At 45.3% G+C, this 122,004-nt stretch overlaps 4 protein-coding genes and 2 long non-coding RNA genes across 22 annotated transcripts; 2 read left to right on the top strand and 4 right to left on the bottom strand.

Annotated features, from left to right (window-relative positions):
* Nucleotides 1–16,558: 16,558 nt before the first annotated feature.
* EBNA1BP2 (EBNA1 binding protein 2) lies at nt 16,559–25,636 on the bottom strand. Its single transcript, XM_079117639.1, has 9 exons — nt 25,416–25,636; nt 25,248–25,331; nt 24,882–25,051; nt 24,233–24,356; nt 23,373–23,462; nt 21,724–21,799; nt 21,385–21,478; nt 19,474–19,636; nt 16,559–19,333 (listed from the first exon to the last, which is right to left on the bottom strand). The coding sequence occupies exons 1-9, from the start codon at nt 25,479–25,481 to the stop codon at nt 19,283–19,285; spliced, it is 918 nt and encodes a 305-aa protein (XP_078973765.1). The 5' UTR covers nt 25,482–25,636; the 3' UTR covers nt 16,559–19,282.
* An 81-nt stretch (nt 25,637–25,717) lies between these two features.
* CFAP57 (cilia and flagella associated protein 57) lies at nt 25,718–93,714 on the top strand. 5 transcript variants are annotated; one of them, XM_079117581.1, is made up of 23 exons: nt 25,718–25,818; nt 26,056–26,229; nt 31,357–31,673; nt 33,389–33,675; nt 35,858–36,065; nt 38,814–38,966; nt 40,232–40,371; nt 41,139–41,304; nt 41,877–41,990; nt 47,143–47,355; nt 49,037–49,210; nt 59,023–59,184; nt 62,969–63,124; nt 64,318–64,411; nt 64,994–65,184; nt 65,691–65,864; nt 66,851–67,009; nt 69,172–69,315; nt 74,328–74,444; nt 75,774–75,908; nt 75,991–76,134; nt 83,500–83,632; nt 92,948–93,714. In XM_079117581.1, exons 2-23 carry the CDS (start codon nt 26,073–26,075, stop codon nt 93,154–93,156), a joined length of 3,747 nt encoding a protein of 1,248 aa, XP_078973707.1. In that variant the 5' UTR covers nt 25,718–25,818; nt 26,056–26,072; the 3' UTR covers nt 93,157–93,714. The 5 variants fall into 5 exon arrangements, with proteins under 5 accessions (XP_078973707.1, XP_078973709.1, XP_078973708.1 ...); XM_079117582.1 differs by having other exon boundaries at nt 25,719–25,818; nt 26,053–26,229; XM_079117583.1 differs by lacking the exon at nt 83,500–83,632 and having other exon boundaries at nt 92,948–93,121.
* LOC306648005 lies at nt 31,498–45,183 on the bottom strand. The gene is made up of 3 exons (XR_013760243.1): nt 44,252–45,183; nt 41,842–41,969; nt 31,498–31,607 (listed from the first exon to the last, which is right to left on the bottom strand). It is a non-coding gene; the product is annotated as an uncharacterized lncRNA (long non-coding RNA).
* Nucleotides 49,021–97,144, bottom strand: LOC306647996. The gene is made up of 4 exons (XR_013760232.1): nt 96,687–97,144; nt 62,929–63,007; nt 59,034–59,161; nt 49,021–49,159 (listed from the first exon to the last, which is right to left on the bottom strand). It is a non-coding gene; the product is annotated as an uncharacterized lncRNA (long non-coding RNA).
* Nucleotides 97,145–99,423: 2,279 nt separating this feature from the next.
* TMEM125 (transmembrane protein 125) lies at nt 99,424–103,243 on the top strand. Of its 5 annotated transcripts, none has more exons than XM_079106675.1 (4): nt 99,424–99,566; nt 99,877–100,084; nt 101,448–101,593; nt 101,829–103,243. In XM_079106675.1, exon 4 carries the CDS (start codon nt 101,973–101,975, stop codon nt 102,627–102,629), a length of 657 nt encoding a protein of 218 aa, XP_078962801.1. In that variant the 5' UTR covers nt 99,424–99,566; nt 99,877–100,084; nt 101,448–101,593; nt 101,829–101,972; the 3' UTR covers nt 102,630–103,243. The 5 variants fall into 5 exon arrangements, with proteins under 5 accessions (XP_078962801.1, XP_078962805.1, XP_078962803.1 ...); XM_079106679.1 differs by having other exon boundaries at nt 101,540–101,593; XM_079106677.1 differs by having other exon boundaries at nt 99,523–99,537.
* Nucleotides 103,244–112,200: 8,957 nt separating this feature from the next.
* On the bottom strand, nt 112,201–117,114 carry LOC306648338 (type III endosome membrane protein TEMP). Of its 9 annotated transcripts, XM_079118389.1 has the most exons (6): nt 116,446–116,579; nt 115,752–115,828; nt 115,513–115,629; nt 115,225–115,278; nt 113,304–113,385; nt 112,201–113,187 (listed from the first exon to the last, which is right to left on the bottom strand). In XM_079118389.1, the coding sequence occupies exons 5-6, from the start codon at nt 113,320–113,322 to the stop codon at nt 112,865–112,867; spliced, it is 342 nt and encodes a 113-aa protein (XP_078974515.1). In that variant the 5' UTR covers nt 113,323–113,385; nt 115,225–115,278; nt 115,513–115,629; nt 115,752–115,828; nt 116,446–116,579; the 3' UTR covers nt 112,201–112,864. The 9 variants fall into 9 exon arrangements, with proteins under 9 accessions (XP_078974515.1, XP_078974516.1, XP_078974521.1 ...); XM_079118390.1 differs by lacking the exons at nt 115,225–115,278; nt 115,513–115,629 and adding an exon at nt 116,795–116,948 and having other exon boundaries at nt 116,446–116,541; XM_079118395.1 differs by lacking the exons at nt 115,225–115,278; nt 115,513–115,629 and adding an exon at nt 113,488–113,552 and having other exon boundaries at nt 113,304–113,378.
* Nucleotides 117,115–122,004: the final 4,890 nt, after the last annotated feature.

The raw sequence follows: 122,004 nt of genomic DNA on the forward strand, positions 1-122,004 counted from the left end.
GAAGCAGATTCAGCCCAGCAAGACTCTGCTGCCCCAGTGGAAATTACTACTTGACTAGTGAGATTTCTACAGATCTGACCTGTCCTCTACTTTGAGGATAGAAACTGGGCTCTTCTTCCCCAGGCTCAGAGACTGAGCTCGACCAAATGCCATTGTCTTAATTGTCAAGTCAACAAAATGTCCCCAGTGGCCCTGGCGTGGCATTCGTTCATTCCTCGGACATTCAGATAGTGCAAGCAGAGTGTCTGGAGTCTACTGAGTGCACAGCTTGGTTCTGCACTCATCCATTGCATGGCTCTGCTCAGGGACCTCACCCTCTCTGGGCCTGCAGCCGAGGGTTGCTATGAGGATTAAGTAAAATAATGCAGGTGCTCAGGACAGGATCTGGTACACGGGCTCATGAAACGCTGGTTGTCACTATTGTTGGCATTATTGCCATGCGGTTGTCACCATGATGGGGATGGTATGGGGACCTCCCAGCATAATGAGAGACCAACAAGTAGACCTGTGAGGACACTGGCATGGGGACAGGGAATGGGCTTGCTGTGGAGCAGCAGGAAACAGGTGCTTCAAGCACAGGCACCAGGGCTGCTCCCGACGTGACTCCTGCCTGACTCAGGCTGAGTCTCCCTGCCAGGTCTCTCAATCTCATTCTTCATGCTGCTCCAGGACAAAGGGACAAACACCCAGGAGACAGGGTGAAAGTCAAGAAGTGGGCGGGATGCAGAGGTCTTGATGAGCGTGGCTGCTGCACTTGATAAACACCAGGAAGCACCGTGGCAACAGAGGTGGTGCCTAAGAGGGCAGAGTGGGGAGCCAGGCTGCCTGGGCTCTGCTTAACAGGTGTGTGAGCTTGAGTATGTTACCAAGTCACTCTTAAACTCAGTTCTCCCGTCAAGAAATGGAAACATTACAGCACCTCTCTTATGGGGTTTTATAAGTAGTAAGGGAGGTGGTGGTTGTTTTGACCCAGAACCACGCCTGGTCCATCCGTGCCCAATACACATGGGCAGGCTACTGTGATGCAGATCAGGAAGAACAGAAAGGAGAATAAGAGGCCAACCTCAGAACAATTGGATGCTGTTCCTGGCTCCTTGGCTTCATCCCAGGCACCTCTATCCACTGAGAGATTCCAGGTGTGCTCCCTTCCCAAGAGCTCTCTGCACCCTGCAGGAAAAGCCACAGATGATGAGCACCTCTTAATTTTGTGTCTCCTGGGAATATTAGCTGAAATCGTGTCCATTAAGTTAATGGCACATGTGGCTTCTGTAAGATTTGTGTGTCAGAGGGCTCACTTTTACTCAGTTCTTTGTGTGACTCCTTCTACAAACTCATTCTTTCCTTCAGCAGATGTGTATGCATACCCAGCCTGTGCTGGATGCAGACTTAGGAGGTGGGCTACCCTAAGACAGATATGCACGCTCCATCACTGGGTGGCTTTCTAGTGGGAGGGGGCACAGATGAGTCTCCGGTAGGCCTAAGCTTTGCATAGATTGTTCTCAGCATCATGAATGGATATTAGTGTTGGTTTCTCCATTCCACAAGCAGGTTGAGCAAGGAAAAGCACCTGCAGCCACACAGGAGGAGAGAAGGGCCTGATTTCAGCCCAGGTGCACCTGCCTCAATCCCAGGACCTCTTGCATCCCCACAGGGGTCTTTCAGATCCAGCAGCCTCCCCTCTAGGTCCACCCAGAATGCCATGACCACAGGCTGAACCACTTCAGGATCTACAGTGACCTCACACTCTCCAAGGCTACGATGTGGAGCCAGGGAGATGATCACAGCAGGATTCCAGGGGTGAAGCCAGGTGCTGTATTGATTACCCAAATGTATACTGTCCAGAAAATAAATATTGCTTTTGTTAAAGAGCAAAATTTCAGCAAAATTTATTTCATAAGTCATAGTTACTGTGTTGACACTTCTAGAATAGGGCACCTATTCAGACTAAAACCAGTTCAGAATGCTCTACTCCATCACCTGGTTGTATTTATAGCTAGGGAAGAGGAAGTAAGATAGAAAATGGAACTGAAGGACAGAAAGTTCAATTTCTTAGCACTCAGTTGGATGTGGTTTGAACAGTTGGTCTCTTCTGATTGGCTGAGTCTCAGCTACTTTCTACAAACAAGGTAACAGCGCTCGCACATCAGGCTAAGTCCATCTCCCTGCGTGTGGAGAAAGCTTTACACCAAACGTAAAATCATAGAGTTAACTTTAGACCAAACTTAACACTTTTAATCCCAAGTCTGGTTTTTCCATCCTGAATCACACTTTTCTCATTTCTGCCCAAGTCCACTGGTTCAAACCTTCATCATATATGCCAGTGTGTGAATTTCAGGTACGGGCTGCAGACTGAGTGCAGGTAATGAGCTCCTCTGCCTTCCCAGACACCAACAAAGAATGATACCTGGATCCCACGCTGAGGCTGAAGCCCCACCACAGAGAATGGGGGAACATTAGCAGTCAAGAAAACCAAAGACCTATTAGGAGGCTGGAAAGTGGTGGAGGAGGAGGCAACCACACATGCAGCCTGCGTGGGAGCCCAAGGACAGCCAGGCCTCAAGATCAGGAGAGAGGCTCAGGCTCAGCAGGGCGTGGGCAGAGAGCTGCAGGTGGGCACTGACACAGGGTCTGCGATCATCAGCTCCACACACTAGTGCAGCCAGGTTTATAACGTCTCTCCCTCACTGGAGGGGTGTTCTTGGGAAAATGGGAGAATCACAGAACTCGGACACAAAAAGAGAGGTTAGCAGTCAGGTGTGGGCTGAAAGTGATCCATGAAAATCTGCAAAGTGAAGTGTGAGCCTCTCAGCCATGTGCCACACACACACTGCCTTTTTACCCAGCGTTTGAAGCTGGAGGGTCCTTGCAAAAATAAATTAAAAAAAATAAATAAAAAATAAATAAAAAGACTCCCACATAGGACATCTGAAGTCCTCTAAGGGAAGAGTGGATAAGTCATTTCCCCATCACACCACCAAGCATTGCTCCTGAACCTGGTCCTGCTGAGCCGCCCCTGGCTGAGGCTGCTGCCAGCTAGTGTCTGAGCAGCCTTTGAAGCCAGCACCACCCCTGCACTGCCACCATGCCACAGACCTCTGCAGCGTGAGCAGAGGCCGGGCTGTGTGAGCCAGAGTCTGGCCACCTGCACCCCAAGGTGCTACATGTCCCTGACGAGAGGCTGGGAGGCATAAGGAATGCCATCCCACCTGCCCCTCGAGCACTCAGATGGAATGCCAGTGGTGGGGTGGGGGAAGCCAACTAGGGGAGGTCCCGGGGTCCTTACAGACACAGGAGCCAGTAGTCTGGGAATGAATCATGAAGACGTCACGAGCCAGGCATCTGGGCTCAGAGGAGAAAGGGAACTGCAAAGGTAGCTGAAGAGAACAAAATAGGCAAATGAAGTAAGCTTGGTGCCACTGAAGCACCACATGATGGGCATGAGATCCAGGAAGCTAATGACTTGTTCTCAGCTACTCCCAGCCTGACTTAGTTGGTCACTGTGTGCGCCAAGACTGTTGTCTTTGTACATCTGCAGCAGCCCATGCTGCCATCCAAGGGTGCACTAGAGCCCACGGTCCAGCTCAGCCTTACACAGCAGACACCGTGCAGCAAGTCGGCAACTGAAGCCCAAGGAGGATACCAGTGAGATGAAGAGACAAGCTCAGCCACAGGCTGAGAGGACAGCACATCGCTGCAGGAGGAGGAGCACAAAGGGAGGAAGGGCAGGTTAAGGAAAGGCCAGAGTGACAAGACCCTGGGAGTCACCAGAGAGGGCCCCAGGGACGGGGGAGGCAGCTGGGAGATGGGGAGCAGCAGCTCAGTTTGGTGATGCCCTGGCTGGTCTTCCTGGAGGACTGCAGGAAACAGGAGTGGGTTGGAATGGCCGGATTAGCAGAAATGCCTCAGCTCAGTGAAATTCTAAAGAGCCACGTTCCTACAGCAGTGCAGGACCTAGAAGTCATGGTGAACTTTCAGGATGTGCTCAGACTCCAGTGAGCATGAAAAATTCTCAGATGTACCCAAAGGCTATTAATCTCACCAACAAATCATGGGCTAAATATGGAAGTCAAGCATAACACCATTTTGAAAACCAGTTTCCTTCCCCAAGGAAAAGTAGATGTCCCCTTCAACTATTATATATCACAATAGTTAAAACAAAGTAACTGTCCTCATTGGAAAAAATAATGTAGGAAACTTTGATGATTATTTCTACTCCTCTGTCTTCATGCATTAGAAATATTTTAGAATGATATACTATTAGAATTTCCAGATGTTTTCCTACTTAGTGGGTATGGTACATTTAAACTAGAAAATGAGCACTTTAGCCTCTTTTTAAACCAGAAAGTATGGAATGTTAATTTCTAGATTTTGAAACATACTCATCTATGTGATTTTTCCTTTGACATGGTGGGATAAAGACAGGCTGTTGAGTGCAGATTGCTCTTTGTCAGGCGCCTGTCATCCACCATTTGCCTGCCTCTTGCCTGTCCATCGCCTGCCTTTCACCTACCCATCACCCACCACCCGAGGTTCACCTCCCGATCATCCGACAGCTGCCAGCAGACTGACCGCACACCGCAAGTGGAGCATCAGCTTCCTGCTGTTGCCTGGAAGTTCACTGTCACAGTACCTACAGGTTTGGTTACACGTGGCTGCCGCCATTTTGAGACAACCGCCAGGCCCTGTAGGACCCCTGGCCGGACTGACTGAGCCCCGTCTTCAGGATCCCTCAGTCCAACAGATCACTCCCTGCCTCTGGGGCCCTCACATCAACTGACTGCTCCCTGCAGCCAGGACCCCAAGACCAACTAACTGTGTCCTATCACCAGGACCCCAGACCAACTGATTGCACCCGGCCTCCAGGATCCCACAACCACACCGAACACACTGGACCTCCAGGACCCCTGCCTGACCAACTGCACCCCGCCTCCAGGACCTCCAGCCGACCACGTCCACACCCCAAACTGCAGCTCCCCATTTGCCAACACATTTGGAAGCCAGAGTGGCCATCTTGGATAATCCTGAAAGCCATAGCTCTGATTTTTAGGTGGGGCAAATTCCATCCTGAGACACCTGCTGGAGACTTGAAGCTCATTGTCAGGTACCTCTCATGCATCAGGCTACTGAACACTGGGAGGTTTGAATACTATATGACTGTTGTAGTGTAGATTTTCTTTCTTCTCCTTATTGAACAATTTTAAGTGTTTATTTCTTTACTTTTTTTGGCTCTCTTTTCCTTTTGTTTACCTGTTCCCTCAGAGTCTCTTTCTCCATTTTTGCATGCTAACATCCAATTTCTTTTGATTACACTCTCACACTTTCTATAATCTAGAACTTCTGTATATTCTTTTCTTATTCCATTAACAGCTACATCCTACATCCCTCTGCTTCCTCTTTGTCCTCCATTAGAAACTGCAGACCTTATTGCAAATCTGTTTGTTATACTAAAGATGATAGTTGAACTCATTCTGTTTATTATGACAATTTTGTTATTGTCCTCATAGGGGCTATTTGGTCTAGGATTGCATAGTGTCTGAATTGGGCACTGCTAATATTGATCTCCCCTTAAAGAAAAGGTTTTCGAAACCTATAGGACCACTATAAGCCTATAGGGGGAAATCTGCAATATTCCAGATCTGCACTGCTAGAGGGGAAGATATATGAACAACGTGAAAAAATAAGGGAAGAAAATTATCCAAACAAATTTAGATTCTATATTAATAGAATCCAATGACAGTATGTTAGAAGAAATTTCAGAAAAGGACTTCAGATTCTACATGATTAAAATGATTGACGAAGCAAAGGATGAGACAAGAGAGCAAATGCAGGCAATGAATGATCATACCAATAAGCAGTTGAAAGAGCAACTGCAGGAAGAAAAAAATCATTTCAACAAAGAGATAAGAGATTAAAAAAAAAAAAAAACAGAAATCCTTGAAATGAAGGAAACAATAAACCAAATAAAAAGCTCAATGGAAAGCATCACCAAAAGACTAGACTACTTGGAAGACAGAACCCCAGAAACGAAGACAAAATATTTAATCTTTTCCCCCCCTGCGGTACAGGGGATCGAACTCAGCACCGTGTGCTTGCAAGGCAAGCACTCTACCAGTTGAGATATCTCCCCAGCCTAAAATATTTAATCTTGAAAATAAAGTTGCCCAATCACAGAACATGGTAAAAAATCATGAACAGAATCTCCAAGAACTATGGGACATCATGAAAAGACCAAATTTAAGAATTATCGGGATTGAGGAAGGCACAGAGATACAAACCAAAGGAATGAACAACCTATTCAATGAAATAATATCAGAAAATTTCCTAAGCCTGAAGAATGAAATGGAAAATCAAATATAAGAGGCTTACAGAACACCAAATGCACAAAATCAAAACAGATCCACACCAAGGCACATTATAATAAAAATGCCTAACATTCAAAATAAAGGTAGGATTTTGAAGGTCGTGAGAGAAAAGCATCAGATTACATACAGGGGGAGACCAATACGGATAGCAGCCGACTTCTCAACCCAGACTCTAAAAGCTTAAGGGCCTGGAACAACATATTTCAAGCTCTGAAAGAACATGGTTGCCAACCAAGAATCCTATACCCAGCAAAACTAATCTTCAGATTTGAAGATGAAATAAAATTCTTCCATGATAAACAAAAGTTAAAAGAATTTACAAATACAAAGCCTGCACTACAGAATGTTCTCAACAAGTTATTCCATGAGGAGGAAATGAAAAACAACAATGGAGGTCAGCAAAGGGAGGAACTACCTTAGAGGAAAACCACTTAGAGAAACCAAGCCAAGTTAAAAACCAAAAATAAGCCCAAATGACTGGGAATACGAATCATATCTCAATAATAACCCTGAACATTAACGGCCTAAACTCATCAATCAAAAGACACAGACTGCCAGAATGGATTAAAAAGAAAGACCCAACAATTTGCTGCCTGCAAGAGACTCATCTCATAGATAAGGACATCCACAGACTAAAGGTGAAAGGATGGGAAAAAACCTACCATGCACATGAACTCAGTAAAAAAGTGGGAGTTTCTATCCTTATATTAGATAAAGTGGACTTCAAGCCAAAGTTAGTCAGAAGGGATAAAGAAGGACATTTCATACTGCTTAAGGGAACCATAAATCAGGAAGACATAACGATAGTAAATATTTATGCCCCAAACAATGGTGCATCCCTGTACATCAAACAAATCCTTCTCAATTTCAGGATTCAAATAGACCACAACACAATAATTCTGGGTGACTTTAACGCACTGCTGTCACCACTAGATAGATCTTCCAATCAAAAATCAACCAAAGAAATCATAGAACTCAATAACACAATCAATAACCTAGACTTAATAGACATATTTAGAATATTCCATCCATCAACGAGCGGATTCACTTTCTTCTCAGCAGCACATGGAACCTTCTCAAAAATAGACCATATGTTATGCCACAAAGCAGCCCTTAGGAAATGCAAAAAAATAGAGATACTGCCTTGTATTCTATCAGATCATAATGGACTGAGAGTAGAAATCAATGACAAAGTAAAAAAAGGAAATTACTCCAACACTTGGAGACTAAATAATATGCTATTGAATGAAACATGGATAACAAAAAACATCAGGGAGGAGATTAAAAAATTCTTAGAGGTCAATGAAAATGATGATACAACATATCAAAATCTCTGGGACACTATGAAAGAGGTACTAAGAGGAAAATTCATTGCATGGAGCGCATTCCAGAAAAGAATGAAAAGTCAGCAATTAAATGACCTAACATTACAGCTCAAAGCCCTAGAAAAAGAAGAACAGAATAACAGCAAAAGTAGTAGAAGACAGGAAATAATTAAAATCAGAGCTGAAATCAATGAAATTGAAACAAAAGAAACTATTCAAAAAATTGACATAACAAAAAGTTGGTTCTTTGAAAAACTAAACAAAATAGACAAACCCTTAGCCACTAACAAATAGGAGAAAACTCAAATTACTAAAATTCATGATGAAAAAGGAAATATCACGAAAGACACCACTGAGATACATAACATAATTAGAAGCTACTTTGAAAATCTGTATTCCAACAAAATAGAATCTACTGAAGACATTGATAAATTTCTAGAGACATATGCTCCTCCCAATCTGAACCAGGAGGACATACACAATTTAAACAGATCAATATCAAGCAATGAAATAGAAGAAGCCATTAAAAACCTACCATCCAAGAAAAGCCCAGGACCAGATGGATTCTCAGCCGTGTTCTACAAGACCTTCAAAGAAGAACTCATTCCAATACTTCTCAAAGTATTCCAGGAAATAGAAAAGGAGGGAGGGTACCCTACCAAACTCATTCTATGAAGCTAATATCACCCTCATACCCAAACCAGGAAAAGACATATCAAGGAAAGACAATTTTAGACCAATATCCTTGATGAATATAGATGCAAAGATCCTTAACAAAATATTGGCAAACCGTATCCAAAAACATATTAAGAAAATCGTGCACCACGATCAAGTGGGGTTCATCCCTGCAATGCAAGGATGGTTTAACATCCGTAAATCAATAAATGTAATCCATCTTGTCAATAGACTTAAGGATAAGAATCATAAGGTTATTTCAATTGATGCAGAAAAGGCATTCGACAAAATACAACACCCCTTTATGCTCAAAACACTAGAAAAAATAGGGATAGTAGGAACATACCTGAACATTGTAAAGGCTATTTATGCTAAGCCCATGGCCAACATCATTCTTAATGGAGAAAAACTGAAACCATTCCCTTTAAAAACGGGAACAAGACAGGGATGTCCTCTTTCACCACTTCTATTCAACATTGTCCTCCAAACTCTAGCTAGAGCAATTAGGCAGACTAAAGAAATTAAAGGGATATGAATAGGAAAAGAAGAACTTAAGCTGTCACTATTTGCTGATGACATGATTCTATATTTAGAGGATCCAAAAAACTCCTCCAGAAAACTTCTAGACCTCATCAATGAATTCAGCAAAATAACAAGCTATAAAATCAACACGCATAAATCTAAAGCATTTTTATACACAAGCAATAAAACATCTGAAAGGGAAATGAGGAAAACAACTCCATTTGCAATAGCCTCAAAAAAAAAAAAAATAAAATAAAATACTTGGGAATCAATCTAACCAAAGAGGTAAAAGATCTCTACAATGAAAACTAAAAAATGTTGAAGGAAGAAATTGAGGAAGACCTTAGAAGATAGAAAGATCTCCCATGTTCTTGGATAGGCAGAATTAATATTGTCAAAATGGCCATACTACTAAAAGTGCTATACAGATTCAATACAATTTCCATTAAAATCCCAATGATGTATCATACAGAAATAGAGCAAGCAATCATGAAATTCATCTGGAAGAATAAAACACCCAAAATAGCTAAAACAATCCTTAGCAGGAAGAATGAAACAGGGGGTATCGCAATACCAGAACTTCAACTATACTACAAAGCAATAGTAACAAAAACGGCATGGTATTGGCACCAAAATAGACAGGAAGATCAATGGTACAGAATAGAGGACACGGACACAAACCCAAATAAATACAATTTTCTCATACTAGACAAAGGTGCCAAAAATATGCAATGGAGAAAAGATAGCTTCTTCAACAAATGGTGCTGGGAAAACTGGAAATCCATATGCAACAGAATGAAACTAAACCCCTATCTCTCACCCTGCACAAAAATCAACTCACAATGGATCAAGGACCTTGAAATCATACCAGAGACCTTGCATCTTATAGAAGAAAACGTAGGTCCAAATCTTCAACTTGTTGTCTTAGGATCAGACTTCCTTATCAGGACTCCCATAGCACAAGAAATAAAAGCAAGAATCAATAACTGGGATAGATTCAAACTAAATAGCTTTCTCTCAGCAAAGGAAACTATCAGCAATGTGAAGAGAGAGCCTACAGAGTGGGAGAATATCTTTGCCACTCGTACTTTAGTGAGATCAGTAATTTCCAGAATCTATAAAGAACTCAAAAAACTCCACACCAAGAATACAAATAACCCAATCAACAAATGGACTAAGGATATGAACAGACGCTTCAAAGAAGAAGATCTACAAGCAATCAACAAACATATGAAAAAAATGTTCACCATCTTTAGTAATAAGAGAAATGCAAATCAAAACTACACTAAGATTCCATCTCACCCCAATTAGAATGGTGATTATCAAGAATACAAGCAACAATAGGTGTTGGAGAGGATGTGGGGAAAAGGTACACTCATACATTGCTGGTGGGGATGCAAACTAGTGCAGCCACTCTGGAAAGCAGTGTGGAGATTCCTTAGAAAACTTGGAAAGGACCCACCATTTGACCCAGCTATCCCACTCCTTGGCCTATACCCAAAGGATTTAAAATCAGCATACTACAGAGATTCAGCCACATCAATGTTCATAGCTGCTCAATTCTCAATAGCCAGATTGTGGAACCAACCTAGGTGTCCTTCAGTTGATAAATGGATAAAGAAACTTTGGTGTGTATATATATATATATATATATATATACAATGGAATATTACTCAGCTATAAAGAATAATAAAATTATGGCATTTGCAGGCAAATAGATGAAATTGGAGAATATCATGCTAAGTGAGATAGGCCAATCTCAAAAAACCAAGGGACGGATGATCTCGCTGATAAGTGGATGATGACAAATAATGGGGGATAGGAGGGGGGCAAGAATGGAGGAAGGAGGGACTGTATAGAGGGAACTGAGGGGTGGGAGGGGTGGGGGGAAGGAAAAAAATAACAGAATGAATCAAACATCATTACCCTATGTAAATGTGTGATTACGCAAATGGTATGCTGTTACTCCATGTACAAGCAGAAACATGTATCCCATTTGTTTACAATAAAAATAAACTTAAAAAAAAGCAACTCTTTTGGAATTAATATTATTAGTGAAATAATAAAATAATACAAGCCAGAAAATAAAGAGTCCAAGAGAGAAGAGGGACCAAGAGGGCTTAGGATTTCCATGATGATCAAAGAAATCAGGAAGGTGAAGATGAGAAAGTTCTTCAGACATAAAGAAAAAAGAGGGGGAGCATAATAGGCTTGTTAAACATCCATACGAAATTAGGCATCTTTGGGAATGAGAGATTTCAAACCTAATCATTGGGAAATCACAAATCAGGAGTGGACAGTCATCTCACCAGAAATAGCCCTGTATCCCACAATCACGCATAAACCTAGGAACAGGGACCACGGCCTCTGGTGAGACCGCTTACTGGACACAGGGCGTGGTGGGCAGCATCACAATTGGCATGCAGTCCTGGGTGATGCGGGCCCTCCTGTGTGACATAACTGCTGGGAGGCTCTGCACAAGCTCAGTTGCTCACCTGGACTGACTGGGGCAAGCTGAGGAACTAGGAGAGTCTGAGGAGATGACAAGGAAGCTATCGCACATTTCCCTGTCTGGACCCCAGCCTCCTGGTCCTTCACCCTCTCATCCTCCAGCCCGTCTTCCTCCCCTGTCCACTCCATCTTCTGGCCCTAAGTCCACTCTCCAGTGCAACGCTCCCCTCTCTGTCTTCTGCCCTACCTGGTTCCCTCCTCTCACTAGCAGTGCCCGGTCCTACTTCCCCACCTTAAAGCTCTCCATGCCCAGCTCCTCCTCTGTTCCGTCTGGACCCACCCCTCGCCGCCCTGCTCGTCTGCCTCCCCTTTCCTACTACTCCTCCATCCTGGCCCCCACTCCTCCTCCCAGCCCTGCCTTTTAGTTCCCTGTTCTCTAGTCCCTGCTGACAGTCCAGTCATCCAGAACTGGACTGAGCCATTGATTACTCTCGTTCTGGGAATGGTGTCCCCACTCCCCGTGCAATTCAGAGTGGCCAGGATCTGGATTTCCAGCAGCCTGACCCGGCGAACGCAAGGGATGCAGGGCGAGGGCAAGCCAAGCTCCACCCTGGAGCATTTCTGGTGAGTTACAAGATGCTTTCCTGTATCCAGACCTGGTTATCTTACTGCTGTCCCTGTCTTCCTTTCATGTTACCATGGTGACCCTCTTTGAATAGCAGAGAGACCTTTAACAATTCCTTTACCCAGAGAGTCAGTTCCTCTCCTCCCCTGTCTGTTCAGCCCCCTGCAGGAGGCTCTGCATTTGTGCCTGGCTTCTCTGTGGGACTATAACCACAGAGCAAACTGCAGGACCAGTGACGGAGAACAGAAGGAGGATCTAGAAGCCTCAATGTGTCCTTTTGTAAGCGGAGGGTAAGAAAGACATGCTGAGGGCTCTCAGGCAGGGCACGCACCCCTGCACAGGTACTCAGGGACTCAAGGCTTGTTCTGTTGTGTTTGTTTTTTTCTAAAGATTATACATTCATGGATAATTCTGTAGTTGTTTAATATGGCTCCTCTTGAGACTCCATTTTTCCTCTCCTAGGAATTTACATCAGGCACTTTCTACCCATGAAAAATGGGCAAGAAGGTGGAAGATCCCTTTTTTTCTCATCAGCCCTGCAGGAAGCAGAGTTACATTCTAATGAGAACTGTGATGCTGTTTGTCTCTGGTTCCCACAGGCAACACAAAGTCCATGTCTTGGCACTATATAACATGGAGGAATCCATAGATGGTAAGTCCTAGGGCTTGAGAATATCATGACATAGAGCACACAGAGGATATGGCTAGAGAGACCTCTCAGGGTACTGTCAACTTGGGCCAAGCCTCCCACTCCTCTACTTTGAGGATGGAAACTCATACTAACCAAGACAACAAGACACACTTTCAACCATAATGCCATTTTCTTAACTGTCCAGCAACAAAAATGTCCCTTTTGACCTTAACATTGCATTCCTTCATTCATCAGACATTTAGATGGTACAAGCCAAGAATCTGGAGTCATACTGAGTGCACATCCTGGTTCTGCCACTCATTAACTGTGAGTTTGGACAGGGTTTTTAACCCTCTCTGAACCTTTCTTAGGGTGGCTATGAGGATTAAACAAAATAATGCAAGAGCTTAAGGCAGTATCTGGTACCTGGTGCTCATTAAATGGTAGTTGTTGTTGTTATTACTATCATTATTACTACCACATGGTATTCACCATGATGGGCCTGGTATGGGGACCTCCCAGCATAATGAGAGACCAACAAGTAGACCTGTGAGGACACTGGCATGGGGACAGGGAATGGGCTTGCTGTGGAGCAGCAGGAAACAGGTGCTTCAAGCACAGGCACCAGGGCTGCTCCCGACGTGACTCCTGCCTGACTCAGGCTGAGTCTCCCTGCCAGGTGTCTCAATCTCATTCTTCATGCTGCTCCAGGACAAAGGGACAAACACCCAGGAGACGGGGTGAAAGTCAAGAAGTGGGTGGGATACAGAGGTCTTGATGAGCGTGGCTCCTGCACTTGATAAACACCAGGAAGCACCGTGGCAACAGAGGTGGTGCCTAAGAGGGCAGAGTGGGGAGCCAGGCTGCCTGGGCTCTGCTTAACAGGTGTGTGAGCTTGAGTATGTTACTAAGTCACTCTTAAACTCAGTTCTCCCGTCAAGAAATGGAAACATTACAGCACCTCTCTTATGGGTTTTTGTTTTTGTTTTTGTTTTTTTTTGGGGGGGGGGGGTGCTGGGGATCGAACCCAGGGCCTTGTGCTTACAAGGCAAGCACTCTACCGACTGAGCTATCTCCCCAGCCCCTCTTACGGGGTTTTATAAGTAGTAAGGGAGGTGGTGGTTTTGTTGGGCCCAGAACTATGCCTGGTCCATCCATGCCCAATACACACAGGGTCAGTCTACTATGATGCAGATCAGGAAGAACAGGAGAATAAGAGGCCAACCTCAGAACAATAGGATGCTGCTCCTGGCTCCTTGGCTTCATCCCAGGTATCTTTATCCACAGTGATTTTGGGTGTGCTCCTTCCCAAGAGTTCTTTGCACCCTGCAGTTCTCCTGCTCCTACTCCAGGGTGTGGCCTTGTCTTCCCTTACACACCTCTAGCCTCGGGCATGTGACCCTGCAACAGGCTGCTTCATGGAGATTTGAATAAAAGGCTCATTGAGTCCAGGTTTTACCAATGAGTAGGGGAGCTGCTCATTTGCATCAGTTCCTCTTCAGATATGGGCATCACCTTGGAGACAGGAAACAGCAAGATTCAGGCTGAGTAGAAGGGAAACACATAGCTAGAGAGCTGGAGAAATGAGGACTCATCAAAGGGAGAAAAAAGGGTAGAAGGTCTTTTACTAAGAGACCCAGGTAAAGAAGAAATAATTCAATGACATTTCTTGAACACGCATAATGAATCAATTGTTCAGTGACTGTTAAAGACCACAAGAAAGACTTTCTTCAAGGGAGGGTACTACTGCCATAGGAATAAGCACCAGAATGGGATTTTGCTATGAGGGAGATTGGGTTCAACTCTGAATACAGGATAGATAACTGGGTATTTGAAGCCAAAAATCAAGACATGGGTGTCAATAGACTGAAAATTACTAGGAGGATCTATCAGGGGTACAGGGGGAATATGGCTAAACTAACCTAACAGGATTCTTGTTGAAGGCAGCCAGGGAGATCAGACATCATCTGTGCGATGGTGGAGAACAAGAACTAAATGCCAAGGGTGATCAGATATCCCAAGGGTGGGGAGTTCTAGCTAAAATGACTTAGCAGGATTTTTGCTAAAATTGGATGATGCAGAGATGAACACAGAAGACCAACAGTCAGGCCTGGTTGAAAGGAGCTCAGACATGCCAATTAGAGGTTGGTAAACTACAGAATCTTTGTCAAGGAAGGCATGTGAAAAAGAAAGGTTGTGGGAACAGAGGAAATGCCACGTTAAACAGGGCAACTTGAAAATAAATTAGAGAGCACATGTTACTTAATGGAACATTCTCCCTTTCTTTAAAGAGTAGAGGCCTGGATCCTGTGGGTGCAAAGTGCACATGGAAATATTGCTTCAGAACCTCCAAGGATACCGCCTAGCAATTCAGTATGCTTCAAAAGGACAAGTGAGGCTGGCCCAGCCAGGTCAGCCCTGCTCAGCCTCTTCTGGGCCTTACAGATTAGATTGATTTTGTCCTTCTTGTGAGGGGCCTGAACACCTTGTCATCACTGTGAACTGAAGGATAAGGCCATCACATGGGGCTAGTGGCATAGTGAGAATATGCCCCCCAAATCCAATTGGATCCAGATGTTGTGGAACTGTAAGAGGTTACTAAGCTGGAATTTCAGAGTGATGTGTTTGAGGTTCAAAAAGGCTTGATTAATCCCCAAAATGGGGCTCTCTGCACTAGTGAGAAATTAAATTGTTCTGTGGCCTTTAAAAGATTTCTTGAAATTTAAACACTCTTACTATTAAATGCATAAGAAAAAATAGCAAAAGTAATCACTTATCTAATAAGCTGTAATTAAAAACAGAAACATTGTAAATTAAAGACAGGGCTTGTCTTTATTTCTTGCTAGTTAATTTAGATACAGAGCCAGCATCTTTTTGCTTTCTGAAACTGCTAGGGATTGAACCCAGAGCTTGACACATACTAAGCTTGAACTCTAGTTCTGAACTATACCCCCAGCCAAGCGTCTTTTCTATGCCTTGGCAAATCATCTTAGTCCTAAATTCTAACATTTTATCTTTTGTTCTTTCAATGTCATAAAATGTCTCTAAGAGTTACTTTTGCCAGTGTCACCCCCTGGGGAACATCTCCCTTTTCATCTTTCCTCATTTATATCAATAGATTGCTTTCTCTAAGTTTCCCAGGCTACATAGCTAGTCTCCAGAACAGCAACAGTAACGTTGTATCAGCTACTGCTTCTGTAACTCCAGTTGTATTCTTTTCAAATTTCACTTGAAGCCTGATCATTTTTCTTGACTGCACATTCATCTTTGCTAATCAATTCTTTCCATCATCAGCTTCTTTAAAATGTTTGCGGGTTCATTGCTGAGACAAGAAAACACGATTATACACATTGTTCTCCATGTGTCTGTGAAATGAATAACAGATGCACAGTGACCGATCACAGATGGACTTTGAAAGAAATGATGACTCATCACTGATCATTGTGCATCTGTTATTTATGCAGTGATTTGTAGACTGAAGAGTCAGCAGAGATTGTCTCTACCTTAGGCCAACTATTCAATTAATACACTTTGGTAACTGAAAAGTGGTCTTATGGAGAAACTGCTGTTGTCAAACTGCACATTGATAATTGAAATTCATGCATTTTGAATCATGCAAAAAACTGCCTGTACTCTGTATGAGGGACTGCTATCTTTCAATGCATGGGACTGTATTTTAAAGCAAGAAATACAAAGGGATAATATTGCCTGCATCCTGACCATGCTTTATTCTGAGGGCAGGCATGATAAGGAAGTGATGCATATGAGTTCTAGAGGGCAGCTCTGAGACTAATGCAAGGGATTCCATTTGTAAACCAAAAACCTAAGATAAAAATGGTAAGAAGGAAAAAAGGAAGGGCTAAAGCCAGGGAAATAGTTTTCAAGTTCTTTAAAAGTACTAAGCATTAGTAACTTTGTCTACCAGTGCAAACTGTGTCCTTTTTTTTTTTTTTAATTGTAAACAAATGGGATACATGTTGTTTCTCTGTACATGGAGTAAAGGCATACCATTTGTGTAATCATAAATTTACATAGGGTAATGTTGTTTGATTCATTCTGTTATTTTTTACCTTCCCTGAGACTTCTTATTTGAAATACTACACATCATCCCTTTTGTCTTCTGAAAACATTGTCTGCATGATCAGAATTTTGTTAGCTGAAATTAACTTACAAAATATAAATTCATTTTGTTCCAGAAACTCGGTATTGTATGAAATCAGAACTATTCTTTATACCAGTAATGGTATTACAAAATATGAAAAACAAAATTCTCTCAAGAATATACTTCTCAGATATTTCTAGTTTCCTTAAAGTATGGCTCCTGAACAGGTATGGAGAGAGGGAAGACAGGAAAAGGGGTTCACTACCCAGAGTAAGGCCAGCACCTAAATGGGCCTACCCACCTACATACAGTCTCTTCATAGCTTTCAGTCAGCATTGGACCACCTCCCAAATATGGACAACCAAGGCTCACCAGACAGTAAGTAAAGCCACCTGCTCTGATTTGGATGTGGTCTGACCCCCAAGTGTTTATGTGCTAAAGGGTTGGTCCCATTGTGGTGGTATAAAAAGGTGGTGGTCCCTTTGAGGTGGGACCCAGTGCAACGTGATTTGTTCAGAGTATTCCCCTCAGATGGGATTTATGCTGGTCTTAAGGAGTTCTCAGAACTAAGTTGTTATAAAAGAGCAAGCCTGGTCCCTGAATCTCTGGGGCTTTGTGTCATGCTATGTGACCTCTTCCATATGTTCTTACCATCATGATTCTACCAGCTGGGGCCCTTTACACAGGCTGTACAGATGAGGCCATCAACCAATCTTGGACTTTCAGCCTCAGTTATTTTGCTATAGTAACAAAAATGAACTAATAAACCACCCTAAGAAAATAATCCTAAACAAGGAAAATGACAGAATTATTGGATATGGAATGACTGGATTCTCAAGATTATTATTTAATTATGTGGCATTTTACACACATTAACACTGACAGAAACCTAAAAAGGTAGCTACTATATTGTCTACATTTTCTCAGATAACAAAACAGAAAATATGACAACAGTCAAATAGCAAGTGAGCAACAAAGCCCCAGGAGTCCAAGTTTTTAATTTCTACAATACACTGCTGCTCAACATGCAAAAGAGAGAGGACAGATATGGCATGTTCTCTCCTATGTAGATAACTAAAAAAAAGTTTTAAATCAAAATAAACATAGAATAGTGATTACTAGATGCTGCAAAGGGTAGAGGGAAATTAGAAAATGGTACCAAACACAGCAGATAGAAACAGTAAGTTCTAGTGTTCTATAGCACCATGCAGTGACTGTAGTTCACAATAACATATTACCTATCTTATGAATAACTAGGAGGGGATTTGAAGGCTCCAACACAATGTAATAATGAAGTAAAACATGGATTACTCTGATTTTATCAGTACAAAATGTATGCATGTACTGAAATACCACTGCAGTCATAAACATGCACAATTTAATCTTTTAAAAAAGAAAAAGAGCAAAATGTACAAGTGGGGGCTCAGGAAACAGAATAAAGGGAACAAGAGAAAACTCTCATAAAAAACTTGAACTATAATTCATGACCCAGTAAGATACTCCAACCATAGAACTGTAAAATGATATGAAAAAGATCAACTGGAGAATAACTATTGGGGGATAAAATGAAAGCTAAAATAAACATTCAATAAAATGATTAGATAAAAAGAAATGTTTCCTTCAAATTAGACCCAAAATGCAAGCCCACAAGTGATCAGTAGAAGAGGTTCAACATTTGACTAACAAATTCCAAAGTTCAGAACACAGAAAAATGGCCATCTACTTGATAAGAGAAGTTATCTAGTAGGATTTCGCAGAATGGAAAAACTTGAATCTTTCCAAGAACAAAAATATACCCACACCAAGACGTTATCATGAAGTTTCAGATCTTCAGGAAGAAAACCTTCCAGAGAGAAGATTGAGAACAAGAGACACCCGAGTCCTCAGCAGCAACGCAGGAGGAGTATTCAGCATTTTAAGGGAAAAGTCTTACCAGCCAAATGAGAAGCAATTCAGAAATGTGGGAAGGGGAAGATAAAAAGTTCACCTGTCACATTCCTTTTCTTAGGACGATACTAGAAAATGATACACAATGAAAAGAGGAGTAAGCTAAGAAACTCTGGGATCTGGGAAGTAATGGAGTCAACTTAGGTCTAGAAGACACAGGTGACAGTTCAATGACAGAACTGCAGGAAGATTAGAGGGTGGATAAAACAGCAAAGGATCTGGACAAAACTAAGGACACAGAAGGAAAATTAGGAAAGAGAAAAATGTATAGGTGATGATTAAGCCAAGGAACAACCAACAGAGGAAATCTGATCACAATGCTTCTCCCTTTACAACCAGTGATTATGATATTATTATTTGGAAGGACTGGAAAGAGGAAGTAAGGGAGGCAGAGATTAACTCTTCACCTATCAAAATAAAAAGGTAATCTGGACTCAAAGTCTAAATTATTATTAATAAATAGGAATATTATTTAATAACAAAGTCACTTCCAAATCTTTCACTGAGTTTTTAACCAAGAGTATACATTTAATGATAATTTTTCTTTTCCTTTTTTTTTTTTTTTTTTAACAAAAAGAAACCAATGTACTTTGAAATTCCAAGGCTTCATCCCTTTTTCTTCTTTGTATAAAAAGATGCTGCTCAGCGGGTCCTGCTCTTCATCTTCTCTCTTGTTCGTTTTCCAGGTCTCTTCTACACACACAAAAAAAAAAATCACATCAGGTCACACAGCACTTGATCTTCTGCCCCAGAGTAAGAAGGCAGATGAAGAAAGTGGGTTTGGGGTGAGAGGAAGTGGCGCCTAACCCAGTTTGTGCAACCCCACCACTTACATTTGATCCTTTCTTTCCAGGCCTCTTGGGACCCTTGCCATGAGCTGTCTTGGCCCGGAAACTGGACACATCGTCATGGCTCTCACGAGTGTTCCACTTGGAGCCTTTCTTCTTTCCACCAAAACCAAACTTCTGGTTTTTGTATCGTCGTTTAGCACTGGGCCTGAGAAAAGAAGCCCTACAAGTCACTGCAGCACTGTAACTCCTGAGGAACCTTACGGAATCTCTGGTTCCTTTCTGTACAGCTCTGCAGGCACTACTGTCACCGGAATTCCATCCTTGGCCCGGCGTTTTTTTTTTTATAAATTACCTCATCTATTTATGGTCTTAACCCCCACAGCAGGAAGACCAAAAAAAAAAAAAAAAAATAAGATAAAACTGCATGTCGTGTGTCTTTGGAAAACATTTGAATTTTAAGTCAGTCTTGCTAAACCCCCCTCAGTAGTTGTTACTCCTCTCAAGGATGTAACATGCAGTCAGCATTCAAATGTAATAAATTTTAAACTCATCAGATTCAGCCTAACTAAGATTACATGGCATCTCCCTTCCTACACTGGTTCCCTTTCTGTATAAATGCTCCACCTTGGGGTCAGTGTTCCTACCATCTGCCCAGGCACCCAGGTGGCCTAAACCCACTTTTTTTTTTTTTTTTTTTTTGGGGGGGGGGGGCGGGCAGTGGGGAAGGGCAATATCAGGGATTGAACTCAGGGGCACCCAACCACAGAGCCACATCCCCATCCCTCCTTAGAGACAAGGTCTCACTGAGTTGCTTAGCACCTCGCTTTTGCTGAGGCTGGCTTTGAACACATGACGCTCCTGCCTCAGCCTCCTGAGCTACTGAGATTACAGATGTGCACCACGAAATCTGGCTCTACACTCATTCTTAACACCTATGTCAATTACTGAGTCCTGCTAAGTTGACTTCTCAAGTACCTCTTCACTGTGTTTTCTCTTCACTACCCCTCTGCATTTGTAGAGCATTATTAACTGCACTTTTGGACTTTTGAAACAGTCACCTAATCAAGTCTCCCCTTCCCTCAAGTCTATCACTGACCCAAGTGCCACTGTAATCTTTTCAAACATGAGTATGACCTGCTCATCATTCTCAGTAAAGCCTGTGAGTGTCTCCCTACTGCCTCCTGGATGAAGCTCAAGCTCCTCCACAGTGAGCAACAGCCCAACCCATCCCAGTCCGCCTCACCACTCCTCACCTCCCACTGCATTCCCACTGGGGCCAGATGCTGGCTGTTCCTCATTCACAACCTGCTGTTTCACGACTCTATGTCTCTGCTCGCTCAGGTTCTTCCTCCTTCCTCCACTCTTTCCCACACTGATGGTCAATTCTTACCCATCATACCAGGCTCAGATGGGACCCTCTTCCAGGCAGCCATGACCAGGCTATGTAAGGGACTTCTAAAATGTGCTCCCAAACTATTCCCTAAATGTCTTTATCCAAGTTTTTGCTGTATAATATGGAAATTATCAGTCCCCCTAGGCCTGGTGTGCAGGTATGCAGAAAGCTGGACTAAAGAAAGTAATGGCAGACATTCTCCCTTTTAATATTTATAGTACTATGAGGCTCAAACCATTTCCTTATTACAGCAAATGGGGCAAATAAGTGATTTGCTCAAAGCTACCCTCCTACTGGGCAGCAGAATCCAGACCTGAACCTTAGGAATGTGCTTTTAACTAACAAACTGAGTGATGGGGAATCACACAGTGCTTTAGCAATCACTTAAAATGGGTCAAGAACCTTACTTTCATCTTCAAAAGCTGATGTAGCTAAAAAGTCCCATCACATGGTGCTGTAATTCTTGGTCTAGTCTGCAGCTGCACTATCAATTCAGAGGCCACTCCTGTGAAGGTCCCCCAGTCCATTATACATCACAGAACCAAACCAAAACCTCTTACCCTTTCTTCATCTGCTGGCTTTTAGCTCCTGCCTTTGTGCCCTGTGGGACGGATTTCTGATCCCCCTCAAGGAAATCCAGTTTATCAGAGAAGCCTGTGAGTAAAGAAGCACTTTGATCAGTACCATTATATTTTAAGAAAGGTTTGAAACCCAAAATAAGGATCCTATTTACCAAACTGATTTTAAGAAGATCTTGCTCTCCATCCCAGTCACAGAACTTAGGTCCAAATGTTACCCATCAATCAAGAAGATTTCAAAGCACTATGTGTTCAAATTACTTCTAAGGTATGCTCTATCCCTATTCTCCTGCATCCTTAGCAGAGAGATATTCAACTAACCTTTCTGATATTTCTTAATGGCATTCATCATATGCGTTTTCTCTCGCTGTCTCTTCTGAAGAACTTCTGTTTGCACCTGTGAACAGACAGAAGGACAGAAGGACAGTTACACCCATTCCAAATCATTACTTCAAGTGTCCACATTCTCTCAATAATGTTGTGATTAAAAAACAAACCACATGCTGTGATTAACATCACTATCATTTAACATTTACATGTATGTGCTAGGGGCTCAAAATATATTCTCAGTTCACCTTCATAATAAGAAGGTGAAGTTCAAATTCTTATCTATTAAACCAAAACACAGAAAGGTATGCTTGTTCAAGTTACATAGCAAGAATGTGCAGAGCAGAGATGCACACCCAGCAGCCTGACTCCACTGTCTGTTTTCTTACCCCATCACACAATCCTATAAATCAAGTTTAGATCTACATTCAATTTTCCTCATTGGTTATACTTGGCAAGATTAAACATCCAATCCCCTGTTACTAGGCATGAAAGTACCAAAAGAAGGGGGGGGAGGGGAGGACTCTCCAGAAAATACACAAAAAAGCTTTAAAGACAAAAGGAGACAATATACTTTAGGCAGCGTTTCTATATCTCAACACTACTGACATTCTAGACAGGGTGATTCTTTGTTGAGGCACAAGGCCTGTCCTGTGAATTTTAGGGTGTTTAACAACATCCCTGCCCTCTACCCACTGGATGCCAGCAGTACCCTCCACTCTAAGATATGACAACCAAAAGATGTCTTTACACAGTGACAAAGTTCCCTGGAGGCAAAATCACCACACACTGGGAACCACTGCTTACTAGTATCCTCAAATTAGAAATAATGAGCTGAGCTGAGCTTTGCTTTGAATAAAGCAATTGCCAGTATGTTTGAGACGATGTTAACCATCCACCTCCAGATCAAAGAAACACTAAATCCACAGTTGACCTTTAGCAGAGGACAGGATACTAGCCTCCTCTTCCTCTGCTAAGAATTTATCAGAAAATTACCCCAACTGTGGACACCAGTTCCATGCCCCAGATCACAAGGGTTATGTCCAAAACACTGTGACAAAGCCTTAAGCCCAGCGTGGATCCTCCTCACACCCATTCCTTCCCACAACCCTAACTATAATACCTGTTATCTTTCTTAGGTGACTATACACCAAAAAGGAAGTCAAAAATAGTTTCACAGAAAGCCTAATCTGGTTTACATTAGAAATCAGATAATCATAGTGTGATAAATCAATAGAATAATTCCTTTGGTGACCTGAAAAATCAAGGTCAGGGAGTTCTATCTAGGATGCATATCAGAAGTACCTGAGAAGCTTTTCGGGCAAGGGGAAAAGCATGCAGATTCTCAGAAATTCTGAAGCCTGGAAATGTTTCAAAAAATTTCCCCCGGTGATTCTGCTGAGAGATCAGGTATGGAAACCACTGATCTGGACTCAACTCTTTATTGTACAGATGTGAAAACTAAAGCCCAGAGAGGTTATCAGCTCGCCTGCCCTTACCACCCTAGCCCTGGCACTGCGCACAATCCACTGTGAAATAACAAACACATGATCAAACACCCTCAGAGCCTGGAACCAAATCAGACCATGGTGATCTGATTTAACAGATATACAGTCCTATTCCTTGCACATTTTCTTTCTCACCTTCTTTCCATACTTCCTAAGTGCTCGCAGTTGTTTAGCTTTTTCAGACTTCTCCATCGCAGCCTGTTTGGTCTGCAGCTTCTGTCGAATCTAAAATGCAAAAATTTGTCAGATCTACTTAGGGTGCATTAGAACAGAGAACAGTACACACCAGGGAACCTATGAATCATCTATTCTGAACCCCTGTGTTTCACACGCAAAGACAATGAGGCCCAAAGGCTGAGCACTTTACCCAAGATCATAAAAGTGTCAGTGGTGGAGCCAGAGCTTAAAAGTGACCTTCCCACTCCCAGGGTGCTGGTCACTCCATTACACAAAATTGTAGTGGATGAAAGAACAATTTAAATATAACCTGGTTTCGGTGTTGGCAATTCTCTCCCCTTCAAAGTTAAATGAGGACCAAGTGCCACCTAACTCTAAATTATACTACATCGGAGCTGTATATTAATCCCTCATTTTATAGAAAAGTGAGAAGCTAAGAAGAAAATGTGTCTACAAGTGATAGCATTGCCTTCTGGCAATGGCAGCACCAGAACAACTGTGCTACCTGCTCTAGACACCATGCCATGGCCATGGCAGCTAGGAAACACAAAAGCTACCTGTACTTTAGGGAACATTTTTACACTACTTCCTCTCTGCTTAGTTATTTAAATTAGGAAAATGCCATTCTTATATTTATCTAATGGGAGGTGATGACCATAACACTACAGTAGGGAATCTCTGAAAGAGATAATAAATGACTCTGACAACCAGCTCCCCATTATTGGGTTTATAGCTCTTTCTAAAACCCTATAGGAGATAGGCCAGCTGAACATACTTCAGTACAAAGCCTTGGCTTTCCAGAGAAAAACTTTTCTTACCTTTTGCATCTGTTGATCGGACTTAGCCATTTCGGCAAAATAATCGGTTGGTCGCTTGGTCGGGACATTGAGCTGATGGAGGCGGGGTAACACTGCAAGCACAGCAGCCTGGGCCTGGCGGTAGCTAAGATTGTAGGAAAAAATGTGAAATGAGGTAAGGGAGAAAGGCTTTCATTCCTTCTTACTACCTCTCACGAGTTGTCCAAGCTGACAAGAACCATCAACATCTGACCTTCCCTAACAGATGAATCAACAGACAAAAGTTGTAATAAAACTTGTTAATTTGGTATCTAAAAAAAATTTCACTGTACACCATTATTTTAAAGGAGAGAAATTTTGCTAAAAGTAAGTTAGTAGTTTAAAGCAACAACCACTCTAAAGATGGCAATTAACACAAAAATTAGTGCCAAGTGTTAATTCTAATAACTGACTGCATGCATACACACACAAACTTTACAAGTGAATACTTCAAAATAGTTCATAAACTGGACTTTAAATCAAGACTAGTAAACCAGGGAGTTTTTTTCTCAACTAGGGAGAATCTCAGCTCTTCTCTGGTGCTCCAGAGGGTACAGTCTCATTACTTCCCTCTCTCCCAGTTCCTAGCACAAGGACCCCCAACTTCTCCCACATTGGAAAATAAACATACAAACTCATTTCCCGCTGGAAATCGTCTTCTGGATTAACAGCTTTCTGCTCTTTGTTCTGAGGTGTAGGCTGAGGGTCACTGATTTCTGGCACCGGACCCAGGGTCACATCGAGCCTTTCAACCCATTCCAGGTCCCGCTTGAATTCAGCCAAACACTGTTTCAAGCCATTCTAGGAAATTCAGACACTGAGCTCATAAAAAAAGAATCAGTTTATCGCTCTCAAACACCGGCACAAACCTAATAAGAATCGACCATCGTGGCAAGCACAGGTTGAGTCTTTCCTGAGACAAGAATCAGTCTCCAAGCACATCACTGCTTTGTGCGCATCCATTTCCCAGTACCCACTGCCCGGCGCCCCCGCTTACCACGTCATTCACAGTCTTCTTTGGCCCCTCTAGCACGACATTGAGGCCTGGCTTCAGGAGTCCGCGGGAAAATGCATCCTGCAACTGCAAGACACTGTGGCGTTCAGTACCAGAAGAGTAAGAGCCCCTCTTCCCGGGCCCAGCCGGGCCAGCTGTGCTGACACCTACCTCTCTGTCCGTGACAAGAGAATCATCAGAATCCGAGTCTGAGCCTGAGAGCGGAGGAGTGTCCATCCCGCAGCACGCCCGACCAGGACCTAACCGGAAGCGCAAGACAGCCCGAGGCCTGCGGGACTGGCAGAGGGGAACCTCGCCGCGGATGATGCGCTCAGCACCCACTCACACTCCGCAGCTCCACGTGCGCCCGAGCCACACCAACACCAACAACTCACCTACCCGGCTCAGCACTGCTAGCGGGACTTCCGCTTCCGGCTGCAGAGCCGCACTTCCGGTTTGTGGTTGCCATAGGAACCCCTGCGACGTTTGAAGCTGCCGGGGTTGCTTGGAATCCCTAGGGGTAGCATCTCTGGATACGTGCGTGGTCTGCGGAGCCACAGTGAAGTAGCGGAAGGCGGGAGGGGTCCCTGGAATCGTCGGGAGGGCTGGAAACGCGTGGGAGAAAAGGAAAGGGGAGAAGGAGCCCCCAGGGGACTGGGCAGACAGGGGGCGAGGGGTGGGGGGGCGGCGGGGTGAGGAGGCGGGGCGGGGGCGGGGCCGGGGCGGGGAGGGGAGGGGCGGGGCGGGGCGGGGCGGGGCGGGGCGGGGCGATGCACTTCTCCGCTCTGACCAGCTGCTCGGTCTTCAGCAGAACTCTGGCAAGGGACCATGTCGGCCGTCGTAGCTCAGTCGCTGCATGTTTTCGGCCTTCGAGCCCATGTGGCCAACAATATCTTTTTCTTCGATGAACAGATTATTATATATCCTTCAGGAAACCATTGTGTGAAGTACAATGTGGATCAGAAATGGCAAAAATTCATTCCAGGTAAAATCCTTTACGTCCTGACGCATACTATAAGGGCGCGTGCCAAGTAGAACCGCATAATCTCCACACCACCTTGGGAAAGACGATTTTTTGACAACCGGAGTATACAGTTTTATGAAGTTAGAAGAAATAAATGTCAACTTGCGTTACTTACTACAGAGTAGTCAAAGACAGTTAAAATCACATAAAATTAATATTAATTTTAAAATACATTTACACTGTAATTTCAGGGAAAAAATATTTTTTAGAATTTCTTTTCATGCAACTTCAGTGTCGTTGGCTTTGTCCTCACCAGAACCCCTTTTGGAGTTGTATACACAGTTTTCCAAAACACACTACCTTCAGTTCCCTTTTGAATGGTATGATGAAGACACTGGAAATTTTACCCTTAGTCACACACACACACAAATATTTGCATGACATTACATTGGGTTTTTTTTGTTCTCATTTGTCCTGTCAGTGATGTTCATGACAATTCAATCTATTCACTTTTTCCCCCTCTTTATTGTGTTGAACACTTTATTGTGACATATCCGTATAAAATTGTATACTCCATATGTGTAACAGTTAAATTATTACTGTAAAATGAAATCTATGAACCCAACCATCCAAGATAGGAATTAAAACATTGCCAGTTCCTGTGCTTCTCAAACCCCAATCCCCACACACCCCATCTTGAATTCTGTGGTTATTTTTCATATAACTTTATCACATATGTGTGACTTTATGCAAAATATACTTTTATTTTTGCTATTTTCCAATTTTATTTAAATGGAATCATAGTGTATGTATCCTGTGATTTGCTTTTTTTGTTCAACATTATGCTTTTGAGATTTCATGCATCTTGATACATATAACTGAGTTCAATTTACTGTAGCATAATATTACAATCTTTGAATATACTGTCTCAAATATATGTTTATATACCCACCCTAGGCTTGAGGGGCATTCGGGAAATAACAGCTATTTGCTTTGAGAAACATTAGCACTATAAATATTCTTGCATTCATACATGTTCCTTCAGTCTTGCAAAGATTCTTCAAGGTTCACATCCAGAACTAAAGTTAGTGAAGACCCCTATGCATTGCTGGTGCGGAAGGGTCCTCATTCCTCCACAACTTTACCAACCCTTTGTCTTGTTCAATTTCTCAATTTTTGCTAGTCTAATGCTTGAGAAGAGGTATCTTACTGTGATTTTAGTTTGCATTTCTCTATTACTAATGCAAATGAGTATTTTTTCATATATTTACAGGCTATTCCTACTTAGTCTTGACTTACATGCCTCATTCAAGCTTTTTAATCCATTTTTCTATTGTTCTTCATGGAACTTGGGGGTTTTATGGTCACTTCCTTATTGACTTAAAGTCACACTTTGTGTCTTGTCTGTGTACTAATCATTCCAGTCTATGGGTTGAATATTCTCCCTCGTGTTATCTTTTGATGGACAGAAATTCTTAGTTTCAATGAAATCAGATTTACCAAACATCAGGTAATATTGTTAGAATAAACTATACTAAATACAGTTGTCTATTGTTATGTCTAGCATATTTGCTAAACTTGTTAATTCTAATAACTAATCTGTAGATTCTTTGGGGTTTTCTAATAGACTATCATATTACAAAGAATGATGGTTTTATTTCTTTTTCTTGTGTTACTATATGGCAAGCTCCTCCACACATAGTTGAATAGGGACAACAAAAGAGGACATCCTTGTCATGCTTCTGCTCTTAAAAGAAATTATTTCAACATTTCTTACAATGAAGGATGTTTACTGTAGGCAATTGTCAATGTCCTTTATCAGGTTGAGAAAAATCCTTTATTTTTCTAGATTGCTGTGCATTTCCCCCAAATGAACAATTACTGAATTTTATTGCATGCACTTTCTTTATTTCCATAAGATTATATGGATTTCTAATATTAAATCAGCCATTGTTTTATATAGAGAACATTTGTTTATATTTGCTCTCATGTTTACTAAACTCTGCCCACCATGACTCTTTAGGAATCAGATATTCCAGTTTCAATCATTTTCCTTCTGCAGTTAGTGATGATGTGTTAGTGGTAGATGCTCCCAGTTTTTGTCTGTCTAAAACTACCTTTATTTCTTCGTCATTTTAAAAGAGAGTTTAACCAGGTATAGAATTTTTGTCAGCACATTGCAGTTCTTAACTCCATTGTTTTTTACTTCTATTTTCTTGTTGTGGTTAAGCAATGAGCCATTGGGTCTTCTTTCTGTAGATGATAATCTGTTCTTCTGGGTGCGTTTAAGGACTTTTCAGTCTCTGTTTTCATTAAATGTATAGGTTTTATTTTCCCTTTCTAATCTTCCTAGGAATTCTTGAATCTAAGAATAGGCATCTCCCAGTGATTCTAGAGTTTTTAACAATTGTCACTTTGGGATATAGTATCCTTTTCATTCTGTTATCTCCAAGAACTTCAGACCATCTCAACTCCACCCTCCATGTTTTTAAACTCTTATTTCTTTATATTTATCTTTTGGCTTCATTGAATATCTTTTCAGCTAAATCTAACCTACTGTTCAGTATATCCATTGAGATTATAATTTGAGTTGCTATGCTCATATTCTCACACTTCCTACCTGTACCACTTCTCTTCTGCTCTGAATTCCATTTTATATTCAGCAGGACCTCATATACACGTGTGTGAGTCCTCTCAGCCATACATTTAAGTGCTGTCCATGTATCCTGTAAGCAGTCACCCTTTGAAAGACTTCAGGCCTACACTAGTGGTAGGGACTGATGTGGGGAAGAGCCAATGCTAGTCTTGTCAGCTGACTCAGGGCCACTTAGGCAGGGAATGCCAGAGTGCTGGGTACCTGGAATGGGATATAGAAGATGCAATGTAAATGCCAGCTAGTCCCTGGATTCCATCCCCTGGGAAGGGCTACAGCCAGAAGAGGACCTTCTAAAACAGGGAACCCAAGAGGAGTGAGTTTTCCTTCATCTTCTCCAGGTGATCTTACGTTCCCAGCTTTAGCTTCTCACCAGGACTTTTACCTCAAATCTGAGTTTTTATTCCCACCCTCTGCCCTGAGCTTTAGACTCATATCTAACTGCTAGGCTTCTTTACCCAAATGCCCCACAATATACTTCACACACCATATCCAAAATTCAATTCTCATTTCTTTTTTTCTCCTGCTCTTTCCTTAAGATCCTACCTGCCAGATATTAAAACTCATGATAAAGATATGACTACAAAAATTATGTTGTCCTAGCATTAATATTCCAAATACCCAATGCTATCTGTATAAATATATAATTTCAATATATTAGTTAATAATTAGTGCTGGCACAACTGGTTAGGTATTTGAGAAATGGGAACCAATTTATATCCTCATTTCATATTTTTTATCATCATGGGCCCAAGATGAATTAAAGGTTTAAACTTTAAAAAAACTAGGAGCAAATACACCTAAATAAATATCAAGTATTTGAATGGGCTGTGTAAGCAAGTCAATGGACATAATCTGCACTGTCACCCCTAACTTCCTCAGCCTACATTCTATCCCGGATCCCACTCCTCCCTGTCACCTAAATTCACTCTCATTTCTCTCCCTCAGGCAATCACTTAAGTCCTACTGGTCCTACCTCTTAGCTTCCAGAGACTCTTCCTGTACACACATAAGACACACATCTAACCTTTCCTGAAAATTCTCGGTGTGGCTTCCATTATTTCCCAAGTGAAATTCAAAATCTTCTGCAAGGTTCTCAATTACTCCAAACCTACTTCTTCCCTGAGCTCAGCTTATTGTCTACAGCTCTTCCAGATCAGTTCCATGTACTGGGTAACCTGCCATGTCCCTCCCTGCTTGTTGTGAATCAGCACTATGGAGTCCATCAGAGGGGGACCTAGCACATCACTTCCTTCCCCTGCCTCATACATCATTCCTGCTCAGAGCCCCACCCACAGTAAACTTTTCCACTATGCACAGTGCCTAGGACTCACAATACTTTTAGGGGCCCATGAAAATTTTTTAATTTTTTTTTGTACTAAGGATTGAAACACCAGGGGTACTTAACCACTGAGCCACATCCCCATTCCTTTTTTGTATTTTACTTAGAGACAGGGTCTCACTGAATTACTGAGGCTAGCTTTGGACTCACGATACTCCTGCCTCCGCCTCCCAAGCCACTGGGATTATAGGTGTACAGTACTGCACCCAGCTTAAATTTGTTTTAAAATCAGAAAAAGTGAATATAACTATAATGACTATATAAGAGTGAATGCAACCTGAATCATATTCCACTTTATATTAATGTACTCATCAAATATATGATTGCATATAATTTTAAAATAGTGTAGAAAAATAAACATATTTATACCATTTTTTTGGAGAAAGAGACTCATGTAAGCAAACTCATCTATGGCCCATGAAAATTACAATGTGACTCTCATTGAATTTCCTGAAAAAAGTATTTACATTTTAATCTTTGCCTCGGGCTCTGCTTTCTAGAGGACCACAGCTTTCATTTTCATGCTCATTTCCTGATGAATGCAGATAACTGCTATATTTTGAGATATCACCTCTGTATTCCAGGAAAAGGGGGATAGAATGCATCTATCCTTGATCTTCAAGAAATCGCAAAGCTTTATCATAAAACCACTCCAGCAGACTTCTGCATCCATCTCATGGCCAGAATGTTGCACAGGATCACCTAAGTATAGGAGAGGCTGAGTTAACATCCTAGCCTCTAAAAGTGTTGAGTGCTGGCCACTTAGGGCGCCAAAGCTCCTAGATCCATCTTCGGTCACCCCAACTCACATACAATGCTCCAGCAGTCCCACTGCTAGTGACTCTCCCACAGCACTCTACCCTTGATCACCTCCACACCTTTGCTCAAACTTTTGCCACAACGTGTCCATCCCCCATCCCGCCTCCTCCTCCTGCACGTGGGTTCCTTGACTTCTCCCACCTCAACCTCAGTGAGGGTCCTAGCCTAGTCATTTTCATAACACCCAGATGTAGTTGTATGGAGGGACATCCAGGGACTGATAGCTACGTGTTTGTGCACCTCTCTCTTCTGTCAGCAGGGTCACTTTCTATGCCTGCTTGAATCTATGAAAGCACAGTCCACCCTCACTGTCCCCTTTTCCCTCTGTTTTCAGGCTCAGACAAGAGTCAGGGCATGTTGGCCTTGTCCATCAGTCCCAATCGGCGGTACCTCGCTATCTCGGAGACTGTGCAGGAGAAACCTGTCATCACCATTTATGAGCTGTCGTCCATCCCGTGCCGGAAGCGCAAAGTCCTTAATACTTTTGACTTTGCAGTTCAGAAATTTATCAGCATGGCCTTTTCTCCAGACTCCAAATATCTGTTGACTCAGACATCACCTCCAGAATCAAATCTTGTCTATTGGCTGTGGGAAAAGCAGAAAGTAATGGCCATTATTAGAGCCGACACTCAGAACAACCCTATCTACCAGGTACCTTCTAGTGTGACAGGTATTGTGCAGCTTGTAGAATAATGAGGGCAGTCTTTTTTTTTTTTTTTTTTTTTTTTTTTTTTTTGTGTGTGTGTGTGTGTGGTGCTGGGGATCGAACCCAGGGGTGAGGGCAGTCTTCTATTGAATGCTGTCTTGTACATTTCTTATGTGCATTTTAAATTTTTGGTCTCACAAGGAAGATATATATAATTCCATATAAGAAATGCAAGATTATTATTCCCATTTTGCTGATAAGGGTGCTGAGGCTGCAAGAGGTTAAATAATGCATCCAAAATCACACAGGTGGTGAGTGGCAGAGCCAGGAGTTTCCTGACTCCAACTCCTACCTTCTTTCCTCTACCTAGAACTGCTTTCTGGTTACAGATTAAACCCAGAGATGGATTTGTAAACAAGCTGGTGCTCTATCTCTCTGTCTCTCTCTCCCTCCCCCATCCTCTCCCCCCTCCCCCTCTCTCTTCTCTCCCTCTCCTTGGTCATGGCCTCTTTCCAGCAGTATTTCTGAGCAGTAGGAAGATTTCAAGAATGTAATATAAAGTGGTACATCTTTAGGAAGCTGTCAGTGAAATTGTAGTTATATGGGTAACAGAATTTTTTATTGTGCTTTGAGAGCAAAATAAAGAAGACTGATTAGGAAGCTCTTTGCCTGCTTAGGCAGGGAGTGCAAAGGTTTTATCTTGGTTCAGTCTAGGATCTTTTTTTTTCGTAGTTGAGATGAATAGCATGCCTTTATTTTATCCATTTATTTTTGTATGTGGTTCTAAGGATCGAACCCAGTGCCTCACACATGCTAGACAAGCTCTCTGTCACTGAGCTACAGCCCCAGTCTTTAGTCTAGGATCTTATACTCAGTTTTACTAATTCAAGATCTCAGTTCTGTTCAAGTTGAGAGATACTAGCTAATCAATTAGCATCTCAAACACAGACTCAATTATTCATTTTACAGGAGATTGACATCACAACCAGAACCCTCACATCATTTTTCCAGTGTATTCCATTCCTAATACAGAAAAGGTTAGAAGTGAAATTAGTGATCAGAAGTTTGCTTGGTGGTCTTAAAATCAAACCAAAGGCAGGTGGAACCAGAAGGTGATTTCTTCCAGGCCATAGTGAGGCCTGAGGAGCTTCCCTGATCAGTGCAAAGAGCACCCTCTCTAAGTAGATCCACTGAACATTTATTGGATGCCCACTGTGAACCCAGCACTTGGATTACAGAGATGAAGAAGCCACAGCCCTGCAAGTTGCCCCATACCTAGTGAGGATAGCAGGTTGCCCACCCATTAGAGTGTGTTGGAACAAGGCTCCAGTGAAGGAAACTTAGCTGATGAGAGACCATGCAAATTCTCTGGTAGGTGGTTTCTTTCCTCCATGGGCAGGGCTGCATGCACCTGACCAGCCCTCATTTCTCTGTTTCTAGCTGGGCTTCATTCCATTTTGCTGGCACAGAGTTTGGTTATTGTCAAAACCTGCTCATTCTGCTCTTCACCTTTGTAGATTTCCTTTGTAGAACTCATGGGCCCTACGTGTACAATGGATATAGACGTGCGCCTTCATCAAATATGGTATAAAGTTCCTCAATTTAGTGATGTGTAAGGGAGTTCCTGAACTACCTGAAATGGGTATGAATTTGGAAAGTGGGAAATAATTCCATCGAAGTTTTTATAAATCTTTTGCTTTTATCCTCTCACTTTTTGCAGGTGAGCATCAATCCCCAGGACAACACTCAGGTTTGTGTCACTGGAAATGGGATGTTTAAGCTACTGCGTTTTGCTGAGGGAACCCTAAAGCAAACCAATTTTCAGAGAGGAGAAACCCAAAACTATCTAGCCCATGCCTGGGTGGCTGATGACAGGATTATCGTTGGCACTGATACAGGCAGGCTTTTTCTCTTCGAATCTGGAGACCAACGCTGGGAAACTAACATAATGGTCAAGGAGCCCACCGATAACTCACGGAGCCTGGAGGTTATCCAGGAGTCAGAGAGGTAACGGTGCCCCTGGGCTCACACCCACGTACTCAGTGTACTGAGGACAGTAATCAAAGAGAGCGTTCTTCAAGATCCACTTATAACCCTTCTACCTTAAAAACTATGTTCATTTTTCCTTCTTCCTATATTCAAGCACACTTATAACCATTCCTAGTTATAATTTTTTTATCTTGATACCTAAATTCATTTTATACACACTTTGAGGTGGGTGCAATGGCACAAGCGTGTAAGTGACTTAGGAGGCTGAAACAGAAGGATCCCGAGTTTGAGGCCAACCTCAGCAACTTAGCAAGACCCTGTCTCAAAAGAAAAAAATTTTTAAAGGGCTGGGGGTGTGGCTCAGTGGTAGAGAGCCTCTGGGTTCAACCCCTAATACCACCAAAATAAAGGGGGGAAAAAGAAAGCACTCTATAATTCTATACACATTTTAGCATGACTAATCTTCAAAATTATAGTTTTTTTAAAAATATTCTAGTGACTGGCTGCCTGGCCACATGCCCACCTGGACTTTGCAGTGTGCAAGGCATCTTGCTGGTACTGGGGACACAGGTCCTCTAGGAGGTGAGAGATAACAGGTGCCAGAAAATGTTGTCACTAAATCTGATAGAGGCATGTGGGCAAAGAGGGACTTGGGAAGGAGCAACTCTCTTATAACGAGGAATAATCATATCTCACACATGCTAGGAAGTATCCCTGAATGTGTCAAACACTGCTTTAAGCATTTTCTCTATATTCCCATTTGAGTCCTACCTGGGTATTATTATTACCTACTTGTCTATTATTATTACCTATATTATTATCATGCGCATTTTATAGACTGGAAAGCAGGCTTAAAGTTGTTAAATGACTCACCCAAGATCACCACACTGTAAGTGGCAGGATCAGGATTTAGACTGAGATCTGTCTAACCCCAAAGCCCAAGCCCTCAACCACAGGGCATCCTGGGGATTCTTCTTCCTCAGTGACTTTCAGTCCACCCATTTTCACCATCCTCCCACGACAGTGATGCCTCAGTTTTTTTTATGATTATGTAGAAGTCTCCTAATAAGTTCCTGTGCTCTCTCCAGTGTGCTATGTGCACAGTCCTTTAAGTGGGTCCAGGACTCCCAGCACAAAGCCCTGACTACATAGCTCGACCCACAAGTTCCTGCTATTCTTACCCTTTCTTTTTTGGGGGGGGGAGGGAGGAATGGGTACTAGGGCTTGAACTCAGGGGCACTTGACCACTGAGCCACATCCCCAGCCCTATTTGTATTTTATTTAGAGACAGGGTCTCACTGAGTTGATTAGCACCTCAGTTTTGCTGAGGCTGGCTTTGAACTTGCAATTCTCCTGCAATTCCCGCTCCTGAGCCACCAGGATTACAGGCCTGTGACACCACACCTGGCCCATTCTTACCTTTCTGACATGGAGCATCAGTTCTTGCGTGGATCTGCTTCACATGCCCCTTGCACACCCTTGCTTGTGGACTGGGCCATATGCAATTCCCTCCATATCCACAACTCCATCCCATGCCCCCAGACACACCTGACATGCTCCTGTTTGTGCCGCAGGTCTCAGCTGGGAGCTGTCCACCTCCACTCCCCTCAGATAGGTGCATCTCCTGGCACCTGTCCTCAGAAAGCCCTTGTTACCTGGTGACCAGCTTCTCTATCATCATACTCATGTGCTACCAACAGTTCTTGGTATACATGCCCCTAGACTGTAAGCTTCTGAGGGCAAGGACTGTGTCAATCTTTTTTGCCATCATTTCATAAAGCTGTTAACATAACTTCAGATAAATATTTATAAGCACATATAAATATATATTATACAAATGGATTAATAAGTGAATAAAAATGGAAACCTGGATCCAGTCTCAGCTCCTCCACTTACCAGTTGTGTGACCTTAGAAAACTCAACCCCTCTAAGCCACTTTTATCCAAACAACAAGGGAAACATCATCATCGTTATCATGACCATGCAGGGTTGTGAAACTACCAAATAAATGAGTAGCTTTCCTGTCTTCTGTCTTCGGAGTATGGGTGGCTTCCTAGGCCAAGGACAGCAGTTTGGCAATAGGAAAGGAGATCAGTGGGTGGCTTCTCCCACATTCAAGGACAGCCCTCTTTCTTCTCCTGAGCAGAATTCATCTCCATGGGATTGTCTGAAACCTTTGTGTGCTGTTTTCCTTTTCCAGCCTGATTGAATTTCCACCTGCCAGTTCCCCAGTCCCTTCCTATGAACAGATCGTGACGGCCAGTAACCAAAACGAACTGGTCATGCCCCGGGTGTTCGCCATTGCTGCCTATTCAAAGGGGTTTGCCTGCTCTGCTGGACCTGGAAGAGTTCTGCTATTTGAAAAGATAGAAGAGAGGGACTCTTACCGAGAGAGCAGGGAAATACGGGTAAGGAAGGGAGGAAGGAAGAAGCAAAACCAGGGTCCTGTTGGCATTTGTTGTCCAACAGCAGAGCTCTGCCAGGGCGCTTGATGAGAGGGATGGGATTAGAGTGCTGAACAGAAATGGTGACTTGAGATGTTATCTGTCCTGGGGGAGGTTTTAGGAAGAAGCAGAAAAAATTGGGGTTTAAGAGTAGGAAAGTCAGGTTTTGAATCATGGGAAAGAATTGTATAGTAAATTATGTTTCCTCTTGGAAACTTAATGTTCCCATAGTAATTAACTATTAGATCAATTTTAATGTTTAACACCAAGCATATTACTTGCACACAGTAAGCAGCCAGCAGTGTTTGTGGAGTAAATGATACAAGGTGTTGTAAAGAGCAATGTTATATATTGAGTTGGGGGAGAATCTAGAAGGCTTCTTGGTGCCTAATGGTAATCTTTAAGGAAGGGTCTTAGAAGATGGATAGCATTTGACAGGAAGAAGCAAACTAGGTACTCCAGATGGAAAGAATGGCTTCAGCAGAGGCATCCTGGGACCAGCAGAGGTGTTGGGGGGGAGACCCTGTTCCCCAGCCAAGAGGGATTGAAGGCACTGGAAAGGGTAGGAGAGGAGCTGAGGCTGGTGAAGATCTCAAAGGCCAGCCTGGGGCGGGGTAGATTGCCTAACTCATTGGGCTCCCTCTAAGGCTTTCTAGTGGAAAAGGTTATGCTTATTAAAAAGACAGTCTGCCTGTGATACATAGTGGGGGTGATCCTAGAGGCATTGGATTTAAAGCTACTAAAAATACACAGAATGAATTCAGACTTAGATCTGCCACTTATTGACTGAGTGACTCAAGATGAGTTGCTAGATCTACCAAAATCCATATTTCATATTGAGAGAAATAACATACTAACTACCAGGAGGGTAGTTGTCAAAAGGATGAAATGACAGTCTCCGAAAATCAGTGCGTGCAGTGCTTGGTGCTCAGTGCTCCAAGAATGGTAGTATTCAGCTGTGATTAGAAATCACTTAAGAGGTATTTGCTACTGACAGCCAAAAGGTAGTGAGTGAGGTCTAAGAAGATGGTAGTGGGCTCCAGGGAAGGGGAAAGGGAGCATCTTTGTGAAGGTTAAGTCCAAATGGAGGTAGGAGGTCAGAGGCAAGGAGCCCTCAGAGGTGATACCAGGCTTTGAAGCTGGATGCCTGGGGAAAGGTGCCAGAGAGGAAAATCGGGGGTCAGAGTGAGGAGGGTGTGAACTGACGGGGAGAAGACAGGAGCAGTCTGGGTTTACTTTGCCCATAAAGCAATCCGCTCTTGTTTCTTGTTTCTTGGTTTATTGAGTGAATACTTACTATTTACCATGTGCCAGGCTCTTTGGCAGGGGCTGGGAAACCAGTGGGGAAGCCAACACGAGGAGCATGCTGCTTAGAACTCAGTGGACACATGCAAACAGTGTCAGATGGGATCAACTCAGAGAAGAAAATAAGCCAGGAAGAGGACAGGAAGCCAGAGGGACAGAACTTGCTATCTCTGGAGAACAACAAAGCTGCTGCCATTCGCTTGTTGAACTCCTACTCACGCCAGGCATTGCCATGAGCCCTGGGATGCAGCAGTGGGACAAGGTCCCCCGTATGAGGGCACCCATTGTTCTTTTCGCAGTGTAATAAATGTGACAAGAGGAAACTCCCAGGGACTGTGGGTGCCTTAGGGAATATCAATGCCCACCCAGCCCAAGCAGACCGGGGAAGGTTTCCTAGAGCCAGCTCTATCCTGGCACAGCAAGGGTATTAGCTGCATGAAGAGGGGTTGACTATACAGGAAGATAGCACTCCCAGCACAGGGGCCCAAGCATGAGAGCCCAGTGTCCTGCCCCCTAGGGAGGTGGGTGCTGCCCTCAGCTCCACAGGTCTGGAAAAGCCAAGGTTATGAGGACAGAGCAGGGCGTCTGACTTTGGTGATAAGGAGATCTCTGATCTTGCTGAGAATAGAATGGTGCAGTGGAAACCAAATGGTAAGGAATTAGGAACTGAGTGTGTGGTAAGGAAGCAGAAATAGGTGTGGGAAGCTTTTTCATTTGCTACCATCCCATTTATTGATTTTTTTTTATTCTTGTGTTTTAGGAGTGTTATTAAGGAAGTTGGTTTCTAAGCCAACATGTTTGTCATACGTAATGAAAAAGAATAAATCAAAATAAAAAATAGGTGTGCAAGCCAGCCTTTCAATAAGTTCGAGTGTCAATAGAAGAAGATAAACAGCCAGGAAAAGAAAATTTAATTTTATTGACTACTTGAGAACTGTAAACCCTTCAGAGACTATTGGCAGAAACTGTGTGGCCCTTCTCTTTTCTCTGCCCTGTCACCACCCCCACGTGGTGGAAGGGCTGCCACAGCCCCCTGCTGCCCTCAAGTGCACACTGGTGTGCCTGCTGCCAAGTAGCACATGCCATGAGCTTCCAAAAGGGGGGCAGGAATGGGGTTTAAATAAATGTGTGTTGTAAGGGGAATCTCAAGTTAAGATGCATGGATTGACAATTTCCATGACGCTTTTTATTATTCAGCCACTTATCACTTAAAGGTGAATGGATGGCAGGGTTGAAACCCCACAGAAGCAGAAGTGCTCAGGCCCCACCTTCTCCACACCTGCGGAGAAAACTGGGAAGCATGCTGCTCTGGGGGTCTGTAAGCTAAACGGATCTGAGAACTCTCCAGACCTGAAGCCATGCTGACATGTGGGGCCATTTCTAACAGCCATTTTGTGTCTTGGGCAGATTCCTGTGGACCCACAGAGCAATGACCCAAGTCAGTCTGACAAACAGGACATTCTGTGTATGTGCTTCAGCCCCTCAGAGGAAACCCTTGTTGCCAGCACCAGTAAGAACCAAATCTACAGCATCACCATGTCCCTGACTGAGATCAGCAAAGTGAGTCTTCCCAGCAATGCCTCCTTCCAGATGGTCCTGCAGGCTTGGTGGAGGGACTGGCCACAGTGTGGGCAAATTCTTAATAAGTTGAGTCTGGGTCATTCACCCCACCCCTTCTTCACATCTGAGTAAAAGAAACTATAATCTTAAAATGTCAGCAGAGACGCATCTGATACACTGAGGGGATTGTGATTGTTCCTATAGCCTCTTCAGAGGACACATTGGCATTGTCACATGTAAGTCCTACCTGGAAATAGTTGCTTTTATTTTTAAGGCAAGAAAAATTTGAGTACATTTAAAAGCTAATGGGAATGTGCTGATGGAGACAGGGCTCTTGAAGATATTGGGGAGAAAAGGGGCCAACAGATGGAGATGATTAGAAGTACTCAAGGCCACCCCCACAACCCAGCATAGCACCTGTTTCCCTGAGATAGTAGAGAAGGAAGGAGTGAATGCATATAAGGAGGGCCAAAATTTGAGGGAATTTCCTTTTCAGCCTTTGTCTTGACTTGTGGACAGATTTAAAATGTGTGCACCTCATTAACTTTCCCAACCTTTACTCCTCATTCATATGTCCCTGGAATAATGCCTCTGATGACAGACATGGAAACACCTACATGACCAATGCAACAGGATGCATTTCAATTTGAAATCACTCACTCATTTACTCTCATTTGCTGCTGGTAGTAGAGTAGTTAGTACCATTTCTTTGGAGAGAAACTTGATGTTACTTATTAAGATACTTAAAGTCAATCATACCGCACTTCTATAAAGGTATCCTAAGGAAACAAGCAGAGAGGTAGTCAAGACTTCCAAGTAAGGATATATATTTTTAAAATATTTTAAGTGTAGCAAATACAATATCTTTATTTTGTTATGTGGTACTGAGAATCAAACCCAGTGCCTCACACATGCTAGGCAAGCACTCTACCACTGAGCTACAACCCCAGCCCCCAAGTAAGGATACTGAGTCTAGCATTTTTCCTAATTAACAAACATTGGAAACCATTAAATGTTCCCACAATAAAAGAATGGTTAAATTAAATTCTGGGGTACTCATAGACTAAAATGTTTATTTCCATTTAAAAATACTATTTTAAAATAATAGCAGCATAGGAAAATATGCATAACATTAAAATAATTTGCCTTGGCCTGATTTCTTTGCATACAGGCTAATTAATGTTCCTCTGTACTAATTAGAGCTGAACTACATAACCAATTTTTTTGCTCACCCAGCTGGATCTTATTCTGTGTGGTTTCTCCAGGGGGAGCCGGCTCACTTTGAGTACCTGATGTACCCATTACACTCAGCATCCATCACTGGTCTATCTACCTGCATCCGTAAACCCCTCATTGCTACCTGTTCACTGGATCGATCTGTTCGCATCTGGAATTATGAATCAAAGTAAGGAATGAAAGGTTTTGCTGCTGTAGTTTGCAGATTTTCTATTATTCAAATTGCATATGTGAAATTTTTAATTATAGAGTCTTACAATTTAATTACTTAGAAGCTTTCAGTTGGAAAAGTCTTTTTAAAAAATCAAGTCAGTCAACCTACCTGTTTTGCACTCTTGGATGGTCTAGAAAATTACTTGTGGTTTATTAAATGCTTATCATGCTAGACACAGTGCTGTACACTGGGACATAAAGGTAACATGCCAGTGTCTCACCTTCTAACATAAACTCCACTGTCCCTCCAGTTCTCCCTGGATCTGCTGTTCTCTTTACCTAGCTCTCCACACCCTTTACTCCTCTCTCCTCATCACTGCCCCAGCCACCCCCAACTCCCTAGCAATTGTTTCTGATGCAACTTCCCTGAGAACCTCCAACCCTAGACTAGACATATAGTGTTTTCTTTGCTCTGGTATACAGCTGCTGGACTGCTGGAAACAAACAAAGAAAAAATAGTTGCACAGTAATCATGGGCTCTTAGAATCTCAACAGAGGTGTGTTTTTGATATCACTGAGCAACACCTTGACCAGTTCCCCCAATGGCCATACTCACTTCTGGGTATTCTCTGTAAGTAACCAAAGTCTAGAAAACAGAGGAACCAATAATTGCAAACAATAAAATATCTTAAATACTGTGAGAACAGTATATGCCATATGCAATGGAGGACTTGAGGGACTTAGGAATTTGGCTTATAATTCAATAATGGATGTTTTTCACAGCACTCTGGAACTATTTAAGGAATACCAAGAAGAGGCATATACAGTCAGCCTTCACCCATCTGGACACTACATTGTAGTGGGGTTTGCTGACAAACTGCGCCTTATGAATCTACTCATTGATGATATACGTTCTTTCAAAGAGTATTCCGTCAGAGGATGCAGAGAGGTAAAAACTGCTAGAGATAAAGGTCCAGTTTCTTGGAAATCCAGGGTTGAGATAACAAGAACTAACAGCCTGGGGAGGTGGGACCAAAGCCTGTCTGCAGAACTTTAGTGGCTTAAAAAAATCCAATACTTCTCCCACCAAACTCATAAAAGTGAGCATATGGGTCTATCCTGTTTTCTTACACCCACCAAAAAAATCTCATTGAACCTAAAACATTGTGAGATCTCGCCTGTGATAAGTCTGCTTTGTGATCATGGAACCTTAACCAATATTGAGAAAGAAAAGTAATCTCAGAATGAGAGTCGGCATCAACAGTGAGAAGCAGTACACAGCCCATCAGCATCCCCCAGGATGACTTGAAACAAGACAGTGGTGAATCTGGGCTGGTACCAGCTACGGAACAGTGACAGCATCTGAAGATATCAGCCAAATCTTAGGCCTACTGCACCTTACCCATCACCACCCACACACATAGTTCCCACCTGAACTCTTCCAGGAAAGCAGCTCTTGACTGCAGCGTCCGGTTCAACTGCTCACTTCTTGCTTGCTTCTCTTTTGCTGTTTCCCTGCAGTGTTCCTTCAGCAACGGAGGCCACCTGTTTGCTGCAGTCAATGGAAATGTGATTCACATTTTTACCACCACGAGCCTAGAGAACATCACAAACCTGAAAGGACACACCGGGAAGGTAAGTGAGTACACGGCGTCTGGGGGGACAAGGGGCACAGAGCCAGCAGTGCGCTAGTCAGTGGGAAACAGGTGAACAAAGGAGGAGCAATTCCTTTCCTTGTGGTGTTCACTGTCTACTTGAGGAAAGACATGATAAAACAAATACAAAGACAAATTGCAATTAATTCAATGAAAGTAAAACATGGGGTTGTTATGAGAGGAATAATGAAGGGGTGGGTATAATGTAGGTTGAGGGGCTTGCAAAGGCTCAGTCATGGAGGAATAAGTAGGAATTAATCAAACAGAACTGATGGGAATCATCACTTTAGTTAAGGATCCAAAGACCCAGAGACAGGAGATTACAGGGGGTGCCAGAGGAACTGGAGTCTATGGGGACGGAATGTTAAGTATCATGGGGTAAGCTGAGACTAGAGAGGTTTACAGGAGCCCAGATACGTGAAATCGTGTAGTTCTTATAAGGATTTTGTTATTTAACCTCTTTGTTCCTTAAAATCATTGAAGACTTTTAAGACAGGGAATGACAGGGCCAAATTTGCATTTTAAAAGTTTACCTGGGCTATAGAATGAACAATACATCCAAGGAGATAAAGATGGAAACAATGAGGAGGCTGTTCTAGATGATTCCATGATGTGTCTTGGACCATGGTGGTGATAGCTATGTTAGGAAGAAATGGGTAGATTCAAAAGCTATTTAGAAAATAAAATCAATAGGTCCTTGAGGAGATTAAATGTGAGACCCAAAGAGGAAGAGGCCAAAGATCAAGAGGGTAAGAAAATGAATTTGGAAAACCAAGTGGGGTTTATCCTAGGAATGCAAGTCCAGTATATGAAAATCAGTCAATGTAATCCACCATATTAACAGGCTAAAGATGAGAAACCAGCATCAGAAAATACTTCAAACATTATCTGACTTATTTCCAGTAAAAATGGAAGCTTCACTGACAAAGGTTCATTCAGTACTGCCCTCATTGTTCTATCATTGTTATACACATTCATCTCTGTTACAAATTCAACAGTACAGTGTTTAATTATTGCTTTATATTACCTGATTTTGTCTTTTAAAGAAGCTGAGAGAAAAATGAGAGCAAGTATAAATTTGTAAATGTTTTCATGAACCTTCTCATTGCAGTTGCTCTTTCAGTGAGCTTAGAGAATAAAGAAAATATAACATATAATTACACAGTGTCTTGATTACTTTTGAAATTGCCTGTTTTGTTTTGTTTGGTGTATTTAGATTGCTATGTTAGATTGCCTGCTTTCAGTCTAAAGAACTTACTTTAGTATGTCTTGAAAGATCTATGAGCAATTAATTTTATCAGTTTATTTAATCTGGGGATATCTTTATTTACCCTTCATGTTTAAAATATAGAAATATATTTTTGGTAGATGTAAGGAGGTTTTGTTTGTTTTTTTGTTTGTTTGTTTTTCACTTTCGGTACTTTGAAAATGTCTCCCACTGCCTTCTGGCCTCCTTTGTTTTAGATGAGAAGTCAGATGTTAATCTTATTGGGGTTCACTTGTTTGTGATGAATTTTTTTTCTCTTCTATCTTCTATCTTTGGCTTTTGGTAGTTTAACTATCTATATGTGTCTGAATGTAGATTTCTTTGCATTTATTTTACCTGGAGTTATGCACTTCTTGGATGTGTAGGTTAATGTTTTTCAACACATGTGGGATATTGTCACATATGAATATTTATTCATATGTCTTTTCTGCCTCTTTTTCTCTCTCTTCCTGGTACTCCTGTTTTACATGTTAGTGCATTTAATTGGCATCCACATTTCCCTGAGGCTCTTTTAGTTTTTTTTTTTTTTTTTCATCTGTTCTTCAGATTATGTAATCTCTATTGATCTATCTTCACGTTTACCAGTCAGATCTACTTTTTTTTTTTCTCCTGGTGCTGGGGATTGAACCCAGGACTGTGTGCTTACAAGGCAAGCACTCTACCAACTGAGCTATATCCCCAGCCCATCAGATCTACTTTTGAAGCCAGGCATGGTGGTGCACACCTATGATCTCAGCTATTTGGGAGGCTGAGGCAGGAGAATGGAGAGTTCAAGGCCAGCTTGGGCAACTTAGTGAGAACCTTGAAACCAAAACAAAAATCAATTTATTCTCGAGTCCCTTGGATGAATTTTTCTTTTCATTATTATACTTTTGAACTCCAGAATTTATTTAATTTTTAAAATAATTTCTGGCTTTTTATTAATATTCCCTAATGGATGAGGCTTGTCATCATACCTTCCTTTAATTACTTACGCATGGTTTCCTTCAGTTCGCTGAATATATTTGTATTAGCTGCTTTGAAGTCTTTGTCTGCTAGGTCTGTGACTAGCTAGTTGGGGTCTTGTGCTGTCCATCAGAAAGATCAGATAAAGAACTTAACAGGGACAGGACTCTTTATTGGGACTTCTTGCTCAAGCAGAAGGGAGACACAGCACTGACCAAGAAAGTGACCAGCTAGCTCCCAGGACAGAGGGAGAGAGAGAGCTAGTTCATTCATGCAAAGGGTAGTGAGGATGGGCTAGAGTTTAGGAATATTAATTGGCTTCAGGTACATATGTAAAGGTGTTTTTCTTTTCCTGGAAAAGCACTTAACCTTGAGGGAGGGGTCCTTAGCCCATCATCCTGGCACCAGATATCACATCTTGCAAACCCATGTGGCATCCCGTATGAACCTCGCTGTGTATAACGAGGATGAGCTCCTGTGACTGTTAGGAGAACACATGGGTGGGAGTGGAGAGGACACAAATCATGGCAGGTAACAAGTTAAGGGCCCTGGGGATATGCTATTTCAGAGACTCCTCAACAGTTGTATCCTGTATGGTGTTTGTGCTCATAGAGTCATAGCAAGGTTATCCTGGCTTTAATGATATACCTGGTCTTTAGGGGTTGATAAGACTCAGGGTTAGTGAGGGGGTGGGAAAGTACAGATCATGGTCTTAGCAGCTAACAAGCCATGAGTGAAGGTGGGAGAACAGGAAGCACACAGCATGCTTTCAACAGCTAGCAAGCTATGAGTTAAGACCCAGGAGTGCATTTGTCCTTTGTGCCTACGGTGGTCCCTGACTTCTTAAGTCCACCCTCTGGGCCCCCTTCAAAGGCAGTTTCTTTTGCCTAAGTGATTTTTCTTTTGTTTTTCTTTTTGGTCAGACTATCTGTTGGGGATTTTTGTTTATATGTTTCATAGTTTTTATTGACTTTAGTTTAGATAATATGGTATCTAAATTATTAGATATTATATATATATATTATATATCTAATAATTAGATATAGATTCTTATTCCTCATAGGAAGTTGTTGGTGGCAGTTGGTTATTTTTTTAGTGACTTGGCTAAACCAATTCTGTGACGTCTTTCTCCCCTGCAGTGTAAAACCTTTGATATACCTGCTTAGATTTTTTTTCTTTTTATGGTTTTTAACCTGACTGCCTAGGGTTTGCCTCCAGGTGGCATAAGCTGCTTGTAAGTCACGGATTGTGTATAAACCTCCTTAACCGGTCAGATTTTTACCTTTTACTATTGGATTTGTGTGAGGCTTGGAAGCTACTGTCAGAGTTTCAGGGAATTAATGGGTTTTGCTCCATGTTCAGCAGAGATTGGTGGTGTGATGTGTCCACTCTGTCCCTGAAAAGGTGTGGCATGGTCAGGTATGCATTCTTCCAGGCTACCAGGGATGCATGTGAGTTTATTTTTAAGCCTTGCTTCCTAGGAGATGCCCCACAGTCAGAGCTTATTGTCCATTGCTTGGTGGGGCTCCTCCAGGGGCTGGGGGGTCTTCCAGAGCACAAGAGCATGCTCATGTTTTCCTATCTCTGCTCCAGTGGCTGCCAAGGGTGTGCAGGCTAGCACACACACAGAGCCTTCCAGCCTGCAGAGCTGTCTGTGATCCCAGAAGGGCTTTTCTCTACTCTTTCCCTCATTCTATCGAAACTCAGTTGCTGCTGCTTTTCTTATATCATGATTACTAGCTCCTCTTAATCACTCTCCACCAAGGTCTCCATTGTTTTAGACATGCCCATAGACACAGTCTTCACTGCAGTCTGTCCCAAAGTCAGTCTCCTTAAACACTGTAGAGCTCTTTGAACACAGGACTTTTCCCTAGCAAAATCCTTATTCTGCCACACCACAGCTGGGTCAGTGACCTGCTTTTCCAGGAGTGACACCCCCACTCTATGAGTAGAACTTGTGGAGTGGGAGTGGGGTGAATGGAAGCCCCTGATCTTTTCAGCTTGCCTCTCTTAGTGAAGAGCCTACACCATGAGAAAACAGGCATGAGCAGTCAGACACCGGTATTCTTGCTTTGCTGCACTTGGAGTAGAACTTCTGCCAAGGAGTAGGGACTGGCAGGTGTCAGGAAAACCAGGTCTTCTTGGCCATGCCTGCCTGAGACAGAGCTTTTGTTATCATGGGGCTAGGGTGGGGATAAGAAGTGCCAGCAGTCTGCCCTTCCCAGGATGAAACTGTAGCCCAAGATCAGGAGGTGGAAGGGAAGGGAGTCCTGGCTTCTGCCCAGAGTGCACAACAGTGGCATCTCTGAAACTGAGGCTGTGAATAGAGCCAGTTGTGACTCAAATGCCACACACTGTTCTTACCAAGATTGGGTAGATTTTCTTGAATGAGTGTTCCTCCATTGCCACCTACTCTCAGGAGCATTTCCAGAGACTTTAAAAGATTATTTCGTTGTTTCAATCATTTTTACCAGTTAACTCATTTCACTGGGGAGATCAACTCAGATCCTCACTCTGCCATTCTGGAAGTCCACTCTCACTGTGCTATTTTTGGAACTTCTTGTGAAAATACACACACACACACACACACACACACACACACACACACACACATAATTATTTCAAAATTTACAAGTTTTTAAAACATACCAATAATTAATTGGTCATAGCATTAAGAAACCACGATGAGTCATTCTTTGCATTCATAAAGTATAAAAGAAATGTGTTTCATCTTCAGTATTTTGTAAGCATCATAGAAAACGGACTGTTAACATTTCCAGGAAGCTAAGCTTTGTGATTTCCTCTACCAGGAAGAGCCGTCCTGCCTCAGTCTAGTGGAGCACCTGAGGACTTCATCACTTGGCCATGTTGTGGTGTGTGTACAAACACTCTTACCTGGGTGTGTCTTCGTCACCTGCAGATTCGCTCAATTGTCTGGAACCCAGACGACAGCAAACTGATTTCTGGTGGCACAGACGGTGCTGTATATGAATGGAATCTGTCTTCAGGAAAGAGAGAGACAGAGTGTGTGCTCAAGTCCTGCAGCTACAACTGTGTTACTATCTCCCCTGATTCCAGAATTATTTTTGCTGTGGGATCAGACCAGACCCTCAAGGAGATTGCAGATTCTTCAGTGAGTCTGCCCCTGCCCCACCTCTGGGCTGTTGCACTGATTTGCAAAAGACAACAGCCCATGTTTACAACAGAAAGTGTGCTGAGAAAGAGGGCCGCTTCTTCGTGGGATCGGTCAGCGCAGTTACTGTCACTTCCTGAATTTCTTGCCCACTGCCTTTCCTGACTGGGTTAAACTGTAGGGCCCCTTTCCGTTTCCATTTTGCTTGCTGTCTGTGACATCTCTTCTGCCCTCCAGACATGGAGGTTAGCAGGGTCTCTAAACCGCACTCTGGCTCTTGGTTGGCAGTTAGCTGGGGTAAAAACACAACTATAGTTAGCTGCTGTCACCTGGACTTGCCTCTGTCTTTGAAAGCCCCAGTTTCTTAGATGTTAGAATTACCACATTTGGCTTCAAACAACTAAGGGCAGAGAAGGGCTCCAGAAGGAGACTTCACACAAGTGTGACTGTGTCCTCCTCCAGGAGCCCAGAAACAGTTGATCATCACTGGCTTCTCTGGCTTTTCCTCAGCTCTTCTCAGGGCTGGTGCTGGGGGGTCGGGGACACATAGCTACTGCAGCAACAAACCAACCTAAGGCAGGTTCTCCATGGTTAGAACGTAGCTCAGTGCATGGTGACTCCTTTGTACACCTAATAACACAGTCCCAGTTCTGTGGCAGCTTCTATAGCACTGCACTAAAACAAAGCTCCTTCAGAGTAGGAATTTCACTCCCCTTGATATCCCTACTAGCTGGTGCACTGCCTGGCCTGCAACAGACATTCAGTAAATGGGTGGGGGAATGAGTGCTTTAATGAGTGAGGAAATGAATGAGCTCCCTACAGATGGAGTTGTGTTCATATAATAGGAATTAATAAATATTTTCTGAATAAATTTATGATCAATCTCCTGTTCTCACTCTGAGGTGCATGACAGCATAGCCATCAAGAGCAGGGACTGCATAGTGCATACACCTGTAATCCCAGCAACTCAGGAGGCTGAGGCAAGAAGATAGCAAGTTTGAAACTGGACTCTGCAACCTAGCTAGGACCTAAACAACTTAGCAAGACCCCATCTCAAAATAAAAAAAAAATTAAAAGGGCTGGGGGTCTAGCTCCTTAGGTTCCATCCTAGTACCAAAAAAGAAGAAGAAAGAGGAGGAAAAAGAGGAGGGGAAGGGGGAGGAAGAGGAGGAGGAAGAAAGAGGAGGAGAAAAAAGGAGGAGGAGGAGGAGAAGAGAAAGAAAGAAAGAAGGATGGAAGGAAGGAAGGAGAACAGTTAGACTGTACTTACTAGGTTTATGAGTTGAGGCAAGTTGTTTTTCACCTCTTGACTCATCTGTTTCATCATCTTTAAAATAGGACTAATGGTGGCTCCCCCAGGGTTCTGGTGAAGGCTGAACGAGTCACAACATGGAAAGGGTGCAGAATTGTGCTTGGCACACAGGAAGTGCTATGCAAAGATTTACAGTCATTGGCATTTTTTCCTAACTCCTCCAACCTGTTATCCATCAGTCAAGCAACTGGGAAATACTTAGTTTGTGCCTTTTATGTGCTCGGCACCATGCAAGATGTGATAAGGAATAGGAAAAAAAATTATTTTAATACAGACCCCAAGGGTGCTATTAGAGGGAAGGAAGAGAGTGATATCAGGACACAGGAGACACAGCTCAACCTCAGTTGAACAGAGCCGTCTGTGTTCCAGGTCCTGCGAGAGATGTCAGCATTTGATGTCATCTACACGGCAATTGTCATCTCACATTCCGGGCGCATGATGTTTGTGGGCACCTCAGTGGGAACCATCCGTGCCATGAAGTACCCTCTGCCTCTGCAGAAAGAATTCAATGAGTATCAGGCTCATGCTGGTCCTATCACCAAGGTGAGAGGGACCCTCCTCAGGGCTTCAGCCCCAGATCTTACCTGATGTACCTTCTTCCTCCCTGCAACTTCCCATTGTTTTTCTCTCTCCTTATTCCTTCTTTCTCCTTGTTTATTCATCCATCAACTATTCAGTAAGCATCTATTGACTACTTGTTTAAACTACTTCTAGGAATTTATCCTAAGAAATAATCTGAGCTACACCTGAAGATTTTTGTACAAGATTGTTCACCATGATCTTATGCATAATCATGGTCATTTGATGGCCGCTGTAGGTGTTCCACCAGTCACATCACATCTCCCAGGTGCTGTGAGCATTGACTGCTGAGGATACTCAGCTACTCCCTTTCCAGAGATTGCCCTGGACTAAAAGGAGTCATAGACCAAGAGACTAGTTAATGCCACTCTGAAGAATGCAAAAGACCAAGGGCTGGGGTTGTGGCTCAGTGGTAAAGTGCTTTTAGCACACGTGAGGCCCTGGGTTCAATCCTCAGCAACACATAAAAATAAATAAACAATATAAAGGTATTATAAAAAAAGAATGTAAAAGGCCACTGCAGGGGACAACAATATGAGCACACATTTGTAAAGTGTCCTTCCATTCCTTCTCATAAAGTAGTGTCTATGTTCAGTAGCTAAAATGTGAAAACAACCCAGTGTCCATCAGCCAATGAGTGGATAAACCAAATGTGGTACAGACATACAATGAAATCGTATTCAGTCTTAAAAAGGAGGGGAACTCTGTAGAATGCTACAAATGTACAAAACTTGAGAACATTGTGCTCAATGAGGTAAGTTAATCACAAAAGGGCAAATATGGTGTGATTTCACCTTTGTAAGATACACAGAGCAGTCAGAATCATAAAGAGAAATTAGAATGCCATGGACTGGGGGAGGGAGGAGGTGGGAATGAGTGGATAGAGAGTTTTGGTTTTACACGACAAGAGTTAGACTTGGGTGGTGGTGATATTGCACAGTATTACAAACATTTGTATTGACACTCAACACCTAAACATGGTTAAGATGGTAAATTTTATGTTATATGTATTTTGCCACAATAAAAGGGTGAATAAAAAAGAATTCTCTGGCATGAAAAATGATTCCCAAGAAAATCATACCCAGTAGCAAATTAAAGGTTAGTCATAGTTTAAAAAAAAAAAAAAGTAATTTACACAGAATCTCTGACTGAAAATAGGCCCTGGGAAAATGTGTCTCATCTCCCCTCCCGTCTCCCTCATTTCGGGCTGTATGACATGAATACCTGAGGTTTTTAATACGTCCCAAACTCTCTATCAGCTTACCCTGTAGGCATTGTTCTTATTAAGAAAGTATTTTTATTATAAAATGAAACATTCCTATGCTAAGCCTGGGCCTTAGATCCAAAGTAAATTACTGTAATAATTCCCCTTCTTCAAGATATACAGTTTTATGAATAAGATCATTTCTATTATAAGCAATGCATGTCTATTTAGAAATAAAAGTCCATCCACCATATATATATATCCATAACTTACTAACTCTTCTCTTTCAGCTGGGCATTTAAATTATGAACTATAATGAATATCCTAGTTTGCAAATTTATATATGCTTCTCTGATGATTTCCCAAGGCTAAATTCCTGGACAGAGATGGAACTCCTGAGTAAAAGAGTATTACTTTTTTTTTAAAGTTCTGACACATTGCTGATTTTGAAAAATCATTTTTCATAGTTAACTCTTTTGTCTTAACTTTTTATTATGAATTAATTACAGGGTCACAGGAAATTTTGAAGATAGCACAGAGGTCCTGTGTAGCCTTCACCCAGTTTCCCCCAGTAATCACCTTACATAATTCTAGTACAAAAAACATAAAACTGGCACTGGGACACTGCCTGGGTGTGGGCCTGGTCATTTATATAACCCCACCACAATCAAGATGCAGAACTGCTCCATTACCACCAAGACCCACTTCTTGCCACCCTTTTGTAGTCACGCCAATCCCTCCCCACCATCCCTAATCCCTACCAACCATTCATTTCTTTCTGTTTCCATAATTTTGTCATTTTGAGAATTTCATATAAATGGATCATACATTATGTGACCTTCCGAGGGTGACTTCTCTACTCAGCATAGTGCTCTTCTGATCTAACAAGGTGTTTTGTGTACTAATAGTTGATTCTTTTCATTGCTGAGTTATATTCCACAGTGAGCACAATTTGTTAAACCATGCATCCATTGTAGGATATTCTGATTTTTTTTTTCCAATTTGGCTACTACAAATAAAGCTGGGGGTTTCAAGATGGCGGCCTAGAGGGTGGCTGCATTTCATGTTGCTCCAGGACTCAGGATTCAAAAGAAGAGATATTGAGACACTTGGGACCAACTCAAAGCAGCCGGGTGACTCTCACCCGTTGGGAAGGCGTCCCGGATGGGATGGTGGTCCCGGAACGCAGGAAACTTTGTGAAGTAGAGCTGCCGGTGAGACACCCCTCCCCCCGCTGGAGCAGTGAACTCGGACAACTGGGAGCCCCGTAAAGGAGGCCGCTCGGCACAGTGCTGGGACTTGGAGCCACCACTGGGGCTCCGGTGGCTGCCCAGGGGAGGAGTGGCGAGGAGAGCTGTGTGGACTCAGGACACCGGGGCCTGCCCTGAGGAGGAGGAGGAGGAATGTGGCCGCTTGGATTCGGAGTGACTGCACCAGAGCTACAGGCGGTTGCCAGAGGAGAAACTGCGCGGCGAGCTGTTTGGACTCAGAACGACTGCTTCTGAACACCGGGGCCTGCCCTGAGGACCAGGAGGAGGAAGAGGAGCGCAGCCGCTTGGATTCGGGGTGACTACACCAGAGCTACAGGCGGTTGCCAGAGGAGGGGCTGCGTGGCGAGCTGTTTGGACTCAGACCACTTCTGAACGCCGGGGCCTGCCCGGAGGAGGAGGAGGAGGAGGAGCGCGGGGGGTCGTTTGGACTCGCAGTGACTGCATTAGCGCTCCAGGCGGCTGCTCAGAGGAGAAGGCGTGTGGTGAGTTGTTTGGACTTAAAGTGACAGCGCCTGAACACAGGGGGGCTGCCTGGAGGAGAAGCGTGGTGGGTCGCTTGGTCTTGAGTGGCCGCACCAGAGCTCCGGGCGGTTGCCCAGAGGACCCGTGCAGCGGGTCACGTGGATTCAGAGCTACTCAGAGTGACCGCTCCTGAACACCCGGGGGGTTATCTGGAGAAGGAGGAGGAACGGGGAGGGTCACTTCGACTCGGAGTGATTGATTGCCCAGGGCTGCGGGTGGTTGGTGGGAGGAGGAGGCACGAAGTGAGTTTCTTGGACTCCTAGTGACCGAACCGGAATACTGGGCGGCTGTCTGGAGGAGGAGGCGTGGGGCGGGTCTCTGGGACTCAGAGCGATTGTTCGGGGCCCCAGGTGGCTGCTCAGAGGAGTGGCCGCATAGCCAGGCGATTAGGTGCAGAGCAGGGTCCCAGGATCTAGGAGGCTTCTTGGTGGAAGAGCCGCACAGAGACAGGCTTAGGGCGGAGCAAAGGTTCCAGGCCTGCAGGCAGATTCTCTGAGGAGGGGCAGCCTAAGGAGATTCATCTGCGAAGGGTGAGGCTCCCAGGCCCAGGAGGTAGGGCTGGGCCCCTGGGAACTTTGCAGAGGAAGGCAGCCCAGCCCAGGCGGTAGCTGTAAATTGAGGGGAACCTCTAGGAGGGAACTGACCAGTGAGACCTCCCCACCGGGTGAGTCTTCCCTGCTGGGTGAGGTTTCCCCACAAGGACGGTAAAACCAGAGACTCAGGCCCAAACAGGCCTTGCCTCAGCCCGCAGCCTAGGTCCCCTTTGGATGACCATTGGTCAACAAGTGGAGGCACCTCTGCCCACTAGCAGGGATTATACCTCACCTGAAGGCCACCACTCCTAGAGAGGCAGCTTCCTTGTGGAGCACCACATTATCAACTTCCTCCAAGACTTCAGCCTACTGAAGGCTAAGGGGGGATATATATAGAAATCTTCAGGGACATTGTAAGTCAATAGAGGAAATCTGCAATATCTCAGCGGTCCACTGATACCTGAACAATATGAGAAAACAAGGAAGGAAAATGCTGCAAACAAATCTAGATGTTACATCAATAAAACCCAACGACAGCATGGCAGAAGAAATGACAGAAAAGGAGTTCAGAATGTACATAATTAAAATGATCAGAGAAGCAAACGATGAGATGAAAGAGCAAATGCAAGCATTGAATGATCGCACCAATCGACAGTTAAAAGAGCAAATACAGGAAGCAAAAGATCATTTCAATAAAGGGTTAGAGATATTGAAAAAAAAAACAAACAGAAATCCTTGACATGAAGGAAACAATAAACGAAATTAAGAACTCCATAGACAGCATATCCAATAGGATAGAACACCTGGAAGACAGAACCTCAGACATTGAAGACAAAATATTTAACCTCGAAAACAAAGTTGACCAAACAGAGAAGATGGTAAGAAATCATGAACAGAATCTACAAGAACTATGGGATATCATGAAAAGGCCAAATTTAAGAATTATTGGGATTGAGGAAGGCCTAGAGAAACAAGCCAAAGGAATGAACAATTTATTCAATGAAATAATATCAGAAAATTTCCCAAATCTGAAGAATGAAATGGAAAATCAAGTTCAAGAGGCTTATAGGACTCCAAATACACAAAATTACAACAGACCCACACCAAGGCACATTATAATGAAAATACCTAACATACAAAATAAAGACAGAATTTTAAAGGCTGTGAGAGAAAAGAACCAAATTACATTCAGGGGGAAACCAATACGCATATCAGCAGATTTTTCAATCCAGACCCTAAAAGCTAGAAGGGCCTGGAACAACATTTTTCAAGCCCTGAAAGAAAATGGATGCCAACCAAGAATCTTATACCCAGCAAAACTTACCTTCAAATTTGACGATGAAATAAAATCCTTCCATGATAAACAAAAGCTAAAAGAATTTACAAAAAGAAAGCCAGCATTACAGAACATTCTCAGCAAAATATTCCATGAGGAAGAGATGAAAAACAAAGAAGCAAATCAGCAAAGGGAGGAATTATCCTAAAGGAATTGTCAAATAAAGGAGGAAACAAGTTGTGTCAAACAAATAAATAAACAAAATTTTAAAAATGAACCAAATGACCAGGAAATCAAATCATATCTCTATAATAACCCTGAATGTTAATGGCCTGAATTCATCAATCAAAAGACATAGACTGGCAGATTGGATTAAAAAGAAAGATCCAACAATATGTTGCCTGCAAGAGACTCACCTCATAGAAAAAGATACCCATAGACTAAAGGTGAAAGGATGGGGAAAAACATACCATGCACATGGACTCAGCAAAAAAGCTGGAGTATCCATCCTCATTTCCGATAATGTGGACTTCAAGCTAAAGTTAGTCAGAAGGGATAAAGAAGGTCATTTCATACTGCTTAAGGGAAGCATAAATCAGCAAGATATAACAATCATAAACATCTATGCCCCAAACAGTGGCTCATCCATGTATGTCAAACAAATCCTTCTCAATTTCAGAAACCAAATAGACCATAACGCAATAATACTAGGTGATTTTAACATGCCTCTCTCACCACTGGACAGATCTTCCAGACAAAAATTGAACAAAGAAACCATAGATCTCAATAACACAATCAATAATTTAGACTTAACGGACATTTATAGAATATACCATCCAACCTAGAGCAAATACACTTTCTTCTCAGCAGCACATGGATCCTTCTCTAAAATAGACCATATATTATGCCACAAAGCTAATGTTAGCAAATACAAGAAGATAGAGACACTAGCATTTATTCTATCAGATCATAATGGATTGAAGTTAGAAATAAATGAAAGAGTAAAACACAGAAACTATTCCAACATCTGGAGATTAAACAATATGCTATTATATGATGAATGGATAACAGAAGATATTAGGAAGGAAATTAAAAAATTCTTAGAGGTAAATGAGAACAAAGAAACATCATATCAAAATCTCTGGGACACTATGAAAGCAGTACTTAGAGGGAAATTTATTTCATGGAGCGCATTTAATAAAAGAAGTAAAACTCAACAAATAAACGACCTAACACTACAGCTCAAAGCCCTAGAAAAAGAAGAACAGAACAGCACCAAAAGTAGTAGAAGACAGGAAATAGTTAAACTCAGAGCTGAAATCAATGAAATTGAAACAAAAGAAACAATACAAAAAATTGACAAAATAAATAGTTGGTTCTTCGAAAAAATAAACAAAATTGATAAACCTTTAGCCACACTAACAAAGAGAAGACGAGAGAAAACCCAAATCACTAAAATTCGGAATGAACAAGGAAATATCACAACAGACAGGATTGAAATACAAAACATAATTAGAAGCTATTTTGAAAATCTATACTCCAACAAAATAGAAAATTTCGAAGACATCAACAGGTTTCTAGAGACATATGAATTACCTAAACTGAACGAGGAGGACATAAACAATTTAAATAGACCAATTTCAAGTACTGAAATAGAAGAAGTCATCAAAAGCCTACCAACAAAGAAAAGTCCGGGACCAGATGGGTTCTCAGCCGAGTTCTACAAAACCTTTAAAGAAGAGCTCATTCCAATACTTCTCAAAGTATTCCATAAAATAGAAGAGGAGGGAACCCTCCCAAACTCATTCTATGAAGCCAATATCACACTGATACCTAAACGAGACAGAGACTCATCAAGGAAAGAAAATTTCAGACCAATATCCTTAATGAACATCGACGCAAAAATTCTCAACAAAATTTTAGCAAATCGCATACAAAAACATATTAAAAAGATAGTGCACCATGATCAAGTGGGTTTCATCCCAGGGATGCAAGGTTGGTTCAACATCAGGAAATCAATAAACGTAATTCACCATATTAATAGACTTAAAGTCAAGAATCACATGATTATTTCAATAGATGCAGAAAAAGCATTTGATAAAATACAGCACCCCTTCATGCTCAAAACACTAGAAAAAATAGGGATAGTGGGAACGTTCCTTAACATTGTAAAGGCCATTTATGCTAAGCCCATGGCTAATATCATTCTAAATGGTGAAAAACTGAAAGCATTCCCCCTAAAAACTGGAACAAGGCAGGGATGCCCTCTTTCACCACTTCTATTCAACATCGTTCTTGAGACTCTGGCCAGAGCAATTAGACAAACCAAAGAAATTAAAGGGATACGAATTGGAAAAGAAGAACTCAAACTATCCCTGTTCGCTGATGACATGATTATATATTCAGAGGAACCTGGAAATTCCACCAGAAAACTCTTAGAACTCATAAGTGAATTCAGTAAAGTAGCAGGTTACAAGATCAATGCCCATAAATCCAACGCATTTCTATACATAAGTGATGAATCTTCAGAAAGAGAAATTAGGAAAACTACCCCATTCACAATAGCCTCGAAAAAAATAAAATACTTGGGAATCAATCTCACAAAAGAGGTGAAAGACCTCTACAATGAGAACTATACAACACTAAAGAAAGAAATTAAAGAACACCTTAGAAGATGGAAAGATCTTCCATGTTCTTGGATAGGAAGAATTAATATTGTCAAAATGGCCATACTACCTAAAGTGCTATACAAATTCAATGCAATTCCAATTAAAATCCCAATGACGTACCTTACAGAAATAGAGCAAGCAATTATGAAATTCATCTGGAAGAATAAGAAACCCAGAATAGCTAAAGCAATCCTTAGCAGGAAGAGTGAAACAGGGGGTATTGCAATACCAGATCTTCAACTCTACTACAAAGCAATAGTAACAAAAACAGCATGGTATTGGTACCAAAATAGAAAGGTAGATCAATGGTACAGAATAGAGGACACGGACACAAACCCAAATAAATACAATTTTCTCATACTAGACAAAGGGGCCAAAAATATGCAATGGAGAAAAGATAGCCTCTTCAACAAATGGTGCTGGGAGAATTGGAAATCCATATGCAACAGAATGAAACTAAACCCATATCTCTCACCATGCACGAAACTAAACTCAAAATGGATTAAGGACCTCGGAATCAGACCAGAGACCCTGCAGATTATAGAAGAAAAAGTAGGTCCAAATCTTCACCTTGTTGGTCTAGGATCAGACTTCCTTAACAGGACTCCCATAGCACAAGAAATAAAAGCTAGAATCAACCACTGGGATAGATTCAAACTAAAAAGCTTTCTCTCAGCAAAGGAAACTATCAGCAATGCGAAGAAAGAGCCTACAGAGTGGGAGAATATCTTTGCCAATCATACTTCAGATAGAGCACTAATCTCCAGAATCTATAAAGAACTCAAAAAACTCTACTCCAAGAATTCAAATAATCCAGTCGACAAATGGGCTAAGGAAATGAATAGACACTTCACAGAAGAAGATGTACAAGCAATCAACAAACATATGGAAAAATGTTCAACATCTCTAGTAATAAGAGAATGCAAATCAAAACCACCCTAAGATTCCATCTCACCCCAATTAGAATGGTGATTATCAAGAATACAAGCAACAACAGGTGTTGGCGAGGATGTGGGGAGAAAGGTACACTCATACATTGCTGGTGGGGCTGCAAATTAGTGCAGCCACTCTGGAAAGCAGTGTGGAGATTCCTTAGAAAACTTGGAATGGACCCTCCATTTGACCCAGCTATCCCACTCCTTGGCCTATACCCAAAGGACTTAAAATCAGCATACTACAGAGATACAGCCACATCAATGTTCATAGCTGCTCAATTCACAATAGCCAGACTGTGGAACCAATCTAGATGCCCTTCAATTGATGAGTGGATAAAGAAACTGTGGTATATATATACAATGGAATATTACTCAGCCATAAAGAATGATAAAATTATGGCATTTGCAGGCAAATGGATGAAATTGGAGAATATCATGCTAAGTGAGATAAGCCAATCTCAAAAAGCCAAAGGACAAATGATATCGCTAATAAGTGGAGGATGACACATAATGGGGGGGAGGGAAGGGTTAGTGTTAGGGTTAGAGTTAGGGTTAGGGAGGGGGGCAAGTATGGAAGAAGGAAGTACTGTATAGAGGGTAAAGAAGGGTGGGAGGGGTGGGGGGGAGGGAAAAAAATAACAGAATGAATCAAACAACATTACCCTATGTAAATTTATGATGACACAAATGGTATGCCTTTATGCCATGTACAAACAGAGAAACAACATGTATCCCATTTGTTTACAATAAAAAAAAAATAATAAAGCTTATGCAGATTTTTGTGTGGACTTTCATTTTCATTTTTCTGGGAAAAATGCCCAGTAGTATGATTGCTGAATCTGATGGTAAGCAGGTATTTAATTTTTTTAAGCTGCCAAGCTATTATCCAGAGTTACTGTGCCATTTTACATTACATCAGCAATGTTTCAGTTTTTCTACATCATTGTCAGTACATGGTATTGCCACAATATTTTATTCTAGCTGTTCTAATAGGTATGGGGTGCTCTCTCATCATGGTCTTAATTTGCATTTCTCTGATGACTAATAATGTTGAACATCTTATGTGCACACATGGCCATCTGTATATTCTCTTCCATGAAATAACCTCAAATCATTTGCCCACTTTGGATTGCCAGGTTGTTTTACTGTTGAATTTTGAGAGTTCTTTATACCTTCTAGGTCGTATTTCACTCAAGAGTCCAAATCCACAGGGAATATAGTCTGTGAGGCCTCCTGCCTTATTCTTTCCCAGGACCAGGTCTGCCTTGCTGTGAGGCTCTTCCTGGGATGCATGGATGGAGGCCTTGCACTGTCACCCTAGTCATCTGTGGCCCCAGAAAGCTTCCTGTGATCTGTCTCCCTGCAGATGTTACTCACCTTTGATGATCAGTACCTACTGACTGCTGCTGAGGATGGATGCCTGTTCACCTGGAAGGTTTTCGATAAGGATGGCCGGGGAATCAAGCGAGAAAGGGAAGTGGGCTTTGCTGAAGAGGTGCTCGTGACTAAAACAGACATGGAAGAGAAGGTAAGGACTGTGTCTAATGAAGAGGGACATGGAAAATCCTTACCAGATTACATTCCAACTCTTCAGAGCTGCATCAGAGGTCTTCCATAGCCTGGCTGTACCCTGTGACTGTCCTCACCAGCACTTGATCCTGTTTCCACCCCCACACTGCCTGTCTTTCCACCACATGGTCATCTTGACCTTGATCATCTGCTCCTGCTTTCCTTTTGCTACCATTTGAGAGCAGGCACTATGGCATACAATTCTCCTGTATGACCAGTTGTTTCTAGTGCATGCCAGGCATGCAGAAGACAATCAATAAATATTCACAAAACCAAACCAACAAACCAAATATACCAGTTGTTTCTGTGAAACATAGTCACTGCTAGTACTCAGAGCCTCCTTTTAAAAGATAAAAGAAATGAGGGATGTAGGAAACATTCCTAAAGCTCTTACCTATACCTCCAAACAATAAAACCATTGGAATAAAAATAACCAGCATTTGCCAAGAAGCAGGCACTGTGCTGACTATTTCATAAGTATTTCTCATTTAAATCTCACAAAACAGTTTTGGAGAAGTTGAGTACTCTGTCCAAAGTCACTGTGCTGGCACATAGTAGGACCAGAATCCTAATCCAGTCCTCATCCAGACCCCACTTTCCTCATCACTGTGCCACTGTTCCCTCCTGTGAATGCAGTAAGCATTCCATGAAGGTGTGGTTTTGGAGATGTGATTGATAGCTCTGTGCTGCAGTCCCTGAGAGAAGTTGACTGGATGTTTCATGGAGAATCTGAGCATTATGTTTTCATTGCTGCTTATCAAGAATATGAGAGTATTATTGAATAGCTAAGCACTGGGGGTGCACATGTGAAAAAGGCAGGCTTGGGCACTGTGGTCAGGAAGCTCAAAGTCAGATAGGGGATGGAGACGAGAACTGTCAGAACAGCAATGCAAAGGCAGTCACAGCTCCGGATGGTAGGCCTCTGGTGTTTCCTGGAGATGCCTTCCCGAGCTCCCTCTAACTTTCTTCAGGAAAGGCAAAAGGGGAAGAGAGGGAGAGGGAGAGCTTCACTTCCCTACACAAGCAAATGTGTCTCTTTCTCTTCCTTCTCTGTTGTCTTCTCAGTTTTCTACCCACAGGGTAGAAAAAGAGGCCAAATAGGAGACACCAGGCTGAACCCAAGGCCTGAAGATGTCTGTGCTGATGGCTAGGCCCACAGCCCCCAGCTAGGCCTGACAGCACTCTTCCCAGCTGAAAAGGCCTGGCGTATGTCCCGCTCCTCCTGACTCCCTTCTCTCTCAGCGTTCACGTGACCTCACTCTGCTTATGCCCATCAGCCTTTCTGATTGCTCCTCCCTGGCTCCCTTACTGGCCCCTCCTCCACCTGGCTCTTAAAAGTCGCTTTCCCCAGAATTGCCAGCTCTATTTTTTTCCTTTGTATTCTGTGACATTCTTTGTAATGATCTCTCAGCCCAGGATTCACCCCCTCATGACATTTTTCATTTATTTATTCTCCATCTGATATTAACAGAGGGGTCCTGACACAGAGATAAAAGACACGAGTCCTGCAGTTTATATCCCCGGAGGAGGGCTGGGATGTCGGTGTGAATGGGTGTTATGAAGAACGGTGCTGCAGAAACACAGGGAAGGACCCTGGCCCAGGCTAGATGGTGCCAGAAGAAGTGAGCCCTGCACAAGCCTTCCAGAACAAATAGGAAAGGGCCTTCCACGCAGAGGAATGATTGTGTGCAGAGGATGGTGCTCTGGGGAGAGATGCTGCTGGTGGGCATGGCTGGAGAACAGAGGGTGTGCCAGAGAGGGTGGGGAGAAAATCAGAGAGATCATGAGGGCCTTTTAAGCACATTTTAGACTTTAGAAACTTCATAAGGACCACTACCGGTAAGTTAGGGAACGTCTTCACAAGGTTTGCGATTTGGAGAGATTATAGCAATGTGGAATAAGCAATTGCCTCAAACATCACATATCAAAAATGGATCATTCCCATCTATGAATGTATTCCATTAGTCCAAGACAGACCATGGGGTCATTGTTCATCTGATGAATATTTGTCAGTGCTGACAGTATTGCAGGTCCTATGCTAAGCTCTGGGAATGAAACAGTGAATAAGACAGGTCCTATGCTAAGCTCCTGGGGAAAGACCATGCACCATCCTCTCACCTTCACCCACACCTTGTCAGCACCACTTTCCCCAAAATATCCCTCGCCAGTCTTCCCATTCCTCTCTGCTTCCCTCCCCCACAAGAGTGTAAGCCCTTAGCCATCTCTCACCTGGACTATGCCACTGTCCCCTACCTAATTACCTCGCCTTCATTCCATCTCTAATGTGGTCCATGCTGCACACTGTCTTTGAAGAGGCCTTTATAACATTAAAGTCAGCTTAATCCGGCTAGCTGAGGGCCTGTGGAAGCCCTCTAATATAAAATCCAAATTTCTTACATGGCCTTGATGGTCCTGCCCAATCTCAACCTCCTCTCCCACTGCCTCCCACTGTCACCAAGTCATAGGAGGGCCCTGACCGGACATCCTCGCTCCTACCTCCCTGACTTTGCACATGTAGTTTGTGTTTATCCCTCATCTCAGGATTTCCTATGTGCCAGGTCCACACTTGCATGCTGGCCACATGCAGAGCCCGACATGACACTCTCCTCGTGGTCCAGTCACACTCAGGCAGTAGAGGAAAGACTAGCAAAGACGATAGGGATACATGGGTGTCATCAAGGTGAGCAAGAATAAAATACCTGTGTCCTCACCCACTCCATAATCAACGTGGACTCCTTAGGAAGTGAGAGGTGTACATATTACAGTAGGTTTAGAAAACTGTGGCACTGGGGAGTACAATGGAGGAGGAAAGACACTGGGCACAGGAGTCAGCCAGGCAGAAGAGTTAGGAGCTACGTTAAAGTAACAGCAGTGAGGCCAGCATGGGTTTAGCATGCATCAGAGGGGACAGCTGACAGAACTGAGAACCACCCAGCTGTGGGCACTTATCACATTTGTAATTATATTTTTATTTAGGCTATAAGTTTCATGGGACAGGAATCATAATTAAATATCTTTTGAGTACATACTATGTGTTAGGCATTGTTCTGGGCACTTTGAATACATCAACAAATAAAACCAGCAAAGATCCCAGCCTTCTTGGAGCTTAAGTTTTCATGGGGGAGAAGACAAAATAATTAGCAAATTATATAGTACGTTTCAAAGTGCCAAGATCTGAGGAAGTAACAAAAAGTACCCCAGAATAAGGGGGCAGGGGGGAGGTCATGAGTGCAGTTTTGGGACTGGGAAGAGGGTGTCAGGATTAAATAGTGGGGTTCAAGTGGGCCTTATCAAGCAGGTGACATGGGAGCCAATTTGAAGGAGATGTGAGAGTTGTTAGCACGCAGAGGAGCCCACAAGTACATATGTCCCTATCTATGATCAGGTTACATTCAGCCCCCAGAACTCAGCATGGTTTTTACTCCTGTGTATTTACTTCTTCTGTAACCTATGTTAAACACCTTCTGCATGCCAGTAGGAGATATAGACTGGCCTGGGTCCCAGACTCACTACTCATTTGCTGGGTGTTCTAGGGAGTCACCTAACCTGACTAATAGAGGAAGAAGCTCAGATGTCTCCTAGTTCTTAGCCTGTGAATCTTGTGGGGAAGGATGACAAGCTCTAGTTGAGATGTGTTGAGTTTGAAGCCGGGCAGAGCTGCAGGTCCTCGATCAAGTCCACAGGTTTAAATATTCTGATTCACCCACTGTGAAAGCTCTTGATCCTCTGTCCTTCTTCCAAAGGCTCAGATTATGTTGGAGCTGAAGACTCGTGTGGAAGAACTGAAAATGGAGAATGAGTATCAACTTCGACTAAAGGATATGAACTACAATGAGAGGATTAAGGAGCTAACAGACAAGTTCATCCAGGAAATGGAGTCTTTGAAAACCAAAAACCAGGTCTGTTTGAGAGACTGAACCAACAGCCAGAGAAATCTCTACTTAGCTCAACATGGGGCTGGCATGCATTGCCCAAGTTACACTCGAAAAACAAGATATAGGATAATGTTCAGGTTTAAAGCATTGCTGATATCAAAAATCATCAGAGTATAACAAGGTGCTAAGTGGAATAAAGCAGACTATAAAACTTTCTATAGTGAATGGTATTAGGTAAAATAAATATACACAGAAAATAGATAACAGTGTAACTATCTCTGGAAGTTGGGATTACAGATACTTTCAATTTTGTTCTTTATACCTTTCTGTAGTCCTCAAATTCTCTAAAATGAGAATTCATTACTTTCAAGGAAACACTTATTTTAAAACAAAATGAAAAGATAGCAAGAAAAAGAAAATATATAAAGTGGAAGAACTAGCAGAATATTGATTTCAAATATATAAAGTGGAAGAACTAGCAGAATATTGATTTCTAGACTGTCAGAAAGTTAAATAAAGTTAGTCTAAGTCATCTGCAATTAGATTTGGGCCAAAACTCTCTGAGTCTCGTTTTTGTTCTACACGAATTTGTCTGACCCCTTATCTGACCACCTTATCTGAAACCCCAATCTTTTGCTCAAGAATGTTGGTTCTATTATATTATCTCTGTGGGTCAGAGAATTTGAAAAACTATGACTATTGATTTTACTCATCCATTCATTTATAATTCCATTCATTTAGTCAACAAACATTTCTTTGTTGCCCCAAATAAACCAAGGCCAAAGTTAAGTCCTGAGATGGTAGTGCCTCAGGCTGCAAGGATCTGGCCTGCTCCAGTAGAAAAGTCACTTCTTAGAGGCTCACAATGAACCCTGAGGAGTTCATTGAGAGTAAGGTGCAGGCAATAGGGGATTTGAATGAATCCTTACTTTTCACCCCAAAATCCACTTGATACATGTCTGAAACTAAACTCATCATTCACAAACCCATTTAGTAGTAAGAATGTAAACAAGGAAAGTACAGAACTTTCAGAGCAGAATATAACGTAAATAAGGAAGAAGTGATATTGCGTGTGTTTTTCCATAGAACAACGGTACAAAATAAGGGCTTGAGAAATGTTTGTGTTTGTGAACGAACAAACTGTCACTTGGAGTTCTCATCCTCCTGGTGCCTTCGGCAGTTCTGCAAAAATGAGTAAATGTGACTTTGTGGTTTAGGTTTTACGAACAGAAAAAGAAAAGCAGGATATAAGCCACCGTGAGCGCATAGAAGACCTGCTAGACAAACAGAACCGGGAGCTGCAAGATCTGGGTGAGCCTATAAGCAGAATAAAGGTGGGCTAAGGGTGGCTGCTTGGCAGTGGAAGGAGGCAGGTTGGGCAAACACCAGGAGTCCCCCAGGCACAGCAGAAGTCCCAGGGAATATGTCCCTCACTGTGATCAGGTTACATTCATCCTCCAGCACTCACCTTGGTTTTTACGCCTGTGTATTTATCTCTTCTGTGACCCCATGTTAAACACCTGCATGCCAGTAGGAGATGTAGACTGACCTGGGTCCCAGACTCACTGCTCATTTGCTGGGTGCTCTAGGGAGTCACCTAACCTGACTGAGCCTCAGCTTACTGTTCTGTAAAACCAGGGCACTAATACCTATTTTGCATACTTAGGACAGTCTTCTTGGCCCTGAACCTTCAGACATCCCTCTGCACCTTCCTAGTAACATTTCTGCCCAGAGCAGGAGGGAGTGGAGTTGGCTGCAGGCTCAGAATCTTGGTGCCAGAGGCAGCTACTCTGGCTGCATGGAAGGGGTGGGAAAGCACACTGTGTTGCTGCATGCCCCTGAGGCTGGTCCTGCTCATCCACCTTAAATACCTTCCCTGTTGCTTCTCTCCAGAAAGTTGCAACAACCAAAAGTTGCTTCTAGAATATGAGAAATACCAGGAGCTGCAACTCAAGTCCCAAAGGATGCAGGAAGAGTATGAAAAACAGCTCCGGGATAATGATGAGACCAAGAGCCAGGCCCTGGAGGAGCTGACTGAATTTTATGAGGCCAAGCTGCAAGAGAAAACCACCCTTTTGGAAGAGGTACTGTACATCCCTTTCATAGAGAAAGGGCAGGATGGATTAGCTTAAGGAAAGCAGTTGTATTTACACAACTATTTGTTGAGTAGCTACTGTGCGCCCATATGCAGCAGTGGTGGGCATGAGAGACAAGGTTTCTACCTTCAAGGAACTTACATATAATGGAAGAGAAAGTAATTTAATGAATAAATATAAAATTACAGCTGTCACAAGTTCTGTAAAGGAAACATAGGAAGCCTGGGTGACAGTGTCAAGACCAGAGGCAAAACATGATGTGGGGATGTTGCTAAGTGTATGGTTGAAGTGATGGATTGATGGAGCCTGAGGTCTCCTGGATGGAGACCTGGATGGAAAGAAGGGAGACAGGAAGAGAGTGGACAGGTCAGGGAACCCATGGCTTCTGTTTCCATTTTTGTAATAACACTCATTTCCCATTCACCATGACAGGGCTCTTCAGCATCATGAGCCCCTTCTCCCATGACTGCATTCTCTCCCTCTCTCTGAGCCAGGCCCAGGAAGATGTCAGGCAACAGCTGAGGGAATTTGAAGAGACCAAGAAGCAGATTGAAGAAGATGAAGACCGAGAAATCCAAGATATCAAAACCAAATACGAGAAAAAACTTCGGGATGAAAAGGAATCCAACCTGCGGCTCAAGGGGGAAACAGGCATTATGAGGAAGAAGGTATCGGGCTGTTCCCTGAGAGACCTGGGAATGGGCAAGGGCAGGATTGCAGAGAAAGCTGGGACAGGTGAACAGAAAGCCCTGGGTACTGCGCAGAGTTCTCACCTGAGTGTCCTCACCTCCAGTGAGCAGGTTAGGAAAGGGGCTCTGGCAGGTGCATCTTTAGGCAGACAGACCCTGCCACATCCTCTGAAAAGGCAGCCACCTGGCTTCGCTGCCTCGCTCCTTTTCACGGGGATGTTGAGGTCCCCTGTGCACTGATAGGCTCTCTTTGGGCTTTCACTTCCAAGTAAGATTGATCAGAAATGAAAATAAGGTCTTCTAAGCCTGGAAGTGTCCTTGGCTCAGGTGGGAGAGGGAGTTGGGATGAAAGAGCTTTGTTTACAAAGTAAACAGGTATTTTTAGTTCACTGATGGTTGAGTGACGAATGATTCAGTTTACAGGTCCTTGTAGAATTGTCGTAGTTTCACCAAACCTTTAGCCTCAGAGAAGCCAAGTTCAAAGGGAACTCGTGTTCCTTCATATTAGAAATCATACTGCTAGGAAGTCTGGGGGACAGTCTTAGCATTCTTGGACATGCTAAGATGGCTCATCAGGTAGGGTCAGTCTCTGTGACCTTGGTAGGCCACCAATCCCAACCTTTTAAGGTCAGTGTGATGATGGAAGACCCAGAGTCCACACAAGCATCAGGAGTGTCTTGTGCAGAGACAGGCCATCCTCATATACAGGGGATGGACCTGGATTTTATTGGACAGAATATTCCATCATGTTTTTGACCTGGGAAATTTCTGAGCCCTCTCAAATTCTACAAAAACTTACTCCCCAAAGTTCAGAAATGCTGTGTGCTCCATGTTTTCAGTTGACAGAGGAGAGATGGTCCACAGTTCATCAGTGATGAGGAGTTCTTTGCATCAAGACATTTGGGAGAAATGGAGATGAGCTCCAAGACTTCAGGGGTCTTTGCTGTTGCTATTTGTATCTGCAGTTCAGCAGCCTGCAGAAGGAAATTGAAGAGCGAACCAACGACATTGAGACCCTGAAGGGAGAGCAGGTGAAGCTGCAGGGAGTCATCAAGTCCCTGGAGAAAGACATCCAAAGCCTCAAACGAGAGATCCAGGAGAGAGATGAGACCATTCAAGATAAGGTGAAGGCTTATCTTCTGTCCTTCCAAGCCATGATCCAGAGGGATCCAAGTCATGAGGGCAAGGCTTGGGACAGAGAAGGTCCCTGCTTCTTGAAACACATGTATTTAACTTGATCTCTGGGGATAAGCAGTCAGTGAGGTGCCCGTGGTGTACTTGGCACTGTGCTAATTACTGTTAACATGACACACTCAGTTCTGCCAACAACCGCAGGGTATGACTACCTAGTGTTCATGGCTCAGGAAGCTGAGTTCCAAAAGATTGAGTATCCTGCCCAAGGTCACACGGTGTATACAGGATGAACTTGGGACAGGACTCCAAGGCCCCTGCCCTCACAGCTCCAGGTATCCATCTGCATATTGGGGGCAGCTCACCCACAGTATTGCCCACATTAGTCCCCCTGGTTAGAGAGGGACTCCCCTGGGGTTTACCTGTGACTACTGGGTACCTTAGGACGCTAGAATCACTTTTGAAGATGCCTTTCTCACAAAGTGCTCAGAACACAGACACACATTCTATGGGTAGAATTTCGCATTATGCAAAATTTAATATCATCCTTCTGAGCAAATCCAGACTCTGTACTCTCCTCTCCACACGCTCTGCATCTATTGTCTTAGCTAGGCAGAATTGTCCTGTGGGCGAACATGGACTTCAGTGTTAGGTAAGTAGGTTTCAGCACAGGCCCTTCAATTTACCCAGCATTGCATCCTGGGCATCTTCTCTAAGCCTGCATTTCTCACCTGTATCAAGGAGTCTTGTGAGGATTAACTGGGATAGTACCTACAAGCCATTTCTGTGTATGAATGTTTGTTTTTGAATGTGGGCTTTTGGGTGAGGGACTCAAAGCTTTCTTCAGATTCTCAAGGGGGAGGGATGACAAGAAAAAGGCCAGGGTCATGTGTGAAAACACCCATAAACAAAAAACAAACAAATGACCTTGGCAGTGTTCCATAAGACCTGACAAAATTGGCAACAGGCCAAATTTGGCCCAGGCTGTTTGCCAGTCCTGTACTACAAGGTAAAATCTGAACTCTTTAACCCATTATACAAGACCTTGCCTTCCTCCCCAGCCCCCCAGCCCCATCTCTCACTTCCCCTGTGAACCACCACCTGATGCCCCAGCAGGGTTTGCTAAGCACCCTCAGTACATACCACTCCTTCAGTGCCTCCCTCTTTGACAACACCAATCACAGCTTAAATTGTTTGTTAACACATCTGCCTTCCTAGCTAAAGTTTTCTCCTGAGGAACAGATTGTGCCACACTCACATTTGGCAAAAGATATCCATTCAGTAAATGTTAATGTTTGATGAATGGATAGACCCATGTTCCAATTGCCATTACCATGCAAGAAATTACCTGAAAACTTAGTGATTAAAAGCAACAACTGCATTCTTATGCTCACAGATTCTGTGGGTCTGCAATCTGGATAGGGTGTAATGGGATGGCTTGTCTCTGTCCCTGATGTCTGGGACCCAGCTGGGAAGACTGGGGGTGATACAAACAGCTGGAGGCTAGAAGATCAAATGTTCCACGTGCCCTGCACCTTGGCAGGGATGGCAGTGAGGCTGGGCTCAGCTGGGTCCTTCCACCAGAGCCCCAAGTGTGCCGTCCAGCCTGGAGGGCTCAGTATGGTGGGAGCTCTGACAGAAGATGACCTCACCCATGGTAAGTATCCCAAGAGAGCCAGGTAGAAGCCGTGTAGCCTTTCTGACCTCGTCTTGAAAGCCACACAGCATCCCTTCAGGTACATTTGCTGAATGACAAATAAGTAAGTCTTAAGTGCAGCCAGATGCAAGTGGAGGAACTTTAATTCTATCTGCTGGTATAGAAGCATCAAGGTCACATTGTAGAAGAACTACAGTGTGGGATGGGATATGTAGCTGCCCACAACCTACATGTGAGCGAGTGAGAGTGAATGAGTGACTGAGTGAGGTTCCTGGCCGAAAGGCAGATTCTGAATTCTTTAACCCAATAGGCAAGCACAGAGGCTAAGGAGTCAGTGCTATGGCCTGCGGGGAGAGAGTTGGCCTTTGTATCCCTAGTGAACAGAGAAGACTGGGCCTGCTCAATCAGGAGACTCACAGGATTTACATTCTTTGCCCTAAGAGGATTCCATGTGCCAGAGCCTTGTGATATCTCACTTCTTACTCATCTCACCCCCAGGAGAAACGAATTTATGATCTAAAAAAGAAGAATCAAGAACTAGAGAAATTCAAATTTGTGCTTGACTACAAAATAAAAGAGCTGAAGAAGCAAATAGAACCTCGAGAGAATGAGATCAAGGTGATGAAGGAACAGATTCAGGAGGTGAGAGCCCTGTGCGACCCTCTCGCCTTTCAGGCCTGCTCTTCTTTGTTACTCCACATTAGCCTCAGGGGAATCAAAGTACTCTTCTTAGTCCCTCTCTGCTCCCTAGGTGTGTGCGGCCTCCACTCCACGGACGATGCCACAGGGAAAGCCCTGGCACAGTGGAGGAGGGCCCATAGTGTAGAAGTCAAATGCTCCAGAATTAGGCCTGGGATAGGGTGTGGGCTAGTTTTGGGGCCTGCCTCCACCTGGGTGTGCCAGCCCTAGGCCTTCACCTGGAGACGCAGTGCTGGGCCTTCGACCACCAGAGGGCAGTGTATGCTCAGCCAGTGGCCTTTCACCACCGAGCACAACCTCCCAGTTCAATGTTGTTTCTCAACTGGAAATGGTGGGGCCCAGGCCAGGGCATGGTGTTTGGACTTAATCTGATAAGAAATGAGAAGTCCTCAAAGTCTCTTGAGCCAAGAAGGGCACAATTAAGAAAATGTTCTGGGAAACAAACAGGATGAAGTAGAGAGGGAAGAGATTAAAAGCAAGATCAGTTGGAAAGGGTTTCCGAGAATCCAGTGAGGTTAAGTGTTTCCCCTTGTCCCCTGGATCCCTACACATTGCATTCCTGTGTGACGTGTGTTTACCTGTCAGGCTCCTCTCAGTGGGCAGAAAATAGCTAATCTTGGGGTCTGTGGTTGATCTCAAATTGAAATCTTTATTTTTCTTCTTAATTCTTCATTTTAAAACCTCATGCTTTCTCCAATTTTTTTTTTCTCAGAAAGTGGTACTATGATCCACCCAGTTACTTAAAGTAGACATTCAGAAGTCTTTCTTGATTCATTCCCTTCTCTTAAGCCTATATCCAAATCATCACTAACATTTATCCAATCAATTTTCAAAAGACATTTCAAATCCATTGTTCCTTCCCCCCCCTGCTGCTGTCACCCTCATCCAAGCCTCCACCATTTCTTATCTGGTCTCAACTCCAGGCTTTGGCCTGGTCTCCAGGGAGAGGTCAGAGCAAATGCCCTAATGAATGGTGTCCCATCCTACCCAGAATAAAATCCAAAGTCCCACAAGCCCTGCACCACTTGACCTCACCCTGGCTCTCTGGTCTCATCTCAAGTCCCTGTTTTCTGTTCCATCCACCAGTTTTCTGACAGATCCCCTATAACAGGTCAAGCTTTTTCCATCTCAAGACCTCTGAAGGATTGCTCCCTCTGCCTGGAAGGCTCCTCCCCCAGATTGTCACATGACTGACTTCTTTGAATCTTTTAGGTCTCAGCTTATATGTCACTTCTTCAAGGGAACCTTCCCTGACCACTCTAGACAAAATAGCATCCTGCTCTCTAGGTGTTTGTGCTAAATAAGGACAACAGGCACTATGCTGTGGGTCGGCACTGATGATCCCACTAGAATCGGGGGCCCAGGAGCTATGATGGTGGTGCTGGTCAGCCCAGTGAAGAGATCCCTTTTCTCTAGACGGCCCAATAAAGAAACTAGATGGGGATCAGTCCAGGGATGGGAGTGTGGGGGGAATCTAGAGACTGTGGCAGTGACTTTTTCCCTAGTAGCTGCCGGCTGTTCTCTCTGACCTCACCTGACCACAGAGCTGCCTCCTCAGGGCCTCCTACCATTCTGGAATGCCAAAAATGGCAGATGTTTTAGTCCTTTCATTAACAAAATACTTTAGACCAGGTAACTTAAAAACAACACAAATTTATTCCTCACAGTTGTAAAGGCTAAGAAGTCCAAGATCAAGAGGCCAGCAGATTTGATATCTGGGAGGGCCCACATCTCATAGTTGGCAACTGCTATGTGCCCTCACAGCAGAAGGGCAAAGGAGGCTGACAAGCTCCCTCAGGTCTCTTCTATAAGGGCACTGATTCCATCAAGGGAATGAAGAACTCTTGTGACCTAATCACCTGCCAAAGTCCCCATCGCTTAATACCATTACCCTGGGGATTAGGTTTCAACATATAAATTTTGGAAGGATACAAATATTCAGACCATGGCAGCAACCCAAGAAGATGAGAGAAAGATTGGAGCCTCCATTCTCCTGGGTGGTCAGTATGCTGCCAGACCCCTGAAAATCCCATTTCTCACTCCTCATTTGACATATTTGTCCACTGGATTTAAGATCAGATCCATAGTTTGCTAAAACTCAGCTTACTTTCCACCCCAACATATTTTCCCAGACAGTAATAGGGGCCAAGCAGGGCATTGATGCTCAGCAGAGTATATGCTTGTGTCTTGGGAATGATTCAAACAAGACCCCTCCTAACCCCACCCCATGCCAGATGTCGCCAGGGCTGACATCTGGGCCTGGTTCCTTCCAGGGGCCTCTGACCTTGGAACTTTCCTTGGGGAATCAGACTTAACCCACCCACGGTAGATCTCCAGTGAAGTTCCTCTTCCACAGGAAGGAGGCCTCAAGCTCTTGGCTCATGTGTAGAGCTGAGATCTCTGAATGAACACATAACCTTCCTTGGCTCAGGTACCTCCCCTCACATGCACTTTTCCAACTTTTCACTGTCAACTCCAGGGTCCCTTTCTTCTTCCTAGGGAAGAGATTTCTGGAACCTTGTTGTTTTGGTTTCCAATTATTTGATTATTCATCTAGTAATGGTTTCTCAACATCAACACTATTGATTCTCTGTGGTAGGACTGTTCTGTGCATTGTGGGGTATTTGGCAGTTTCCTGGTCTCTCCCCACTGGGTGTAGTAGCATCCCCTGCCCAGGGTGTTACAACCCAAAATGTCTCCAGACATTGCTGAATGTCCTGTTGGGGCCAGGAGACGCTCCCTCACCCTGCCCCACTGCTTTGAGTATTACTGAGTGTGATGAACAACGTATGGAAAAGTAGATTGAGTTTCCATACCGGGAAAGGGGTGCTTGTTCCAAATACTAAGCTAGCCTTCTGGCAGTCCAGTCAAATACTCAAATTTTACATGTTTCATAATTTTTCTATAAAATAGTAATTTGAGGCTTTGCCTTAGGGGAGAAAAAGAGCAGAGATTTTTTAAATGCCATCCTGTATCTCTCTTCCATTCTAACTCAATTTGTCACTGCTGACTTAAAATTGGAGAGAGAGCCACAGATGACTGTAGGCACTCAGGCATGACTTTTGGGAGCCCTGCAGGAGAAATCCCTTTCTCTCTTACAGCTGTCATTTGCCTGGTCCAGGATACTATCATCTCTCACCTGGGCCCCAGCAGCAGCTTCCTGATTGGTCTGCCTGGCTCCAGTTTTGCTCTTTCCAGTGGAACCTCTGCGTCAGGCAGCTCAGGCCACTCTTGGCAAAAACCTTGGCAGTCCCAGATCTTTCAAGATAAAATTTCTCATCATTTGATCCTCTACCTTTGGTCTTGGATGACCCAGCTCAGGTGGCCTTCCCAGCTCCTTCCTCCTGTCCTTCCCCCACTGCTCCCTCCTGCAGCCACCTGGAACAACTGGTAAAGATGCACCAGGCTGCCCACACCTCTGGTCCTCTGTGTGTGGGCTACTCTCTGCCTGCAATTCTCTCTCCTCTTTTGTACTCTAATACTTACTATTCCTACAAAAGCCAGCTGAAGCATCCCTTTTCTGGGGGTCACCTGCTCACCTCTTCTGTGCATGCACAGGACACTTTCCGCCTTGACCACCGATGTGTTTTTCCCATTCCACCTTCGTTTCCGACTCACTTCTCCTATCCCTCTGGTCCTGAGGCTTCTTGAAGACAAAAATCACCTCTTAATAAGTTCTATATTCCTAAGCTCACGACAGCTGGGCAGACCTTTCTAATGGGCACATTCTTTCTCTGGCTGTGCAGAGATAATCCTTGCTGTGTGTCCTGTCCAAGGTGGCTCTACATAGTTTTGCTAACACTCCCTGTTTATCTTATTACTCCTTTTCCAGAGGCAAGTGGTTTCAGCCCCTCCTCACTGTTCACATGGCTCCCCTTTGCCCTTCACACTGCCATTCATTCCCTCAGATATGTATAGTGCCATCTTTATGCCAGGTATTGTGTCAAAGGGCTATTCTGTCGTAATAAAATGTTCTCAATAACAAAATGTTCCCCTTTCCTGTCCAGAATGGATGTGGCTCATTAGGGCCTCTGGTAACCCACAGAGTCAAGAGCCTTGGACCTGAGCAAAGGGCCTGGGATAGATTTGGGGGCTACTCCACCCAACCATGAAAAAAATCCAATGAACTAGCACATCTTCCCATCACTGAGCTCCCCTAGTAACAAGATCCTGGTGTCCACCAAATTTCGGGTGCATATCAAGCATCACCTTTTGCTCTGGCAGGGATCAGTTCATTGCAAGCTCACAGACAGCCCATCTCGTCCTAATGGGAAGTTTCAGTTACCATTTACACATCTTTAGTTAACAACATGTAGCCATGAACAGAAAATCTTTCAGATGGTCCCTGGTGGCTTCCCGATCTTCTTTTGAAGATGGGATACCCCTCAGTTATACTTTTTAAGACCTTTTCATGAGAATGATATGAGACTGAGGTCTTGTCTTAACCTCCTCTTTACTGTTTTATGCCTTAAGTTGGGGACACCTCTGTGCCATGCCAGTCCCTCAAACTCTCTGCTTTAGACTAAGCTTTCTGCTTTAAAATGACTGTGACCCCTGAGGGTGAGGTTCACTATGACCTCACCAAGCAGGCGAAGAGGGGGCTTCCCTGGAAAACCTGCCTCATGTTATAGTTGAGATTTCAGTACTTGAGAGTTAACAAGTTAGAAGGAATTCAAGAAGAGAAAGGGATCAGCAGTTAAGGAAAGGGAAGGTGGCCAAGTGGGAGACTTCCCAGCATGCCATAGAAATGCATGACCCTGGATCACCACATCGGTCAAGGAGGTGGGGGCTTTTAGGATGGCAGGGAGTAAGAAGAAAAGCTTTGTTCCAGAGGACATTGAAAAATAATGCCCTAGTACTGGGGAACGTACCCACCAGAAGACTTCAGTTCTCAAATATAATGTTCACGTTCTCACCTTCTTTTTCTTGATGTTTTTTTCCCTTGTTCTCTATAGATGGAAGCTGAGCTGGAGCGTTTCCATAAACAGAACACGCAACTGGAGCTGAACATCACAGAGCTGTGGCAGAAATTAAGAGCCACAGATCAGGAGATGCGCAAAGAGAGACAGAAGGTGTGAGGATTTTCAGAGTCTGGCATGATTGGACTTGAAATCTGGCACCTGCCGGCAGTGGGCAGCTGGCTTCTCAGAGACAGCCAGCCCATCGCTAAAACACTCTTCCCATTTTATGCTCTTTATTTGCCCACAGTGCTGCCTGATCTCAGAATTCAGCTGAGACTACAAAACGACTTGGAAACAGTGATCAGGGGTAGGAAGACAGTACTGGAGGAACATTCTTAGCTTTTGCCTTGTTTGGCCTAGAGAAGAACATGCTCAGTAAGGTCATTTGTGGTCAGTGTTTAAAGGTTTTCATGACCAAAAGATTGCTGAGGCCAGGAGAATCTCGGAGGTCATCCAAACCAGTCTCTTTATGTTATAAACAAGGACAGTCAGTCCAAAGAATTAGGAGGTTAAGAAATTCATCCTGCACCCACAGCTGTTAGTACATCCTGAGCCAGTCTGGGAAAGGTCTTCTGGTCCTGGGCCAGGACGTAGTTATACCTTCATCCCCAGCACAGGCCACCTGGTAACATTTGCTGAATCACATTGAATTTCTATCCTCCACGTCAATCATTTACTTTGTCTGAGATAATACCAGAAGCTGCTGGGCTACAAATATGAGTTGCTTAAAATACTGCCCTTCACAAGCTGGAGAGGCTGATGGGCTATTTGTGGCATTTGCATATTATAATGCAAGGCAGAATATTATAGAATGTTGACAAAGAACTAGAAGAGTGAAAAGAAAGGAGAGACCCTCTCTAGGTCAGGGTCAGAGTTTTCAGATATCAGAGAAAACCTGATTGAAGAGGGGGCACTAGTTCAAATATGCAGGTGAACAACCTGCCCAGTCCTGTGGGGTTTTCTCCACACTCTTCCATAGCTCCTGTTAGGAGGGGTAAGCACCGGATGAGCGAGTAAGGGGAGCTCTGGAAGCCCTGGCTGGGGATCTGCCAGAGAGTGATGATACCATCTATTTTGGCTCTAGAGGAATATGAGGAGACATGTGAGCTTCCTTTCATCTTTTAAGGCCTATGCTTCTGAAGGGCTTCCAGAGCCAATAAAGGAAGCCATGTGTGTGGTCTCTCAAGGATCCAGAGCCAGGCATTGTAGGCTCTTCAGACCAGATGCCCAGCCAGGCAGGTGCACGAAAGTTTCAGTGCTGCCATAGGCTGCCACTAGGCCTGTGTAGGTCTCCATGCCTACTGTGTCCCCTGCAGTCAGCTGTAAGTCCCAGAAGAGGTGTCTCTTGCCCCTTTCTGTGCTGTTGCCTCCATCTGCAGTCTCTGCCCCTCTACCTGGAGAGCACCCCACAGTGCCAGAAGTAAATGTCTCTGATTGCAGGAGCGGGACTTGGAAGCGGTGGTCAAATGGTTTAAGACAGACCTTCACAACTGTGTGGCATATATCCAGGAGCCCCCGCTGCTGAAGGAGAAGGTCCGAGGTCTGTTTGAGAAGTATGTGCAGCGGGCAGACAGGGTGAGCAGCCTCCCCGTGCAACCCTGCCCTGCCCTGCGCTCTGGGACCTCCCCACTCGCTGAGAACCCCCTCGGCCCATCAGGTAGAGATCGCAGGGCTGGACACAGACCTGCAGCAGGAGTACGCCCGCCAGCGGGAGCATCTGGAGAGGAACCTGGCCACGATCAAGAAGAAGGTGCTCAAGGAGAGCGAGCTGCACCGCACTGACTACGTCCGCATCATGCAGGTACCAGCACGCACCCCCCCCCCAGCTCCCCAGGAGGCCAAGCTGTGGGAGATGGCGGTGGAGGGTCCCTCTGGGACCACCCATCCTCAGGGCTCCCAGGCGTCCAGGGGACCCACTAGCTTTCCCTACAGCTCTCTTTTGGCTCCTGTCCTCTGTCGTCTCAGAACTTGTCCTGGCTGTGACCATGGCCAAGAACCCACCAAGGAGCCTTCCTGGGCATTTCTGTGCCCACCAGTGTCCCCTTGTTCAGCAGCATCCCTTTGCCTTTTCCTGTTCCAACCCTATCCAAAGCACACCTGTGTCCTGCCTCACTCCTCTCAGGCATCCCGTCCCTTGGGACCTTCGTCCACATTACTTTAGCTCTCCTAAGTCACTCTCTCCCTTCTTCCCTCCTCTAACTCTTGTTTCATCTTATTTTGTTTTGCTGCTTTTTATTCTGCTGTTCCCTCCTGCTAGGACACGCCTGTCTCACCTGCCTCTTCTCACTTTTCTGGTGCCTCAGGTCCCTACCCTTATCTCTTAGTTCAGAGCTAACCGCACCCACCTGAGCTGGCCCCACTCTGACTTAAGTTCTTCACATCCACCCCCCAAGGATCCTTCACAGGGCTGCTCAGAGAGCCTGGCCCCATTACTGCCACCCTCACTCAAGCATGTTGTCAGGACTGCCCGTCAGGAGGCACCTGCCAGATTTCTGTTTGGGTATCAGTATCATATGAGGCAAGTAAAGTGAATTAATATCAAAAGAGAACATCGGAATCACATTTATAAAACACATACCTTTTTATACTTACATTTCTTTAATGCCCTAATTAAAATGCTGGAATGGGAACAGGTTGCAGGTGGATTGAAACTAGAGTCCAGGTTGGGTAGTCCACACTGGGCAGAGCTCAGTGCAACTCAGGCCAGACCCAGGCATGATAGGTCTCAGGTCATTTTACAGCCAGCCCCACCTCCTCTGTCAAACCATTGCCCTACTCTGGGCCACAAAAGCAGTCAGAGAGGCCCAGAAAATTGGCAGGACCTTTGCACCAGCAGCCCCACACAGAATCATCGCAAGGGGCCTCAAGTGCCCAGAGCATGGAGCGACCCCTGGGTCCTGGAACGCAGCAAAGTAGGCAGTGGGACCAGAGTGACAGAGGCACATTTGTCAGCCGGTGTCATCACTGAACTCTCATCTGTGCTCTGCCTGCACTGGCACACAGGCCTGAGAGGTCCTCTGAAGATTGGGTCCTTTAATCTATGCCAAGCAGATGCCCAAAGCAAATGTCAGTCCTAGGAGGAGAGAGAAAGGAACTGAAGACCATAGGCTGACTGTAGGGTGCAGGAGTCCACACAAGGCTGCCAGGACAGGCATGTGCCCTCTTTTCGTCCCCTTTTCCCCTTGTTCCCCTGAGCCAGGGTGGGGATGGGGAGAAGAGGAGACACAGCAGGGCTCCTGCCCAATCCAGCCCAGCCTCTCCCGCAAGGTCAGTCCCCAGAAGAGCATCTTCCCAAGCAGCATTGTAAACCTAGGTAGGTGCTTTGCAGTCCTCTGAATCCAGAGAAGTGACTCAGACAACTACAGGGAGCAAGAAAGAGGTCCTGTGGGCAGGGCTCAGAGTTCACAGCCCCTCAACCAGAGGCCCCTTGCTGATCACAGTGGGGCTCTGTGTAAGAGTCTGTTTACAAAAAGTTAGGAAGATTTTTTTAAAGGAAAACTTTTGAACTGCTGTTCTGGGTGCTAAAAATTGTTTCCTTATTTGATCTTAAAGTTAGAGAAGGACTGAGCCAGGGCCACGCCAGATGGCAGGGTTTAAGCAAGCAAATCTCAACTTGGAATATGTTCCCAGCCAGGGTGTGGAAGGCAAACAGGCGCTGTCACTGTGTGGATCTGAGTTATGCTGCTTCTGACACTCTTTGGCCAGGAGATCATGGGTAAATTCCTTGACTTCTCCAGGAACCACCCTCCTTATCTACAACATGGAGAGGAAAACACCTGCCTTGGTAGTTACTATGAGGATTGAATGAGATTAAAGCACTAGGCACTGTGCACAGAATCAGTGCACCAAAAAAAAAATGCCATTGCCCTTCTCTTCTTCCTAGCAAAGAATGTATATAGGAGCAAGGTAGAAACCGAGAGGGAGAGCCTAGAAACCCCTCACAACAAGGGCCAGGTGCCTGCTCCTGGGGGTGGGTGAGGGGACAGCACAACTGATTCCAGACCCCCAGCTGGTGGCCAGGGGCTCCTGCTGCCTTGGCATGTGTTTGTCAGGAGTTTGCTGGAACTGTGTCTGCAGTTGCCAGGCCCTGGCACCTGAGGAAAGCTGGGATGGACATGGCATCTGAGAGCTACTCATTAGAAAATAACAAAAAATGAGGCCACTTTCTCATTTGTATATTCAGATAGGAGCTTGGGGCCTCCCCACTGCATTCCTCAGTATACTTGCAGATATGGAAATAAGAGTTGCCACAAAATACAAACATCTAGGACACACATTCATTCATTCACATTCAAGAGCCTCTTACACAGCAAGATTTGTGTGAGCCATGGAAGATTCCAAGATTCCCTACCCTCAAGAAGCTCCTCATGGGGAACTTGGACCAGATTCAAGTAATCTCAGCTCCATATGGCATATCCCAGTACAGTGGGTTTGGGGGAGAAGTGGAGCAAATTATGACATGGAAGATTTCTGAGGGAAGGGGCATTTGAGATGAGCTCAGGACAGATAGAGGGTCGTCAGGGACCTTTTTTCCTAGGGAAAAGAACTCTGCAGGCAGAGAGAATCGCCTGAGAAAAAGAAAGGAAAGGGGCAGGGGTGATTTTAGACCCAGGAGTCCACAGACCTCAGTTTGTTAGGGGCAGAGAGAAAGAGCCCACTGGAATGGTAGGTAGCCTGGTAGGTAGCCTAGGGTGAAGTTGAAGAGGGCCTTCCACACCGTGCCAAGATCATGAGGTTCATCCTGAGCACATTCATGACCTGCAAGGCTTCTTAAGGAGGCAGGGGTGTTGTCTTTGTTTCGTTAAGATGGACTCCATTGGCAAGGTGGACAGACTGGAGGCACTCCACAGGCAGGCAGAGAAAGAGTCAGGTGGCAAGGAAACTCATTAGATTACTGTTGTTAAGGGTAAATGAGAAGGCTTAGAAAGGGGCAAGCTGCGATGTCAGAAGGTGTTTTAGAGTAGAAATGACCAATAGAAATGTCTTACACACAGGATATAGGTGAAAAGAAGAGCCTAAAAGGAGTCCGAGATGGCTCATTTTGCACAATTAGACAGATGGTGTTCCCACCAACTGTGGGTTTCAGAAAGACACCTTGGATGCCCGCTTCCAAGTTACTGGAGCAATACATCTGCTGCTTGCTTTTTTCAAAAGGCATCTGACTCTGAGCTGGCCAGCAGGGGGTGCTACAGACATTCCCTTTCCTACCCTGCCCTGCCCATCAAGGGTGTCTGAAAGATCTGCCCGGGTCATCAGGCTGTTCCAAAGGCCTAAGGCAGTCCTGGTCAGCTCAGCATAGCCCTTTGTTTAGAAATCTCCATATATATGGACCTTAGCATCCCCTAGCCAAGTCAGTCTTTCACATTTCCCAGACTATGCATTGGATGGGTCTCCGGTCAGATTTTTCCTGCAGCTGAGTAGTTAGATGAGGTCTGGAGATTTGGAAGAGTTCGTGAAAGCCATCCTGACCAAGGAGCTATCAAAACAGAGGACTCAAAAGCCTTGTGTAGTAATTTTTAATTCACAAAGCTACCAAATGTACATACAGTTGACCTCAGTGTGATCTCTGGACTCCTCAGAACATATGCCACCCTTGGAAACATTTTTTAAAGAACCTAAGCTGTACTTATTGGGGATGTCCCTGACCATTACACTACACAAGATATTGGAATGGAGGTAAATGGGAGGTAAGAGCAGCAGTCATGGAGGAACAGGGCACTTTGGAGGCAAAGAGGCAGCTTCAAACCCAATGCTGCCCTTTATCCTCTACCTTATTTCCTCATCCAAAACATGTCCGATAATGCCTACTTTATAAGGTTGTTGTAAGGATGAAATGAGGTGATTATGTAAAATGTTTGATATGTTGTGAGGGTCCATTCAACCCTTGCAATTATGACTACTCTTGTTTTCATTCTTAATAGCAAGCTTTTAGTGTTTGTGTTCTGCTTGCTCCCTCTTGGCTCCAGGCCTAGAATTCTTTTCTCCAACCTCTGTTTCCCCTGAGAACCTTCTTCACACTGGGTTGGGCCCCTGCTTCTAACTCAGATAGCCTCTCTCTGCATTAGAACCTAGAGGGACCTCCCTTGTCCAGCACAATGACCAGTACACATCAAACTTTCAAGAACTGGGTAGTAGATGGTTTGGTTTTTGAATGAAGGAAGAAAGGGACAAACAAAACAAGAGCTTCCATTTTCATTGAGTCATGGGCCTCAATCACACTCTAATAAGGAAAGAATCATGCCCTAGAAAGGCCTATTTAGACAAGGAGGGATCATGGAGGTGTCAAAGGCTGGCAGTGAGATCAGAAACAATCACACCAAAATAGACCAGGAGCTAAATATCCCAGTCGCAGGGTTGTAGCTGGTACGGGGGAGGGGAGAAACTAGTACAAGGGCTCCCTGGGACCATAACAGCTGTAGAGGGGAGAGGGACCAAGAGCCAGTTACAGTCACAGCAGGGTGAGTGCAAGGTGCAGCTCAGACCCACATCAGTAGGAGTCAGTGACAAAATAGAAGGAAATGACCAAGAAAAGGAAATAACCAAATATGTAACCTGAGAGGATTAAAAAATGGTACTTTAAGTTTCTAGTCTTCATTCTGATTATCAGTATTACTTTATTGAATGAAGCAGAAGTGAAGCTAAGCAAAACCAACTAAGAATAGAGAGAGCCCCCAAGCCAGCAAGTTTGCCTGTGACTTTCTTAAGGCTCCTTTTTTTTTTTTTTTTTTTTTTTTTTTTTTTTTTTTTTGTGGAGCTAGGGATTAAACCCCAGGACCTTGTTCATGTGAGGCAAGCACTCTACCAACTGAGCTATCTCCCCAGTCCTTTCCTATCGTTCTTTTAAGACCCTCCCTTGTGTTCTAGTCTCCTATACTGACCCTTACCCTTGGTTTGTAATTTCTTTATTAGTAAATAGCTTCTCTTATTTCATCCTGGTGTGCACCACATTCATATTGATTTGCTTATCCATCCCACAAACATTTTTGAGCACCTCTTACATGCAAGGCAGGATCCAGGGTTTTAGCACCCAATAAATACCGACTGAATCAATCATGTCATGATATAAAGTTGGCATGGGGAAGTTCCAGGGGAGGAGACTAGCAGAGAGTTTTTCTGGAAAGGAAATGTAGGCAATTCATCACCAAGGCCTGGATTGGTTAAAAGGGTAAGCATTAGATGGAGAAAATTTGCCGACTCAGAAAAACAGACACAAAGCCTGATCCGGAGAACAGGGGATTGTTCAGTGAGGACTGGGCACTTCATCCAAGAGGGAGGGAATCTATTTTCTTTTTTCCTTAATTTTATTTTTACAGACTGCATTTTGAGGGAGTCTTTTTTTAATGAGAGAAACTGAAATTAAGTGATATACTGAAGTTCTAAAGGTCTGGATCTGTCTTTAAATGAAGAGTCTCTGAAAGGAAGGAATCTTTGGGATGTCTTCAGCAGTCCCAGCACCCTCCTGGCTTGGTAGACACATACCCGTAGCAGAGAAGGGCTTATCTAGCCCAGCTCAGTGAGAAGGTGCTTGAGAATTGCCCTGCCCTAACTCCATACTCCCCACCCCTGAGACTGTGCCCCAAGTTCATTCCTGGAGCAGGCCCATTTCACGTAGATTTGGCCTGCAGGGCTTTGCTGCTCAGAGTGTAGCTTGCAGACAAGCAGCAACATCCCTTGGAAGCTGGTTAGAAATGTAGACTTTCAGCCCCCCCAACCCTCAAGACCCACTGAGTCAGCAGCTTCATTTTAATAAGGTGCTCAGATGATTTGCTCACAGTCCTAGCGAGGCTCTACGGTAGGCAAACTAAATAGTGAGGCCATCGGCTCTAAGAGCAAAGCCCATGGGGCTGGGCCTCCTCCTGGTGCCACCTGGGGGCCCCTGTGCTCAATGTGAAGTGGAAAGCAGAAGCCTGAGGTGTGGGGAGAGGAGAAGAGACTGTTGGACCCGCATGCAGCACCCCAGTAGCTGGCCTCCAGCAGCTTCGTTCCTGCTCCCTTCTACTCCCGTCCCACTTCACAGTGACACAAAACTGCCGCAGTTCCTCCCACGTCAACTGTGTCGTACCTCTGTGTCCTGACTTCTATTATTCCAGTTCTCTGGGACACCCTTTACCCTCTCCTTAGACACTCCCTTAAGCCTCAGCTCAGGGGTCAATTCCTAGCAATCCGTTGGTCATTCAGGCATGGCTAAGTGCCTTTCCTCTGTGACCTCACCCTCCATCTTAGCAAGGTGGCCGCGTGCTAAAGTGGGCCGATATCCCCCACCAAACTGTAAACTCTTCAAGAGCAGAGGCCAGGTGTCACTTTGAAGATACCCCAGGATCAGCACGGTGACTAGTGCATAATGGGTATTCAGTACTATGTATTGGATGGATGGATGGATGGATGGATGGATGGATGGATGGATGGATATTTGTCAGGCATAAACAAGATCAGTGATACTTCCAATGGATATAACTGATGTTAATTACCTGGTTATTTTTCTGTGTTACTAAATAGAATGATGTTGAGGACAGGAACCATGTCTTATTTCTTTCTTCATTCCAAGGTACTTAGTAGATGCCCCATAAATGTAGGTTTGACAAATGAATGGGAAAAAGAATGGGAAAAAAAATGAATAAAGGATAGCTCAGTACTTAAGAGCCCAACCAGACTGTTGGGTTTAGACTCCTGACTCTGCCACTTGCTAACTGTGTGATTTAGGCCAGTTACATACGTCTGTGCCTCAGGTTTCTCTTCTATAAAATTGTGATCATAGAGACTGGACATGTGGTTCAGTAGTGTGTGCTCAGTGTGTGTGAGACCCTGGATTCAATCCCTATACCCACCCAAAAAAAGTATGATTGTAATAGAATCTAGCCATAATGTTATTATGATGCTTAGATACATTAAAGTTGTATAAAAAGTGCTTAGGAAAGCATTGCTGATGTTCAAAAGAGCACAGATGGATGGGAATAGTGCTGAGCTCACCTGAAGTAAGTTAGGTATTACCTTGAGAGGCTGAACAATGAGCAAGCTAAATATACTCATGCCCCAATGAAGATCCAGAGAGTCCACCTGGGTCCAGACCAACACTGTCCATTCCCCCACCCTCGATCCCAGGAGGCATGCCTTATGTCTACCAGTCATTCATTCATCCATATTCACTCTTGTCCCTTCTTTTCTAAAGGAAAACGTTTCCTTAATCAAGGAAATTAATGAGCTCCGTAGGGAACTGAAGTTCACCCGCTCTCAAGTTTATGACCTTGAATGTGCTCTGAAACTGTCCCAGAAAATCCGACCACAAGAAGTTAAAGAGACAGGTAATGTCATCAGTGACTAGGGAGATGGGCATTGGGATAAAGGGACCAATGGCACCACAAGCAGGTCTCTCTTTGGCTTCCTCCTGCATCAGGTCACATTCACTGTGGCCCTCTGGGAACCTCTCCATGCCACATGCTTGCTCTCCAAAGGATATGTGAGGATTGTCCCACATTCAAACACTCACATGTCCACAGCCCCCTGTCTGAAATCCCAAGTTAGCTACAATTTGGAATTGAGAATCTTTCAGGCTTTAGAGAGAGCATGCTACGTGTTATGTAATGTCCCTAAAGGGGTTCTGGAATAGTGCCCTAAAATCAAATACATCAGTATTCTGTAGTGACATATGAATATTCACCCTAAGCTTCGTGAATTTAAAAAAGCATTCCATTTTTAAGTCTTTCTGCATTTTAGAATTGTGGTCAAGGGATTGTGGACCTATATAATTAAAACGAAGACAAAAAGGTGAGAAGCTATTTAAAGGGAGAGAGGAAAGGATTTCATAAGAAGTACTCAATGAGTTATAACCCCAAGTGCCTCTGAATTACTAACGGCCAGGATAAAAGGGGAAATAAGGAAATGTTATTGTTTATGTAGTTCTACTTGTATGGCAAAAGGAAGTTTTTTCCTAGAAAAACAAGCCTTAGCCTGATACTAAATTCTATGAGAAACTTATCACATGCATCTTTTTGAAAGGAATGCTGCATAATAGTAGATGAACTAACTATTGGCATTTCAGGCAATAAAGAAACATTCTTTAGGTATCTGCTTCTTATCTGGACAATCAACACATCCAAGAGTATGAGGCATAGCTATTACAAGTAATCCAGGATAGTTCAAGTATTTTGTTTTGTGGCAGTTTATATTTAGGAGACCTGGATGAACTGAAACATCCCATGGCCACAGATTAGGTCTTGCAAATGTCAGCTGTCTCATGTACAGTGGGTATTTACAGTATTACCACTGGGGGAAGGTAGCAGAAAGGTTTTACTCAAGGAGCATTCGTTTGTCTCAGGTGTCCGCCATGATCATGGAATGCCTAAGTCTAACCTCTGATTTTGAACATGGCCCACCAAGACAAGTCAGCTCAAAGTATACATTCTCAAGTCATATAAAAAATTGGCCAGTTCAGTTGGTATATAGGAATGTTTTATCTGGAATTAGAGAGGTTTTTATCCCCAAAACATTACTTTTGTTTAAACATTTATATTAAATTTTCATACACATGACAATCAACTAACATCTAAAAGACACACCTCACACCTGCTTTTCAGTTACTAAACCAAATCATGAGAATTGCTGACTAAAGATGGCTACTTTAAAATCAACTAAAATGGCATTTTAAAACCATAAGAAAAAAGAGAACACAAAAGGAAAAAAGACACACAAAATTTTAAAAGCTGGTAACTGATTTCACAGACCCAAGAAACCTAAATCCTAAGCCAGAAATGGAAAACCTGGTGGGGAGGGGGCTAATGTAAACTACAAAGCCCTCAAAAGTCTCAGGAATTATCAGTAGTGCGTATCTCTGGAAGTACAGATGAAGGTGGGGCTGAAAACAGGAGGAAAAATCTAAAAAACCATTAGACCTACCTAGACTCCAGTACAATGGCTGCAAGTAGACTCACATCAAGTCTATGATCATGAAATCTCAAAACACAAGAATACAAAGAAAAAGTCCTCCAAATTTCCAAGCGGGGTGGAGAGAGGTTACATATAGAGGATCAGAAATCCCAATTACAGGATACAAAATCAATGCACAAAAAAGCAGTTGTGTTCTTTATATACTAATAGTGAACAATCTGAAAAGGAAATTAAGAAATCCATTGCTGGGTGTTGTGACACATGCCTGTAATTCCAGCAAGTTGGGAGGCTGAGGCAAGAGGATAGCAAGTTCGAGAACAGCCTCGGCAACTTAGCAAGGCCCTAAGCAACTTAGCTGAGATACTGTCTTGAAATTAAAATATAAAAAGGACTGATGATATGGCTCAGTGGTTAAACACCTCTGGGTTAAATTCCTGGTATCAAAACAAAGCAAAAAACAAAAAACAAAACAACAACAAAACAAACCTCTAAGGAATAAACTTAATTAAGGAGACAAATGATTTAAAACTACAAAATACTGCTGAAAGAAATTTAAAAAGACCAATAAATGAAAAGATTTTCCATGTTCATGGACTGGAAGACTTAATATTGTTAAAGATGTTAATACTACCCAAAGTGAGCTATAGACTCAAGGCAATCCCTATCAAAATTTCAATGATATTTGCAGAAACAGAAAAATCCATCCTAAAATTCATATGGAATCTTAAGCTACCCTGAATAGCCAAAACAATCTCTTTTTGTTTGATTTTGTGGTGCCAGGGATCAAACCCAGGGTCTTGTGCATGCTAGGCAAGTACCCTACTGCTGAATTACATCCCCAGCCCCAAAAAGATCTTTAAAAAGAAGAACAAAGTTGAAGATCTCACACTTCCTGATTTTAAAACTTACTACAAAGCTTTAGTAATCAAAACTGTGTGGTACTCGCATAAAGGCAGACCAGTGGAATAGAATGGGGAGTTCAGGGAAAAAGAAAAATCCTCATATATAGGATCAAATGATTGTCAACAACAGTGACAAAACCATTCCATGGGGAAACGATAGTTTTTTTTTTTTAACAAGTAGTGTCAGAAAACTAATATCTGCATCCCAGAGGTGAACCCTTAACATATACATATACAAAAATTAACTCCAAATGGATCCAAGATCTAAACATACAAGCCAAGAGGTACAGTAGCATGCTCCTGTAGTCCCACCTACTCAGGAGACTAAGGTGAGAGGCTCACGTTAGCCCAGAATTTTGAGGTCAGCCTGGGAAACATAGCAAGATCTCATGTAAAAATAAATAAGAGCTACATCTAAACAACTCTGATATGGAAGCATAGAGGGAAAGCTTCATGACATTGGATTTGGCAATTATTTCTCTGGTACATGTCACTAAAAGCAACAGGCAATAAAACAAAAAACAGATAAATTGAACTACATGAAAATTATAAAGCTCACATGCAGTAAAGAACTGTCAACAGAGTGAAAAGGCAACTTACAGAATGGGAGAAAATATTTGCAAATCATACACCTGAAAGGATTAATATCCAGAATATATGAAGAACTCCTGCAACTCAAAAGCAACAAAATGGACCAAGAACTTGAATAGATATTTCTCCAAAGAAAATATACAGATAACCAATAAAAATTTAAAAAAAATAAAAGCATGAAAAGATACTCTATGTCTCTAATCAGGAGAAAAATGTAAATGAAAACTACAATGAGATGCTACTCTCTCACTCACTAGAATGGTTATTATTTTTTAAAAGTGGGGGTAGGGATGTACCTCAGTGATAGAGCACTTGCCTAGCATGTACAAGGTCCTGGGTTCAATCCCCAATACTGAATAAAAGCATATTAAAAAAAACAAAAAAACAAAAACAAAATAGTAGTATAGTAATGATGTGGAGAAATTGGACCCTTGCACACTACTGGTAGGGATATAAAATTGTGCAGCCACTATGGAAAACAGTATGACAGTCACTCAACAAAACATTAAAAATAGAATCACTATATGATCTAGCAATTCCACTTCTAGATATGTACCAAAAGAATTTAGAGTCAGGAACTCAAAGATACCAGTTCACAACTGCCAACAAATGGAAGCAACCCAAGTGTCCATTGATGGATAAATGGATAAACAAAATGTGGTATGAACATGCAGTGGAATAGTATTCAGCCCTATATAAGCTTATATAAGCATATCAAAGCAGAATGTAGAAGTAGAAATCAAAAGAATCAGCTAACACAATTGAAATTGTTGCCTCTGAAGTTTAAGGAATGGAGTACATGTTATGGGAGATAGTGCTGTTATTTGTAATAACCAATGAAGGGCTAATAAACTCCAAATGATGGCCATATATTGTGGAAATAATAATTTATCAAATTTAGAAAATATGTCACTAGGAAAAGCATGTTTGCCTTCCAGTTTTCTACTACAAGCGCATCTCTCTCTCCCCTCTGCCCCCAGTATCAGGGATTGAACCCAGGGCCTCACACATACTAGGCAAGCACTCTACCACTGAGCCACACTCCCAGCCCTCTGAAGACATATCTTTTTTAAAAAGAGAGCAAGATGTGATGGCTCCACACCTGTAATACCAGCTACTTGGGAGGCTGAGGTAGAAAGGTCCTAAGTTAGAGGTTAGCCTGGACAACTTGGTAAGAGAGAGAAAGAGAAGGAAAGAGAGTCTAAACAATATAGAATGAATTAGGAAACTCAACTAGAGCTGCCTTGCATGGGGAGATGGGTAAAATAAGTATCTGACAGCCTTGGCTTTGGGTGAATAAAAGAAAAAAGTTTGAGAAAAAAAAAAAATCTTTCCTTGAGAATCCCTAACCAAAAACCCATACACTCAGCTTTAAATTCAGAACATAACACTCAATTTCTGGTTCAAAGCAACTGTAGCTAAAATTTTCATTTAAAAAACTCTATGCTGGTAGGTCCCCAAGTCCCAAGCAAAAGCCAATACAAATTATTTCTGGAAGAGTACATTTGAAACCCAGATGATGATTTCCCATAGATAATGTTTCAAGGAACACGAGCGCACAATTCTAAATCACTAAATACATGAAAAGCAATAAAAATTTCAAACTATAGGGACTGGGATTGTAGCTCAGTGGTAGAGTATTGCTTAGCACATGTGAGGGAGTGAGTTCAATCCTCAGCACCATATAAAAACAAATTTTTTAAAAAAGGTAATTGTGTCTACAACTAAAAAAAATTTTCATGTCAAATAATAGAATAAAGCCAACAAAGACCATGGATGGTAGAATTATTAAAATGGTAATGTTTAATATGTATAAAGAAATAAAATAGGAATTTGAAAAGGTAAAAAAGCAAGCGTCTCCCAAATATGTACAGGCATATTTTTAAAAACGCAAATAATACTCTCAGAAATGAAAACTATAATAGTTATAACTAGAAAGTCAGTGAACAGATTGAATAACAGATTAGATACATCTGAAGAGAGAATTTGTGAACTAAGAGTTGCCAGATTGCAGCCCAGAGAGACAAAGATATAGTAGAAGACAAAGAAGTAGAACAGAATAATTCAGTTTATGTCTAATTGAAGTTTGAAAAAGAAAAAGAAAAAAACAAAGGAAAGGCAACATTACCATAAGGAAGAGCTGAGAGTCTTTCAGAATTGATGAAAGATGCCAATCATCAGATCCAGGAATCCGCAAGGATCCCAAGCAGGATGATTAAAAAGAAAACTACATCTAAACTGCAGAACACCAGAAACAAGATGTTAAAGCAGCCAGAGAGAAGAGATAGATTGCATACAAAAGAATATCCCAATAGCAACAGTAAAAGCCAGAAATAGTATTACAGTATCTCCAAAGTGCAGCCAGGTACCAACTGTCCCCTCGAGTTCATAATCAGTGAAATTGTCTTCTTAAAAATGGTGCCAAAAGAAGGGGTAGGGATATAGCTCCATGGTAGATGACTTAACCCAACATGTGTGAGACCTGGGTTCAAACCCACAGCATTGCAAAATAAAAAAAGGGGGCCAAAAGAAAAGATTTTTCTGACAGTGAAAATAGAATTTGTCACCAGCGAAACCTCTTTAATGGAATTGCTAAGGAGTATATATATTAGGAAGAAAAAGTATTCACTGCAAGAAACAATGAGTAAAGAAGGCGACTATGTAGACTCAAAAAAAAATTTAACTTTACAAAGTACTAAAAGCAGTGTCAAAATTGTGAATTAAAATATTAATATAGAACTACGGGGCTGGGGTTGTGTCTCAGTGGTAAAGCACTCGCCTAGCATGTATGAGGCACTGGGTCCAATTCTCAGCACCACATAAAAAATAAAGACATTGTGTCCATCTATAGTTAAAAATTTTAAATATATATTATGTAGAACTAAAACACTGGGCATTAGCACAAAAGCCAGTAGGGCTCAGAGGTAAATCATTCTAAGTCTTGTGTTATTTTAGAAGAGGTTAAGGATACTGAGTTACTTTGGACTCACGTTAAAAAATGAATGGTAAACTTTTTAGAGTAACTAGGATTTTTAAAAAAAAGGTAAAACTGAACCCAAGTGTATTAGCATATTAGCAACCACATTCTTATTTTCCAACACTTAAAATCAGAATCTGGGCTACCAATGTAGCTCAGTAGTAGAGTGTTTGACTAGCATGTATACAAAGTCCTGGGTTTGATCCCCAGCACCCCCGCAAAAAATGTTTTAATTAATTAATTAAAATCCAATGTGAATCTATCCAAGGAAGCCTGTGGGCAGGATGCAGAGAGGAAGACTGACCAGGTCTGGAAGAGGACAGTTTCTGGGCTGAGCAAGGGACAAGAGGAGACTTGGGGATCTGAGGAGAGACGTGAGGGTGGGTCACATGGAGAGAACTGGCTTCACACGGCCATGGGGGACAGGAGGCTCATGCAGCACAGCTAGTGGAAGAAGGGCCATCAGAGGGCCCCCTGTAAAACTGAACCACAGTATGTGAGCAGGTGGGTCACTATCAAAGGGAAGAGGACGGGGGAGTGAAGGAAAGAACAGGAAAAGCACAGCCCTCAAGACACTCACAGACCAGAGGGAAACAGACCAGGAAGCAAGGCAGAAGCACCACGCTGGGTCCACTGGGCCATCTTCCATGTGAGCTGGTCCCCCAGGAGGCGAGCTACACCTAGGGGAACATTTGTGGGGCAATGTCACCCCGGCCAGCCATGTTCCAGAATGAAAGCTCCTGGAGGTCAGCCACCAGCCTGCAGCTCCGTGCAGCCTTGAGCTACCCTGCTATTCGGCAGCATCTGATCCCCCTACCCTGGATGTGTGGGAAGAGCCTGCCTACAGTGCACACTACTGCATGGCCTCTGAACACCTGGGGAAGCATGTGTGGGCAAAGAGTTGCTGGTCCAGCAGAGAGAAGAACTCCAAGTGCTGGGACATCTCCAAACTCATTCCACTGAGTACCTCTAGGACTGACTGGATAAATAGGTCAGGTCCCGCTAGGAAACCAGATGGCAACTGGGTAAGTAGCTGTATGTGTAAGCTAAAGGGAGGGAGAATGCAGACTATGCCAGTAGCTGAAGGAGCAGGGGAGAGGTCAGCAGAAACAAGGCACAGTTGGGGAATGCAGACTTATCACAGGCCTGGGTGGACTATACCTCCCCCAGGAGCGCTGCTCTCCAGGGTATCACTTGACTGAGAGAATGGTTCCAGGAGCAACCAGTAGCAGAGGGAGAATGTTCAGGCAAAACCTAAGGAAAAAAAGAAATACTAAAAGATCAAGAACCTAGAGATTGGTGTTCATAAATGGATGAAAGGCTGGGTGCGGTGGTGCACCCTGTAATCCCAGTGGCTCAGGAGGCTGAGGCAGAAGGATGGTGAGTTCAAAGCCAGCCTCAGCAACTTAGTGAGGGCTTAAGCAACTCAGCAAGACCCTGTCTGTAATAAAATATTAAAAAGGAACTGGGAATGTGGCTTGGTAGTTAAGTACCCCTGGGTTCAATCCCTGATACCCTCCCCCAAAAAAGGATGAAAAGATAAAGAAAATATGGTATATATACACAATGAAATTTTATTCAGCCATAAAGAAGAATGAAAATTATGTCATCTGCAGGAAAATGGATGGAACTTGAAAACATTATGTTAAGCAAAATAATCCAAACTCGGGTCAAGAGTTATATGTTTCCCTCACATGTGTAAAGTAGAGAGGAAAAAGGAAAAGAAAGATTGTTGGGGTAAGGGATCTTATGAAAATCCTAGGGAGATCAGTAGAGTAGAGGAAAGGGACCAGAGGGAGGAAGGAGGGGAGGGAAAGGGGAAGTACTGGGGAATGATATGAGCCAAATTACACTGTGACATCATGTACACAAACAAATTACACATCCCACCATTATGTATAGTATAATGCATTATAAAATTATGGGACAGGGGAGGGCCAAAAGATTGCAGAAAAGAAGAGTAGTCAAGGAACAAAGGCAGAGAGAGAATGGCCCAGACTTCTGGAAGAAGGATGGGATTAGCCAGGTGTCTTTGAATGATGTCCCCATTAGACCAATTAGAGGCCCAAGGCAAGGCTGGCCCCTGGCCACTGCAGATCACTTCCTCTTTGAAATGCCTTCTTCCTTGGCCTCCAGCATCTGTTCTTTTCTAGTTTTCCTCCAGATGTATGGAGAAGGGTGAGAGGTGGAAAGGAGACCCCTTTTCCATTGAGAGATATTTGACCATGGTCAGTTTCAAGGAATTGGAGACAGGTGGCCATGTCATTTGTTAAGAGTGAGGGAGAAGAAGTGGGGGTCAAAAATCAGCTGCTGTGGGGAATGGGAGAATTTGCCGACTATGCACTTGAGCCCCTCAATGTTTGGAGACCAAGCATTTCAATCTTACATGCTACTTTTCCCAGTGACACCCAGCAGGCCAGGTGTAGACACAGAAACACTGAAAGGTTGGTGACCTCAGGTCTGGACTGGGCAGGTCACATGAAGCAGAAGGACATCGACTAGAAAACTGAGACTGCTGTGGAGGAAAGAGATGAAGAAACTCAGTGGGTCTAACTAGCCAGGGAAGTGGGGCTCGTAGAAAAGGAGCCCATGTGGTGCGTGAGAAATGGAATCCAAGAGCGTGAGTCCTGAGCAACAGGAAGAGAGGCTGTGCTCAGAGAGAGGCATGCCCGGGTGAAAGAGGCACACAATTCAGTATCATGGGTGGTGAGGAGAGAGGGGAAGCCACAGAAGAGGTGCTGACATGGGAAAGGATGAGTCAAGGTTTCCTGGGACACTGAAGTTGCCCAAGACAATGGCAGAACCTGAAACAGGGAGGAAGGCTGGGAGTGGGGGTGCGGGAAGCCCTCAGGGAGCGGGGGTGCGTGACCCCACAGGAGGGGTGGAGAGGCGTCTGCTCCAGGAGCAGGGGCTTGTGTGAGGAGAAGGCCTGGTGGCATGGAAGCTGGCGTAGTCCACGGGGGAGTGCCAGCCTGCCTGAGGCATGGGGCGTGGGAAAGAGCAGCCTCGCTGCGGGGACCTCAGCACAGGGGCAAAGGGGGCCCAGGGGAGGGACAGGGCTGGGGTCACACTGGGTGTTCACCTTACCATTTGGAAGTGTGTCTCTCTGGATAGTGAAGGGGCTTATTTATCTCCATACACCTGGGATTGAGTGTCATCCCCACAGCAGGGGCCCAGTGAATATTTGAGGAGGGATGAGGGGAAGGGAGAGGCCCCAACAGTCCAATGAACAGGCCATATTTGCCCTTCCCTGTCCTTTACAGTCCCCAGCAAGGACTTGCCCAGCATCCGTCCCACCATGAGGCTGAAGGAACAAGAAGAAACTGAGAGAATCATCGAAATGCAACGCCTAGAAATCCGGCGTCTCAGAGACCAGATTCAAGAGCAAGAGCAGGTCCCAGGGTTCCACACCGTTGCTGGAATTCGGCTTCCTTCCATCCCTGATTCAGATTCTGAGTTGACAAACAAGTGATCCCTCGTGTGAGCCACCTCCCGTCAGAGCCAGAAGTACCACGTGTCTGTCCCCAGGCCAGATTCATGCTGGGGTCAGTGGGGGAAGTCCCTGCAACACTGACCCCACCAACCCCTTCCTCTTTCCTGGGAACTGGGGATAGTTAGAATAAAGGTGTTTTCTTACAACCATGGCCAACTTCTGCTCAGTTAAGGGGCCAGGGTGTGGGAGGGAAAGAGGGAGCCCCAGGACCAGGGGGCTGCAGCCCACCTAAAGCCACTGCTGCTTGTCTCTGCAGACACAGGGCTGCCTGGCACTGTGGACATGGTGGTGGGCTTGGGACTGGCCCCCGCCACCTGCCTTCCTCTCTGGGCCTGAGGACAGGGCTGCTTAGTCCTCCCTTCAGCGGCTCTGCTTGTTGCTTCCCTCCTGGCCTTCTTCTCTGCCAGTCAAGCCAGGACCAGATTAAACCTCCTACCTTTTCTTCTCCGTTGTGAAATGTAACGAGGCTTTCCGAGGATTTTTGTATGTGTAAAGGTGAAGGAAAAGATGAGAGTGAACTAACAAACATGTCGAAGTTACAGGGATCCCCAGTCTCGCGGGAGCTGCAGACCTCGTTCAGGCGCGCAGGCACAGCTTGCCCTCCTTATCCTTACCTCCTCATCGCTCTAGACCTGTCTTCCCCAGTGCCCTTCCCAGTGCCTCCGTTTCTGAGGCGTATTTCTTCTAGCAGTGCCTCTGGGCCCCATCCTAGGAGACCCAGCCACACGCAGGTACCAGGAAAGATACTTCTTTCTGCCCTAAAGAGTAAAGGAATATAACCCAAGAGCCCCTACTTCTTCCCACAGAGGCCAGATGCCCCTCTAATGCCCTTTTAACTACCTAAGCCCACAGTCCCTCCTGACCCCTGCTGCCTGTCATCTCCAAGGCTTCACCCCTTCTCAATCTGCTTTACTGACCCCGGTGCTGCTCTTGGGTTGGTTTCCATGGCTGGAGCCGAGACTTAGCTGTCCTGTTTGGCAAGGCTCTCCTGAAGGTGGGGGTAGCAGACAGAAGGAACATGGCCAAGGCCATGAAGCAAAGTGGTTTGGCACCCCTCTGCCCTCCCCCTGCACCCTATCACAGCAGCTCATCTCCTCCATACCAGTGCACCCTCCAGCATGTCCTCCACCCACTAGGAGAACAGATCCAAGAGCAGGAAAAAAGTTCAGCCACAAAGATGACAGCCCATTATATTATCATACCAGGTAACCAAGCTCTTCCGGGACTCAGACTTCTCTATTCCAAAGTAGCATCATGGCTTTATATTAGCAGAAGAAAACTCTTGAAACGAGATATGAAGTGGATCAGGACAGCCAGGCCTTTCAGGGCCTCAAAAGCACATGAAAGATACAAACTAGAGGCCAGAGGCCAGTGCTCAGCTGCTGCTTGGCCTCTGGCTTTCCAGGGTTTTGCTACACTGGCCTTCTCTCAGTTCCTGTAACTGGCCAAGGTCTTCCTACCTCTGGGTCTTTGCACATACTGTTTCTCTACCTGAAACGCTCTTGCTCCCATACCTCCTTCAGATCTTGGCTTAAATGTCACTTCCTCAGACAGTCGCTGCCAGATATGGTGGCACATGCCTGTAATCCCAATGATTCAGGAGGCTGAGGCTGGAGGATCACGTTTGAGGTAAGCCTCAGCAACTTAGTGAGGCCCTAAGCATCTTGGTAAGATCCTGTTCCAAAAAATAAAAAGGGCTGGGGATGCGGCCCAGTGGTTAGGTGCCCTGGGTTCAATCTGGTACCAAAAAAGAGTTAGTCCCTGACCCCTCCCATATAAATTACACCCTTCATATTGTTTTCCTTTACAAGTCTCACAATACCATGCCCATTTAGTTATTTAAACTCTCCTGCAAGGAAAGTTCCACGAGGGCAAGAGTTAAGCCTGCATTTAAAATTCACTTGGGTGTCTGTGTGGGGTAAGGGTTTAGAGGACCCAATGGTGGAGGCCGGGGCCAGTTAGAAGGAAGTTGAGGGTGTCCAGTGGCTTGGACCAAGATGCTGGCAGAGGGGAGAGAGAAGAGAGAGCTCTTCTAACTTAAGGAATGGGGGCAGTTTGCCAAGCTAAAGGGGAGGAAGCCCGACCTGGAAAGAAGAAAACTGCAGAGGAAATTCACCATAGACTAGAAGGAAATCCACCGTGGCTAGGATGTATTGGCATTCAAATGATGGCTGTTTCAACTGAAAAATATCTTAGAGTCGAGACATTCACCTTTCACTCACAAGATGGACCTCAGAGCCTGGGGCAGGGGCACGTGCCTGTAATCCCAGCAGCCCAGAAGGCTGAGGCAGGAGGACTGTGAGTAAATCCAGCCTCCGCAACTTAGGCGCTAAGCAACTCAGTGACACCCTGAGTATAAGTACAAGATGAACCTCAGTTTACAAATGAGGAAATCAAAACCAAGGAAAAGTAAATTGACTGCATGTGACACAAGGCAGAGCCAGGACTGTAGTCCCATCTGCCCTGAGGACTCCAAGGCCCCATGCTCTTCCACACTGCTCTGGAGAAGCACCTGAGCAATAGACCACAGGCTAGGCGGTGAAGGTTATTGGATGTGACTCTCAGAGAGTTAAGCCAGAAGGAAAAGGAGTTGAAAACCAAGCTGAGCTAACCTCAGCCTAACCTAAACCTGGCTGCTATCCAGCTGGAGAGGGAGAAGAGGAGGAGGAAGTTCCGGCCAAGGGAGAGTCCCACCCCAGCAGAACCTGGCACCTTGGCCAGCAGGTCAGCAGGGTGTTCTTTACTGCACGCTGGTGAACACAGTGTCTTGCTAGTGAATCTGGGGCCAGAGGTGCAATTTTGTTTGGCTTTCTACTTTCTGTCTTCAGTGCCCTATGCCGACTTGCTGGCCCTGGTTTTCTGGATGTTGCATCCCAGACCTCCCTCCACTTGGTCTCTCCTGACTTCATGGGGAGGCTGGAAGCATTCCCCCCACTGGGGTCACCTTCTCTTCAGCCCCTCATTGATGGAGTGGGTCTGCCAGTCACATTCTCCTGCAGCAGCCAAGCAGGCCCCACTGGTCACCCGAGTGACTAGATATTAGCACGTGGACTCCCACTATCCATGGACTCATTGGATGAACATTTATTGCACACTTACTATATGCCAGGCCTATTCCAGGCCCTGAGAATACAACAGTCAATGAAGAAAAATTGTTTTTTCATGAAATTTACATTCCATTGGCCGAAGGCAGACAATATTCCAAATAGACAAGAAAAATACCTAGTGTACAAAAGAGTGTTAAGGGGGAAACAAAGAAATCAAGGTAGGGGTGTCGGAAACACTGGGGGGGAGACTGGAATTTTAGGGTGGCCAAGAAAGTCGTACAGAGAAGGTGACATTTGAGTACATTCCTGAAGGGAGGGAGGGAGCCACATGGGAGAAAAGCATTTCGAGCAGCGGGAACAGCCAGTGCAGAGGCTCTGAGGCAACAGGTCAGAGAGGTTCTTAGAGATCATGGAAGGACTGAGTGGGCCACCAGAGGGACTCATGCAGTGCAGCGATATTACCTGCTCTACCTTTCAACAGGATCACTGGATGAGCAGAGTGTGAGGAGGGAACATGGCAGAAGCAGGAGATGGCTCCCAGTTCTCCCTTCTCCTCCCAGCGCCCCCACCCATCATCTTCTGGGGCACCTGAGGGCAGGTGGAATGCACACCCACTGCCACTGCCACCCCTCCTGACCTTCGTGACTGCCCATCTGAGCTATCCCCACAACCTCTACTTTGAGGACAGAGTTCAACATCCTTGTGCAGAGCCTGTCTGTCCACTTTAACTCCAAGTCACTTGACAAGACCTGGGACTAGAACAAAGATTTGCCTGGTCAATGTTTAAACTGAGGAAGCTTTTAGACTATGTTTCCCCAGCTTCAAACTCCCAAGGGAAGAAGAAAAGGAAGTTAAATCTGGGGTCTTCTACCCCAGCTCTGCCTGGAACTGCTAGACAGTGGGTCTGCCTGGACTCTACCCTCCTTGGGACCCGACAGTAAACAAACATCTGGAAAATCCGCCAGGCCCCCTGCTCCCATGAGACCCTTTATTATAAAAGGGACACCTTTATAATGTTTTGCAAAATGGCAAAATGAACACCTAAAACATCATTGTCCCTCACATCCAGCCTGCCCCACAGTGGTCAGCCTGCCCTGAGCTTTTCTTCAGGGAAAGAATATCTAGACCCATTGAGGACATAGCCACAAGCCAAATGTGGCAATTGGGCATTTGAAATGTGGCCAGTCTGAACTGAGATGCACTGTGTGTTAAATTTTTAAGACTGTACAAAAATAGAAGATTGTCAAATAGCTCATTTGTAACTTGTAATTAAAATATATTTTGGAATTAAAATACATTCATTTTAATGTGTTAATTACACCTGTTTCTTTTGAAACATGTATTGGGGTTCAATATCTACCGATCCCCTGAGAGTCAAAGTGCACACACGATAATGCAAGACACACAACAAGGTTTTATTGCAAGCTCGAGCTTGGACGTAAACCAGCCTCTCAGACCACTACAATGGCTGAGTGGGGAGCGCCCCGAGGGGTGAGAAAGCACTCTATTTAAGAGGTTTTCAAGCATTCACACACAAAAACCTGTATATTATTGATTAACATTTGAACAGCTAAACATTTGCCCTCTTTGGTTGGGTCCTGCCAATCTATTTGATTCTCATTGGGTCCAGTCAGAACTGAAGGGTCCTGGAGGCAGAAGGGAGGAGGGAAGGGGTGAACTATGCAGGAGATGAGTTGGGGCTAGGCCCCCCCACCCCGTCCTTGATAGATAAGGTTCCCGGGCAGCTGCCCATTTCTCGGACAGGTATCTCTTAACAGCCTTGATAAACCCCAGGGGCCCAGAACGTCCTGTTTGTCCTGTATTGGCTCTTGAGGGTAGCACCTGCGCGCCCTTTCCTGGGGGGGTTTTACGGGCCAATTCCCGAAATGGCTTGTTCATACAACATGTCTGCACAGATGTCACCTTGTTCTCAACACATGCTATTAGGAAAGTTTTAATTACGTTATGTACTCACGTTGTGCATCTACAAATGCATTGTCCTGGAGTTATGACAGCCCCCAACCATCTCCACAGAGCAAGGCAAAGAGGGACACAAAAAAGATAAGCCATAATTATTGTGCAAACTGATAATGAAAAGGTAATTTTGACTTTGTTTTTCTTTCTCTTCCATTTACATCAGAAGGAAAGAGAAGAGGCCTTAAAGGGTTTAGTTCAGAAGAGGAGTGACAGCCTGCATCCCCTCCAACCAGTCACCCATTTGCCATTCCAGAGCACCATGTATGTGGTGCCAAAGTAGCTGACTAGAAGCACAGCCCTGCCAGGTGTGGTGGCACATGCTTGTCATCCTAGTGATTTGGGAGGCTGAGGCTGGAGGATCACAAGTTCGAGGCCAGCCTTACCAACTTAGCAAGATTCTTTCTCAAAAAATAAAAAAGGGCTGGGCATGTAGTTCAGTACCCCTATATTTAATCCAAGAAGAAGAAATCCAAGAAAAAGAATCTCAACCACATCCCTGTCACTATTCAGACCCTCCATGGGCAACCTGCCTAGTTCAAATGCCTCCCTGTAGCATTAAAGGCCTGGTACCAAACCAAGCCTGAGCCAAACTTGTCCTTCCAGTTTCATCTCACGTGCTTCCTGCTCAAAACCTCTACACCTATCAGTTCTCACTTTATTTATTCAGCCAATCATTCAACAAATATTGACTGCTTCTCATGTACAGGCTAGAGTGCTGGCTACTAGGTCATAATGGTTAGCAAGACAGGCACCATCCCTGAACTCCCTAGGGGCCACTTACCTAATGGGGGGGTAAGAGGAAAGTAAACAAAGGCATTAGGCACGCATTGTACTAAGAGCAGTTGTGGGGGAAGCACGGAGGCCAGGAGTGCACTACACCAGTCTGCAGGTTGGGGAGGGCTTCCTGGAGGAGGTGACAGCTCAGCTGAAGAATATGAGTTAGTCAGCCTGAGTCTGGGGAGTGGTAAATATTCCAGGTGGAGGGAACTCTGAGTTCAAAACGCAGAAGGGCAGGGTGGAGGGCAAGCCTGCAGAACTGACTGACACTCATTCTGACTGGAAGGCGGCATGGCATTTATTCTCAAGTGTTTATTCTGGGATCTCCCTTTCTCACTTGAAAGGCTTTTACTCCTCCTCCAGGCCTCCCCAGCAGGGCCTCCCCAGCAGGAAAGGCTGGGTGGAGCAGGCCTACTTCTGCCAGGCATTTGAGACTGGAGGAGAACAAGCAAAGGCTTGTGGGAGTTCAGCCTGGGAGGGTCAAGGATGGAGGTCCTGGGCTGGCTTAGGGGATCAGCTGGTGCTGGGATTTGAAGCTGCAGCAGGGCTTGCAGTTGGAGTTGGGTTTGGGGGAGCTAGACTCAGGAGGCAAGGTTGGGGCTGAGGGTGGGGTTGGGGTCTAGGATCTAAGTCCAGAATCTGGGTTGAAGTCAGGAGTTGGGGCTGACATTTCAAGCCAGATGACAGGTTGGGTTTGGAAAAGGAGCTGCGGCAGGGGTGGGGCTGGGGGTTCTAGGTAGGGTTTGGAAGTGCAGTTGGAGTTGGGGTAGGCTTTAAGCTAACTCTAAAGTGGGGGTTGGGTTGGGGCCCAGGCTCTGGGGCAGATGGACGACATTCCTCCCGCTGCGAATTGTGTCCGAGCCCTACCAGCAGCTGACAAAAGCCCCTCCCTGCCCAGGAATGCCTCTGCCCAGCAGAAGGAGCACTGCCACGTCAGCCAATCGGCTTAGGCCCTGCCCTGGAAACAGCACCTGTTAATCCCCCTCCCTCCAGGCTCACCTGAGTGCAGGTTAGGCAGGTGAAGTGCCTCCCCGGAAACGGAGCTAGAGCGCCCCACCTGCCCGACCCTGCCTGCTCAAATCGGATCCAGCACGTCCAGGCTTCTCGTGAGTGCCCCACAGTCTCCCCACCCGCTCCGCCCCCACCTTCTCCCACTGGCTCCTGCCCTGAGAACCTCCACCCCACCCCCAGCCTGGCGCCCGCGGACCCAGTACACCTGTGCCAGTACTTTCAGTGACTTGCCAGCAAGTCACACCCCAGGGGAATGCTGGGACAGACTCCACGCCCCGCCCACGGCCCCTCCCCCACCTCCCTTGGGGGCATTGGTACCTGCCCCGCCCACTGCGCGTGCCGGGTAGCCCCAACAGAGTGTTGGGGAGGATGGCTACTTGCTCAGGGTGTAGCCCCTGCAGGGCCTCGTTATCTTAACTGGAATGGTCCAGGACCTACGCCCTGTGTCCTGTCAGGAGAGGTAACATCAGGTTCACTTATCCAAAAAGCAGGCTTCAGCCTCTGTGTAGACTCTAGGCCCCATTGGAATTCTGAGAGGAAGAGAGAGGTCAAATGACTCCCCACCACCCCTTAAGACAAATGTCATCATCCTTACGTTTTGGATAAGGAGACTGAGGCTCTAAGAGCTGAGCTCATGGGGCCCCCTGACTCTCCCCATCTCCTCTCCTGGGTGCGGAGGTCCCTGCCTGACCAAGCACACCCATCACCCAGCATGGAAACAGGACCTGCTTATTTCCGTCTTCTATCACAAACTGGGCTCTTCCTGCTTTATTTTTGCCCTATGTGAGTCATGCTGGCTGTGCCCTAGGGGACAGGTTAAATGAGTAACCACTGTTAGGTCCCTCCCCATGTTTCCATGGCCGGGAGGACTGGGCTGGGGTTCAAGTCCAGAGCCCTCCTTTTTCCTCTGCACTTGAGGGAAACCATGGAGGAGGATGACACAGGTGGGGTGTGGGTGAGAGTGGAGAGGAGTGGGGCAGCAGAAAGCTCACGGGGGGTCAGGGCTGAAGAGGCAGGTCCAGTGGGGCTACTGCAGGAACTGAATGGAGAGACAGTCCCACCAGTGGATTGGGTGTGACAGAGGGAGATGAGCCTCCGGTGGCTGAGAGGCTGTGATGCAATCCTGAAGTGAGGAACACAGAAGAGAAGCAGGTTTGGGGTAGGACGACCAGCTTGGGGTGGGACCTGTTGCATCAGAGATGACTATGGGACACCAAGATGACTGTTGACTCGGGAGGAAGATCCTGGTTGGAGATGGAAATTTGGGAACCAAAGTCTTTTCCTGCCAGTCAGGCTGTGAGATGGGATGGGACTGGAAGGAGGGTGTTAGTGGCCAGATTCGGACCCACAGAGAAGGAGGAGACACAGCCCTAAGAGAGAAATTCCAGGGTCATGCTGCTGGTTTGAGAAGAGTTAAGTCATCAGCCCCCCCACACACACAACTCCCCCCCTCCCCAGGAGCCAGCGGTGACAGCTGAGGCCATGTGAGTCTGGATCCTGAATGAGGCTTTATCTCTGTCTGTTCGTCCCATCGTCCACTGTGGCACCAGCTCCCTCGGCCAGCCAGGATGGGACAGGCGACTGAGAGAGCCAGAGCCAGAGAGGTCAGGGGCTGGGCAAGGGGATTCCCTGGAAGGGTGTGGGGGCATCCTGGGAGGAGGGAACTCTCCTGGGGTCACTGGAGAAGCTTCCCCAAGGGGCAGTGCTGGGGAGGGGGTTTTCTCAAAGGGGATTGGAGAGGACACTGGGGGGGATTCTCAGGTGTCTTCCCCAAGGCTGGAGGGTGAGACCATGAGACCCCAGTGAATGGGCAGTGACGTTGTGATCCTGCCCCTGCAGGTGATGGTGACCATAGCCTGGGCTGAGAGAGGAACAGGACTTTGGGCCTGCGACTGCCAAGCAGGTGGTGGGGGCACCAGGTCATGATCTGTACCCCCTGATCCCTGACACTGACCTTCTGCCCTGACCCTGCCTGACTAAGCCATGTCTGAACAAGCTCAAGCCCCTTTGGGCCGGGGGCTGCCCCCTGACATGCTGGCAGAGCAGGTGGAACTGTGGTGGTCCCAGCAGCCGAGACGCTCCTTGCTCTGCTTCAGCGTAGCTGTGGGCCTTGTGGCAGGCTGTGGGGCAGGTGGTGTGGCCCTGCTGTCCTCCACCAGCAGCCGCTCTGGTGAGTGGCGCCTAGCAACGGGCACTGTGCTCTGCCTACTGGCCCTGCTGGTTCTGGTGAAGCAGCTGATGAGCTCAGCTGTGCAGGACATGAACTGTATACGTCAGGCCCACCACGTGGCCCTGCTGCGCAGTGGTGGAGGGGCCGATGCCCTAGTGGTGCTGCTTAGTGGCCTTGTGCTGCTGGTCACTGGCCTAACCCTAGCTGGACTGGCTGCTGCCCCTGCTCCTGCTCGGCCACTGGCTGCCATGCTGTCTGTGGGCATTGCCCTGGCTGCCTTGGGCTCGCTCTTGCTGCTGGGTTTGCTGTTGTATCAGGTGGGCGTGAGTGGACACTGCCCTGCTACCCGTGCAGCTGCCCCCTCAACCCATAGTGGCCACAGTGGCAACAGCAGCATCTTCAGCATCTCAGGACAGTTGTCTTCTGGCCAGCGTCATGAGACCACCTCCAGCATCGCCAGCCTCATCTGATGGAGCCAGAACCCTCCTTCCCAGGACCTGTCTCAGTGTCTCCAGAACTGTGCCAGGACGTGCATGCGTGTGACTGTGTGTACGTGTGTCCCAGGGCCACATCAGCCCTTCTCTGGGTGCGTGATACGTGATTAGGAGCCCGTGTGTACTCACATTCCACAATGCAGGAAGGTGAGCCTGTGCCTCCTTGGACCTGCATGTCTGTGTCCACAGACTGTCACTCTGCCTATCTGGGTCTGAGTTCTCTAGGGAGAGAAATGTCTGGGATCCCAGAAGATTCTTAACCCCTGCTTCCAACACCCCTGCAACACCCATCAGGGGTTTCCATAGGGTGGCTGTTGCCCACCCCAGAGACTGCACAAGTGACTGCTCATCAAGAAGAGTGACTGGTGGCAAAGCAGAAGGAACCAGAATGAGATGAGCCTGGACTGGGACCCCCACACACACCAACCCCTGCCCCAGGCACCTAGCAGCTGGGAGAGTCAGCAAGCGACTTAGCCTCTCTGGCCTGTTTCTAGAGGTTCCCGTTGCCACTGTTTATGATGATAAGTGTCGCCATGAATGGAAGGACTGGGCTCATGAGAGATGTGCAATAAAATGGTGGCTGCTGTTGTCATTATCGTCTTCACCTCACCATCTCACCCGGGAGACCCTCCTTCCCCTAGCGCACGGGCCACCCCTCCCAAGGCTAGCTCTTCACTCCCATCGCAGTTCGTAAAGGGAACCTTGGAGGTGTCCTGGGCCAGGTCCGTGATTTCACCTCTCAGGAAACAAGGGGAAGGAGGGGAAGAGCATGGAATGAATGTTCGGGTTTGGGAAGATAATGGGTTTGTGGTTCCAGAGAAAGGGTGGGGAGCCTGAGTCCTTCGGTTTGTTCACTTGGTGATTCAAGGGGAAGCCGTAAGCATTGGGGTGTTCTCAGCTGGTTTCCCTGGAGACTGCACCTCCTTTACGCTGTCTCCCTTCCACTGACTCCCTGGGGGTGATAGGGAGGCTGAATCTCCTTACCCAACCTTGGAAACCAGAACAGCCTGCATCCTTTTAGTCACTGCGCCAGTTGGCCTGCTTCTGGGCTCCTGGGCATGGGAGAGGTGTTTGAAATTCTGGGGTGCTAAGAGTCACTTCCTGCTTGGAATCAGCCCTAGAAGGGACCTGCCCTTCTGTGGTGTGCTGACGTTTCCTAGGTGGTAGCAAGACAGCTCCACTGGAAGCAGCCTGCAGGAGTGCTGGTTACTGCTGCTGCACATCCTGCTGTGCCAGTTGAGATGGAAGATGCCAGAGCGTCAGGGAGGGAGAATTGTCTCCTAAGAAACATTACACGAGAGGCTCTCAAGAGAGAAAATTGCTTTCAGCAGGCAGGGGCAAGCCTGTCTTCTGGAAAAAACACAGGGCTGATGGTCGAGGAGAGGAGGGCTGCCAACTCAGGAAGCAGGCCACATGGGCAGCCCAGGAGGGAAAGCCAGGCACATCAAAGAACACCCAGTAGAACAGAGAGGTCTCCACTGGGTGTTCCACGAGCCCTCCTGCTCCACAGATTGCAAAATGGATTTTCCAGCTCTCTTGCAGGAGCTCCTCCATCCCGTCTGGAGGTACCACCAGTCACCCAGCATTCAGGTCAGAGCTCTCAGAGGCGTCCCAGACAGTAGTAGTACCTTCGCTGTCTCTTCCCCCAGTTCCAACAACAAATCGCCAACTGCTCTGATTTCCCCTCGTAGATACATGCCAGATAATCCACATCTATACTCTGCCTGGCAGGGACTCTCTTTGTCTTTGCCTGAACTGTACAGCCACCTCCTTACTAAGCTCCCTACCTCTTCTCTTTCCACCTCTTAAATCCACCTCCTCCTGCCACGTGCTCCGGCATACATGTAAGTCAGGCATACATGTAAGTCAGAGCGATCATCCTGAAACTAAGATGGAAATCTACCTTAAAATCTTCCTGTGGCTCCCATCTCTTACACCCTTCCTAACATCGTGTGGTCTCACTCTCCCCTCAAAGACCCCCACCAACCAGCCACATCAAACTATTTCCACAAACTGAATCATGTTCTCTCCCACTTGTCCAGGCCTTTGTATGTTCTGTTTTCTTTGCCCTCTTGTTCTTCAAGACCCTGGTTCTCCGGGGCATCATGTTCTCTGAAGAGTCTCCTCTGATTCTTTTGCAAACTAGCACTTGTCCTTTTCTACGCCCAAGAGCCCTGGACTGCGGACAATAGTTCTTTCTTTGTGTGCTTGTCACCTCAATTAGGTGACGAGCTCCTCCTGGGTCTTACTCACCTCGGTATCCCTAGTTCCCAGCATGGGCCTGACACATGGTAGTGGCTTTGTGGGATGGATGAAGGACTGTGGCTTGGGAAGGTGACAGTGTGTGTGCCAGGACAGGGAGACCCGCCTTTAGCTGGGAAGGATAGGGAAGTTAGGCCCCCGGGCACTTGGCCCTAAATCCTTACTCACTCGTCCTTACTTCTCAAGAGGGACCTACCTTATACCAACTCCTGGATGGTGGGAGGACCACAGCATGCCCCTGTCCCATGATACAGGGAGAAGTACCTTTGCCTTTCAGCTGAGACAGGTTAGACTCTCCCAATATTTCTTTTAAGAAACTAAAGGAAAGTAGAAACAAAGAGTCTTAGAAAATGGGGTGGGGGCAGGGCCACACCACATAAATATCTGACTGAACATCAGGTCAGACAAGGCCAAGGTCAGGCTCCCCTGGAAAGGATGCCAGATGGAGACTATAGGGCTCGCGCCCCCAGAGGGCCTACATGGGGTGGTGGAAGTTGACATCTATCCATCCAAGCCTAATGCCAGACAGGCAATGGTGAGAACTGTGCCAAGGTCCCTTGATCACTAACACAGACCTGCCACCGCTCCCTCCTTCAGCGCTGGGCTTCAATCACTTAGCTAAACCCCTGCCCAGTCCACATTGCCACCAGCCGTCTCCTAGCCTCTCTGCTGGCTCCATCTTTCTCCCTCAAGCTGCCCCCTCCTTTTGGCATGGACAACAGCCCCCCCACCCCTGCACCTTGCTGTCTGCACCTCCCTTGTCGTTTAGTTAAGATTCTGTGGCCATCTCACCCATTCTTCTGTAGACCCCTCCACTCCTCAGCCCCTGCCCTTTGTCCCCCACAGCCTTTGCCTCACCTATCTTCCCAGCAGTTCTGAGAGAAACTGGAGTTTACTTCCCAACCCCAAAGGTCTTGGCAGATGACTCCACCTCCCAATTCACCAGGATATGAGAGTATGCGATGGGAGCCTTCTCTTCGGTTTGTCAGAGGAATGGCTTTGTCAGGCCAACTGAGGAATTTGAACTTTGTCCTCAGGACACTGAAAAGCATGAAGTGACTGTAATCAAGGGAGTATGTGGCCAGAATAGGATTTAGGCTGTGCTGGCTGTTGTGTGGCACTGGGCCTTGCTTGGCCTTGGGAAGAAAAAAAGAAATGACCAAAGAGCCCAGAGGAAGTACTGTCTCCATTGCCCGTGAGGAAGGAGAAGCAACTGACCAAGCAACAGAGGTTGAGGAGAGAATCCTAGAAAGAAGGAATAATAAGAAGAAGGACCCAGAGATCAGAGAACCTTGGTTCTTTAGAGGTGCCAGGGAGGGTTGATCAGGCTGGAAGAGGCAAGAGGCAGGGCCAGAGAGTGCCAAGGGCCAGTGCCAGGGCTTCCTTTAGCAGGCGGACTAGTTCCTTAGGAACAGGAAGAAACCACTAGAAGAACAGCCTGGACAGAATTGTGTTTTCAGATGATCATTCTGCCTGCAGTGTAGAAAATTAATTGGAAGGGGCAAAAATGGAGGTGAGAAAAACAGTTAGAGAATTAATACATAGTCCAGCTCTGAGATACTGGGGCTTAGCGTGGGGAGTGGCTGCTGGGATAAATTCAAAGAGAACAGATTCAATGGATGTTCAGAAGGTGGGACTGACAAAGTCTATGTGACTAGCTAGCAAAGCTTTTTTGAGAGGGGAGAGACATGATGGGTTAAATGTTGGTAAAAAGAAAGGATGAAGATACATGGTAGGGAGGTCAGTCTTAGAACAAGAACAAAGTCCCTGAGCAGGGGGAGGATTGGATTTGCAGCTCCATTTTAATAGGAGAGAAGAAAGAATGTGGATGCAGGTAAGTGTATAGGGTTGAAAGAAGAAAATCAAGAGAGGCCTTGACCAACAGTTATTCTCTGCAAAGTGAAGGCAGTGTTAAAGAACTGCTATGGAGAAGGGGGAAGGATCTGACCAAGAAAGCAGCAGGACTCCTGGAAGCTTGGAGAGCCTTCATGAGGCTAGAGACCGGGCATCACCTGAGGCCAAGTTGCAGGCACAGGGAGCAGCTGGCCTCAGGTGAGAGTTTCACAGGAGGATGCGATGCCAAGACAAAGGGCAAGTAAGTCGAGGGACAGGCAAGAGACAGTGGCATAATGAACCTCGAAATTTAAGCTGACACTGGGTGAAAAGACAAGAAGGTGCTGATGAGCTGGGTATGGTAGAAGGCCTATAATTCTAATAACTCAGGAGGCTGCAGAATTACAAGTTCAAGACCAATCTGGGCCAATTAACAAGACCCTGTCTCAATATAAGAAATAAAATAAAAAGAACTGGGAATGTAGCTCAGCAATAGAGAACCCCTGGGTTCAAAGACGAAGATACTGAAGGAGAAGCAGAGAAGGGTGGTCTGGACTTAGAAGCTCCCATCAGGTGACAGGTGAGGCGCAGAGAGACAGAGAAACTTGACACGTGTTCCTTGTATTATTCAGCTTCCCACTGCTGTGACAAATACCTGAGAAAAACAATTAAGGAGAAAAAAGATTTGTTTGAGTGCACAGTTTCATAGGATTCAGTTCATGGTCAGCTGGCTTCACGGCAAAAACATCATGGTAGAAGGGCAAGGGTGGGGGCACAAGATAGAGACCCCCAGAGCACACCCCCAGTGACCTACTTCCTCTGACTATACCCCACCCTCTGCAGGCCATTCAAGTTATTAATCCAACAAATGAACTAATCCATTAATGAGGTTAGAACCTTCATGATCCAAGCATCCCCTAAAAAGCCCACCCTGGAGTATTACTGCATTGGGGACCAAGTCTTCAAACATGAGGTTTTGCGGGACATTCTAAACCCAAATCATAACATTCTTCCTTGGCTTAACTGGAAAACTCAGCCAGGTTGCCTGAATATCTGGATACTGGAAGAATATGCTTAAGAAACTGCCAAATCTGGTCCAGTTCAGGTATCCAATCACATCCCATATGAGGCCTCAGGCCCTCTGAGAACACTCAGTTTTCCCTACAGGAACTTCCTCCAGGGCCCATGGGACCTGCACATGCCCCCTGGTGCTCAGCATCCTTCATAAGGACAGGGGATGCCTTCTTGACTGTCCTCCAGGATGTGAGACTTCTCTGGGCATAGCCTTGGAAGTCACCCCAGGAATCCAGAGGACCACAAATGCCAAAGACTTGGCTGGGATGAGGCAAACCAGTTCTCCTTCACAGTCTGCTTTCTGCAACCTGGAACTTCTGGGCCCCCATTTGCTGGGATGGGAGTGGTGGGGGAGCCAGCCAGGCAAGGTGGGGGTGAGTCAACGCTTCAGACATTCCTTCTGAGAGTCTGTTTTATCCTTACTAAAAGGTGAGACAATGGTGTTATTGCTGGGTGAACAGGCAAGTCACAGTTAACTTGTTTGAGCCTCAGCATCTCAAGCTAGAAAGCAAGGATACCTCCCCAGCATAGCTGTTATAAGAACAGGTACAACGTCAATGTCGTTGTTGCTCATGTTAATATTTTTATTTTTATAATGTGAGAGATTTCAATCCAAATCCTTTGTTGTTCTGCCCTTTGTTGTTCCTATCTGAGTTCTAGGAAACAGAAAAATTCAAGTCTCCAGCAGGAAGTGTGTGAGCAGGGAGGTGATTTGGCAAGCTCCATCCTTGGGATTAAGCCTGGCTATCAGTTGTGAGGAGCTATTGCCCTGTGGGTGCCGGACAGGATATAGCTAGTGTTTGGGCAGAGCACTTGTCCTCTTTTACATATGGAATTCTTTTAGTCCTCCTAACAGACATGTGAAGCAGGTGTTTATGATCCCCACTTTACTGAGAAGTTAGGAAACTCGGGGTTTGAGTCACTTGCCAAGATCACAGCATGCAAATGGAAGAGCTGGGATTTTGAATCCAGGTAACCTGTGCTCTCAGATCGCTTTGCTACTGTGCTAGAATGCTGCTGGAGGTCCTTACACTTCTTGTCTATGGCATTTTCCCCCCACTCTCCACCGTCTTTGACTTCCACACAAGATAAGGGATGTGTGGTCTTGCTTTTGGAAGCAGCCAGGAAGCTGGATTGGAGAGTGCCAGGCCTCCCAACAGTTCTAGCAGCTTTGGCCCTCTGAGCCTGCAGAGATAGTTCAAGCTCCCCCTTTGTGCCTGGAGCCAGGCATGTGAAAAGCAATGGGAACAGATTCTCCCAAAGAATCCAGTGAGACCTGAATAAACAGGGTCCAAGATTCCTGTGACTCCAGAATCCTGCTCAGTCCGTCTGGGCACCCAATAGCAGGTTCTAAGAGAGACCCTGGCTAGTGGACACTTGTGGGTGGTGGGTTCAGGAAAAGCATTTGTTAATCTAGAGTAAAACCCTTACTTTCTCCTGAACCCCTTAGGGGTACTGTCAAAGAGTATGTGAAAATAGGAACAGCTGAGTTATTCTGCTACAGAACTGCAAACAGGGCAGATCCTCTGTGGTGGGATTCAAGGAACCAAGTGCATGGGACAGGCCCAACTGCACTTGCAGCAACACCTGCCTCAGAGGCAAGGACATGCCCACAGTCCGAGGCCAACTGCTCAGGGTCTTCCTTGTGAGGCTCAGGCTAGGGCAGCCTCGGCTTCTCCCAAGCCTTTGAGGATCAAACCATCTCTGGACTCAGGAGCAATTGCTGGTTGGACTGCATGAGCTGCCTGCTTCCTTCCAGTCTCCCTGTCAGGCCTTCCTCTGCTGACAATCCCTGAGATGTGGTCCTCACTCTGTCTACAACACCTCCTTTCACCCTGCCTCTCCCTGGCCATCTCATCTACTCCTGTCTCAGTGATCACAGTGCTGCCCATCAGCAAACCCACATCCAGAGACTGAACTTTTCTCCGGTGAACCCAGCTGTCCCTGGTATCTCCCCCTGGAAATCCTGCATCCAACATTGAACCACCAATTCCCCAACCTACTTTTCCTCATTGCACCCAGTTACTGAGCCAGAAAACAGGGCAACTGTATCGATACCTTCTGTTCCCCATTTCCCAAATCAACAAGTTCTGTCAGCTATGCCCCCTCATCTCTGGAGTCTTTGTTCCCCGTGCCACACATTACCAGGTCTTTTAATTTCTCTCTCTCCCTTCGTTCCCTCTCTGCACAGCAACAAGATACTTTCTATCATGAATACATTACTCCCCCACCAACACACACACCCAAAAGTCCACAGAGGAGCCTCAGTTGCTCTCAAGCTGGGCTGTGAGCTCTGCGTCTCAGCTTCCAAAGCCCTAATGAATCCTCTTAGGCTTCACTGTTGCCATGGGCACCCCAGACACTAGACTCAAGCCCCTCCCGTGTAAACCACACCAACACTTTCCTTCTCCGCTGGTTCTTCCCTCAAAGACCAGTGGATACAGGAAAAGGTGGCCACCTGGCTTGTGAGAACTGCCCCTTGTCTGGGAATGATTTGGATAAAAAGAGATGGACCCCCCATATCATGTGTGTGCTATAGGACCCTGCCTCCTAGTCATAGCTGATTGGCCCAATGGTAAGTACTTGACCCAAGTTGGCCAGGTTCTCTTGCCTGAGTACTTGAAATTTGGATTCAAGGGTTTGAGAGTCCTAGGCATAGAGAGTCTCATCAATGCCCCTAAGTGACAGAGCACAAAATGCAATGCCTAAGCTCCAGTCACCAGGACCCAGTCAGCTGACAATTTTTATTTATTTATTTATTTATTTATTTATTTTGCAGTACTGGGGATCGAACTCAGTGCCTTGTGCTTGTAAGGCAAGCACTCTACCAACTGAGCTATCTCCCCAGCCCCCTTTTTATTTTCTTACCATCATCCATGAACATTGTTTGTCTCTCCATTTATTTATTTTCCCACACTTTGTATTTTTTGTTACACATTCATACAGCACACAATATAATTTGGTCAATATCACTCCCCACCATTTACCCCTCCCTTTCCTCTACTGATCCCCCTTTGATTTTCATGAAATCTACCCCACCTTTCTTTTCCTTTTTCCTATCAGTTGATCCTTTGATTCTACACAACAGCCTGGATTCTCCTCCAAACTCCTTTCTATTGTCTGCAATTAGATAAGCTTAACTCAGGTCTATCCCATCTTAAACTGCCCTCCTTGCTCTTAAATCCCCCTCCAAAATCATGACCCTAACCTTTTCCTCCTCTTTGCCAAGATTCTTGGTAAAATCTTCCACATTAGTCTACTTCTTCACCTTTCATCCATTCACTCCTCAGCCCACGGTAATTCAAAATACAACTCTCCCTAGGAATCTAGGATTACAGGGGATTGGTTTCAGCAAATACCAAAATCCACAGATGCTCAAGTCCTTTAAATAAAACGGCATCACGTTTGCATATAACCTGTGCACATCCCCCTTTATACTTTAAATCATCCCCAGACTACCCATAGTACCTAACCGAACGCCTCCCCCATCATTTCCTCCCCATGGATTCATCACAATTCTTGTTACATGGCAAATGCAAGTTTTACTTTTTGGATCTTTCCACAAATAGTTTCAACCCATGGTTGGTTGACTCCAAAGATGCAGAACTGTGGATATGAAGATCTGATTGTATCTATTTAGCATCCATGTCTTCAGAGAATCTGAAACTGTAACAAGGACTTGAGAATCTTCACTTTTGCCTGCAAATGTCCAATAGTTAACTAAAAGCAGGATTAAAAATTTGGCATTTTGGATTCCAGGAACAACAGATCTGATTGATAAACATCTTGTGATGAATGAAAACTATCCCCCTCCGCAGGCAGCAACAACTTTCTTACGGGGAAGCCCTGACTGACCGATCCTGAGATAATGATGGAACAGACCACACATGACCAGGATGGCCTTCTTTGCCAGCTGTGCAAACCCACCAGCCATGCAAATGCCCAATTCTTGCCCTCTTTTCTCTTTCTATAAAACCTCATTGTCAGACGCTCAAAGACAGGGCTGAGATGCTTGTTCTCACTTTACCTTCCCAATATGGTCATATTAACTAAGGTTCCTTTCCTGCTTTTCACCTTATATTTCCATTTGGTTTTGGGGGTGAGTAGCAGAACATGGCCTAAGACCCCAGTAACAAGACTAGAGAATAAGACATAACCTGGGGACTGAGAGAACTCACCGTCTAGCTGTGGGGAAAGAATGGCGAGGGGTGCTACAAGTTGTCCTGAAGATTAAAATAAAACATGGCCAGGGCAACATGGAGAAATTCACAGGGTGTGATTGAGAGAGATGCTCACCAAAAGTACCCTAGATCAGGGAATCTCTAAGCAGTGTCTTCCAGCTGTGAATGATATGCTCCTTTCAGGAAAAATATAAATGAATGATGACTTTTTATGCTTATTCAAAATGAAAATAGATTTATTAATTGTTGTGAAAAACATAATATATTACAACCAGATCACCCACTTTATTGATAAGAAAGATATTCACTAGGAAACTTGGCACTGATTTCACCTGCTCGAATGCACCATCCGGGCACATCTGAAATGCTGGTAGGTGGACAGGCAGGCCCAGGGGGCCTGTGGGCTAGGATTTTCATCACTGTCAGAGGGGACTTAGACAAGGATAGGGCAACCCAGGCCCAGGAACAACCTGAGCAAAAACTTCATCTAATTAAGAAGGGAGTAAAGTAGGGGAAGGCAGAAGAAACCAAGAGACCCACGGAGGCCAGTCACAGAGGACCTTTTTCTCTATACCCCTATGGTTGTTAGGCTTTTCCCAGGTACAGCAAGGAGTCATTTCGAGATATTGAGCAAGAGAAGATCATTGTCACTTGATGGGCAGTGTCAGGAAGGGGAGGATTGCATTACTCCTGCTCAACCTTTAAGTCCTTGTCCCCTTACTTTTTGGATCTTTCCACACATAGTTTCAACCCGTGGTTGGTTGAATCCTCTGTCCCTGAGGTTTGAAGCTCCCATTTAGCATCCGTTGTCCTTAAAACTGCCAGGCATGGAGGGAAGAAAGAGTAACCATAGATTGGGGCTCAGAGGGAGAAGTGGTCCCTGCTCCCCTCGGTCTCCAGCTCACCAGCCGCAGGCTGAATGTAATTGTCCTCAATGAAACCATCATCGTCCTCATCTTCACCCGCCTCCAGGCGGCTCCCATGTCCTGCTCTGGGCAGTGGGCGGTGTTGGTAGCTGGCATGGTAGCGGCGGCAGAGGTGGAATTTGGCGGCGAGTGCAAGGAGCAGAGAGAGAACCACAGCCCCCAGCACAACCCCTACCAGCACAGGCCATGCCCGGCCCCCAGTGCCCGGTTCAGGGGCTGCGGCTGACACTGTAGGGAGCTCCGAGAGCCACACCCCGGCTGCAGAGAAAGGACAAGACAGGTGGGAAAACGGAAAGGAGTGTGGGCAGGGTCCTTCCCCCAATCTCAGCAGCTCAGAGAACCCACCCTCTCCTCACCAGCACCCTGTCACTCACTCTGGTTTGCCTCGCTCATGGAAGGGCCTGATGACGTCAGTGAGCCTCGACCTCAGCCAGAGGGACAGCCTGGGCCTCTGTCCTGGAAAATACAAAGAGGTGTGGGAGTCAGGGACAGGCAGGGGTTGCATATTCCAGGTCACACAGCTGTGTTAGGGGATGGCACAAATACTGGGGCCTGGACGACTCGCCCCATCACTTGTCCATAGAACCAAAGAAGCTGAGTACGCAGAAACTGGCTGTACGTTCCTAAGGGCGTAAACATTACCTCCACCTTGTAGAAGAGGAGGCTGAGGTCCAGACACAAACTCAACCAAAGCCCTAGGATTTGAACCCAGGTCTCTGACACCACAGCCCAGTCCACTATGCTATTTGGCTAAGAATCGAACATGGGGGCAGAGGCTGATCCTGGTTTCCAAAGATTGGACAAGAGCAGTTCTTTGGAGCTACCTAGACACAGGGCAAACCACATGAGAAGGATGCAAGTGTCACCCCAGGTGAGGGACCCCAGATGCAGCAGGCAGCCCTGCACCCCTGCTACCACACCCCAGCTTTCCAGCAAACTCTGTCCACTCATCTCTACCCACAGGAGGCCCACACTATCCCCAGAGGGAAGATCACGCCTGAGACTAACTATCCCAACAAGGACCTCCTGAGTCAGGAAAGGCTGCAGATGAGAGCTTGAGGAAGAACACCAAAGTCGGGAACTACCTGGGGAGGGACAGCTAGGGCTGGGCGGCATCTGCAGGTGGAGCACCTGAATCAGAGGAGTCCCTGGACAGAGTAGCCAGGCTAGGGAAGTACCTAGAAGGAAGCACTTAGTGTAGGGAAGTTTTCGGTCATGTTCTTTAATACAGATAAACCGAGTGACACCCTCGCCCCTTACGTCCAATCTGCCATCAAGCCCCATCAGTTCTTCCTTTAAATATCTCAAATGACCTGCTCCTCCCCTCCCGCAAGGGCCACTGCTATGTCCAAGCCACCTTCTTCTTGCACCTCTTGCCATAATCTTTCAGCCGTAACCTCTTAAATGATCTTTCCCGCTTCCAGTCCACTCCATAGCCCACATGAACTCTATCACCTACTTAAAAGTCCTTCAAAAGCTCTCCTTGCCGCTCAGGGCTGTGGGCTGATGGCCAGCACATCTTTCCTGGTCTTGCAATCAATGCAGGGCGGGGCCCCCAGGGCAAACTCTTCTTCCTCTTTGCCACAGGTCCCTGTCCACACTCAGACACTCACACACACACTCACCCACCGACCCTCTCCTCAGTTTTTTAAGTCTCCATCCCTCAAGGCCAAATAAGACCACCATGCCTGTGAGGTTTTCCAAGGATCCCCCCAGGGGCCCCTGCCCTGTCCTGCTCAGGCAGTCACAAGTTAGAACCAGCTATTTCCAGCCAAGCAGCTCTCTGGGAACAAGGACGAGGCTGGCTGACCTGCATCAGGGTGTGTGCGGGCAGAGCTGGGCTTCAGCGGCTCAGTGAGCTCATGAGATGAATGGGAATGGGGGCTGGGGCAGGGAGGGAAGGACACATTAGACAGGAGAGACCCATAGTTCATTCATTCATTTGCAAGCATTTCTTGGTTGCCTGCTGTGTATCTGTCCCCAGGCCCCAAGTCCCCCCAAATAAGAGTTTGTTACAGTGAAATGATTTGAATTCAATTAGACTTTTCTAAGATTTTACTCCTATTCCTTTCCTTCCCACCTTGTTTCTGTGAATTTTTCCCAAGGAGACACACACACACACACACATAGTCAACCTCCCACCTCAGGTCAGACAACCACACAGCCCTCTGATCTGCACAGACACACCCTGCCCTGGTCTGTAGGTTCCTTGCTGCTCCCAGGAGCATCTGGCAAATCGACAGAGCCTGGGTGCCCTCGCCCATGCCCCCCAGTGTCTTCCCCCTCTGCTCCCACCTTCAGGAACTGTGCACAGTCCGTGGAGGTGGCTTCCGGCTGGGCCGGCAGAACCTGGACAGGTGGGCGGGACAGAGTTACCACTTGACTCACCTGGGGAGGCGGCGGGCGGGGCGGAAGCAGCAGGGGAGGGAAGGGGAGGGTAAAGGAGGGCTGGGCAGCACTGGGCAGCGAGCAGCACCTCCCACAGGGTGGGCTCATTCTACATCTTCCCAAGTTTTCATGGGGACAGGGTCACCCCCACCCCTAATCCAGAGGAAGGTCCAGAAGGCCCTCGTAGAAGCAGACCTCAGCAGGCAGCTACTCAGACTGGTGGCCTTGATAAACAAGTAGATTTCCGGTGACGGGTACAAAGTCCAGAGCTGAAGGGAGCTTTGCAGGCCAGTGAAGGAGGTGGGCCCCGAACTGCAGAGGAAGGGGGAGGGTGTCCTTCCCAGGAAAAGCCAGAGGGACCAGACACTCTAAAATTTCCTGTAAGAGTGTGTGTGTGTGTGTGTGTGTGTGTGTGTGTGTGTGTGTGTGTTTACCTGACTTGGGCCTTCATCTGGACCTCAAGGTTCCTGTGACCCTGCCAACCAGACTCTGGACCTCTCCAGGGCTGTTCCTGCTGTGGAAACCACAAGACGGCACTTAGAAAGTAGGAGAAACCAACTTTATTTAACGCAGGCGGGCCCAGAGGAGATTAGCACTCCAAGATTCTGAGCCCTGATCCACAGTTTCTCACAATATATTTAGGTTATTTGACATCATCTTAGACCCATCCTATCATTGGGGCTTTTTCCTCTTTTTTTAAAAAAATTTCTGATTTGTGCAGCTGAAGGCCTGTGCAGGGTCTCTAACATAAAGCATGCTCACAGAACTGATAAGAAGAAACAGGCATCTATTAGTTTTCAGGAGGAAGTGGTCATACTCTTAGTGCAGTTATTGACAATGCAAAAGGTAGGGACCCTCCTGGGGAAAGCCTGAGAGAGTGGAGGGGAACTGACCCCTTCCCCAGGCATTGAACCCTTACCATAACGTTTTTATAATTTCATTTCACAACCAGATCTGATTTTTGCCACCACACTCCCTCTTGCCTTGCACCTCATCCCTGATGCCTCCTTGTCCTTCAAGATCCAGTTCAGGGGTCACCTTCCCTGAGCGCTTGCGTCCGGTAAGCCTGCCTGTGGCGCCCAGTGCACACTCTGTGTCACAGCATTTCTCCCACCAGCTTGGATGTACTTCTCCTTGGGCTGCAGGAGCTCTCCAGGGTGGGAGACAGGCTCTGGGGAGTCCTGGGTTTCCAACAACCAGCACAGTGCCTCGGGGCGAGTTGGGCTTTGGAGTGGGCAGAGGAGGAGGAGGATTACCTGGGCTCAGGCCCAGCTTCCCCTCCAGGCTTTGTGTGCCAGAATCCACGGGGACAGACAGGGCACAGCTGGGGCAGGGGCTGCGGAGGGTGGTGGTTGCAAAGGGGGTGTTAATTGAGGACATTGCTCGATTTAATTACAAAGGAGCAGGGACTGAAAGGGAGGAGGGATAGGGGAGTTTAATCAGTAACAGGCCCAGGAGAACAGAAGTGTATTTCTACCTTCTTGAGCTCTGTTAAAACCTAGAGTGCCACTGCATGCCACTTGCAGGCCCAACTAATCCAGAGGCACCTGTGGCTTCTCCACACTAACTGTCCCCCTGTCCTGAAGCCTTGCCTACCCACAGGGCCTGATCCCACTCGTCTTGCCTATGGCCAGTGGGGGACCAGTGTGAACAACCAGGCTGCCCTCCTTAGATTTTCATAATAAAGTACTCTGGCATTTTCCCAGCTGGTACTGGTGGGGGCTGCGGCAGCTTGTCCCAGGACAAGTCCTTTCTGGCTAGCATCTGTAATGGCTCACCTTTCCTTGCCAAGATCTCACAATCTTGCGAGTCGTGTTTAACAGGAACGAGGTGGAACTGTGCTGGAAAGCACAGGCTTGGGGGGTCTTGGGATAGAGGTCCAGCTCACTGCCAGTTGCCCCTTCCCACTTCTCCTGCCTGGTCTGGAGCCCACACCAGCAATGCCACCTTCCCCACCCCCAGCTTCCCCTCCAGGCTTTGTGTGCCTGGTTCTTTTCCTGGGGCCCTTCTTCCCTTCACTGCACCTCCAACCCCTCCCCCCACACCTGCATCTTCTACCTGGTGAATTATTCTGATCAGGCCTCCTCACCTGGCTGGTCCCAGCTGCCCGGCCTCTCTGTCTAAAAGCCTTCCCTGACACTCCCTAGTCCGAGTGACATGCCCTCCTCCAGTCCTCCTGCCCTGTGCCCGCGGTCCTTCTCCTCACAGCCCTGACCACTAGACCACCCAGTGCTGTGATTTTCTTTTTAGTTTCTCCCACAAGCCTGTGAACTCTGGGCATGGGGTCTGGGTCTGTCTTAATTCTCATCATATCACCAACTCCAAAATGGCAAAATAAATACTTATGAAATGAATGAGAGGAAAGTCAATATTATCCCGGATGGGGCAAGAGGCACCAGGAAAGGTGGGTTTACTTTATTTTTGAAATAAAGAGATCACAGAATTCAGCAGAGCCTGCTGGCACACGCCTGTAATCCTTACAACTCAGGCTGAGGCAGGAGGGTCTCAGGTTCAAGACCAGCCTGGGCAACTAGCAAGACCCTGTCTCAAAAGAAAAATTAAAAAGGACTGGGGATGTAGCTCAGTGGTAAAGGAGGTCCAGTCCTGCAAAAAGAAAGAAGAAAAGAAATCACAGGATTCAACAGATCTCCGTAGAACACCTGTCATGTCCCAAGCACTGCATTTTTTTAAACGGAGATATTCATATAACATAACCGAATTCACATGATATAAAGTTCACCCTTCTTCAGGCCTGTCACTCAGCAGCATGTTCGTAGCCCTGGGCCACCATAGCCCTAGCTCTTCAGCACTCTCCTCACGCCAAAAGCATACCCTTGCCCAGTAAGCAGTTGTTCCCCGTCCCCTTCCTTCAGCCTCTAGCAACTACTAATCTGCTGTCCGTTTCTGTGGATCTGCCTGTTCTGGATATATCACATCAATGTCATCACATTGTGTCAGCCTCTTAATAGACTATTTCATTCGATCCTTATAATCAGGCTAAGAGATGGATGTTAAGTATCCCCTTAACAGATGAAGAAAACGAGGCTGAGAAGGCAATTGGCATGAAATCCTGGAGAAGAAAACAAGCAAAAGGTCCACACATCCATCTGTCAGTCCTTTATGAAAAGAATATTTCTTGAATGCCCATGACAGATTCATAGCCAACCCATCCAGCACACATTGTAAAACAGCAGAAGGCAACCTGCTAGATGCCCACACAACAGGGAGAACAGAGAGAAGGCTGGATATCAACATCCGCTGGCTCTTCAACCAGGAGCTCTGATGCAGTGAACAACCTTTACAACCTTCCATGACAGCCCTGACAACCACATGGTCTGCTCTGAGCAAGCTGCTGGGAACAGAGTTGGTGTCACTGTAAAGCTTTCGTTCTGATGGGGAAGGTGGACATGACACAAAGAAACAAATAAGACTATAGCGGATGATGGTGAATGCTATGAAGAAAGTCAAATAGCTTCATGTGAACATGAGAAGATGCTGCTACTTTAGATGGTCAGAAAAAGAGGGAACCCACTTAAGAGGGAACATTTGAGCTGAGATCTAGATAGATAAGAGTAAGATAGCAGCAACTATGCCAGAGTCTGGGGGAAGAGCATTCCTGGCAGAGGGAACAGACAGGAAGACACTAAGAAGCGGGAGTGTGACTGGCTTGTTCATGCAACAACAAGGAGGCTGGGGTGGCATGCAGGAGGGAGGGTGGAGGGACAGTTGGGCCCTCCCGCTGTGGGCTTTATCCACTGCTGGCTTGGCCCAACAGGCCAGGACAGAAAGAGAGGCAAGCTAGGCGGCTGCGGCCATCAACCAGATGTGGCCGGCCTGGGGGAAGGCAGGTGACGTGGCAGTGGGGAGAAATCCTCGGGCTGCAGATACATTTTAAAGGTGACGCTGACAAGACTTGCTGACTGAATGTGGGGCTGGAGCAAAAAAAGAAAGAAATCAAGAATTTGGGGCTGAACAACTGGAAGACGGAACCGTCCTTTACTAAAGCAGGAAGACTCCGGGAGGGCCGGGCTCTGGAGGGAAAGTGGGACCTGAGACATCCCAGTAGCTACTAAGGAGGCGTAGCATAGCTGAGCCTGGATAGAGCACGCTCTCGAATATGAGAACCAGCAAAATGCAGATGATTTTTAAAGTGAGATCCCCAAGGGGGAGATGAGAGAGGCTGGGGAAGAGGCCAGGAAGAGAGGTCCAGGTGGGGAGGAGAAGCGGGAAAGAAGACTGGGGAGAGCCAGTGCTGCAGGAGGCATTCTGCCCAGAGAAGAAAGCATTTCAAGGGCCGGGGTTTGGGGAGCTATGTCAACTAACATGCGGGCTGAGAAGCAACCTTTACGTTGGCAAAGTGAACGTCACTGGTGACCTTGACAAGAGCAGCCTCACTGGTGTATGGAGGACGAATCAGGATGGAGGAGAGCTTGAGAACACAAGCAGAGGAAGTGGAGGAAGAGACCACTCCTCCAAGGAATTCTGCTATAAAAGGAGCCAGAAATGGGGCTGATGCTGGAGAGGGGTGGGGATCAAAGGGGGAGTTTGGTTTTGTTTATTTGTTTATTTTCCTTTTTTTCAGGCTAAGAACTGTTAGACCATGCAAGTACGGCTGGTCCAGAATCCAGGAAAGACAGAAACTTGAGGATGCGGAGGAAAGACGGAAAGGACAATGCAAGGCTGAGTCCTTGAGAAATCGAGAGGGTGGGGTCAGGTGCCAGGAGTTGGTCTTGGACGGGAGCAGCAGAGTCCTCTGAGTCACAAGGAGGAGGCGCTGTGCAGGTGAAATACGGCAGGTCCGTGGCAGGAACCTGAGTAAGTCTGGTGGCTTCTGTTTCTCCAGAGTAAGAGGACGTGATGGCCTCAGCTGAGATTCGAAAAGCAAGGAGGCACTGAGATTGGCCCAGAGAAGAGAGAGGGGCCCAGCCACCTTGGGGAAGCATCAGGGGCCTCCGCAGGGCGAAGGGGCGCGGTCAGCTGGGATGGCTGAGCAGTTTTTATTTTCCAGCCACGTGAATATGGGTGGGGAGAAGATGAAGAGAAAGATTTAGCCAGGATCTGAGATTTGTCGTGAAAATATGCCAAAGAGAGAGAGGGGCACACACCCACTCACACAAAGGGAGCCTGCTGGAGGCCAGGGAGTGGTTGTAACCAGGGGCTCTGGTCAGGATAAAGAGGGAGGTGGGGATGAAGAGGGGCGCACAGGAAAGGTGGCAGGATCCATGAATTTTAGGGAGACTGCTGGTGTCCCGGAGAGCAAACGTGGAAAGATAGGAGGTGGTGGGCAGAGGGTAGCGGACGGAAACTGAAGGTACCCAGGAGATGCAGTTCTGATTTTTATTTCCTGTGGTACTTTCCCGGTAGCACTTTCCTACTGAGCTACACCTCCAGCCCTTTTTATTTTTTTCTTTTGAGACAGGGTCTCACTAAATTGCCAAGGCTGGTCTGGCACTTGCTATCCTCCTGCCTCAGCCTCCTGAGTTGCTGAGATTACGGTAGGCATGCGCCACCACCCAGCCGGGGATGCAATTCTTGATAAAGACAAGTTCTAGAAAATGAGCCAGGGCGTGGTCCTGAGGCGGGGCTGGCAGACTAATGTTGGGCTACTCTTATCTGAAGCATGTGGTTAACCTTCTGGGTCAGGGGTCTAAGGATGACATTCTAAAAAGTCTATTAATAAATAACAAAGCTAGAGTTCCAACCCCGGCTTCTGACTCTAAGTGTAGCACCTTTCCAGCAGCTGTGTCTCCTTCTAATGAGTAAAATCTCCCGTCAAGGTGTTCAGTTCCTCAGTCATGCAGAGAGACAGATAACAATCTCTTCCCTTCAAAGATGTGATTTTATTTCTCCAAAGAAAACTCGGGGTTCTGCCACCTGAATAGGGAACAGATGCTGAGCAAGCAAAAGCCTGAGGAGCCCTAAATTCCCCGCCCCAATCCCCACCAGGCACCTTTTCCATCAGACCCAACTCCCCCCTAAAGCAGACAGAACTTCATACCCGGGGTCTTAGGTTTGGGGTAGTTGCAGAGCCCCTTCGAGAAGCCATGAGAGCAAGAAATGTATGTGTGCACACAGTCAGGAATATGTGTACAGGCCTGGCACGAACAGATGCTCAGTAAAACTCGTTGCATAAATACATGGTTAGAATTCACTTGCTTGCTGCAGGTTCAGAACTGGGGTCAACCTTTTCCACTCTGTGCAAGGCCCTCTGTTCTAAGGTACTTATGTTCCATGCTACTTTCTTTATGAGCCCCTGGAGGGAAGCCACCCATTTCCCATGCTTCCAATCTCTTCCAAGCCCCTCCCTGGGACTTAGAAGCATGTTTATGAGGACAGAGAACTTGTCCTCCTCCCTTCTTTTTTAAAATGTTTTATTTTTACAGACTGCATTTTGATTCATTGTACACAGATGGGGTACAACTTTTCATTTCTATGGTTGTGCACTATGTGGATTCACACCGTGTGTGTAATCATACAAGTACATAGGGTAACGATGTCTGCCTCAGTCCACTATCTTTCCGTCCCCCGCCCCCTCTCCCCTCTCATTTCCCTCTACACCATCCAAAGTTCCTCCATTTTTTTCTTACCCCCCAACCCCCATTTTCTACTCCTTTCAACTTTCTTTCTTTGGTACTAGGGAATTGAACCCAGCAGCACCTAACCACTGAGCCACATCCCCAATCTATT

Source organism: Sciurus vulgaris (assembly GCF_902686455.1).
Source record: "Sciurus vulgaris genome assembly, chromosome: 1".
Taxonomy (NCBI): Eukaryota; Metazoa; Chordata; class Mammalia; order Rodentia; family Sciuridae; genus Sciurus; species Sciurus vulgaris.

Coding starts and splice junctions, on each gene's coding strand:
- CFAP57 (XM_079117581.1), top strand. CDS start 26,073: ATGTCGGCCGTCGTAGCTCAGTCGCTGCATGTTTTCGGCCTTCGAGCC. Junction 49,211..59,022: donor ATGCTGGTCCTATCACCAAG/GTGAGAGGGACC, acceptor GTCTCCCTGCAG/ATGTTACTCACCTTTGATGA. Junction 74,445..75,773: donor TGCGCAAAGAGAGACAGAAG/GTGTGAGGATTT, acceptor CTCTGATTGCAG/GAGCGGGACTTGGAAGCGGT.
- TMEM125 (XM_079106675.1), top strand. CDS start 101,973: ATGTCTGAACAAGCTCAAGCCCCTTTGGGCCGGGGGCTGCCCCCTGAC.
- EBNA1BP2 (XM_079117639.1), bottom strand. CDS start 25,481: ATGGACACTCCTCCGCTCTCAGGCTCAGACTCGGATTCTGATGATTCT. Junction 25,052..25,247: donor AGAAGACTGTGAATGACGTG/GTAAGCGGGGGC, acceptor TGAATTTCCTAG/AATGGCTTGAAACAGTGTTT. Junction 24,357..24,881: donor TTCCAGCGGGAAATGAGTTT/GTATGTTTATTT, acceptor CTACAATCTTAG/CTACCGCCAGGCCCAGGCTG.